Genomic DNA, 144,179 nt, shown 5'->3' on the forward strand with positions numbered 1-144,179 from the left:
ATCATGGAAGAAATACTGTCTACTGCGTCAGTGATAGCTACAGGAATTCAAATAGCCGGTAACTGCAGGTGTGACACATTCAACTTTAATCCGTCCTCAAAGAGAGGGCATCAGTTACGTTAGCTGGATTGTCAGGGAGAGAAGATCCACACAAAAACTTTTTTGGGTGCGACATCCTTCTTTTCTGCAATGATGCTCTCGTGGAGTTAGATCTGCTACGCCAAGTTTCCATCAAAAGGAACAGAGTTTTACATAACTAAATGCGATATTCAGGTAGAATATTTCGTAATAGATGTTCTTGTGACCCTAAATTTAGTGTTGTCTGAATTAAAAGGTGTTTCAGCTCAGTGTGGCAACATGGAACCTGTTTACCGACATGGTGCCATATCAGAATATTTGTCTGACCAAAAGCATACCTACAAAGTCGTAAGTTCAGGAAAACGTAAAAAACAGCTACACCCAGAATATAAGTCTCCTGCCGTCATAACGTAATTCATAGTTGCAGACGTTGTTAAGATAAAATCAAGTAAGGCACACTGTCTGGCTTTACATCCAGTCGTCGTTATCGCTGGGTAGAACTGTGTTTTCGCAAGGAAAGGTCAGCGGCACGCTACTAAGAGGAAGGTTGCTCAAAATTCAGTACCAAGGTCTTGTTTCTTCTTGTTCTCGTATTACAAAAGTCTTGTTTCAATTTCTACACTCACTGAAATAAGATTTTACGAAATTGCTTTTCCATTTATTATAAGGGAGACCGCAGCAGTTCCAAGTGACCTCATAAACTACGAAAGGACACATTCTCGTCGGAAAAAACAAAATCTTGCACATATTCTGCATGGCACATTAACTTTTTGGTGTTTTCTCCTGCACTTCAATCTATTTTAAACATTGAACATCCCATCAACCTCACGATGTTGCCCTCACAAAAAGTATCCACCCAGCTGACCGAACAGTTCGAGGTACTTGTCTCACCGAAGAACGCAGAGACGAAACAAGGTAATTTCTAAACATCTCAGCCAAATCTAGTCGACTGAGGCCATGGATTACTGGTTGTGATCTGTCTGTCAGAAGGGAACGTCAGATACTGCGCTGCTATTCGAGAGGAAGTTTCAGCCACAGGTTTTTCACTCTTTCTCCTCTCTCCCATCGACATTTTAAACATAGACACAATAGTCGACTCTACATGCATATATCAGAGCCGCCTGTAGAACTTGTTATTATATTAATCATAGTTTTCAGTTACATAATATTGACGCCAGTTTTATTGTATTTGTTTGTGTTTGGACATAATTCTCCCTTGCATGATACTGCTGTTCACTTCAATTACATCGTCTTTATTTTCAATTGGTACTTTACAACAACACATTAACATTACTGCAATAACTCCCTCCCACTGTGCTTTCTTCTTTTCTTCGTGGATATGTAATAATTTCTCTCTTCCTTTTTGTTGTATTCATAATATATAATCTTCCCTTATCTGACGTGCAATTTTGTAATGAATGTTTGGTGTGTTAATTAACCGCCTAGTCCTGTATTTTTGTTATTATCACGATTTTAGATGTGTGATTTCCAGTTTTCCTGTTTTCAAGATATTCATATTACTGTTAGTAGGAGAACAACAGGTATTTTGGATAAAATTTGGCCACAGATTCCCCCCTAGCACTTCCCCTCCCCTTCCCAAAACCTCTCCTATCATCGTACCTCTTGTCACTCCTCGTCCGACCCCTCTCTCTCCCTCGTCAAACATCCTGCCCACTCACACCCTCCACACCTCACAGTCCCCAGCAACGTCACTTCCCCTCCCATCTCCACATTTTCTTTTTCCTAAGTCACGTACATTTTGTTGGAAATAGATCAATTAGGGAGCTTCTAAGCCAACTTTGTTGCACATTTTTAGTTCCCTGAATCACAGACCAGTATTTTACTGCAGTAAAAATGAAGCAGCCAATCAAACAGATTAATGCTACAAAAATGGATGGGGACATGACATCATCCTCATCCAGTGGTGATGGTACTTCCGTAATCACCCGCGTTCCAGACTTGAACAGGGATTTACTTTGCTTGGCTGTCTCCAATGAAGGTCTTTTGATATATATCATAGATAAAGGTCACGAGAAATACATTAAGATATGTAGTTCATAATACACAGGGTGCTTAGAAACTGACTGGAAAACTTTTATGGGTGCTGCAAAGTAGGCTGTGTTGAGAAATAATTGTTAACAAAGAAATTTAATATGTAGCGTCGTTTACGAGTTAATTAGAACTTCTTGGTGATTTAGTTTATTTTTTATATATTTTACATATTATACAGTTGATATGTAAACATCATTTAACACAAATTCTTTGTAATTTTCAGTGCTTAATTCCACAGGTGATAAGCGTTTCACATTTATTGCTCTAAGCATTACATATTATGTTTTAGTTTCAAGAGCGTACAGTTTTTCTCAATGTTCTATTAATTCTGAAACTGTATCCCACACTGATAATTTTTTCATTAAATTCACATTCTTTTTATTAACACATGGGAGGTTGTAAATTCTATTATTTGGGTAACCAGAAGTGTCAAACCACCCATGCTCATCACTTTTAATAAAAGCGTAAATGTTTAAAGTGGTTGTGTGATATATCAAGTGACTTGTCTCTATATAACACATTTTAACACTTCTTCCTCAAATCTCTCCAATATATACCCATAATCGAAATCTATAACAGGAATTCTAGTATTATGTCAATACTCTTTACTGTGGATTTTCAACAACAGTGTTAGGTCTACTTAATCCAACAGCAACCAAATTTCCCTTAATGGAGACCCTGCACTTGAAAATCAGTTTAGCAATCAAAGCAGCAGCTCTGTATTTACGCTCTCAACTTTCCACCAGATTAACATGGCGACTTCTCTTACAAATTCTTCATACTTTTGCCAAAAATATTGGCTTCTTTACTTTCAAGAAATTGTTTCCAAAATCTTTCACTGGATTGGGAGCATGACAGAATTATACTATCCAGTGAACATTGCTTAAATAGGATTCCTTTTCAGACACTGCTTCCTGTAGTAAATCACATTAAACTTTTTCGCATCATATGGACATCAGCTTCCTTGGAAACTCCTCAATTGTGGTTCCTTTGGTGGTACCATTATCTCTGGGAGTAATGGTACGCTGGAGTGAAGTTCATTGATTTTTCTGGATGCCCAAGGTATACGTCTAAAGCATTATGCATCTCTGACTAATGACGGTTCACTCTCGTTTAGATAACACAAATGGACGTCTGCTAACATCTAGATAAACTGTCCACTGGTGATGGCAATTATATACTTGGTCAACGGCATTCAGGTTGCAAAAGAAAGGGGGTCGGGGGGTGGGGCAGTGGTTGGGATGGTGAAGCAGTAGGTGGGTTCTCAGGGAGGGGTTGAGAGAGAGAGGGGAGGGTGGAGTTGGATGTCAAATTTTCTCCAGAATGCCTGTTGTTCTCGTACGTACTACTGTTAGTTTCGTTTTGAGGGAATATTTTTATCGAAGCTATTTTTAATATACCAAGTACTATAACTAGTTTTAAACTATTCCACGCCTTTCTGTTAATTATAACATAATGATTAATAATTTGGACGTACGTGACATCAATAAGTTTTTACAACCGTGCAGTCGTGTTTATGCAAACACAATGATTTCATCACACATGTAAAGATTTAATGTATCAACATCGTTGCTTACAATTGAAAGCCTAAGATACAGATCAAAAGGGAACAAATTTCTGTCACAAACACCCTATTTAGGGCCACTAGATAGAGATTTTCAGTTATAGACACTCCATATGTGTTTCTCATTTACCTTGCCATTCTCGAGTAGCGATTTTCCATCCATTTCCAATCACCAATCATTTGTCTGTAGCTCTGTTTTATCCTGACGTACTTGACCCTCTACATTTTAGTTTTGCATAAACGAATATATGTATGTAACTTCGAAACGAGTAAATTACTATTAGATGACATACAAGAACAATCAAGAAAGCTGAACTGTCTCTCGTTATGGTCGTTTGCTATCTCGGACGGTGACCATCAGTAAGATACTTAGTCAGATTATTTATATTTTCCCCATATGTTTTCATGAGTGTCACAGCGAAATTTGATCTACTGCTCTAATAAGAATGTTCAAGTGTTCAAATGTGTGTGAATTCCTAAGGGACCGAAGTGCTGAGGCCATCGGTCCCTAGACTTACACACTACTTAAACTAACTTATGCTAAGAACAACACACCCACACCCATTCCCGAGGGAGGACTCGAACCTCCGGCGGGAGAGGCCGCGCTATCCGTGACATGGCGTCTCAAACCGCACGGCCATTCCACGCGGCTCTAATAAGAACAGATTGTTTTATTGCTCATAGCTCCTTACCGTGTAGAGAATACTTTAGTTTTGTGCTAATCCCAGAGGAATATTGCTTCATGATGTGGATAATGTTTTATATATTCCCCAGAACTAAATTCTTATTCTCTTTCTCCAAACATATTCACAGTCGGTTAATAGAGTTTTTAGATAAGAACGACATTCTGTCTGAGGAGAAGAGTGACTGACGTATAATACATCCGAGCACGACAATATATGTCAAGAATCTTTTGTGCGCCAAATGCCACCGACGACCTGCAGATTCTGAAGATTACAAACGTACGGCCTAAACCGGTTCTGATTCTGATCGTATTTTGTTACTCTATCTAACACGAAAATAACTGTCTCGTAGAGCTTTGCCTTCAGGTTTTCTGTTTATCTTCTAACACTAAGACTCTTATTAGTCTACGATCAGAATAGTAGGTGATGAGGTTTACTTATACAGTTTTCTTTATATACACCTCCCATCATTACTCGCACTCCCCTTTGTAAAGAAGTCTCATAATGAATCCACACGCCTTGTTGAAAAGTAAAAGGCTTTTCTAGCTGAAAAACCCAAAGCGTGTTTTTTTCCTGTATCTTAATACCGTTTCTTGCCAATTAAGTCCATGACCTGCGGGCAGGAAGCAAAGTTACAGATAAGAAAAACTACCGATACTGAAGATTAAAGAAATGTGGCTTATATATCCGTTTATTAAACTTGTTGATGTTGTTGTTGTTGTGATATTCAGTCCAACAACAGCTTTAATGCAGCTTTCCACACAAGACTATCACGCTCAAGTAGCTTCAGTTCTGCATAAATACTAAAACCTACATCTGTCTGAAACTGCTTAGTATCACTGTAGTCAGGCTTTGGACTCAATCTATTATTTTTATCCACCAACCACACGCAACAGACACCAAAACCAAATCGACGATTTCTACATGCCTCAGGACGTGTTCTATCAATCGGCCCCTTCTTTTGGTCAAGGTGTGCCTCGATTCTATTCTGTTCCTCCACAATTCACCTACATCTACATAGACGTTCCTTAAGCCATCGCAGGTGTATGGCGGAGGGTTCCTTGTACCATTACTAGTAATTTCCTTATCTGTCCCAGTCACAAACAGAGCGAGGGAATATGTCTGCTTATTTGCCTCCGTATGAGCCCTAAATTCTCTTATCTTAACTTATCTTCATGGTCCTTACGCGAAATGTGCTTTGAAGTCAGTAGAACCGTTCAGCAGTCAGCTTCAAATGGCGGTTTCTAAATTTTCTCAAAATTATTCCTTGAAAAGAACGTCATATCTCCAGGGATTCCTCTTTGAGTTCTCGAAGCGTCTCCGTAATACTCAACGTTTATCGAACCTTCCGGTAACAAAGCTAGCAGGCCGGCTCTTAACTGTTTCGTTGTCTTTCTTTAATCCGACCTAGTAGGGATCCGAAACAATCGAGCATTACTCAAGAATGGGTCTCACTAGTGTTATTTAAGCAGTCTCCATAGCAGATGAATAACAAGTTCCCAAAATTCTCCCAATAAACCGAAGTTGCCCATTCGCCCTACCTACTACCGTTCTTACGTGCTCCTTCCATTTAATATCACCTTGCAGTGGTACTCCTATGTATTTAATCGATGTGACTGTGGCAAGCTGCAAACTAATAATGCTGTTTTCGAGTATTACGGGATTGTTTTCGCCTCTCCGATCTACCCATATAATCTTCAGCGTGTTTTTGTAGCACCACATTCCAAAATCTTCTCGTGTCTGGTTGGCTTACAGCCTTATAAGGCTAAACACCGACAAATACCATAATAAAAGGCCTCGTAACACTTAAATTTACACTATATATTAACAAATTCCTCTTTTTCAGTAACATTTTTGTTTTTGTGGCCACTAGATGTTTTATATCCACTCTACTTCGGCCATGTCAATTGTTTTGCTGCTCTGATAGCAAAACTCATCAATTACGTTTAGCATCTGGTTTCCTAATCTAATTACATTAGCATAGACTCATTTAATTCGACCTCATTCCATTACCCTTGTTTCACTTTAGTCCATGTTCATCTTATAACCTATTTTCAAGATACTATCCATTCCGTCCAATTGTTGTTCCAAGATCTAGTTCTTTCCTGAAATAATTACAATGCCATCGGTAAGTTCAAAGTTCTGTTTCATCTTCCTGAACACTAATAGTCCTTCCATCCGTTTCCTGTACGCACCTAATACCATACTACTCATTTACTTTCTCTACTGTGACTTACCTTTTTTGCCTATTGGCCCACATTTGGCGTTGAAGATGCTTTTATTTGAGGCAATTCTCAGTGTTGCGTAATATCTTATTATAATAATTTTTAAAACATTTCTGCAGTATTTCTACTACCACACTTCACTAACTCCCAGTATAAGTAACTTCAGTCACCCTAATCAAAATATCCACGGGTGTACTGCCGGTCTATAGTGTCCAACGGGTACAATATTTCAGCGATCAAACATGTCGCCATCATCAGCCAAAGATGACCTCGGTTTGAGGAAGGCCGCCGTGTACCAGATTCCGTGTCAATGTGGCAAGTCGTATATTGGTCAGACGATGCGTACCGTCGAGGATCGATGCCGTGAACACCAGAGGCACACTCGACTGATGTATCCGAGCAAGTCGGCGGTCGCTGAACATTGTTTGTCGGAAAATCACGCTATGGAGTATGACCGCAGGAGGATTCTGGTACAGACGTCGAGATACTGGGACAGCGTTGTTAGAGAAGCCATCGAAATTCGCACCAATGACGACCTCATAAACCGTGACTGTGGCTATAATCTTAGCAAGGCTTGGGAACCAGCGATTGGGTTAATCAAGAGTAAATCTAGCAAACGCATAGTTGTGACGACCACGGCGTACAGAGCCATCACACCAACGTCATCTCAGACGCCGTCGCAATCTGTTCCACCACGCTACCGTGGCGCGGGGCGCGGACGGCGGAGGGAGCGCGCCGCGGGCGGAGGGTATTTAAATCGGCCGTCGCCACGACCGAACCCAGTTCCCCCCTGAGCAGCCATAGCGTACGGATCTCCGTGCCGGCACGTTCACAGGAGCTCAGTCCGTCAGTTCACCTGATGATGGCGACATGTTTGATCACCGAAATATTGTGCCCGTTGGACACTATAGACCGGCAGTACACCCGTGGATATTTTGATTATCAAATACGCCGGGAGAAACTCAAGAATCACTTCAATCACCCTATTTCCCTTTCAAAAGTTTCGTACCTACCTACCCGAATGAGGGAACGCCAGATTTATTCTTCCCGATGAAAATACACTCCGCAGCAGTTCTCACCCAGAGATCCAACTCAGAGACTATTTTAATACCGAAATCCCAGAGGAGACAAAAAGGCCTCGTTCCCCTCTCCAAGAATCAGAATTATATTAGTGTGACATCTCTACAGACATCTCTCGGATGTGGTTGCAAGCCATCTTACCGTGACCAGGTCCATGGTTAGCTGGGTGCTGAACAAAATTATGCCAAAGAAAAAAATCACGTGAAGGGCAATCTCTGCTTAAATCATCGTGGAATACGACGCTGATGTCTCACGGGATACCTTGTAGCAGGATGGCTCTGTAGCTCATCACACGGTGAGTGTGGCTCTGCCACCCAGAGTCTTCTCACTAGCTACCAACAAGTGAAAGACAGAGTAAGCATGAAGACGTTGCACTTCAGATGTTCAAGTGATAATTGACACGCCATCGTGGATGTACTTCACTACATAACATTCCGATTATACAGTACACGCCTCATATCAACGCATTCGCTTAGCTTCGACTTCCTTGATTTGGCACATCTATGCGTATATCGGCCCACATCTACCGTTTCAGATCTGTAGTTCGAGGCGCGATTTTCTTTCCGCCATTTCTTAGATCAGTATAATCCCCTACTGTCCTAGAAAAATTAACCGTTGTCTTCGCTAAGAATATTAAAATAATTTTTAAAGAGATTTTGATGAAGTAGGCTTTGCTTTTATTTTACACTTTCTCGTGAATTATATTTGCGTTGTTTTACTTGCCACCGTACTACTGACTCGTGAGTGGTATGACGACAGTTCCTTGCACTATAGCACTCATCTAGAAATAGTCAAACTTAGGTTGTTAGTTGTGTGGTTACTCTAGAGAGAGAAGCACGTTTGCAAATTGAGCCTACCAACGTGGAGACGCGACGCCGTAAGCATTCATTTAGCAGAAAAGATTCGTGTTTATGTAGATACTCGACAGAGCAAGAGTAAATTTAAACGTAAAAGTCTCTTATTCTAATGTCTCTTATCATTTCCAAGTAAATATTGCTGGCTTCTTTTACAGCCAAAGCTCAAACTTTTAGTTTTCTACAGATTGGCTTTTGTCATATATATTTCATAACATTTCATCAATAGTTCTTTCATGTAAATGCATGACACTTTCTACTTTTTCCTTCCTATTTTTGTTATCTCTACTTTCTTTTCTTTCTTTTGTTGATCTAAAGCATTTCAATTTCTGCTACAGATTTGTAGGATTTTTTGAGTTACTTAAGCTTAAGACACCCGAATCGGCTAGAACTAATATATGAGGCAATTGTTTAAAGAGTTTTGGTTATAATAATCCCTTTATTGTTGACAAACTGAATTATTGGCACATTGTTTTTTTGACTAATATTGAATATTACAATTCTTCGAAACACTTATGTTTGTACAGTAATGGTGAAAATGGAACGGAGGTTAGGTTTTAACGTACTGTCGATGGTGAAATGAGTGGAAAAATGTGGCCGTGTGTAATTTAGTAAAAAGGAAATAGTAATGGGTTAATTGAGATTTGAACTCTAGTCCTCCTAATAACTAGATTGAAAAAAGTCCCAGAGATAGGTCCCATGGTTTATTCTTCTTTAGCTTCGGACTCATTTTCTGTTTCATTATTATCTTCCCCGCTGATACATCACAGGGTTTGCTCTTCCATGTCTTCCAATTCCTTTTCTGTTTCATTATTATCCTTAAAAAAATATGGTTCAAATGGCTCTGAGCACTATGGGACTTAACATCTTAGGTCGTAAGATAACTAACCTAAGGACATCACACACATCCATGTCCGAGGCAGGCTTCGAACCTGCAACCGTAGCAGTCCCGCTATTCCGGACTGCAGCGCCTAGAACCGCACGGCCAATTCAGCCGGCTATTATCCTCATGAAGCAGATTCTTTTACTTATTTCATAGACATATTTTATGGATCAGAGTGTTTTACTGGCTTTATGCAACCTACTGTGACTAATTACATTTAGATTAACAGCCGGCCGCTGTGGCGGAGCGGTTCTAGGCGCTTCATTCCGGAACCGCGCTGCTGCTACTGTCGCAGGTTCGAATCCTGCCTCAGGCATAGATGTGTGTGGTGTCCTTAGGTTAGACAGGTTTAAATAGTTCTAAGTGTATGGGACTGATGACCTCAGATGGTAAGTCCCATAGTCTTTAGAGCCACTTGAACCATTTTTTGGCTTAACATATGAATAGACCTCTGAAATAACGAATTCATCAGAACTGCATGAATCTGGTGTTTTTACCTAAGAACCTAGAAATAGTTCCAAGCGAAAATAATCACATGTTAAATGCTACGCCAGTGTTATATTACTTAATATATGATTTACATAACAAACGAAGTGAATTGTTGAAAATAAACGGGGGCAAGCACAAAGTGTCAAACTGCTTAATTATTAGATATCATGCAGCAGAGAAGTCACTCGGAAGCCACCATAGATAAAAGCTTATGGAAGTTTGTTACTAACAAATAATGGTTGTAGATCCTCAATGTGTAGCAATCTGAACAGCTGTGACCGACATAAGGTTAATCAGAGTATCAGCAAAGCAGAATTAAATAAGGGCCGTATCTTTAAATACAATAGAACCAAAAATATACAAGCTATGTATACTGCCTATTGCTCAACTCAGCAGAAAAATGAGCAGTATCTCACCTACACTATAGCAGTGATATTCACTATTGGCTATAAGTTATCGTCGAATAATGAGCAGAGGGTAATCTAGCGTTGTCTTCAAAGGAAGGTCTGAATTCTTCGAATAAGGATGCGCTATTTCACAAGTAAGCATTATCTTGAAGCTTGTCTGAATCTATGGATATAATATATGATCTAAGTCTAGAGAAATTTAAAGTTATGTGTTTAATGTCTCTATCATTGAATTCTGACTGGGCAGATTCCTAAGAGGAACATCTGCACTGCTTGCGACAACCGCCTGCTCCTGATTACGCTGCCACTTATCTGCGTTCGTGTTCCATTCGCGCCTTTAACGCGGTATAAACGACTGTATATGCAGGTGAATTTCTGAGTAAGAGAAAAGTGGGCGATTAATGAATTTCTGCCTGCGTCTGTTCATAACATGAGAGCAGATGTTCGAACTACGGCGTTCAATAGACGTAAAAGAAAACATGAAAAGTGTTTGTTATAGGGAGAGGGGGAGGGGGAGACGGGAGTGAATGGTAACATAATTTCTAAACGATTATTCCATCTGTACCTGCTACTACAGTTACCACTTATCGTCTTACATATAATTTACTAAAAAAGAAAGAAAATTATTTAATTCTTCCTTAACTCTGTTAAATGTATTCCATTTACGTTTGAACATGACTGAAAATACTTAAGTACATGAATGTTATATTTTACCATTAAACGTAGTTTTCTCTCAAATTGTGCTTCCCTCTTGCACACTGGAAACCTAATTTGAAATTGCGACTTGCATTGCATAGTAGATACGTGTTTAATACCCGTATTGTGCTGCTGAATTACATTTGCTAAGTTCGTTGGCTCTTTGGAGAAGCATCTGCGCAACTTGGTGCATTCGCATTTGGATGTACCGTATGTACAGCAGTTCTTCCTGCAGTACACATAAACAGCACTGGTAGTCCACCTCCGGACGGGCATTGCTTAGCAATGCTAGTTACGCAGCTAAACTAGAGCAGAAGTCTCATTGCTCGAGGAACACATCGCCCCCAAGTCGTTTCAACTTGGTAATTCAAAAGAAGAATCCGCACGGTGCAGCAACATTTCTCTCGCAACTTAAATACCGCGCCCATTCTGTCTACTAGTATTTTTATATATAGCGACCAGTACACCGCTACAACGAAATTAAAGTATTGATGAAAGGAGATGGAGTATTGGCGAGATGATGAGAGCCATGGTTCTTAAGTAGCCTTGATTGGACCCCAAGAAGACTGTTCAGAATTATCTAGATCATTTTGGTTAAGTACCAGAACGATTATTTCAAGAAGGTACTGGTTGATATTGTCCTACACAAGTGCTAGACGTAATCATACTCTCCGTTTATCGTAACTTCACTCTCAGTGACACGTAAATACGCAACTGCATTCACACTCGACAAGGGGAAGAAAAAATGAGGGCTGGTGGTATATAAAACTGATTATTAGCACTAAATAAATTTCACCGTTGTTTATTTTATCGCTGTTTCTTTCTGAAAAGGTTTACTTTGCTATTCAGTCTATTTCTCTGCTATTTACTAAATTACTGGCGGCTGAAAAAAAGCGGCCGACCGAAGTGGCCGAGCGGTTCTAGGCGCTTCAGTCTGGAACCGCGCGACCGCTACGGCCGCATGTTCGAATCCTGCCTTGGGCATGGATGTGTGTGGTGTCCTTAGGTTAGTTAGGTTTAAGTAGTTCTAAGTTCTAGGGGACTGATGACCTCAGATGTTAAGTCCCATAGTGCTCAGAACCATTTGAACCATTTTTGAACGAATGCTGCGAATGCAGTTGCGATATATACGCATTTGGAGCACAGTTTCACGTACAGTTTGGAATCGCGCGACCGCTACGCTCGCAGGTTCAAATCCTACATCGGGCATGGATGTGTGTGATGTCCTTAGGTTAGTTAGGTTTAAGTAGTTCTAAGTTCTATGGGACTAATGACCTCAGATGTTAAGTCCCATAGTGCTCAGAGCCATTTGAACCATTTTTTGGAAAAAAAGCGTTGTTAGTGGCGGAATGAGCTACCTTTTCTCCATTTCACAATTCATTATAAAATTAAACACCTCGACCAGCCCGACGTAGCAAGTGTTGTATGATTCTCGATATATCCATCATTCTACGACTACCAAACTGTTATACAGTTGCATAGAATAATAGTATAGGCAGGGCTTTTGCAATCAGCAGCCCGAAAAATTATTAACACAAGAAATCGAAAGTCTCTCTGACAAAATATTACAGAAAAATAGTCACATAACAGAAAGACGCACCTTACTCACACTTAAGAACGTCAAACGAGATTATTCTTTCAATTTCCCCTCTCTGAAGATATAACTTAGTGACACAGTGCATTTAGTCGCTCATTAATTTCCGTGATCAATCAAGTACACAGTTAAGATTATGAGTCAGCTAGTTCCACAGATAGTGTTCACAATGAACGTGATGATATGGAAGCTCCCAGTTGAACAAAATATTGCGGATACAGTTAGAAAGTATGCCAGTAGTTATTCTACTTCCGATTCTTTGAAGAATCGAATTCTCTTATATGAAACAGAGTCAATCATGTGATTACAACTGGGTTAATATGTTAAATATTTAAATTAAGCATATAAAATCTTTAATGTTCAAGACACAAAACCTTAATTATGTGTTTTCGTTAGTTTCGGATTATTCACCTGTAGACTAATGAAACGTCAAAACCAAAACTGGATGGATACCGTAGGGACAATTTGCCCACTATGTGTTACACTGCCTCAAGATGTGTGCTTGGTTTCTAACTTTAACACCTGCCTTATTGAGCTCAACGTTTAACTTAACATTATACCTCTTAATTCGTCAACAGTGATAGGAAATACTGAAAATCAAGCTTTTTACCCCCGGGAGTCATTGGATAGGCCACCTGCGTCTAGAACTAGGTGATCATAGCCGCTACAGATACACACGAAATTTTCCTTATGGTGTGCAACGTGGAGACTCCTTCGATCACAGTGTTAAATAAATAAACGCTGCTATTGAAAGCAACAATCGATGAATTTCGTTTTCGTCGCAGGGCATAAGTTATATCAGTACTAATTGAAAAAGCACCTCAGGCGACCAGTCTATCATACTGTAAAATTAAAACGCTTCGCCGGTGTCATTAATATTTAATAGTGTAACTAGGATACACGTCTGAATGAAGTTAGTTTATGCACTGAGTTGTAGATAAGACAGTAATTTTTTTGCATACGGAGTTTCACTCTATAATATTCAAACTTACTTTTTAGTAAATAGTTTGCGTAAATTTGAAACCCTTTCACTCCAGAACAGAAATCTTAAATTTAATATTTACCTGTCGCGTTTAGTATACGAAAAGTATCCTGGGATGTAGACAGCTATAATCGTCGAAGACTGCAGTCTCCCTTGCTGTTTGTGTGTTTCCAATAGTACGAAATTTGCTTCTCCAAATATCGCCAGTCTTTGACTACTAAATCCGGCCGTACGCTAGTGATCTTTTCAACATCATTTTAAGGAAATTTTATGTTCAAAACCGTGGTAAGCTGGAATATGTATGGAGGTGTAAGAAATCAGCCATTTTCCCCTTCTTGCAGTCCATTAATTGTTACTCGAATAACAATGATAATACAGATAAAATAGTAAGATCCTTCATGCATGGCTCGCATGGTGAAGAGCATAAAGTTGTAAAGGAGCCTCACTCCGACTGAATATGCTTCTTATCCACTGCGTTAGGTTCCGTAGTAGAATAGAAAGGCATTTGTGGATTTCCAGTGAATGAAAGTGTTTCCATTTGAAAATGAAATCCGGAACCTACACCACGTTTAGTGAATGATGTATCATTACACCTTTGCCTGAAATTCACTTCGCCGTAAACAGGTTGCGGAGTAAGAAGATATTGTTGTTTTGCAAAACTAATGTTTTAATTTTTTTATTTTAAGTATTGCGTCCAAGTGCTCAGTATGGAAGCACTTGAGAATAAAGGTTAAGCTTTACTTCGATGGGCCATGGTCTATGTCGCATCAAGTTAGATCTGTCGACCTCTTTGGACACGCACTCTTACAACGTTAGAACGTTAAGGTCGAAGGTTAATGTGCAAAACGTCTTTTTCAGGTTTTCATAAGAACTGCGGTACAGCTAATTTCATTCTCCACGTCTCTGCGTGTATGCTAAAATGCCACGCGGGCTTACATTTAATATTCGCTAACCATAATTTTGCACTAGCATTTACTGATAAAAGGTAATGAAATTCATTTATTAGTGGGCGACGCTATTTTACCCGTGCACTGACGGTTTCTGAGGGCTGCACTTTACCGAGCTGTAAAAGTATGGTTTCCTTTTCTGAAAACAATAATTATTAAGTTGTAGTCGAAATACTTTCATTACTTCAGTCTAGGTTCGCACCGCACTTGAATTAATTTCAAATATCATAGGAAACATACTAAAAATTATTTTCTTTTAATCTTTTTCCTCAAGTCCAAATCAAAATTTTGCCACCCATGAAGTAGCCCCTCATTTCAAGGGCACTTCATGGAGGAATCAATATTTCATATAATCTATAGCTTACATTTATTTATTGAACATAATTTTTCTAACAGATAAACTGTCGTAACGAGAGAACAATCATCGTCATCTCCCTTACAACTATTAGGCCTGTGGAGCCGTTATGGTCTCATCGAGTTCTCCTGACATCTAATCTTTCGTCAGCCTAACAATCTTACACCGTTGCGGTGTTAATGTGGCATGGAGTCTGGGATTCTCTTTGATCTCATTCGTTGTAGATGTTTCCTCCAGTCGGTTTGGTAGTTCTGAAAATCATGTGTGTTATGTTCTATTTAAATTTTTTCAACAAAATTTCGTTCGTTTTGTAATCTCATTTGGTATAACCAGCTGTTCTACATCTACATCACACTCCGCATATCACCTCATGGTGTGAGGCGGTGAGTACTTCTGGTACCACTTTACTGATTCCCCAGTACATGTTCCACTAGCGTATAGCTCTTACCAAACGTGTCCTGTCCTGTTTGAACATTTGAGGATGCCGTGCCATCGCAAGTTACGACAGTTAGCCGAACAGCCGAAGACGTGTTCCGGTTGTGGGCAAGAGGGATATCTGACGTCAATTTGCATATAATGTCACATGACCCAACTGTCGCCAGGGAATAAGAAGATGTTGTCCGATCTTACAGTGCTCCTATTGAAGTATGTGGGAGCGCTTCATCTAATTGTCGACTGTCAACAGAAGCGTCGTCTCCAGTCGACTCTGAGCAGCAGCGACGCGGCAGCAAGGCACTACAGTCAGACAGTTCGTTATTCTCGAGTACCCCCCCCCCCCCCAACACCACCCCCAGCACTGGTCTTGCAAAGCGAATGTGGAACAGCCTTGGAGGAGAGGTTGGCTGCAGCAGACTTGGTGATGAGCACCGACGCTTTTGTCCACAGTATTAAATACTTCCAGTCATTGTCGGATACAAATTCTTATGTCCGAGAACAACGGGCTCCGAAGTGACGGAAGAAACGCCGACTGACTCCATCCAATACCTGCCAGACGATGTCTACACAGGACAAAAATGCCGACGACGGCGACCACCTCAAGCAAGAACACATGAACGCCGCTTTCCCTTATGGGATGCGATTGGCAGTGGACTCGTAAGAGGCCTCTCATAGCCACGTTTCTGGATGATGGACAGCAGGTGGATTTGGTCTCTGCCCCACCACGAACGTGTTGCAACCTTCAACTGCCCCATTACTTCCGCGGGATGATCACTGCTGAAGTCCGAGTACTGACGATTTCGAGGACGCGACATCTACAGCTGTAATGAAAACAGATGCAGTTATGTCACGTCTCGACAGTTAAATACCGTTGGTTATTTGGGGAGATCCACTATCAGCAGCGAAGCCTTCTTCAGGTCTCCCACCTCCACCATTCCCAATGGGTGCCAACGATACTGCCATGCCTACTGGATTGGCACCATCAACTTCGATATAATGACGTCTGTCTTGACCAGTTCATGTCTCTTTAGACTGCTGAAGTGACCAAAAGTTATGGGATACTTCCTAATATCATGTCGGACCCCCTTTTTCCCAGCGTAGTGCAACACTGACATAGCATGAACTTAACAAGTCGTTGGAAGTTCCAAGCTAGACAATCTGACTTTTGTTGTACATATGCCAGGTGAAGTCCAGAGATCACTCGAATGGACTGTTCAGTGCGATGCCGCAACTGGAAACCATGTGAACTTGGAGATGTCTAGGGCTGATGTTCATCGGCAGTGGCCTCCCAGAAGGGACCTTGACCTTATACTCACTCTGTGATATGATCAAATGTTTGGGGGTCCTCTTTACACACGACAGTCGTCAGATTGTGGACCTTACCTGTAGTTGTCTCTTACAAAGCATTCATGCAGAGGTCCACAGCAACGTGCAGCAAACATCGAACATGGAACACTGGGTGGCTTACACCAACGTCTATCTGCAGTCGAGGATACTGGCTACAATCCTCCCAAATGCCAATGACGGTAGCATACAGTTTAAAGGCGGTCTTTGGTTACTTTGTAGTGAGGTAATGATCATGAGAGTGCGATACGAATTTCTCATCCTCCATATGATAGAGTGTGGTCTTGGAATGGTCAATGTGCAGGTTAGAGAAATTGCTTTACACACTGATGCAAAAAATCGCAATAACGAAAAATAATTAATGTAGGGTAATGAATCTCTGGGAATGCATATATAATAGATAACACTGAAGTGGTTAAAATTGCAAGATCACAGGTTAATGTAGGTGCGAGGTACGCCATTGCAAATGTGAAATACTGGTACTTAGTGACCAGAGTAACAGCCAGAATGTTGACTGCAAGCACACATAAGTGCGTGCATTATGTTGTACCGGTCCCGGATGTCAGTTTATGGAATGGAGTTCCATGCCTCTTGCACTATACCAGTCACTACAGGGGCGGTAACTGCTGTTTGTGGATGATGCTGGAGTTCTCGTCTGATGCTGTCCCCTATGTGCTCAATTGGAACAGGTCTGGTGGTCGACCATGCCAAGGCAATATGTCGACATTCTGAAAAGCATGTTGGGTGACAATACCCATATGTCGGCGAGCGTCATCGAGTTGGGAAACACCACCCTGGAATGTTGATCGTCAGTGGCAGCACAGCAGGTTGAATCATTATACTGACGTACAGTTTTGCAACCAGGGTGCGTGGGATTTTGCAGGCCCTCAAACTTGTCTCCTTCCAACCAACACACGACCATAGCGGCACCGAGATGGCACCAGTTCTCATCAGAAAACACAACCGACTTCCATCCTGCCCACTACTAAACTCTCGCTTGACACCACTGAAGTCGCAAATGGTGGTTCTTTGGTGTCAGTTTGTAACACCGAAAATGCAGGATGCATGGCAGCTGCTACCGATATATATTTTTTTCTGAATTGTAAGTAAATATTTGTAATTTAGATGCTTTCTTTTAATAAGTAAGGACATTGCTTCACTGTATGTGTACATTTAGGTAGAAGTCTGTTGACATTTCATTGTATTTATTTGTGTCTTTCTGTCAAACTTGTAAGCTCTTGGAAAAAGCCAAAGGAATTGTTATTTGCATCGACTAGCAACGAAAATAGCCGTGCTTGTGCGTTGTAGTGTGTGGAAGTGTGGTGTTAACGCTCTCGCAGTAGAGTGCACCGTTTCGGCGGCATCATGTACGCGCGCCGGCCAGATGTTTAGTAACAGGAGTAAGGACAGTGGATGGGCGGAAGACGCTGTATTAATTACGATTGCCCGTTCCTGTAATTAGCCGTGCTCCAGTAGATGCTAACGTCTTCAACAACAACAGCAGTCCCAGCAACACAGATTCGTCGTTGGCTCCGAGTTTCGTCGTATGCACAGCACTGAAGTAAGGCTGTTCATTGCTAGAAAGTATTAACAACTAACCCAGCAGCACTACTGAATGTGATTTGATTGATAAAATTTATTTAAATAATAGTCAGTTAAACTCAGGACGATTGTGTCCTCATTGTCCTCAGACATTGTTACCAAGCAGGGTCCTTGTTCCTTTTTTTTTCTTGTATGCTAACCCAGTGTCATAAGAAACAAATTGAATATTTACAGCCAGCTTATTAATCAACAATTTCACTTTTAAGAAATTTAGCCTCAGTCTACTTTCAATTAACTGTTGTACAACAGAGGTTTCAGTATATGAGTAAAGTTAAGCAATTTCATTTTTCAAGATTGAGAATCAATCACTGGAAAAAATCCAAATGTAAAGAAATGCACATATTAAGAGTGCGGAAGTTTTATTTATTTTACATATAGCTTGGAGCACGTGACTGTTTGGTTCAAAATGGCTCTGAGCACTATGGGACTTAACAGCTGAGGTCATCAGTCCGCTAGAACTTAGAACTACACATCCATGCCCGAGACAGGATTCTAACCTGCGACCACAGCAGTCGCACGGCTCCGGACTGAAGCGCCTAGAACCGCTCGGCCACCACGGCCGTCTTGGCTGTTCAAGACACTAAAAAGGTTCAGTTGTTCAGACAATAATTTGAAATCCAATTTTCCAATTTGCAAAATAAGTAACTACTAAGTAAAAAGTGCTTGTTTTTTTTCGAAATTTCTTTGACGACGTTACGTTGAGGTCACTGAAAGTCATTATTCATGTAACGAAGTTCAGTACTAACATACAAGTTAGTTGCATATTTTCAAATCATTACTCTTTTTTTTTTCAAAGTTTAATGACAAACATAACGTAAGAGTGACTTCCCAGTTTTTTTTAATCATTACTTACTCACTTAAAATTGTCAAAGAAACGTGACAACCTTCAGTTGCCACGTAGGTGTTTAACAATAGATGTCTTTCTTTCCCATCATCTTGTACAGGATTTTGGATGTAAGTTGCCCTAGTGGGCTGGCGACCGTTAACTTTTGGATTCATGAACAGTAGTACCCCTTTTACTGTCCAGTGTTGTTAGTGAGTGAATGCACCAAATAACTTTCAGTTTTCCAAATTATGACATGTTCGGTTTGATTACTTTCTTAATTTTAGTAGACTTTTCCGTCAGAAGGGTCTGTTGTTCACTTTCCTGCTACTTATCGGCATTATTTCTTCGGAAAAGATAGCCTTATCCATTAGTAAAAACCCATTAGGCATACACGCGATCCACGGTCATATTTTATATCGCAAACAGGATAGGCCAATTAGTAAGGGGGAGGTTAGGCTACCATTCGATTGCACGCTACAGTGCGTCTGACGCGAAATGGTCCTTGAAGTAACCGATTTGCAGTAGTTTGTTAAGATACTGTGGGGCCAAACGCTGCTGAAACTGCTGCTGCAGATGCAGTACAATGTGCCAAGGCGGTAGCGCCGCGTTCGTAGTCTGGAACCTGGTCTTATTCCTACCATACATTCCCGTGACCACAGCTGCCAGCAACCATGTACATTGGTTACTTTCCTGTCGAGTATACCTGAAGTATCGCAGAAGGAACATCCAACTTCTCGTAGACATATTACCCAATCTTGTTAATACTCAGTTAGGTGTTGATAATGGCGTCTTTGTCTCGTTAAAAGTATTGTTGACTAACATCAACTCACCACTTCCGACCTCAAACGTTACGACCGTTAAAAACCTGATTGGTATCCACCTAGTGCTGATACTCTTACGTGACTTTCGCGAAATTTAAATAGACATCGTCTCCCAAATGTAGAAGCATGCCCGCCAGCTTTCGTTTATTTCACACAAATCCTTCTTGTTACTGCGATTTTTTTCCGTCAGTGTATGTTGTCACAATAATGAAGATGTGAACTCGTCGCCAGTGCAGCTATATTGGAACTCTTGTCAAAGAACTTGGTACCACCTCTCAGTTACCTCCGATGAAGTGGCGCACAGTTCTCCTACATTACTTCACCTTAAGGAGTCTCTTGTGAACTTCATTTACGTCAACGCTGACCAGCTAAGTGAGCATTTCTTTCTGGATGACATGAAGCCATCCCTAGAACCTGTTTGAAAGCCGTGTTCCGGCGGTTACTTGGCGGGTGGTCTGACGTTTCATTACACAGCACTCTCCTCTATTCGGACGCAAGAGCTGCCTGGTATTTGGTGGTTAACCACAAATATATGAATCGCCAGGGACTCCATTCCATATGTATAGCAGACTCTTCATTATGTTCCCCAGGGAAGCGTCCTGGGACCTCTACTGTTCCTGATCTATATAAATGACCTGGGTGACAATCTGAGCAGTTCTCTTAGACTGTTCGCAGATGATGCTGTAATTTACCGTCTAGTAAGGTCATCCGAAGACCAGTATCAGTTGCAAAGCGATTTAGAAAAGATTGCTGTATGGTGTGTCAGGTGGCAGTTGACGCTAAATAACGAAAAGTGTGAGATGATCCACATGAGTTCCAAAAGAAATCCATTGGAATTCGATTACTCGATAAATAGTACAATTCTCAAGGCTGTCAATTCAACTAAGTACCTGGGTATTAAAATTACTAACAACTTCAGTTGGAAGGACCACATAGATAATATTGTCGGGAAGGCGAGCCAAAGGTTGCGTTTCATTGGCAGGACACTTAGAACATGCAACAAGTCCACTAAAGAGACAGCTTACACTACACTCGTTCGTCCTCTGTTAGAATATTGCTGCGCGGTGTGGGATCCTTACCAGGTGGGATTGACGGAGGACATCGAAAGGGTGCAAAAAAGGGCAGCTCGTTTTGTATTATCACGTTATAGGGGAGAGAGTGTGGCAGATATGATACACGAGTTGGGATGGAAGTCATTACAGCATAGACGTTTTTCGTCGCGGCGAGACCTTTTTACGAAATTTCAGTCACCAACTTTCTCTTCCGAATGCGAAAATATTTTGTTGAGCCCAACCTACATAGGTAGGAATGATCATCAAAATAAAATAAGAGAAATCAGAGCTCGAACAGAAAGGTTTAGGTGTTCGTTTTTCCCGCTCGCTGTTCGGGAGTGGAATAGTAGAGAGATAGTATGATTGTGGTTCGATGAACCCTCTGCCAAGCACTTAAATGTGAATTGCAGAGAAGTCATGTAGATGTAGATGTAGATGTCTCCAGTCCATCTACCTGATATGGATGAATGTGGAATGTGGGTCAGCCATGGCAGTGTGGATGTTGAAGAGACTGTTGTTGGCCTTCATTCAATGCACGACCCGACTGCAGTGACTGCGACCTGACTTCTCTTGCCGGATATCTATGTAATAAGATACATGCTGTCGCATGGATCAAAGGCCTGGCCATATTTTACATTTACTGGGATTATGACAAACACTTTTTTGATTTTTGGACCTTTTTATAGGAACGATTCCCCCGTCTCCGACTCCACCCGCGCTACCGAGAATACTTGGCTAATTATCTGAATAGTTTCTTCCTGGAGCCTCCCCAAAACTGGGGTGTGCCAGGTAATCTTACGGGCTTGTCAGTTTCCGGACTGAAACAAGTGGCAGAACGATACGCACCCTTTCTTCGTGAAGATGTGCCCAGTCCCAAAGTCGATTTCGGAAGATCCGCAAACGTCTTGTCGCTAGTAGCTGTTAATGTAGTGTCTAATGTTGGTTCCGTAGGACGTTGTGTTTATGCTCTAATTTTGTTTTTGCTTTTTGGTTATTTTCCTTATCCCTAGAAGGCAACAATTAGATGACTAAAGATTATTTACCCTTCGTTTGTGTTCCGTAAAAAAGGGAAGGGAGAGGCATCGTGGCGAGGCCTCGGGTTTCGACTACTGTCGACGCTGTCTCCACCTACATGAAGCTGACCACTCTCCTTCCTTTAAAAAAAAATAGGGAGAGAGAGAGAGAGAGAGAGAGAGAGAGAGAGAGAGAGAGAGAGAGAGAGAGAGAAGAGAGAGGGAGAGCGAGAGAGAAACAGAAGGAAAGAAGCAGGCTGTTATCCACTTGGGGACTGAATTTTGGGTTGCCCTCGTTATCGTCGACACGCAAGTGGCGTCAAATAAAAAGACTTGCCTTAAGCAATCAAACAACCCCAGATGGGGTTTCCCGGCCAAGAATGCCATACCTTCATTTCATTGTGAAGTTATATTTAATTTCGGATTTCTAACAACACAAAATGTAACCACAATAATTATAACGACCTTGCAAGCTGACAGGCCGAAAATCACGAAAAGTGTTGTCTTGTTTGAAGATTTGCTGCATATGACAGATGAATGTTGCACCTATATGCGGGGTGTGGCACCCAAATACACACAATATCCAAGCATCTATTACAGATAGGTGTATAGTGAACACGTCAGTAGATAACGTAAGTATTCGGATTTCAGAAGGCAATATCTAGGATAGGTCTTCAGTATCGCAGAGACAACGTTTCCATACTCATGAGCTGCAGCACAGGAGTACCACAAATGTTTTATGAACGGGTGTCACGTCGTCTTCACAGAGCCATCCGGGCCGTGGCTTTGAATGTGGGACGTCAGGAGCCCATATCTACGATGAATGTACGGAGACAACTACACCGCACAGGCTTCAGTAGCCGACAATTTGTATCACACCCAGTATCTTTCAATGACTTTCGGTCACTCAGTTCGTAACTTTCAAATTCAGTTGTTTAATACTAAAAAAAATGGCTCTGAGCACTATGGGACTTAACATCTGAGGTCATCAGTCCCCTAGAACTGCTTAAACCTAACTAACCTAAGGACATCACACACATCCATGCCCGAGGCAGGATCAGAACCTGTGACCGTAGCGGTCGGGCGGTTCCAGACTGAAGGGCCTAGAACCTCTCGGTCACTGCGGCTGGCTGTTTAACACTATTCTTAAACGACAAAAGGGTAATGATAGGAACAACCAAATGAAAATAATCCATTCAGACGTATCTTGGAAAATAATCGTTCGGTTATAGTTTTGTGTGTCAGTCGAATTATTTATTCATCCTTTTGAATGAAATCATTCTACAGGAACAACTGTATGAAAACAGTCGATGTTAGTTTTACATACGAGATAGATTATTATCCACTTATTTCTGTTGAGTGAAATCAGTCAGTTGGGCCAGTCGAACGGAAAAAAGCGACACAGTCCGTTACAGTTTTCCACTCTGACTAAATTATTCTTTCTTTCCCTTCAAATAAAACTAGTTTTTAGATTTCCTGTCGGTCGAATCATGTATTTGTTCTCTCAAATGAAAAAGCTCTTTGGTGGTTTAGTTGACAGAGCTATTCATTCATTATTCTGCGTGAAACCAGTCGGTAGGACTTTCATTCGTTGAACTAATGCCCAGTTGCATGCTACCGTAGTACCATGAAGTTATGCCAATGTTAAATGAAGTAAGCATTATTCAAATTAATTTGGTGTGTAGTGGGCGGCATAAAGCTGAGTACAAAATTTCCCTTATTGGTGCATGAAGAAGAAAGGAACACTGCCAAATTTTAGCGACTGCAATCTGTTTTATTAAAAAGATGAGATTTTAAAAATAATTTTGAACCAGCCCTTAAACAATTCTTGAGCCATTAACATGTTTCAACGGTAAACAACGTTACTGCTTATGTACGTACAAATTAGTGACGCAAACAAACCTGTTTATATTTTAAAGCCACTGAAAAGTGGTCAGAACAGTATTTTACGGGCATATATACTATTAATTCATTTTCCATTTAAGTTTATCTCTAGCCATCACTGTAAGTAAAACAGTCTGGCGGTTTCACGCACCATTCTGGACCGCTGTGACGTCGCCTGCGGTCCCGCCACCGACCAGGGCAGTAGCAGCAGCGGAGGTGGCGCGTGCTGTCCGCTCCTCCTGTGAACGGCTGCTAACCTGGTACCGCAGTGCTGCGTGCGCCCCCTTCTGTACGAAACTTTCTGGAGGATAACGAGGAGGAGTGGTGGGATAGGGTGGAAGGGGGTTGATATGAAGCGGCGCTCAGAACATCTGTTGGTGTTCACATATCGTGCAGTATCAACTAATGGTCTGCTAAGAATAAATGTTGACTAACTGAAACCCTCAGCTGCCGACAGGTGTTGTTGATATACCTCGGTGTGGACAGCTGAAAATGTGAGCCCCATCTCCTGCTTACATGGCAGGCGCTCTATCCATCTGAGCCACCGAGGGCAAAGATAAATAGCGCGACTGCAGGGACTTATCCCTTGCACGCTTCCCGCTAGACTCACATTACCAACTGTCCACAACTCTACATATGTAATGTACCTTATAGACATTTTCCCATCCACTCATTACTCGAGCAGGCTTTGGCGATTCCCGTAAGATGGGCAAATGTCTATAAGGTACATTACATATGTAGAGTTGAGGACAGTTGGGAATGTGAGTCTCACGGGAAGCGTGCAAGGGATAAGTCCCTGCAGTCGCGCTATTCATCTGTGTCCTCCGTGGCTCAGATGGAGCAGCCGGCACGGTGGCTCAGCGTGTTCGGTCAGAGAGCCGCTTGGCCTCTGTAATAAAAAAAAACTGAGTGGAAGGATCGACCGCCGAACTTGAACAGGATGTCTTGCGACGTCCGCAACGACCAAACACAACGATCAATAACGAACAAAATGCAAAAAAAAGGATGGATAGAGCGTCTGCCATGTAAGCAGGAGATCCCGGGTTCGAGTCCCGGTCGGGGACACATTTTCAGCTGTCCACATCAAAGTATATCAACAACACCTATCGGCAGCTGAGGGTTTCAGTTAGTCATCATTTATTCTAGGGAAAAGCTGCACGGTCATCAACAGTATCTGTTCTTTCGAGAACAGTTACTGTCTTCATATATATGGTCTGCTAAGAGTTTCATAACGTAAAATACGTAAAATGATGTCTCCCCCCTCTCTATCAAAGAAACTAATGTTTTTGAAAATATACTTTTTATTCGTCGTTTCTTGTAGTAAGAAAGGTTATGTTATATGCCTCTAGAAACTTGACAACCCTAGTTATGCTTCGTGTCCTGGGTGAACCAGAAGACCGACAAACTTTCAGAGGTTGTTCAGGAATACCTTTCGTGTATTTTCGTATAAGGGTTCCAAGGTCTCCGGCTATTACGGAGTAATAATGCATTGATGATTTACTCGGTTTGTTACTTCATTCACCCTTGTTTCTGTAAAAACTCTTCACAAATGTGAAGAAGCCTGCAATAGGCAATAACCAAAACGTAAAACATAAAACATAGTAATGGAACAACCTTCCGACGAAACACGTACTCTTTTATCACATTCTGTTCAGTCTGTTTTGTCAGTGTACAGTACAGCACGTAACAAGTGCAGGACCGTTCCCTTACAGATGTTGTTCAAATTTTCGAACACCATGATGTCGGAAGAGGGTACAGGGACGCACCATTCACTGTCTCACACGCTCAAGAATTACAGGAATTTAGCGTTCTACTTCCGCTACTGCGATAATCCTAAAAATAAGGTCCGGGTGAGTATCGATTGCAGTCCTGTAAACTAAGCTCTTCCAATGCCCCTAGAGGAAACAAGTCCGTTGTTGTCATACCTGGTGATCGAGCGCGTCATGGAACAAGACCACCGCGAGTAATCCATTGTCAAGACAAAGCGCAATAATTCTGTAATAAGTCGCCGGAGACCATTTATGCCTTACAAGAAAGCACTCACAAGCTACCCCTGGACAACCACCGAAAGTTTGTCGGTGGAGCTGTGGTTCACCCTCTATAACCGGAAAGGCTGAAAAAAAGTGTGTAAGTGTGATTACACAGTCCCAGAGACTGAGTGAAAACATTCCTACAACTGACGAAACACAGAAAGACTAATCTCAGTCGATTATGAAGAGTGAGTAAAACACATTCATATAGCTGACGTTGCAGCGGAGACTAGTTTCATTTGTTTGTTTCATTCGATGAAAAAATGAAAAAAAGATTGAACGCAAGACAATCGACTGGTCAAATGATTGATAAAACCAGTTGGTTGTCGCATCACTATAACAAGACAGAAACTTTATTAATACCATTATTGCCGTCGACGACTCGCTAATTTTATTAATAGCTGTTTTCGAAAATATGCTTAATAATACAGGGTGTCCGAGGAAGGATGCTCAGTAATCAGGCATATGACACGAACGATCATTCGAAGTCAAAATGTCTAGGAAGCACGGGCTCTAAAATGCATACGTTAAGAGATATCAGTACTTCTCCATCTTCCATACTGTGAAAAAAAACCTCTTTCACAGTAAGCTCTTTGCTTTCCTTGTCTTGAGAATTGGCAGTATGGACCAAAACAAGAAACAGTGTCCAGTAAACATGGGCTCCATAGTACCCACCTTAGGAGTGACGAACATTTTTTTCATATTAGCTATTGCGAAACATCTTTTCTACTGAACAAGCGCTCATAGCTCTTAAGGTATGCATTTTAGAGCGCCGGCTAGGGTGGCCGAGAGGTTCTAGGCGCTACAGTCTGGAACCGTGTGACCGCTACGGTCCCAGGTTCGAATCCTGACTCGGGCATGGATGTGTGTAATGTCCTTAGGTTAGTTAGGTTTACGTAGTTCTAAGTTCTAGAGAACTGTTGTGCTCAGAGCCATTTGAACCATTTTAGAGCCCATATTTACTGCACTTTTTTGCTTCCAATGATCGCTCCTATCATATTCCCGATTACTGACTATTATTCCTGGAGCACCCTGCGCTATTCTCTTTGTTAATGAATCACTTAGTTCATCGTGGACTGAATACCATTGTCAACAATTTTAGCTCCTCAAGTCCTAATGCTACAGTAAGCGGCCATTTTCGAAACGCTTTTCCATAGATTTATTAGTGTTTACCCGGTCAGTGCTTTAGTCAAAAACGTTTGTTCGTAGAATAGCTGTGCTAGGAATTGCAACGGGAGTAGAAACTCGTACAACGTACCTCACTCAAATACACTTGTGACTATGTTAACTAGAAATAGGTCGACAGTTTCAAAAGACATATTTTTACTCATTACTTCTACTATTTAGTTATCAGTGACTTTTTTATACTACGTTTCTGCTATAGCTTGAGCAAGTGCCAAAAAATGATCAAGAGCGCCCAGTTTTGCTTTCAGCACCAAAATAACAATACTTATTACAACAATTAACAGAACTTAAACGTATTATTCATGATTTTCTTTACAGTCATGCTCAAAGGTTTCTTGCATAAGCAACGGGAAACAACACTTCTTCTACTAATGCAGACTAACGAATTATATTCGTCACCTTTCATCATTCATACCACCCACAAACGAATGTGAAAAAGGTAACTATTACTTCAGTTGTAATAGTTAAAAATGTGTATGAATTCCTATGTAACGTAACTGCTGAGGTCATGGTCCCTAGACTTACACGCTACTTAAACTAACTTATGCTAAGAACAGCACACACACCCATGCCCGAGGGAGGACTCGAACCTCCGGCGGGAGGGGTCGCGCAATCAGTGACATGGCGCCTCAAACCATGCGGCCACTCCGCGCGGCTGTAATAGTTATACGAACTGGAATTGATAGCTATAGTTGCCAGTTTGTGGCGTTGAGTGGATTGTAGATACATCCGACCCTCATTGACGCACTGATTGCGCCAGAGTATAAGGGTGTATCTTGTTACAGTGTTTTACATCTGGCTTCTGATTTTCCATCTACAGTTCGTGTTTTATATGGATTCTACGTACTGTAACGTAGTCGCATCACTACGGAACACTTGGTAACCAAGGTGGCCACAGACAGTGCGACAGATTTATATACCTGCCAAATGAGATTTTTCAGCACTGTTACTGTTATAGAGTTTCCTCATCTGAACATTTCCAGGTCCGATGGTGTTTCAATACCTTCAAGACACAGTCGTCTTGCTGGTATCAGCAATTAAAAATAGACTTAGTACAAAACAGTTTAAAACCATGCTTCCTCCGATCTGTAGCCACATGTTACGACCTTCGAGCGATCCTTTATCAGATGTTTACAAATCTTGTCACCTTTTCCTCACGATCCTACGATAATTACCTACTTTAAGTTTGTACCTGCCAAATATTACAGTGTTGATTAGGCGATGCTTCAGAACGAAAGCCATACGGTCACACGTTTAATGGAGAGACTTGTTCACGATTAAATATTCACACCTTTCTTAATGATGATAAGGATAACATATCTGCAAAACTTGGGACTTCTGTCTTATCATTGCAATGCATATGTTTGTAGTATAGAACACAGTGAGCAACGAGGCGTCACTGGACGTTGAAGGCAACTTGAATTTCATCACTCTGAACATTATAACTTATTGTCTCCTGGAATGTAACTCGTACCTTGTCTAGAACACTCATTGAATGTACCATCCACCGCCGTGGCTGAGTGGACAGAGCGCCGGCTTGGCATGCCGGCGGGCCCTGCTTCGATTCCCGGCACGGTTGGAGATTTTCTCCCCTCAGGGACTGGGTGCTTCTGTCGTCTTCATCATCATCATTTCACTGTCATCGACGAGCAAGCCGCCGAAGTGGCGATACCTCAGACTTGCACCAGGCGATCGGGTCTCCCCGCCAGCAGGCCCTCACCACTCGACATTTTATTAAGTGCATGGAGTTAGATTGTGCACTGATTAAGGCTTGAATAATGTTACTCAGGTCCTTATCCAGCAGTATTAGTTTAAGTTTCACTGAGTTCTTGAAATCCATTCAAACTACAGCCGAAACGGTTCTTTCAGCAAGGCTACAGCCGATGTCCTGTCCTACTTATTTTGTGTTGAATGTTGACGTAAAACCGACAGAAAGGAAATCGACGTAACTATGTTTTTTATAGTGTGACACAATTTTGTGGGCTCTACAAAATTAAGTTTCATTTAATAAAAGATTTAGAATCAGTTTCATGCCCAGTGCCAGCGATATTTCCTTTACTGGCAACCAACAGCACAATGGCAGTCTGTATGACGCCACATCAAAACAGAACTATGAGGAGGAGGCTGATGGTGCTCTGGACTGATCAAACCATCCTGACGGTGCTAAAGAGAGGTTGCTAACAGTGGAGACTGACTGTGTTTCATGTGTTTTGGACTCAAATGAATAAAGATATACACAACTGATATCAGTCAAGGAAGATAACTGATCCGAGTAACTTGCCGTTGGCGTCCTGCCACTCGAAGGCACGACCTCTTCACTAATAATCACAATGTAGCGCATAGTTAATACTCACCTGACCTCAATTCCTATTCTTGACTATTGATATTATTCATACATTAAAATAAATTTCACGCATAGAAGTCATGAGCGCAGTTTAGTAATAAAATTGCAAAGAGAATGAACATTTCAAAAAATAAATCAAATTATGAATTATTACCGCAGACAGATCGTATTGTGCATGCTTTCAGTAAAGTTTATTGTGTGTACGGCAGATGGTTTGTACCGTTTGTACCACAGTACGATGTGATCTACAATGGAAGAACATGATGCTGATATTTATAGGGAAGTATCTAGTAGAGATATACAAAAACAGAAAACGAAATGTTACTACATATTGTGTCGTTTCATTAGCGTGCACGAAAAGAAAAATGTTACCTGCACACGAGATCGACAAATGTAACTTAGTTGAACAACTGCAGCTATACTTCTCGTTAAAGTAAATACTGATGGCTTTAGAAGCCACTAACAGCAGCCGACAAAAACGTTTCAGTCGGTGGTACGAAGAAATCATACAGCTGCGATCAGTTGGTTTAAAACATATTTGTGTAATACATAATACCTCAGTATTCCAGGGTGGTCCATTGATTGTGACCGGGCCAAATATCTCATGAAATATGCATCAACCGAAAAAACTACGAAAAACAAAACTCGTCTACCTTGAAGGGGGAAAACAGATGGCGGTGCCATAGGTCAAACGGATATTAACTGCGTTTCTTTATATAGGAACCCCCATTTTTATTACATATTAGTGAAGTACGTAAATAAATATGAATGTTTTAGTTGGACCAGTTTTTTCGCTCTAATAGTCACAAACGTATAAGTACGTGTCATCACGTAACATTCCAACAGTGCGGACGGTATTTGCTTCGTGATACATTACCCGTGTTAAAATGGACCGTTTACCAATTGCGGAAAAGGTCGACATCGTGTTGATGTATGGCTATTGTGATCAAAATGCCCAACGGGTGTGTGCTATGTATGCTGCTCGGTATCATGGACAACATCATCCAAATGTCTGAGCCGTTCGCCGGATAGTTGCGTTATTTAAGGAAACAGGAAGTGTCCAGCCACATGTGAAACGTCAACCACGACCTACAAAAATGATGATTTCCAAGTAGGTGTTTTGTCTGCTGTCGCGGCTAATCCTCACATCATTAGTAGACAAACTGCCCGAGAATCGAGAAACTCAAAAAGGTCGGTGTTGAGAATGCTACATCAACATCGATTGCACCCGTACCATATTTCTATGCACCAGGAATTGCATGGCGATAACTTTGGACGTCGTGTACAGTTCTGCCACTGGGCACAAGAGAAATTACCGGACGATGACAGATTTTTTACGCGCGTTCTATTTAGCGACGAAGCGTCATTCACCAACAGCGGTAACGTAAACCGGCATAATGTGCACTATTGGGCAACGTAAAATTCACGATGGCTGCGGCATGTGGAACATCAGCGACCTTGGCGGGTTAATGCATAGTGCTGCATTGTGGGAGGAAGGATAATTGGCCTCCACTTTATCGATGACAATCTAAATGGCGCTGATTTCCATGTAATGTTCTACCGATGTTACTACAAGATGTTTCACTGCATGACAGGCTGGCGATGTACTTCCAACATGATGGATGTCCGGCACATAGCCCCGTGCGGTTGAAGCGGTATTGAATAGCATATTCCATGACAGGTGGATTCGTCGTCGAAGCACCATACCATGACCTGCTAGTTCACCGGATCTGACGTCTCCGGATTTCTTTCTTTAGAGAAAGTTGAAGGATATTTGCTATCGGGATCCACCGACAACGCCAGACAGCATGCTTCAGCGCATTGTCAATGCATGTGCGAACATTACGGAAGGCTAACTACTCGCTGTTCAGAGGAATGTCGTTACACGTATTGCCAAATGCATTGAGGTTAACGGACATCATTTTGAACATTTATTGCATTAATGTGGTATTTACAGGTAATCACACTGTAATAGCATAAGTTCTCAGAAATGATGAGTTCACAAAGGTACATGTATCACATTGGAAGAAACGAAATAAAATGTTCAAACGTACCTCTGTTCTGTATTTTAATTTAAAAAACCTACCTGTTACCAACTGTTCGTCTAAAATTGTGAGCCACATGTTTGTGACTATTACATCGCCATCCATCACAAAGCGAAAAAGTGGTCCAACTAAAACATTCATATTTCTTTACGTACTACACGAATATGTAATAAAAATGGGGTTCCTATTTTTAAAAAACGCAGTTGATATACGTTTAACCTATGGCAACGCCATCTAGCGGGCCAACCATGGCGCCATCTGGTTTACCCCTTCAAGCTAGACAAGTTTCGTTCTTTTAGTTTTTTCGTTTGACGCTTATTTCGTGAGATATTTGGCCCGGTCACGATCAATGGACCATCCTGTATATCTGTAAATTTTAAATGTCTTTCTCTCAAAAAATAGTCGATACGTCATTGGTTTGTAATCCTGCTGGATTCAGAAATGCAGGCCACTGACGATGTAAATTGCAAGCAGCATGTCGCATTATGTCATCCAGATATGTCTCCCATATCGTACAAGCTGTCCACAAGCTTCATTTTGGTACAACTCAACGTTTTCGAATAATGTTGTGCATTCTATGCTAAAAAACTGTCTATTTTCCAACCTAGTTCCATAGGAAACTTTCTCTTTATTTATAGATAGCGATAAAAAGCAAATATTAATAGACATTTGAGGTCACTGACTGGAGGTAAAGAGAAAGATTTTTACACATCCTGTATCGCAGCGTTTTTCATCAGTACCCATATTGCTTACATTACTTGTCGTAGAAAGAAAGTACTAGAAATGCGTATCAGCTGGGGCTGATGCATACATAGTCTTTCATTCTTTAAGTAGGAGCAGCTCAAGTGTGTTGACGCCCAGTGGGGAACAGTATAAATAATAAGTAAAGAGTTATATGTCACCATAGTTTATTTATAAATTACTGAAATGTTCCATGTATACTCATTCTACTTATTCATGTCCAGAAAACTGTTAAAGTTTTTCAGCCCATGTCCATTGCTTCATTCTTTTCACGCCATATGTAGTGAAGCGTACATCCGTTGAGGCAGTTGGGAAATGCCGCGCGGGATTAGCCGAGCGGTCTAAGGCGCTGCAGTCATGGACTGTGCAGCTGGTCCCGGCGGGGTTTCTAGTACTCCCTTGGGCATGGGTGTGTGTGTTTGTCCTTAGGATACTTCAGGTTAAGTAGTGTGTAAACTTAGGGACTGATGACCTTAGCCGTTTAGTCCCATAATTTTACACTCACATTTCACTTTTTTGAGTTGGGAAATCGAAGATAATGTTCCATGTCCTCCTAGACGTCACCACAGTAGCACACTACTTCGCCTTTGAAGTCACATTTAATGACATTAGTTTTGACAGGCGCTACACATTTTTAGGTGCGATTCACTGTTTTTCAAATCTTCGATCTTGCTGTTTTGCTTTTAGTACCTCTTCTGAGGTATTGTCTTCCTTCGGGGGATCATTTAGCCCTGTGTTAAAATATCTCTTGCGGGATTTAAGTCTGCCACGTCTGCACGAAGCACCATGTAGGACAGGGCCAAACTGCACGCAAGCCTGATGTGCAGACCGCGTGTGGGCCGAGGCTTGGTCAGTCTCAGCTTTGCTTGGTCCTTCTTGGAAGTACCTAGTACAACTCATCATTTTGTTATTAATGCAGTGCGGCATTTTTCGGTTGGCACGACTCACTTCAGTTCGACAGAATCGTGGTTCAAATGTTCAAATGGCTCTAAGCACTGTGGGACATAACATCTGAGACCATCAGTCCCATAGACTGAGAATTACTTAAACCTAACTAACCTAAAGACATCACACACATCCATGCCCGAGGCAGGATTCGAACCTGCGACCGTAGCAGCCACGTGGTTCCGGACTGAAGCGCCTAGAACCGCTTGGCCACTGCAGCCGGCAGAATCGTGGTGACAGCGCTGTGTGATGTCCTTAGGTTAGTTAGGTTTAAGTAGTTCTAAGTTCTAGGGGACTTATGACCTCAGATGTTAAATCCCACAGTGCTCAGAGCCATTTGAACCAATTGTCAGCGCTGTTTACCCTTCGCTATTTTGTTCATGGTATGAAGAATGTTCAGAGGTCCGGTGGCTGTTTACACAAAATAGAGGTAGTCTATAGATCTATTAACGGAAGGCTTTAAAATGAATAGGAATGACAAAAGAGTGGAGAGAGAATTCTCAGTACTATTATGCAGTTGCAAAATCGATAGATACATCAAATTTACTATGAAACGACATTTACAGCACCATGCATAAAAAATTTAATGCTTTAGTTAACACTAAAAGAGCAACAAAAAAATCTGTGATCGACAGTCAGGATTTCTTGTAGCTCAAGAAGCACTTTGCGCTAAATTTGCAGGCATGGAGCACATGAAGAAATTCAAAAATTGGTCAAATAGTACATTTTCTGAAGTTGCACGGGTTATTCCACTGCCAGTTGCAAAGGTTTTCGATGGAAATGGACGTACAGGATGGAGACTTTGTATATCACTGCAAAGCACGTTTGTTAAAGCAAGTGGAATTCACGGAAATATTTTCCTGTTTAAACTCTCTATTGTTGAATTTATAAAGGAAACAGAACCCCAGGAATGTAATTAGAATATCCATAATGGCTTGCAGACCTTGCATTTTAAGTGGAGTTGACTGCACATTGCACAGTGTAAGATATTGAAAGGTGCCAAATAACACATCCGATTTTATGGGGATGCATTTAAAAAGAAAATCGCATTGTAGAAGGCACAGATTCTGAAAAAAAAATCACAGTCCAGTTCCCTTTGCTCATTGGTGCTAAAGAATACACGATGTCTGATTGTGACCTTCAAAGAATTACATGGATAGATTTATAAACGTTTTGAGGACACTGCCAATCTTATGTGTGTTCTGGAGCTGTGACTTCGCACGGAGTGGCCGCACGGTTTGAGGCGTCATGTCACGAACTGCGCGGCCCCTCCCGCCAGAGTTTCAAGTTCTCCCTCGGGCATGGGTGTGTGTGTTGTTCTTAGCATAAGTTAGTTTTAGTAGTGCGTAAGTCTAGGGATCGACGACCTCAGCAGTTTGGTCCCTTAGGAATTCACACACATTTGAACATTTGGAGCTGTTTTCGAGACTGTTTGCCGTTTCTGTTGAATGTACCACTGTACATGTGCAGATGGTTCTGATTGATTTGCAAAGTAATTCCCGTTTTAAATATAAATCTTTTCACGTTAAACCTATCCATGATGTCTGCATTGTTTTCGTAAGGAAGAGTTTTCATGTCTCCGTAATGAGTTTGCAATCGTGGTGAAAATACTGTATTTCGGTCAACATATATATGTGAATGGCCTTTTTTTCGATTATGACACTAAACGATTACGCGGCAACACGAGTGCGAAAATCTGTGAAATCTGTGTGTGTGTGCGTGTGTGTGTCCGTATGGCGACAGTTGGTATCAGGTATAAATTATATTATGTCTTCACTGCCCCAAAAATATATGAAATGTGAAACTAAGTCGTATGCGGTGGGATTGCATTGCCGTTTAAACGTAGCTCGTTCGCAGTTTCCCTCTTTCCCTCTCATCATGCGCAGACAGTGTGGCACGGCGATGGAGAAAGTGTGCCGCCAGGTCGGGCGCTATGGCACGAGATCCAGGGCACAGTTCGCAAGCCAAATTATTGGCTGTCCCTGCTGTAGGGGGTAGCGTTGATAAAATGTCTGATTAAATTTTTCTATATGATTCCATGTTCAAAAACATACATCACTGTTACCAGTTGTTGAATTAACATCATGTGATGCCACAGGATGTGATATGGTCTTGTCTTTAATCTGAAGTTGTAACAGATCCCCAGCCAATTATGATGACGTCCGTACATCAACGTAATTCGACATTACTGTCAATGTCACATCATTAAATTTCGCAGGATATTGTCACAAATGGGAAACATGTTCAATTCTTCAAAATATTCAGAGGATCGCATAAAAACAGATACAGAAATTCTTGAGTGTTTAGAAATGAACAGTAACTAGTCATTCGACCATAATACCCCTGTCTACGCAGGAACAATAAAGATACAGTAGAGAGACAATATGGTATTAGCTAGTTCATCTCAGTTTACACACTGTACTTGTTTGCACCAAAAAATTTCCTTCCAGATATTTTGATGTGTTACTCACATACATAACAAATGCTATCATTTTCACTGTAATGCACTGTTACTTTTGTCAGCAGAGTGTGCTTTGTAAGCGTCATTCTATAGCGTTGGCTTTGAGTGCTTGCTGCGCGTTCCGTAATAATGCGCTCAGACGCTCAACACTCGTTATGTATTCTTTGTAAATTTGTCACAAAGAAATATGTTTGCAGATGTGAAATAATGTTTCTTCAAGCACTATAAAACAATCTGTAAACAGTAATATGAGCGATAGCATGTCGATGCTTTTATGCGCATTTAGACATGTTTCAAAACTACTTTTAATAACATGTCACCGATGACAAGATCTCTGTTAGCTCTTATTGGCCAAATGAATGCAGCAATACTGGTATCTCATTGTCTATTTTGTCGTAAAATTATTAAAAAAAACGTAGTTACAGGTATCTCAATTTATCATCCGAAATATTAGTCCTAAATTACAAGAAAATCTGTTCAAGATGTCCCAGATGTTCGGGGATATGGACAGGTACTATAATTCGAAGCAAGAAAGTTTGATAAACATAGGCCGTAAAATGCATACCTCAAAATCCATGAGCTCTTGTTCAGTAGAAGAGATGTGTTTCACAGTATTGAAGATGAACAAGTGTTCATATCTCTGAATGTATGCATTTTAGAGCCCATATGTACTAGACTTTTATGCTTCGTTCTTGTCATATCCCTTAATAGTGACCACCCCTCCTGGGACACGCTGCCTAATACACGACGGGACACTGAACACCGCTTTAAAAACAGAAAGAGGGTGGTAAACAGAAATTTAAACTCAAGTAGTATGAGATGAGAGGGATAAAATCTGTGAGACTATGTTACCAACATGGCGGATATTTAGGAAGCCGCCATCTTGCAAGGAACTTACAATTTTCAAATGTAAAAGTGCTAATGAGACATATAAAACAGACGACAAAAACAGTGGTGCTTTATGTATTCTAGAGGTACGTCACGTTTTGTACAGAAAAAGGCAAATGTGAAAACCTCGGAGGAGTTCATTAAGTTCTGGAAACAAATGAAAATCAGACGGGGTCAAGTTGTGGATGTATGGAGGATGATCGAGGACAGTGAACCAAAGGCGCCGGATTGTTGCAGACCTCGCAGCGATCGTGTGTGGTATGGAGTCATCGTGCTGAAAGGAGAAGGTGCTCCATATGTGGACCAACTCCTCAAATTCGGACTGGATTGCAGCACGAAATGTCTCACACACCAACATAGTTACGTTATACAGCGCAGTGTGACGTGCTATAATTCGGACCCCTCCAGCGGCAGAAAGGTGCAGATATGTGGACATGAATAATCAAGATGTGAATATTAATAACATTTGTTTTACTTAAAAAGCTTTAACAGTTTTCTCATAAAAATTAGGAGGCACTACTTTTCAGCACGCCCTCGTATCTTTCCCTTACTCCATTCCTCATGGACTTATATCAACTATTGTGACGGAATACGAATACAAGAAGTAACAATCACTCCCTGAAGCGTGACATGTTTTTGAAATTCACGGCATATACAAATGCTTTCACATGTTTCCACAGAGAGAAATCTAACGGAGTTACTTCCGCGGAACGTGGCAGCCACTCCGTCGTGGCTTTATGACATATCAATCTACGGAGAAACTATCCAAGTATTCATTGGCCACTAGCTTGTAATGAGGTTGGATACTACCGTGCTGAAAGAAAGTGAGGATAGGGAAACACCCATCTTCAGACAACAACGACGGCAGCACATCTTTGTCTTACAACTGCAGATAACACGCTGCTCTGTGCGAACCCAAGATGAAGAGGGGCTCAACAGCAGAACAGCGGTTGATATTGTTTCATTCTTACCCGTCTTCGATCATCCAGCTATAGGTTTTTCTGCGTCCAGTCGGAGTCCGTCCATCAAAATTAAGGTTTTCCATGATTTCCATAAATCGCTACAGACAAATGCCGGAATAGTTACTTTGGAAGGGCACGGCCGATTTTCTTCCCCACCCTTGAAACATTCCGAGCTTGTGCTCAGTATCTAGCGGCCTAAATGTCGGAGCGACGTTAAACTCTAATCTTGCTTCCTTCCTTCCTTTCTTCGGTTTGTCTGTGACTCAGCCTACTTTAAGGAATTTTGGGAGAAATTTCACCACCGCACTGTGGATAATGGATGATCCGTCAGGGAGGCCATTACTTTCTCCCACATTTCGGGCAGCACACGAATCCCACGGTGGCAGAACTGGGCGTCTTTTGAGGACATCCACGAATCGATCCAATTCTGCACTTGTTCATACGACAGGAAGTGCTGATGAGCCGGGCCGTGATAGTCAGAAGGAGCAATGTCTGCAGAATACGGCGGGTTGGGTAACACTTCCCAGTTCAACGTTTTCTGGTATGTTTTGACGGTTTTTGCGACATGGGGTCAAACATCGTCAAGCTGTAAAGTCACGTTTTCCTGTCTATCGGTTTATTGTGGCCGTTTGTCTTTCAGTGCTCGGCTCAAACTCATCTACTGCTTTCGATAACTGTCTCCTGTGATAGTTTCTGTCGGTTTCAGTACCTTCGAAAATCTTCTATCTTCCACCGCCAGTTCGGCCTTCGGCGTCAAAATCACCGTTCTTGATGTGTTGAAACCATTCTCGGCACGTTATCTCAGTAATGGCTGACTCGCCATAGGCCTTACCTAGCATTGGAGGAATCTCGGCCGTAGATATCTTCATGTTAAACTAGCAAATTAAAACTTCCCGCAAATGACGAGAACTGGGCACGTAAGGCGAAATGTCCAGTCGAGAATAACTTTATGATTCAATCACGAATCAACTAATATTTTGATGACGTTATGTTTACAACTGCCTAAGCTTACTCTATGATACTTACGTCCTACCACCTGCACCACGACTTTCTGCTGCATCTATTGCGAAACGACGGAAGCAAAATTGTATGCCTAATAACTCTAGAATGATTAAAGCTATGCTTATATTAAAGGTACTGTTCCTGTTCTAGTGTAATTCTGTGTTTGATATGTCGCATTATTCTGTTTAAATTTGAAAACTAAGAATTATATCCAAGATGGAGGCTTTCAAAATGGCCTCTATGTTGAAAACATAGCTTGACAAGTGCCGTCTATTTCACACTGGTTGACTTTACATTTATCCACCTGATTTTGATTGAAATTGTGATTACACACTTATGAGCACTCTGTAGTGTCTTCATCCTACTTTTATCGTGCACTTAGGAGGAATCCAACGTGTTAGTCTTGTAATGATATATACTATCAGACACAGTTATCTGCTCTTGTGAAATACCAGACAAATTGCCTCTGTCGGTTTAAGTCAACGTATTGTTTCATAAATACCACAACGTCTGAGAAGGTTTCGGATTTGGTGAATCTGCGGGATATTCAACGTGATGGAGGTGCTACTGTGTTCTTCAATTCATTCCTGCACAGAAAGTGCTGCATGGCTGGGTTTGCTGTCCACATCAAAGATAGGGTCGCTGTTTAGGATCATTCGATCTGCATAGGACTTAAACAAGCGCATCCAACCAACATCGAGGTAATTAGTTACGTAGTACTCGTTGCTTTTTCAAGAAAATAAGAAAGAAGCAGTACTGGCATTCGCTTACAGTGTTCCTCAGAAATCATGGAAAATTTTAATCATAATGTTGACGATTTTTAGCGATGATGCTTGCGGAAGCGAGCCCAGTCGCTTATTTTTGGATATAATTAACCGCAAGGTCGTGTCTTTGGAATATTTTTTGCTCTGTTCTTTTGTGATCGTGACTCTGATGACCAATGAATTTACAATGATATATTAGTCAAGATCACTTGTTAATTGAAGTTGTTTCCAAATGAACTCGACAGTAGAAGGAGTACACATTTTTTCAACGCATACCGTATGACAAAAGAAGAAAAAAGAAAGAAATGAAGCACCAGGAAGGCATGGTCTCTCGTCAATGTTACTTCTTATACACACAGACCATCGTTGGAAATGTAAATGATTAGAGCGGCAATTATCTGTGACAGGTAGAAGGACCACCAGAATGTATTAGTGTTGTTCGTGTTTAGTATTGTTAATAGGCCTGGTAGAATTTCGAACGGGCGTGAACAATGTCAGACGTGATCACTGTGAAGAATATGGAGGTTCAGAGTACTCGTTTGAGACAGCGTTATCTGCACCTGACAGATTTTGGAAGGACCATCGCCCGCCTGGTCGTATCGATCAACAGCCAGATTTTTGTGACATTCTGATGTAACAGTGGACCAGTGTTGGATTGCATGGAAATCTGACGATCGACAACGTCTGACCATTACAAAGGAGGATCGCCGTATTGTGCAGCAAGCACGCTGTAACCCCTCCATGTCTGTGCCTGCCATCCGAGAAAACGTTATTGACGGCAATATTCTGTGTCATCCATAGGCGTTGCTTGGGGTCTAGCAGCAGCCGGACCAGAGGATTGCCGTCCAATGCCTAGGATGCCCTTAACACTAAAACACAACTGGCTGCGTTTGGAACGGTGCCGTAACCTGGAAGGAGGGACTTTGGATGACTAGAGTCGCACTGTGTTCAGCGATGAATCATGGTTCTTTACTACCCCGGATGGATATCGTCAGCGTGTGTGGCAGCGATCTCTGGAGAGGTCCCATTCTTCCAATGTTTCGGAGAGGCACGGCGGTGTTCCTGTTGTCACGTCCGTTAGCGATTTTCGGGACCCTGATGGCATCGTTGCGTCCTGGACATCCTCCGTCTTGTGTTACCTCTCATGTGACAGTATCGTGGTGCCATTTTTCAACAAGACAGCGCTCATCCACATATGGCACGTGTCTCTATTAACTGCCTGCATGGTGCTGAAGTAATCCTGTGGCCAGCAAGTTGCCCAAATCTGTCCTTGATAGAACTTGTGTGGGACCAGCTCCTAAGTCAACTCTGTTCCAGTGCGAGTATCCAAGATTTCAAGAACCAGTCACAACAGTTGCCGGAAAGCTTGCCTCAGTGGAGCATACAATTTCTAAATGACACCCTTCCCAAGCTAATCAGTACTTGCATCTAGGAGAGAGTGGTTGCAACGACGTATTGATTAGCTGGTTCATGCTGCAAAGTTCTTTATTAATTTGATTCAGTCACTGAAAAAACGTCACGTACTCTCTCAATCCGTTAATTTTTATTTCGCTTTCTCCTCCCCTCCTGTAAGTTTCTATTTTCCTTTTCAGGCAATATACGTATTGTAAAATAACACAAGTAAAAGAAACATTGGTATTTCCAGTAAATTATGTGTAGTGGATCAAGTGTGAAATGTAAATGTATTTATTGGCTCAGTGTTTTCCCTCTACCAATTTCCTTAGACGCGTAGAAAAACACAGTCACATACCAAGGACATTGGTTTAGATGAATTAAAATCGCATTCATTCGAGATTAACTCTGTGTTCTAATTTTCATCTTGTATAATAAGTCAGAATCACTAACGCAAACGTGCACGGCACTGTGATTGAAGGACTAAGCCAGGCCATATGGTGTGTGTATCTACAAACGAAAGAAGATGTAGCGCAGGGAAGTTGAGGGTAGTGGCCATGGGAAGCATTGGCCCATTCATATATTAAATCGCCGGCCGGGATGGCCGAGCGGTTCTAGGCGCTACAGTCAGGAACCGCGGGACCGCTACAGTCGCAGGTTCAAATCCTTCCTCGGGCATGGATGTGTGTGATGTCCTTAGGTTAGTTAGGTTTAAGTAGTTCTAAGTTCTAGGGGACTGATGACCTCAGAAGTTAAGTCCCATAGTTCTCAGAGCCATTTGAACCATATTAAATCCGTATTTAGTCATAAAACATTCAAAGACCTTTCTTTCGGAATTCGAGTGATTCTAGCATATTAAAATCATGTTTTGCCCGTGATCCTTATGTTAGTAAGCATGCCACTTGCCAACTTAATCAATCAAAGCTAATTATTAGTTGGTTAATCCTATAGCCTTCAGCGATGACATTCAGTTAGTTCGTACCCGTGTTTTGAGAATATTTACCCAAGTTAATGAGTTTCCCCAAACGTTAAACATTTTCATATTGAGCAGAACATGCCACATGTTCTTTATCGTGCATGCAATGAGCAATACTATGTTCTGTATTGTCGTACGCGAAATTAGGGCATACGGGTACCAACATCTGTACCGAATTTGTTCTCATCTAGCATTTATTGCATTTAACGTTTTCTTCGCCATTACGGAATCTGGCTAGTAACAAGACGGCGCTCCCACTGCTTGAACTCCAGCGGATTTTATTATATTAGAAGAGCACCCGTAGATTTATAGTATGTCTAACCCCAACGCCTAACAAGTTGGTTTTTGAGAGTTTGAGTCAATTGTTTCCCAGGCATTTGTCCCATAAAACACGAACTCCGTCCATAGACCCTGGCGTGCCCTCCGTATCGTCCTCTACCAATAGGGACATTGGATGCAGTATCGAGGGGCGTGGGATCAGTAATCCGCCCTCTCAGCCATGGCAGTTTTTGTCTCTTGGAGCGGCTTCGGCTCGGTAAAGTGGTTCCTGAAGTAGCATCATGAAGTTGAGTGCAGCCCGTTCCAGTTCTCCCACCAAAGAAATATCCCTGGCAGTGCGTCGAATCGAACCCACTTTTTCCACTTGGTAGTCAGCCGAGCTGACCACTGAGTTACGAGGACGTGCAGCCTTTGTCCCATATTGGCTCCATCTGCACCACAAACACGAAGTAAATTATATCAGTAGTTGCATCCTAATTCTCATAAACGCCTCTTATTAACAACATTAGGGTACTACGTAATTAATAGTCTGACACAATTTTTGTTCATGTACTGAAGACGTTTATCCCTATCTCATGTAAAGATTCGTGGCTGTCAAGTGTCTTAATAACAAATAGATCGCCATCAACTGTAAACACTGTTCCTGTATGTTTTTTTGATACCTCGCGTAAATCCGAACTGTATGCCTTCCCATGCTTCAACCTGCCCATACGGTGGATCGCATAGTTTCAAAATGTATATGAAATCAAGTAGATCAAGATGTTTCACATAAACTCAGTAGGACGTGGATAATAATTAAAATATGTCAATATACCTGGTACCGTACCGCATCCTGGACGACCCTTTTAGATTTCACGAATAATAAATGAATTTAGTAAAAACCTTTCAGCGTGGGGCTCCGTAGCAGACGACCCCAACATGTCCGCCGGCCGGTGTGGCCGAGCGGTTCTAGGCGCTACAGTTTGGAATCGCGCGACCGCTACGCTCGCAGGTTCAAATCCTACATCGGGCATGGATGTGTGTGATGTCCTTAGGTTAGTTAGGTTTAAGTAATTCTAAGTTCTAGGGGACTGATGACCTCAGATGGTAAGTCCCATAGTGCTCGGAGCCATTTTGAATCTACATGTCCCCCTGTTGACAAAATGACATCGGAAATTACTACTGCCGTCATCCAGGCGAACGGTTGCTAGAAACATGCACTGGTGACCAAAGGCGATAGTAGCAGTATTATGCTATGAGGAACATTCAACTGGGCTTCCGTGGGATCCGTACCATGACAGTAGTTGAAGGTATAATGACAGTTGTGGACTATCTGAAAACTGCTGCAGATGATCACCATCTCTTGCTTATCCACTGACGAAAGAGCTTCAACAAGATGAATTACAAAAAAATCCTCTGTAGCTATGACCAACCGCAACAATAAATAATTGTCACTTTATATTAAATAGCGATATGGTAGTCTACAGAAATATCGTGTAGATTAACAAATGGCCTTCATAGCATTAGCGTGTAGAATTATTTTGTTTTCTCTTACCTGACCAAAAAGTGATACTTAGAATACGCAATCTGGTCGCTTATTTATTTCTTCTTGTCGATAGATGATAGTGTACGATAAGGTACAGAACCAAATAGTAGCGGCTTGTATCTAAAATTAGTGAGGGTACTGCTCCCGAAATTTTTTAGCCTTTGTTTTTATATTGTGTCAAAGCAAAACAAACATTTATGAGCTCTATATTATAATAATTTATTGAAAGTCTGTATGCCGCACCAACTTCCCCCTTAATGCTTATCAAAGTGCTTATTTGACTTCTCAAGGTTTTCAGTTTTTTCTTTAATTTGGTCTGTACTTCTAAAACCATCTTTTTTCCACGTTAAACCGCGTCCAAACAGCTTACAAGAAAAGCAAAACAGTAGAATTTTTATTTCACAGCCGCAAAAGCAACATTTCCATTGGTACTATTCAGAATGAAAGCTATATCTTGTTGTCGTTTACGCCTGGCAGAGATTTTAGAATATTAGGTGTTGAACTACCTCTTTACTTAACTGTAAGTTTACATGGAGGGACAGCTGTGAGAACTTACGCGGTTGAAGTTCACTTAGAGTCACATAACATAGAGCTTGGTGTTGCAAAGCGATGGTTAAAGTGTTCTGTAAAATAAAAGAATTGGAGAAAAAATTATTAAATTCAGTAGCAGGAAACGAATAAAAATGTAATTGTACACTTAATCACATTCAAGAGTATGACACAAGGTTTTTAAGCACAATACACGCGGAAAGAAAACACAACTGCTTTGCATCAGTGAGCCAGGGTCGCAGTTGATAGTGCGAGAGCGACAGTATTCTCACCCACGAATATTAAAGTACAAGGTAGATGTCGCGCAGGTGGATTGTGGGCTGCGACGTCACCGTGAACCCACTCGCCACGCCGCACTCCACTGAAGCTTAAGGCACACGGCGTGCACAGGTTTAACTGATACGCAAGTATGAATTTTCCACGTTCCACTGTATTATTATTACTATTACAATTATTATTAAACTTTATATTAGTTACACAATTTTTCCCTATGGTCGATGAAATGCTATCGTAAAGCTTTCAAAGGACGTCAACCTCTTTCACCATCTAGGAAGACACTGTTTTTTTTTTCTGGGGTAACAGGCTCACACAGGCACAGACCATATAGAACACTATGCACTCTGTGCTTTCATAACCGCTTGCCGCGCGGAGTGGTCGCGTGGTTTGAGGCACCATGTAAGGGATTGCGTGGCCCCTCTCGCCAGAGGTCCGAGTCCTCCCTCAGGCATGGGTGTGTATGTTGTTCTTAGCATTGACTAGTTTAAGTTAGTTCAAGAAGTGTGTAAGTCTAGGGACCGATGACCTCAGCAGTTTGGTCCCTTAGGAATTCTAACACACACATAACCACTTGTTGTTGGCAAAAAAGTTTTCAATCACTTTTTGAACATATTTGATTCCAGCAACTGAGCGCTATATCGAGAGAGACGATCCTGTACATACCTTACCTAAAGACCTTTATTTCTCTTTCCATGATTTCTAATTGTTGGCGTAATCACAAATTTTTGCTTTCACGTCAGTATTTATTTCCACAGTCAACGTTTTGTCTAGTATTAATTTCTTCATTAGTTGGCAACCTTTTCCTGTAAAGTAGCATCGTTTCGTTTTACTGTTTTTAGGATATGTAGGAAACTTAATTCCTCACTTAGTTATTTGTTTGCTGTGGTTAGTACAACTAGCAGTCGAGAAGCAAACCACTACTTTCCACTTAAAAATTTACTCTAAATAGTCCCTCAGTACACTGATAATTACGGCGCAACTTTGTACTCAAGTCGCCAGTCATTAATAAAAATTCACACCGCCGTAAACATCCATGTTTGCTCTCGAAAAGACAATTACAACACAATACTTCATGGCAAATGGTGGTTACTAACCGCTGTTTGGCTTCACTGTCACGTAAGCGGCGCGGCTTGCTAATGGGCATGCACCTTGTGACCCCTACCGTGTATTTTAGTATCCGTGCCCTCACCCCATCGCAGCCTCGCGTAGAGCTAGAGTTGTAAAACTACCGTAGGCTACGGTAGGCTATCACAAGTAGGCGTGGACTGTAGTATTTTGTCTGGTAGCTTTGGTCGATTAAGATCGCTACTGCGTTACATTAGGTGTGTTACATAGCCTACTAATCCCGCGATACCTCATTTCGATCGCTTTGTCTGCGGATGCGATGTGTCCTACTAGTTTCCCATTGAAATCTGTAGCGGTAAACTGTCTAAAACTGAGTGAAGACATATAAACAGCCACGAAACCCACAGAAAACTATAGTTTGACATAGTTATCCTACTGTACCTAAAAATAAACAGTATTTATAGTAAAACGGAAGTTGTCAGTATTGACAATTTGAACGTGAAGTTAAGGGATGTTCTAGTAGAAATAAAAAAACAGTACAGATTTATTATAAAGCGCTAGCAAACGCATTTTTTTTCCAAAAAAAGGGGTATAATTAAAAACCGCAAATCAGAACATGTCAAACAGCACTTCATAATTCGTCGAGCTTGTATAAAATTTGCTTCTTTTATTCATAAAAAACAATAATAATGCATATTTTTATGGTCCTTCGTGTAAACTCTGCCGGCCGGGGTGGCCGAGCGCTTCTAGGCGCTACAGTCTGGAAACGCGGGACCGCTACGGTCGCAGGTTCGAACCCTCCCTCGGGCATGGGTGGGTGTGATGTCCTTAGGTTAGTTAGGTTTAAGTAGTTCTAGGTTCTAGGGGACTGATGACCTCAGTAGTTAAGTCTCATAGTGGTCAGAGCCATTTTTGTGAACTCTACTTTCATCGAAAGTAATTGCTTTGGTTACAGAAAATCGCTGAAGTTAAGCGATCAACTAATTTTTATTACTTACAAAATACGATTTATGTTTCGTAGGCGTATAGAATACACTATGGGCTAGCACTTAACGATGTGTGGTTCCGATTATGTGCAAAACAAACAATCAAATATAAAACACAAAGAGAAGTGTCTCTCACACATTCATTAGTATCTTTCCTTATCAATGCTAGCAACACTACCCGTAAAAACAACTGAATCGTAGTTTTGGTATAGCGTAACACTATGAAAAGCTTACTATGTGCACGTGTGCACAGCAGCTGAATACCTCGCCGATGGAACTGTGTAGCGTACAGTTCCATACAAAGATTGTTACATCTTTTTTCATAAATTGGGGGACGACTATTGACAATGAGCTTACGGATTATATACTGGAGAATTACAAAGAAATATTTAAAGAAAAAAATGACTGATTATATTGAATATTATCGGTAACATCATGTTGAAATAGGGGGTGCTGCAGTTTCACAGTGTCTACACGCGTGCCGCCACTGTAGCCAACGGTAATTTTAATTATTTTGTTCTTCACTCCTCCTCATTTTCGTATTAAGGAGCTTAATATTGTAAGCGACTATCAATGCTGCATGCCAAGGCAATACAGGAATAAGTGCTGATGTCAAAGAAACAGTAAATCCTATTAGTTGACGGTTGCGGCCAATTTCTGACAGACGGACTAGGCCGCTCTCTTGCGGCCGTGCGCGGAGCAGCTTTCGTCTGCCGCCCGCCGATGGCAGCACAATCGACTCGTCGACCGCAGACCGCCTCGGCAGTAAGTCTCATACAGTTGTACGCCTTTCTAATATCGCCTTCCGGCTCATTGCAACGAAGAGAGGGATGGAGCCTGAGGAATAAGATTCAGTATGCAGTAACTGACGCAAGGTACACATCGCTATGCCTTCAGCACTAGCCGAGAGCTTCGAGTTGACAAATTATTAATCAGTTCTCCAGAGTTACACTGCGCGAAGTTTATTTGAAAGCATTTTTTTTTTGTTTTTTGTTTTGACAGTATCGGTAAGGGCGCTCAGTGAGAGTCCAAGGTTATTGTCAGAGACACAGTGGCTTTTGCGCATCAATCTCAGTGTAATATTACACATTTTCACAGACAGCAATAATCGAGTGACATGATTTCTAATTAAGGACCGATAGTCGCGGTTCACGGAGAAACTCTTTAAACTATGCAACGTACTTAGCTCACTATACTTTGTTACTGGATGACAGCATTAGGATAGTACTATCAAACTAAGATTTCCTCATTAGACTTTTAGATGCCAGTATATATAATTCTACCAACATACTATCTATACATACCGTAGTTCTTTTTATACTAAATGTAGCATTTTAGAGTATTAGTCTCTAGTTAAATTACAGCGAACTTTTCGAATCTCTGTCGATGAACTAAACAGCTGTTTTTTTTTTTTTTTTTTTTTTTTAAAATTACCTGTTACTAGTCAGAACGTCTGTTTGTATTTCTTTGCTGAAGAAAACTTTCAACAAGTTTAATTTACCTTTTATTCCGTGAGTCATCCGTGCGACACTCCGGAATGGTGCAATGAGATATACTGATCAGAAGAATTAGGGAATCAGCAGAGACACAAGTAATTACGTACAGAAAGACCTGAAATTCATTTCGACATTATACGTGAGGTCTAGGGAATTGTAGTGTAGGATGAAATATGTCACCTGAAGTAAACGGTTACACTTCGTAATTAAGAGGAGCAATGCTCGTAAGGGAAGGAAAACGTTTTCTATTATGCGACTGAATAATTGGAAGCCCCCGACAAATAATGTCCCATGACTTCTCTGGAGAGAACATATGTAGATTCTTCTCTACATTGTTCAAGAATTACTTTTTTTTTAATTTCATGATCTCTTCCCAGTTAAATGTGTCGGTTGTCAGCTCCGTGCCACGCATGAAAGAAGGTACGAAAGAAGACTGCACCTTAAAATCCCGTCGACGACTGGGGCATTAGAGATTGATCACAAGATGGGATAGGGAAGACAGTCAGCTGTGCCCTTTCATATGAATCACACCGGCATATGCTTTAAGCGATTCAAGGAAATCATGAAAATCTAAATCTGGATGGTCAGACGGTGGTCTGAACTGTTTTTGTGCCGAATGAGAACCCAGTGTGTCATCATTGCACCACAGTACTTGGGATCCATGTGGGTGGACAGCTCCCACTACGATGTTTTCAATCTGTATCTTCAACCTTACGGTATTGCTAACAGAACAGGCATATATGGTTATGAGCAGTGGGGTCTTTGCTACGAGGAGTGTTGCCAATTTGAACTGATAATTTGCGTCCTGTCGTTGCTTACAAAGGTCGTGGCAGCTGAAATGTATTTTGCCACCTACTCAGGCAGGCTAAAACAGGAGGAGCTAACATCTCTTACGGTACGCAAAGTTCTCATTATCTCCTCCGAACATTTTATTTTCTTTGACAACTAATCCACAAGCTTTTGTGCTATAAGTACCTCGCAATGGTACAGATTCGAAAGTACACGGCTTAGATACTGTATAAATTTTAACCGTATACGAGTAAACATTCACGTGTAAACGAGAAAATATCTGAATTGGATATTCCCCCCGAAAGAATCCGTTTGTCATTTAAGTGTCCTGATGACACATTTAAGGTCAATATATTCCACTTATCATAATTTCAAGATATCCTCATAATGTTGTGTCTTAGCTCCAAACTGTTATGATTAGTGTATGAATGCGTTTCGTTGCTATTTAACACAATATAAGTTGTCCGGTGTGAACCATACAATGTTGTCCGTACGTACCGGTATATAACCATCTCTCAGGTTACTGTCGACTCCATACCTGCGTTACAGAAGAAATGCTTTGCTATAGGACTGGTCGGCTACTCGCACTTTATCAGTCATGCTGAATTCGAAATTGTTCTTTTTCATTACATTCTTTGTATGCGATGAAACACAGAGTGCTTCGGCACGCACAAATTTAATTCCAGGGAGTATTTGTTTGGTGGTGGGAATAGGATAAGGGGAGATGGGTAGGGGGTTCTACTTGTGCACTTGATTTAATTTACATGCCTGCTATCTTTCAAATCTTTATTCCTGTCGGACTTTACAATACAGCCTCCTTGTCATAGTGAAGCCCACATCATACACTGCTCGCCATTAATAGTGTCACGTCGTAACCACAATCAAGTCCAAATCGAAAGCAGGGTCGTCAGTGATGTGGAACACTTTGCACTGAAACCACGTTTATTGCGGACACCGACATACAGAGAGAATAGAACTGAACCCCTGGACGCAGAGTGCTGCTATACAGGGTGGTCAGAAACAGTTTGCAGAGATCGTAAGAGTGTTACAGGGTACGTTGTGCGGCAAAAAAATGGTTAAGAAAAAAAATCGGTACGTTGTGCAGTTCCGGGCAAATTAGCATTGAAATCATACGGTTGCATGCGCAAATGCAAGCTGCCAGCCATACACAATTAGTGTTAGTTGTTCCCACAGTGTAGATGATAGCACACAAGACTGCTCAGCCTTTTGTTTGGGTTCGATCCTTACTACCGTCCCATGTCAAATTTTTGGACTGCTCTCTCGTTCGGATATGAGAACCCAAACACAGAAACACCGTATTTGGCGGGCCGTTTGAATTTGCTCGGGCACCAGCTCTGTGTCTACAAACGACCGGTCCGAAATTCACATAAATTTCTTGATCTTTGCGTATACATCTAGTGCCATGTACCTAAAGAAACCTACTGATCATATTTCGAATCTATAATCTTACAAATTCGCTGTTATAGTGCGTTCGAAAAGTGGACCAACTTTCTATTAAAAAGGTGAGCATTATGTTTCGGCTCATCAAGTTACTTGTGCATAATTTGGGCTCAAAAACCTTTTTTGAACGGCGGTATCATAACAGTGAAAATGCACAATTTTGTTTTCTTTAAGTTACTGCTTCTATAAAAGTCTCTCATTGTAGGGATATACAGTTGAGATAGTACGAAGGCGTGCGCGAAAAGTAATGCCTCCGAAATTTTTATGCGAAGAATCTTAGAGCTTTTAAATAAAGCAAACGTTATTAACATTCTTCATCTTTATTGTCCATGTCTACATATTTGTAGCCCTCTCCCGCTAGAGAGCTCCGAATTACAGCGTGAAACATGACTGTGTATAACGTAACTATATCGGTGTGTGAGAAACAGCTTGCTGTAATCGATTTTCGAATTTGAAGAGTTCGTTTACTCATGCAACATCCACTCCTTCATCTTGACGGTGCCACATCACACATGGGTGCTGCGAGATCTGCAAGAATCCGACGCCTTGGGTCCACCGTCACCATCCACCATACAATGTCAACTTATCCCCATCCGATTTTCATTTGTTTCCAAAACCTAAAGAATACCCTTGATGATTTCACTTTGATAGCGCTGACGCGGTGCAGGAAGAGGTGATGTGACTCCATCAACGACGCTCTCAACAAACTGGTATATCGTGGGGGGAAATGTGTTCGTTGCCAGGGTGACTATGCTGAGACACAAGTATGTAGACGTGAAGAATAAAGATTTTGAATGTTAATAACATTTATTTTATGTAGAAAGACTTAAAACTTTTCGCATAAAAATAGTCCGAAATATTACTTTTTAGCAAGCCTTCGTGTTATGAAACGTGTTTCATTGATACTGTAACCAGTTTTATAGTGGATGGTAACTAAAAATGGTGTTTACTTTTGTGTGAATGGCAATAATGTATCTTTTATCAGTAGTTGAGAGTAGCTAAGCTACCTCTGGAATCTGATACAAGCTGTTGACACCCTTCACAATGATTTTCAGTTTCTCGGAATTTCACGTGTATTTTGTACTATGTAGGCTAATTCTGCCACTATCAGGTAGATTTGTCTGTTTTTATTGAAGAAATAGTCCATAACCTTAACTTCATTTACACTGTTTCAAACTTTTATGTAAATCATTGAATTCGGAATATGTAAACATCTCAGACTAGCCTGTATAACATGTGCAATATTACGTGGCAGTATAAACATTCATCGTGAACCTGCTGAATGGATGTTGTATTACAAGTGTATTACAGTTTACATCGTACGGGCTACCTGAAAGTGTAATATTGGTCATAAGGCATAAAAATTTTCGGACTACGTGAGAAAAATTTATATACGAAAATACGGTCAACGTAAATGAGTGAATAGTGCAAAAATTCATCTTATTTTAGACGTGTTATCATTGGTAAAACAAAATCAGAAATGAGATATTATTTGTTGGTATTTGGCACTCTATACTTAAACACGTAGATGCATTGTCAGGTATCCTTATCAGTTAATAGTAGACAAGCTAATACGATGTGCATCTGGTTTCAAGTGATTAATGAGACTTTTTTTTGTTATACTGTGATTTGTATAGAAAATACGTATATATGTACCAACCAATGACATGGACACAACAAAAAGAGGAAAAGTTAGGAAGAAAGTGAAACAAGCCTCTCGGTTTTGGCCGTTGCAGGACGTGTGAGTGGAAAACGTCTATAGTTGGGTAGCTCCTGGGCATGATATCAATATCGAAGCTTTTTAGATGAAACTTTTCTAAAAAATGTTACACTCAAGGTATTCCCAACGAAGAGAGATAAAATATGTTAATGTATACTGCTGCTTTTTGCTTTTCGTCTCTCTTTTTTATCTTATTCAACGCTTATATCCTATCTAGTAGGGTCTTCAAATCTTGATGCACAGTTCTTCAAGGGAAATGAACTGAATATTAAGCGTAGCATTGAGTTCCTGAGGTTTCAAAATAAGAAAAAAATCGCAAGAGAAATTAATGGCTTGTTTCTGGATTTCCAACGAGAAACTTAAGTGACTCGTTTTTGCGCAAAGTGTTTCGACACCTGACACAATCATCCTCTCCGGTTTTCAGAAATGGTCTTATATGGATTCCTAACATACATCACAGTGAATCAACCATGCCGAGAATACACGGGGATCATTTGATTTATCTCTACGAGGAAGAGCGGTTTTGCAATTTACGATAACGGCATAAATTTCGCCAACAATATAGGTACGCCTAACTTCTTAACGAGATGTCGAGATGAATAAGTGGTACCAAAAGCCTGTACATTACTCATATTAACACGCGGGCAATCAACAGGTTTATGCGCGTTGGAAATGTTACACTAGAGCTAGAGAGGATTCGTGAAACCGGACAAATGCTTGAGTTCACTTGCAAACAATTTCCTCATCTCCACCATTATATATAACACAGGCAGTCTAAGCATTGTTGGCTGGGACCAACAACTCAGTTAACTACTACTTCGGAATGCAAATACTGTGGGCAGTTTTTAGTATGGTTTCACTCTGCACAATATTTCAGCTTCCCGAATCCTTAGCCGACCGCAGTGACCGAGCGGTTCTAGATGGATGTGTGTGATGTCCTTAGGTTAGTTAGATTTAAGTAGTTCTAAGTTCTAGGGGACTGATGACCTCAGATGTCCCATAGTGGTCAGTGCCATTTGAAACATTTGAACCGAATCCTTACAACTAACTAAATGAGCTCAGCGATGTTTAAATGGTCATAAGGCCACCACGTCAAGCTGTTTGATGCCTCATTAAAAACATTAACGAACAGATGGATCAGCTATGGGCAGCCTGTTATCACCTGTTGTGGCAAACATATATGTGGCATAATTTGTAGCAAATACACGAAATTCAGGGCCAAGGTAAAGTGTTTTGGCTGAAACATGGACGATACATTAGTTAAGTCGCCACGTGGAAGGCGAACCATTCATAATTTCTTGGAACATCTGCACTGTGTCCATCCTAATATAAAATCAAATCTTAGTCTCGCACAGAATGAAGAAACGTAGGCTAACTCCGTACGCTTATCTACTCGGCAAGTGCAACAGTCGTCGTGTTACTTTTGAATCTATGTCACTTCCCTGGTGATAAGAGCTCCTGTCGTCTTGCTCACAGGCTTAGCTACTTCTGCCACTGATTTAGAATTTTGGCACTGTAAAAAGTAAAACAAATCTTTTTAACAACGTGAACAATTTGTATGATATTATTGGTCTGAATGTGTAGACGTAGTTATGAAGGCTTGCTGAAAAATAATGCCTCCGAATTTTTTATGTAAAAGCCTTAAAGCTTTTTATATGATTTGTAGTGTACATATTTCTTATTCAAGTCTACATAGTTATTTCTCAACACAGTTACCCTGGCGATGAACACGTTCCTCCCACCGACAGACTGGTTTGTTGATACCATCATTGCAGAGCCTTGGAAAAATGTTCAATTGTGTGTGAATTCCCAAAAGCACCAAACTGCTGAGGTCATCGGTCCCTAGACTTACACATTACTTAAACTAACTTATGCTAAGAGCAACACGCACACCCATGCCCGAGGGAGGACTCGAACCTCTGGCTGGAGGAGCCGCACAACCCGTGACATGGCACCTCTAACCAAACGGCGCAGAATCTTGAACTTTGTTGACGCAGCCACAACCTCACCTCTGCTTGCACCGCTTAGTCACTATCTAAGTGGATTCCTCAAAGGTGTTCTTTATGTTCTGGAAACTTCGATGTGGCCAAGTCAGGATTATATGGAGAACGATAGATAGCAGTGACCCCAAGGCATCGAATTGTTGGAGATGCCGCAGCTCCCGTGTGTGGTCTGGCATTTTCATGCTGAAGGAGAGGTTTCCCCGTTTGAAGTAAGGCTTGTGCGATTAGAAACTCTATTACAGCAAGCGGTTTCTAAACTACCGACATAGTTATGTTACGCATAGCCATGTTACACGTTACAATTCGACGTCCTTTAACGTTACAGGGCTGTAAATATGTAATCATGAAGCATAGAGATGTAAATTGTTAATAATGTTTGTTTTAATTTAAAAATCGTGTGGATTTTCATATAAAAAGTTTCAAGGCATTACTTTTCAGCACCCCCTCGTATTTTCATCGTAAATAATGCACCTGTTGAGCATGTCGATTTACATTTGCGCATAGACAATGTATTTCTCTTGGATAACAGAATTTTCAGTCGATGACTCTGCCAATGACTAAAATGAGCTGCCTAGGGCATAAGGAACAGCGTTCAATAGGTCCACACATTATCCAGTTAAAAAAAAATACATTTTTCAATTATAGTCAGGCAATTGGTTAGTGAGAACTTTACGGAGGCACCTAGACACACAGATATGAAAATGCTGCACAAAGGCGTTTGCGGTTGATGTACGAAACTGTTTTTGTGAGTGACTGAGATTGGCTGAGGGGCAACTATGCAACGTTAACCATCGTAATGTATATTGGTGACGTATGAGCATCACAAAGTAATTGGAGATATAGACCTACATCGGCGCATACTGCGAGTTAAGTTACGTTCCATTAGGAGGTCTTGAAAGAACTGTGACAGAAGCAAGAACAGCAATGGTTCAAAAATGGTTCAAATGGCTCTGAGCACTATGAGACTTAACATCTGAGGTCATCAGTTCCCTAGAACTTAGAACTACTTAAACCTAACTAACCTAAGGACATCACACATCCATGTCCAAGGCATGATTCGAGCCTGCGGCCATAGGTGTCGCGCGGTTCCGGACTGAAGCACCTAGAGCCGCTCGGCCACTGCAGCCGGCGAACAGCAATGGACTAACGTACTGGGACATGCACTGATATCTAATAGTGCATTGATAATGTCTAGGCACTAGCCGAAATCTATATCTGCCTAATAAAACCTGAAAGAAAAGACTGATTGCTGTGCTCTATCATATGAAAAACATATTGCGAAACTGAAATGCCACTTCTGTCTGACATCACACTTAGGAAACCGTATTTTCGGATACAATATAATACTCTACACTGTACTCCTGCAGATACGCAGTATTCCAAGGTACGAGAAAGCAAATGGAACAAATCAGAGACAAACGAAGCATCCATTATAATCATCCCACTAAAATACTATGAGATAGTTCTAAACGTCCAACATGTCTGTGGTATTAGTGCCAAAAGATTATGATACGTTTGAGAAAATCATATCTGAACCCGTCAGATATAATACTATCCAGCCTTAGAATGGTCCCTTGAGGGTATAGCTGATCTGCCAATCGTTTTCATATCTAATTTCAAACATTTACAATAGTTCAGTTAAGTTGGTTATAGCTAGTTACATGTTTCATGGATCTCACATACCGCAATGTTGTAGAACGGGTCAATTTAATGGTTCAAAATGGTTCAATTGGCTCTGAGCACTATGGCACTTAATATCTATGGTCATCAGTCCCCTAGAACTTAGAACTACTTAAACCTAACTAACCTAAGAACATCACACAACACCCAGCCATCACGAGGCACAGAAAATCCCTTACCCCGCCGGGAATCGAACCCGGGAATCCGGGCATGGGAAGCGAGAACGCTACCGCACGACCACGAGATGCGGGCTCAATTTAATGGTATTCAACGTAATTCCTATTTAAACAAAAGCGAATGCTGACCATTTATACGTTATGAAAATTAATTAAATACCTTGAAATGAAATGAATGGATTGATACGGGTAAAATCAGTGAATATGCATGGATAGCAAAGGAAATGACTGCAGACCGTTGTGTTATTCTGCATCTGATATGTAAAGAATAAGTCGATGCAACTTGCGAGAACCTCTGGTGGTAGTTTTCAGAAATCATTGATGGAAACATCAGCGACAGCGGAAGTTTGAGTCAGTCCTGCAGGAGTGAGCATATAGCCTTATTGTTAAGGCAAGTGCTTGCTGTAAGCAGAAAATCCTGGTCTGAACACCAATCCGGCACAAATTTTCAGTTATATATATATATATATATATATATATATATATATATATATATATATATATATGTATAGCTAAATTAGAAGGCAAACTGGAGGCAGCTTCATCCCGCCATCTCCTTATATGCCGTACAGATTCCGTACCTAAAAAGAGTTGCGTGCTTACTACTGCTACTAAACTTAATATTTGTTACAGTTATAAAAACAAACCTCTTAATGAATATACTGTACTCATGCAGATGCGCAGTATTCCAAGGTACGAGAAAGCAAATGGAACAAATCAGAGACAAACGAATATATATATATATATATATATATATATATATATATATATATATATATTCATTAAGAGGTTTGTTTTTATAAGTGTAACAAATATTTAGTAGCAGTAGTAAGCACGCAACTCTTTTTCGGTACGGAAGCTATACGGCATATAAGGAGATGGCGGGACGAAGCTGCCTCCAGTTTGCCTTCTAATTTAGCTATTTTATCTATCTGTGATTTCATGTTATTTCGCGTGTGCTATCGGATTCCGTTCCCTGGAGAAAGCTCGCCACATCATTCGTGTGACACCCTTATCCTACAGCAAATAGTGCGCCAAACAGATTCTATGAGAACGAGAAATACCTCTCATAAATAAGAATTGTAGACTTGAATACAGCACAGCAACACGTACGATGACCTCGTCAGCGTTGTGTCGTCAATGAACATAATGACGTGAATGTCCGTACGTCTGCGAGTGTCGACTGCTACCCACACTAGCAGTCTACCTTTATGCTCCCCCCTGACGTCGATTGTCAGGCTCAGACCAGCTCACGACACATCGGAAGAAAACACAGTCTAAATTTGAAATTTGTGGTAAGGACTATGGAAACAAACTGCTAAGGTCTTCGGTCCCTAGGCTTACGAACTACTTAATCCAACTTCAACTAACTTACGCTAAGGACAACACACACACCCATGCCTGAGGGAGGACTCGAACCTCCGACGTGTGGAGCCGCGCGAACCGTAACAAGACGCTCTAGACCGCAGGGCTACCCCGTGCTGCGAAAACAGTGTACTCTATACCGGCTCCACGGAATTGTATTATTTACGAAAGTGAAGTGATTAAAGTGGGTCTCTTCGAAGATGGCAGCTTAGGTTAATGTTCTGCACTGTCGAACTTTATATATACGACAAATGAAAATTTGTACCAAAATCGGTATTCGAATCCGGGTCTCCTGCTCAGTGGGCAGATGTGCTAACCACTACGCCTCCCGGAGTAGTGGTTAGCGCATGTACCTAGTGAGCAGGATCCCCGAGTTCGAATCCCAGTCTTGGCACAAATTTTCGTTCGTACCTTATTCTTACGTCTGCCTCAGTCTGAAATTGTTGTTGGACGACTTTGTCTCGCTATTTTCGAATACTTTAGAGTTGTCATTTAGTTAAAGTACACTTTGAAATACTCAAACTGTGTGGCTTACCACCTTATAATGACTTGAAACATTAAGCACAACGGTAAATCGTAGTTGTGATACGTTTCATCATATTTACTTGTGTGAAAATGAACACAATCGCTGAACACTGACAAATCCAGCATCTAAAATACTATTTTTCCTTTGTACATTAGTGCCTTCAGTAACAATCGAACTCTAGTCTCAATGAACAAAATGGACATATGTTCTTTAGAATTCAGTTTTTTATTTCCGTCAGAAAACAAATCAAAATTTTCGAGACACATTTGTTTCTTAAGAAATAGGCTCAGGTCCTGTTAGGTCATGGTGATAATCGTTTCGGAGAATAATCCCAGCCTTCCATTAACGAACTTAAAACTGATGTATTTATTCTTTATGCACTTGACCTAGTGCCAAATATCTGTTGATTTCATCATCTAAACCAACTAAGGGTCGTTAAACGTAACAAAGTGATTTATGTGGTCTGTTAGATAATGAATTAAAATTGAAAATAGGAAATTAGGTTAATGATAACCAATGAAGCACGTTTGTATTTTATTTGTAGAAAAAATACCAGAACGGCAGTGAGTGACTGGGTGCGGAGAGATCTGGTAATCGACTCGCACAAGGGAACCTTGCAAACTGCGGACAGCGGACAGCGAACAGGGGTCAGCGAACGGCCCACCCCGACCCCCACCCGGGAAACTACGGATTCGCTTTGAAGGGGAACACAGCGCTTTACGTAAGCCGACGCGACGGACAATAAAATATTGGCAAACTGCCTTCAATTGACGGTGGCTAAAGACACATTTTTTATTGCGGATGGTTCTCCCGCCCCCCACTGAAGCGGTACCCAGAGTAGAGAATAAAAATTTGCGCATTCATTTTACTGACTTTTTTCGAACATTGGTTTTATGCTTTGCAGCGTGTAATTAAAAAAAAACATCTTCACGAACGGTTTGTTATCAGGACAACACAGCTGTCACTCTCAAAATATTTGACCGCGGTCTAGAATATAAGCTGGTGCAACTAACATTGAGTCTGCCTCTGCAAAGGAGTATATAGGCCATATATAGCTCTTAAGATGGTAAAAATTTCTTATGTACCCTTTATCGTTCGAAGTATAGCGTTGTTGTTATTAAATGCGTCCAAGGTTATAGAAGAAAAGTTAGGAAATATTAATTTGTACCTCAAACCATAACCTAACATCTAGGAAGTGCCAGAAGTCATGTATTTCTCTTCAAAGAGTACTACCCGTCAAAGACTGCAGCTCAGAATCTGTAAACTTCCTATCAAAAGCGCACTAAAAAGTAAGAATCATTACATGAGAACCACCGAGGACTAGAATTTGTGGTGAAAGTAAGTGGTATACCGGAATGGATTCGAACTGTTGGGGATACGGTCACTGATATTATTAAAGGTGAAGAAGTGTGCTCAGAAAATTTCAGAACATTCTGTGCGATGACTGTATCGTTAATATGCGGATTACTGCCAGTAATCTGTGTAAGTTGCGAGCTAAGATAAAAGAACATTATTTGATGCTATAATTTTCACATGTGATTAGTATGTTCCTGTTCCTTTGAAACGCTGCAGAGTTAGACTAACATCTCTGGGAGAATACCTATGTAGAAGCTGTGGTCTACCGTCATTCTTGGCTAATTATAGTGACATTCGTCATGAATAGTTATAACTGAGAATTTTTTGATGATGCTTTACTTTTGTTTTGTAATCTGCAGGTCTGTTGTCCTGCTAGGTGTCGATTTGCATTGGTTTAGCTAACAAATTTGGCTATGCACCAAATTTATAAGCAACAAAATAAAACACCAGTGTTACCACATATACTGAAAGAGGGAACTACTACTTACGCGTCAATTTTTTCCTATAAATATTTGATATTACTTGTGCTAACATTAGGTTTTTTGCAGCTCGTATTTTGTGATGACTACAATAAACTTCGACGTTACCGTTTGAACATATTAGCTGCAATAGGATTGTCAATGTGGTAAATTCAGTTGTTCCTCTAATCCATTCATCAGCGATAGCCAAGAGTACCAAGATGTGGTGCTGGATGGGTTTCTCAAGTCAGCTATTTTAACTTCATTAATAACGTATTCAAATACATTTAATATAATATTTATGTGCCTGAATGAAGACGAGTAGGATTTTCCCTTACATTCGCTAAACACGTCCTACAGGTTTGAAATATTTTAGAAACCTACAGCTATATTTTCAGCAAACTGTACTGCTCAACAATGCTATAATTTTCTCCTAATCGAAATAAAGTGGGAAACTAACACTTGGTAATTAGGGGCTGTTATGTTCATTACATTTGAAAGCTGTAGGAACTTCATATACTTGTTGTTTTAGATTATTCCGACCTTTAATGAGCCATATCAAAATGCAAGCTTCTTCTCATCAATGGTTTCCTTTCTCATTTTAAAATATTTTTTTCCGCTAATTCGTCTTTTAACTGATTTACGTGTAGATACTTTAGTATCGGTTTTCAGTTATCATTCATTATGTTTAAATGTTCACTTTCTTGCCATCGGTAGTTGTTACTTTTCCTTCGTTTTCACATACTCTGTCATTGTAAAGCTATATCTGTAAACGTTTAAGGTTATTAACGTACGTAACATATGCTTCAAGCTTTAAGTATTTCTAGGTAGATCGTTAAATAACTCATTACAATGTATTATCCTTCAAGTCTTTCTATGTCGGCCTTTATATATCTTATTACAAACTGTTAACCTCTCTCCAAACTTTCTGATTGAACTCACAGGCTGTTCTGCCTTACATGTATTCGCAACTAATATTACGGATATGCTTCATTACCTAATATACTTATCCAGGTCTGTGAATTTTACTTATATGAATGTTTTGCCTTTACTACTTGAACTCTGTTTTTTTTAAAAAAATATTTGTGTCCGATATGAAAATAAGGTAAAACAGTCGTCAATCCGATTTTTATTTGAACACAACGGTGATTTAATAGGCATGGTCCTGTTCGAGGTGGTATGTCGGTGCCTTCCTCCGACCTTTAAATTGACTTATCCAGCAAGTTACAGGAGAACCTACAGTTTAGCGTAGATTGCGAACCACGGAGCAACTTGCCATTTTTCACATCAACAAATAATGCCAGAGTTTAAAGAAGTAATACGTGACAGATAGAAATCCTATGACTGGAAATCGAACAGTGAGACCTTTGTATATATAGGCTGACACTTTATACCACTGAGCCACCACTATGAAAAAAGTATACATTCAATCTGTTAGTTTTGCCCATGTAACTAATGGCTATTTGTTGTATGAAATTAAATAAAAAGGGTTCAAATGGCTCTGAGCACTATGGGACTTAACATCTGAGGTCATCAGTCCCCTACAACTTAGAACTACTTAAACCTAACTAACCTAAGGACATCACACACATCCATGCCCGAGGCAGGATTCGAATCTGCGGCCGTAGCAGTCACGCGGTTCCGGACTGAAGTGCCTAGAACCGCTCGGCCACCGCAGACGGCTGTATGAAATTAATTTGTGAAAATACGCCCACTGGAAAATATTGCCTGTATAGCTTTTTTTTTTTGTAATACAACGTTGAGTGTATTATTGTGTTATATGGACGGCAGTAACCTATTTCAGCTACGATTATGGGGAGGGCTCTTGAGGTGTTTGCTATATCATTGTATCTTTATGAAGAGTGACCTACGGAACCCTATGGAACTGTTGCAGATTTTAAGTTCCTGAAATGCACATCCAATGAAGTAGGAGCAGAACTCTATCTATACATTTTGACTTAGAATTTCCCATTGTCTGATGAAACAATAATTCCAGCTAACAGTTTCCTCATTTCATTAATTTTTCTTATATGAATCAGCTAATATAATAATAATTTTCACTTGTATGACTTTAGGTTAACAGAAACAATGAGTGTCGTGAACGAGTTGAAAAATTTACGTATTGACAATACCTTTCTCACAGTTTAAATTCTCCCAGTTATTCATTTGTAACTTTTTCTCACATTTGTAGGCGGCATTCGCAAGAAAGGTTAGAAAACGGCAGATATTTTAAGTTGAAAGCATTGTTTATTTCATATGAAATACAAGCGTTTCCTCGTGACGAACAGATCCTTTCTCTAAGCATTTTCATCCTTCTGTATCGGCTGGTGAACCTTGTTCCGGTCTTTGTCGCCACGCTCTTCACAGGTTTAATGTTGACGTTGTGGCGCCAGACGGCTAATTAATTCCCGGTATATCAAGTGGTAACGGATGCCGTCGGCCATCGATACCGAGCCGTGTGGCTGTGCGTCACGCCATTTGTCATTGCCGGCAAGGTATTGATTAATCACGGTGGTTGAGGTGGAGGTCTGGCGTGACTACATGGTCATTAACTGCTAATTGACTGCACAGAACCGAGACATAACTTCAGCTGAGTTATTCTAGCGTGTACAGTTTTCGCGTTTCGTTGGGTTGAGTAAGTAACTGACTATATTTCAAGAATGTGACCGTGTGGTAATGAATAACTTTCGGGATGTCAGATTTTCTCCATACTGAGAACGCAGTAATGGCTGGAATGAAATATGGTAAATGCACCCGCTCTACTATGTATTTGCTGTGTCATAGCGTAGTGTCTAGGCGTAATGCTTTGTTAAGTGTAGAATCTCTGTCAACAGTTGTCAACATCGGGCCTTATATTTTACACATTGTCTTCAGTGTGTCCATAAAAACAGTTAATGCACAACTGATAGAAAACATTTCCAACTACTAAGTTGGCACCATAGTTCTTCATAGTATTTCAGAGGTATACGTAATTTTTTTTTCTGTCATCGTCCACACAGTTCTTTCAGGCAATTTTGTTTGTTTATTTACATTCCGTTACTGTTCTGTTAACAGGTATTCATGGTAATAAACTTAATTCTGCACCTTTATTCCGACATCTTCTTGATCAGCCGATTGCCTTATAAGGCATCAACAGAAGTACTGTAGCACTCACGAGGATAATATTTACGTCCGTTTTTATTTTTGGATACTTAAATATATAGCCGCCATGACACATTCCGTTAATGACCTGGGGCTCTTATGTAACACAGAACAGCGATGTGAATGTCTCATTTTGTATAAAACGAGCACGTTATTAGTCTCTTACACCTTAAAAAATGACACTAATCGTTATTAAACCAAGATTTGCCAGTAACATGCGCGCGAATGTGGGTATTTCCGAAAACTGCCATCATGATACCACATTACTTGCTGTTAAGTTATACTTACAGTACTGTTTAACCCTTCGGCACCCTCTGGCTACAGTTGTGTACATTAACTTTTATTATGTCTCAGCTAAAATAAAAGGAATTTTCCCACTGGAAACCTGAGATACGCGTTTTTGAATGTTCAATCTTTTCATAATGCGCAAATGCTGCTAACTGTTGGAGATCACTACGAAAGTATCAGCAAATCAATCGAGCAGTGCGCAGCAGCTCGTGACCACCAGAATATACGGGTGTGATTCGTTCGCTTTATTCCACAGCGTAATTGAATATCATTATTGGTATTTTGCATTGGTAATATTGAATGATTATTTTACTATTTATTACAACAGAAAATATTTCGTAATTAGCTATTTCAGTCCATAAAATGAAGCCAAGTGTACAATGTATGCTTTGAAAACGGGTACGTATTTTGTATAATTCTTGCATCTAAAACCATTAAAAAGTCACTTAAGAGCGTTACCACATGAATAAAAATTTTCCTTCAGCCAGAAAAAATTTAAGTTGAAAGAGTTTGTAAGTAGGCTGCTTATGTGTTTGTACGAGGGCTATACACAAAGTACATTATGTTTTGGAGTTAAAAATAAATAAAGTATTGGAATTCTTTTAATATATACAGATGAAAGCCACACTAAAATACTACTTTTCTACATAGTTGCCATTTAAATTAAGGCACTTATCGTAGCGATGGACGAGCTTGGAAATTCCTTCGTCGTAAAATTTGGCCGCCTGCGCCTTCAACCACGTGGTTACCTCTTCTTGAAGCTGTGCGTCGTCATCAAAACGCTGCATAACTAACCACTTCTTCATTGCAGGGAATAAGTGGAACTCGCTCGGTGCCAGGCCGGGACTGTACGGCGGATGAGGAAACAACTCCCACTTAAAAGATTCGAGAACTTCACGAGTGGCATTTGCCGTGTGGGCCCGGGCGATGTCGTGAATCAGGAAGATCCTTGAGCCCAACTTTCCCCTGCGCTTGTTTTGTATTGCTCTTCTGAGGTCGTGCAGAGTTTGGCAATACCTTTGAGAGTTGATTGTAGTGCCTCTTTCCAGGAAATCCACAAAAATCACACCTTTTCGGTCCCAAAAGACAGTCGCCATCACCTTCCTTGCCGACATTGTCTGCATGCATTTCTTGGGTTTTCGGGGGGAATTTGTGTGCCCTACTGCATTGACTGCAATTTTGTCTCGCAGTTCACATGCTTAACCCATGTTTCGTCACCAGTAACGATGCGATCGAGTAATGAGTCGCCATCGTTCTCGTAAACGTCCAAAAACGTTAACGCTGCAGCCATTCGCTGATTTTTGTGAATCTCTGTCAAGATTTTTGGTATCCATCTTGCACAAAACTTGTGGTAACCAAGCTTTTCGGTAATGATTTCGTGCAACAAACTTCGTGAAATTTGTGGAAAATTCATAGAGAGTTCCGTTATTGGGAAATTTCGGTTTTCACGGACCGCGGCATCCAGTTAGTTCGGCCATTTTTAAATTTTATGACCCATTGACGCACTCCACCTTCAGTGATTATGTTGTCCCCATACTCTTCACAAAGCTGCCGATAGATTTCTATCGGTGTACAGTTTTTTGCAGTGAGAAACCTTATGACAGCACGCACTTCATACTTCGCGGCATTTTCAATTAACGCTGATATTACAAACTGTCACAGTAAGTCAACGGAGTACACCACGAACCTCTCATTAGCACGGCAGGATGCAGACTGAGCGGCGGAATGCCATGACACCAAGATGGCCGCGCTAGCCCCGCCCCTAACGGACACAAACGAAAACGTAATGTACTTTGTGGATAGCCCTCGTATGTTGGCAACGACACGCAACGCTCTGCATTAATAACTCTGACAGCGCTGTGCACACTCTGTAAGAGACTCTGTGGCTGGTCGGACTAGCAGTTGGACGTGAACGGCCAGCAGTGATGGAAGTTGGGAGTGGGTAGTCAGCAGTGATGGAGGTTAGAGGTTAATAATTAGCAGTGTTGGAGGTTTGCAGTATTAGCGGGAGCGGGCAGTCTGAATGTGTATCCGTCATGGAGATTTATTACTGATGATTATATAATTTTTTTGAACTGATTGTCACTTGATTAAGATAAAATCTGCTAAATACATTGTTTGCTCTGCAACAAAATTGTTCCTTTGCTAACCACACGCCTATTAGTAGTTAGAGCCTACGGTAGTTAGAATCTCTTATTTAGCTGGCAGTAGTGGCGCTTGTATCGCTGTAGTTCGTGTCGTGAAGATTTTCTGTGAGGTAAGTGACTTATGAAATGTATAGTTTATTGTTAGGATTTATTCTTATTCAGGGCCATTCTTTTAAGTTAATTATTTTAATTATTTGAGCAGTCATACTGCGTTTGAGTTGTGTTTGTCAGCCATAATTCTGTAGGTCAGATATGAAATGATAAATACAAGCAAAGTGACGATACGTTCAGTTTCACTTAGCAGTTTTAGGTGGTTAAGTTGCATTAAGGAATTTCGCTCTGCAGTTATAGAAGGTTCAGTAACATTAGGCAATTTAAGTAAAAATATGGATGTTTCACCTCCCCAGTTATTCCAGTTCAAGTGAAAATACACTCCTGGAAATGGAAAAAAGGACACATTGACACCGGTGTGTCAGACCCACCATACTTGCTCCGGACACTGCGAGAGGGCTGTACAAGCAATGATCACACGTACGGCACAGCGGACACACCGGGAACCGCGGTGTTGGCCGTCGAATGGCGCTAGCTGCGCAGCATTTGTGCACCGCCGCCGTCAGTGTCAACCAGTTTGCCGTGGCATACGGAGCTCCATCGCAATCTTTAACACTGGTAGCATGCCGCGACAGCGTGGATGTGAACCGTATGTGCAGTTGACGGACTTTGAGCGAGGGCGTATAGTGGGCATGCGGGAGGCCGGGTGCACGTACCGCCGAATTGCTCAACACGTGGGGCGTGAGGTCTCCACAGTACATCGATGTTGTCGCCAGTGGTCGGCGGAAGGTGCACGAGCCCGTCGACCTGGGACCGGACAGCAGCGACGCACGGATGCACGCCAAGACCGTAGGATCCTACGCAGTGCCGTAGGGGACCGCACCGCCACTTCCCAGCAAATTAGGGACACTCTTGCTCCTGGGGTATCGGCGAGGACCATTCGCAACCGTCTCCATGAAGCTGGGCTACGGTCCCGCACACCGTTAGGCCGTCTTCCGCTCACGCCCCAACATCGTGCAGCCCGCCTCCAGTGGTGTCGCGACAGGCTTGAATGGAGGGACGAATGGAGACGTGTCGTCTTCAGCGATGAGAGTCGCTTCTGCCTTGGTGCCAATGATGGTCGTATGCGTGTTTGGCGTCGTGCAGGTGAGCGCGACAATCAGGACTGCATACGACCGAGGCACACAGGGCCAACACCCGGCATCATGTTGTGGGGAGCGATCTCCTACACTGGTCGTACACCTCTGGTGATCGTCGAGGGGACACTGAATAGTGCACGGTACATCCAAACCGTCATCGAACCCATCGTTCTACCATTCCTAGACCGGCAAGGGAACTTGCTGTTCCAACAGGACAATGCACGTCCGCATGTATCCCGTGCCACCCAACGTGCTCTAGAAGGTGTAAGTCAACTACCCTGGCCAGCAAGATCTCCGGATCTGTCTCCCATTGAGCATGTTTGGGACTGGATGAAGCGTCGTCTCACGTGGTCTGCACGTCCAGCACGAAAGCTGGTCCAACTGAGGCGCCAGGTGGAAATGGCATGGCAAGCCGCTCCACAGGACTACATCCAGCATCTCTACGATCGTCTCCATGGGAGAATAGCAGCGTGCATTGTTGCGAAAGGTGGATATACACTGTACTAGTGCCGACATTGTGCATGCCTTGTTGCCTGTGTCTATGTGCCTGTGGTTCTGTCAGTGTGATCATGTGATGTATCTGACCCCAGGAATGTGTCAATAAAGTTTCCCCTTCCTGGGACAATGAATTCACGGTGTTCTTATTTCAATTTCCAGGAATGTATAATTAAGAAGTTTCAAGTTAAGAACTTTGGTGGCTTGATTTCAAAAGTAAAATATCGGAGTCGAATATATCAAACGTTTTTCTGGTATCATCAGTGGGTGTCTTCTCGCCTGAACATGTCTTTTCAGGTACCTTCTGTTACGTTAATTACTACATTTGTCGTGCTACAAGAAATGAACTGAAATTTATCGTGGATGCTATAATTGTTATGGTATTCCGTCCGTTGACAATGAACAATGTTCTCCAGTATCTTGGATCTTTTCAGTTGATCACTCTGTCATGAAATAACGCCTCAGAAGTGTATCGCTTAAGGGCCTCCTGTACTTAACATGCAGAATCATAGTTTCAAATAAACGGATCTGTCAAACAAAGGGAATCTTGTGGTTGTGACGACTGCATTTCAAATTGTGCTATATCGTGATGAAGCAGTGTCATTTGTCTGCGAAATCTTGAAATATAGCATCAGCCATTCATATGCCGAGGCTATGCTGTTTCTTTTGAGCACGCAGGATTAGAATTTCTGCATGTAACGGATTCATCTCTCTTACCTTTAGCCCTCTTTCATAGTTCCTGTGTATTGTATAGTAAACCAAGGCCGGCCAAAGTGGCCGTATGGTTCTAGGGGCTGCAGTCTGGAACCGAGCGACCGCTAAGGTCGCAGGTTCGAATCCTGTCTCGGTCATGGATGTGTGTGATGCACTTAAGTTAGTTAGGTTTAAGTAGTTCTAAGTTCTAGGGGACTGATGACCTCAGATGTTAAGTCCCATAGTGCCCAGAGCCATTTGAACCATTTTTAGTAAACCAAGGACCTAGAAACGGCGGAGAGGCTTCGTCCGGCCGCGGCCCTCAGTGGTTCACAACCCCACAACAGGCTACAGCACTCCACCCACCCCACCGCCGCCCCACACGGAACCCAGGGTTGTTGTGTGGTTCGGCCCCCAGCAAACCCCACCGTAAACGTCTCATACCAGACGTGTGTAACCCCAAATGTTTGTGTGTGAGAGTAATTATTGTGTACGCGTACGTGGAGACAGTGTTTGCGCAGCAATCGCGGACATAGTGTAATTGAGGCGGAATAAGGGGAACCAGCCCGCAATCACCAAGGCAGATGGAAAACCGCCTTAAAAACCATCCAGTCTGGCCCGGCACACCACACCTCGACACTAATTCGCCAGGCGGATTCGTGTCGGGGACCGGCACGCCTTCCCGCTCGGGAAGCAGCGCGTTAGATCACGTGGCTAGCCAGGTGGACGTTAGTTTCCTGTACTCTTCTTAATGTCCAGATGTTGGATTTCATTAGAACTTTCTATGTGAACAGTCTCTTTGATTCGTTATCCGACTTAGCCCCGTAGTAATTCATCGAGTAAAAGCTCTCATTACTTCAAATGCCGATGAAGAGAACGTTTGCCGTAATGTAAATTACGTCTGTTAGTGAATTTAGAAGCTTTACCTCCTAATTTTCACTCAAAGTGTTCTTGCGCACTACGCTCAAGAGGTACACAACAGAAGCACCAGAGGCCGCCACCACACAGCGACATCGCACGCCAGGCGCCTCTCACAAGGGGACCACACTGACGGCCGATTGTGTAATTTTTTATATGTTCGGTACGTTAAGTTGAGAAGTCAGTAAAGCTACCCCAAAGCAGTTCAATGCAACACTCAAAAATCCTCGAAAAAACCAAATTAGATATTTTCCGACCATATTTAATATGCTACAAACAAAGTAGATATTTAGCGACGAGCAGTGCGCTCTGTGGTAGAGTTCTTTCTCTCTGCGTAGGGGCCTGGGTTCGACTCCAGGTGGAATTAAATATTTCAACAAAGGTTATGTCATTTCCTGTAAATACCCCAGGAAGCACAGTTCCATGAATTCCATTCAGAAAACTACATTTAGGTTTACAAGTAGCTGTTTACGGAGGAACAGATGCAAGCAAATGATTGCCTGTGTAATTAGAAATTACTTCGTAGTAGTGACAATATCACAGACTGCCAAGAGACACGAAAGTTATTTCGATATCATTGTATTAGGTATAGGACATAAAATAAAACGAAGCACACGAGACTACAAATTGGTAGATTAAGTCTCGTTTCGGTCATTATCTTTTTCCGTTTTCTGTTTCCATTCAGCTCGAATACTACGTCATTTGAATATAAAATTTATCAGATATATGCTAAGTAACATTGCTGTAGTCAAGCTAATAAAAATGCACATTTTGTAATTTCTAATTATATACGGCACACAAAAATCCAGTTCTCAATACATCAAAACTACTTCATAAACAGTCCTGCATAAAAGATTGTCAATCAACACTGAGTAGGTAAAAAAATTAGAAAAAATCTTTTTTATATCTTCTTTTGAATTTTACACTTCCCGTAAATGCTCATAGAACATGTACCCCTGTTTAAAAACTCGATTCCATCAGAATTGGATCCCAGGTCCCCTATGCAGCGAGTGAGCACTCTACTACAGATCTTTTTTATGTATTTATTTTTTAAATCGGACCTCCATCCACCCCTACAGCGCGTCGTTCCGCTCCCCAAATTATGCCTTCATCGGCTAAGTTCCTTCAGCTATATTCTAGTTTCCTTAAGTAACTAAATTTTTCTATGTAAATGTAATTAAAAACTTCAGTACCTTCTCGAAACCAAAATATTCTTCTTTTTAAGGGTATGTTACTCGTAGTATTTAATTCTTGGCACACAGAGCCATACTGCTTGTCATAAAATATCGACCTTGTTTCAACGTGTTAAGCTTAGTCGGGAAATTTCAGTGTCGATTTTCTCTAGTAATTTCTAGAGTTACATCGAACTGCTGTGGGAGCGGTATATTTCAGATCTGAACTGCACGCACCATAAATATAAAACATTACAAAAAAATCGAATGACGTGTAGTCCACTTATCAGTTCTGAGCATTCACATCATAGATGGTCCTCGCTATTGAGGACCACCATTTGTTTCCGCCCCCATATCCACCAGCGTGTCGTATTCGTCCACCGATAGTACTGCCTGCCGCCGAGAGAGCGCTGTCAACAAGGGATTTCTTTGCTTCCAGCTACTACTGGCTGAGATGGAGCTTATTCCGCCGACAGGCACAAAACAAGATGCATCGAAGACACGCTCACTGTTCATTGCCTGCAGCTAGCTCAGTTCAGTTCCCGCAGCTCATCCGTTCCTGCTATGTCATCATTTCCTGTAAATACGCCAGGAAGCACAGTTCCATGAGTTCCATTCAGAAAACTACATTTAGATTTGCAAGTAGCTGTTTACGGAGGAATAGATGCAGGCAAATGATTGCCTGTATAATTAGAAATTACTTCGTCGTGGTGACAATATCACAGACTGCCAAGAGACACGAAAGTTATTTCGATATCATTGTATTAGGTATAGGACATACATACCATACGACAAACTTGTACGACAGCTGCGTAAATTTTGTATCACAATTATTAATAAATGTTATTGGTGGTTTCTTATTATACCGTCACATTTCTGTTCTAGGGCTGCGCTGTCAAGCAAGTGTTTAATTAGTACACATCTACTTACAGCAGGATTAAGATCACGTGTATCTGAGGTGAGACTTCCTCTGACACCTCGACACCGCCAGTATGGCTACTGCGGTGTCGTGAAAGAGAACAGGAGAGTGGAATGGCATTCTGATGTCTTCAGCGAGAAGACTAGTTTCTGTCTGTGTATGAGTGATGGACGTCCAATTGTACAGCGCAGACCTGGTGAGCTGTCTGCTCCAGAGTGCATTCGCCCACGACAAAAGGTCACAGCCCAAGCCTCTTGGTGTGGGTGAGCATCAGTTACAGTTCGTGGACACTTTCGGTGTTTCCACATGGTAAAGCAACCATTTCCCGCTACACTGTACAGGCTATTATCTCAGTGCTACGGCCATTTCTTCGACAGGAAAGTGATGGACCCATTCAGCAGGTTAATGCACGTCCACATACGGGTACTGCAACGCTCTTCGTGGTGTACAGCAACTGTCCTGGCAAGTAGGACCACCTGATCACTTACTAATTGAACACTATGATGAAGCGGAAACTTTCACATTCTGCAGGGCCTGCTAGAACCATTGCCGAACTGCAACGATTGGTGCAGGATGCTTAGGAGAATATATCGCAGCATGCCATCCGGCACCTTTATGATTGTTGGCATTGCGAGAATAAATGCCTGCGTTGCCACTAGAGTGTAGAACACTGCGTATTAATATTATTCCTGTGGCATTGTTTCATTTGGTCAGAATTTATTATCATATAATCCTACAGTGATGAACTTCCTTCAACTCGCTTGCCAATGCCGGCCGGAGTGGCCATCGGTTCTAGGCGCTACAGTCTAGAGCCGAGCGACCGCTGCGGTCGCAGGTTCGAGTCCTGCTTCGGGCATGGATGTGTATGATGTCCTTAGGTTAGTTAGGTTTAACTGCCGGTCTCGGTGATCTATCGGTTCAGGCGCTCAGTCCGGCACCGCGTGACTGCTACGGTCGCAGGCTCGACTCCTGCCTCGGGCACGGATGTGTGTTATGTCCTTAGGTTAGTTAGGTTTAAGTATTTCTAAGTTCTAGGAGACTGATGACCACAGATGGTAAGTCCCATAGTGCTCAGAGCCATTTTTCACTTGCCAATGAAGTTAGCTTGGTCTTGAGGGTGTTGAAATTTTTCCAGCACCATATATCGCTCGCCATGCATCTGATAGAGCTACATCCCACTTGAGCGCCACAACACGTGCCAAGACTCATCATTACATTAAACCATCCCCCCCGCCCACTGCTCCACAGACACACAGCGTCCTTATCTGCCAACATATAGGTTTTATAATAATTTCTCATATTTCCTTAGAACATAGGTTTTGTTCTTGTTATTACTTTAGGACAGCAGCACGGTCATTATAACTGACGATGATAGTACTCAAAATAGTTGTTATCACGTGCAATTCCCCAGCGCCTTGTGAAAGCTCAACCCTGAAACCATGGAAATAACGACTGTAGACAAACGTTATTTCCATGTTTTCTGTATCTGGGTTTGCAGCGGATGTTCTATACCTTAATGAAAAAGATATCTGACGATTGATCATACACAAAATTATGCTCCCTGTTAATTTCTTACATTTGCCTGACCAATGACTGAAATTAGTACTTCCCTAACGCTAGCAGTAGGTATGAGGACATGCAACTTCTGTACAGTTTCTTTGACGGAATACAGAACCTCATCACGTAAAATCATGACACGCCCGACCTTTTGTACCTCTCTACTCATTTCTTTTGCCAGAAAACACATATGTTGTACTCTATTGTCTCAGTACTTATTTAGCCTCGGATGCACACAGAGTTCATTTAGTGGGACTGTGGCCTGTGGCTACTTAGCTTCCCTTAGATAGTTCTCTAACTATTTACCTCTTAGAACCTCTGTGATGCACTTGAGTTGATACATATCATTAGACAGGTACTTCTAACACTACTGTGCGTGCTCGTAGGTGAAAAAAATTCGGGTCGTCCGCTCTCCAGGTAGCTCGTTTGTATCATTTTGAAACTGTCGACCTTGCGTGCCAAAACCATGCATGCGTCGAATGTAACACGGTCCTGACACGAAACATACTTTTAACTTATCGCAAGTGGTTCTACCTAAAGATCACAGCAGCGCTATAAAAGCTTCATTTCTCACTTAGCTGTTTCAACCACTCTAAATTCAGTTAGTTGCTACTGTAATTGGACGACAACGTATCTCTTTCACTTCAGATACGGTCCGCCCCGGTAGCTGAGTGGTCAGCGCGACAGACTGTCAATCCGAAGGGCCCGGGTTCGATTCCCGGCTGGGTCGGAGATTTTCTCCCCTCAGGGACTGGGTGTTGTGTTGTCCTAATCATTAGCATTTCATCTTCATCGACGCGCAAGTCGCCGAAGTGGCGTCAAATCGAAAGACTTGCACCAGGCGAACGGTCTACCCGACGGGAGACCCTCGTCACACGACATTTCGTTTCACTTCAGATACGAAATGTATTCCCAGCTGCGAATGTGAATCACCTCCATCTATATGTTGGAATGACGACAATGAAAACTTTTGCCCGGTAAGTACCCCAACCTGCTTTTCCCTCTTCAAGCGACTGCTCACCTTAACCGCTTCGGCAACTAAGGGTCAGACCCAAACTTTCCAGTCCGGCATAAATTTACATCGTCAAAATTTCATTATGCAGCTGGAGGTGATGCATATTCGCAACTGCGAATACATTTCATGTCTTTCATAGCAACTGCAGCCGCAGCAGTGCCTGATTGCGTAGTACCTTTTCTCAACACAGGCATTGAAATATCGCTTTACACTTCATTATCAACTTTCGTTTGCATTGGACAGTAGAGCACCTGCCTCCTCAAGTTTCTATGTTTTGTGATCTACAGGAAGATTGACTGCAGGGGCCTCATACAGAATTAATCTTTATCATACAGCTGTGTATCCATTTCCGCTGACACGAAACGTGTTTACTGGCTGTGGGCGTAATTGCGAGCAATACGTTCATCTCACTTAATGTGGATTGCTACTTCGATCCAACTTCAATTTCGTAGCTATACGTTCACGTCGAACCACTGAGATAAATGCACGTTAATGATACTCAGTGTCGATTAAGAAGATGTAAGAGCCGGCGTAAGAAATAATACTCTACCTCACATGAGCAGAGGGATCAATCCCTCCCAATACACGATATCATGCAACTGAGTTGTCGACAACCAGCCTGCAGAATCTCGCTGAGCATCGGAAATCGGAATGGTCTTCAGCCGGAACGGCTTCTCGAGAGTCGAAAATCCGACGTTGAAACTTCCGATGTCAGTTTTCTTCGAATCACGCAGAACAGACTAAATAGCATAACATTTGGGACAGGAAGAACTGCCGCAACTGTCTACAGCTGAGAATTTCGAGACTCTCCAAGTTGTGACTGCAGAAAAGAGGACACGATGGTCTCATATACCGTAAAGGTAGTTGGTCGCGAACCGCCGCCCAGTAACATCGGCTGGAGGCCGCTCGCGGAAAGCAATGCTGCTTACGGTTAATTGCTGCGATCATACAGGTTTTAGGCTGCAACTGTGACTTTCTTGGTGATAAACTTCTGAAACACGACACTGAAGTAAATACTTTCTTTTTAGTTCCCATACATGGCCAACGTGTGATGACTGTAATCAACAATTTTTGTGGGATGTATGGTGAAAGAGGCGAAACTTCTTTATTTAGTTCTGAAACTGCTGAATTCAACTAAACCTTCTTAAACTGCTGAGTGGAACTACGTAGTCTTTTCCACGGGATGAAACTGCTGCGTGAAATTGAGCCTACTATCTCTTTGCTTGTTTTTATCATTACACTGGCCTACAGATTCTTCCCTGACAAATACATCTCAAACTTATTCTATTAAATTATTGCCCACAGAATACAAACGCAACGCAGTCTAACTGCAAATAATGAACACAGAAGAACGGCACTGAATTAGAAGAAATCCTAACAATAACCTATAATTTTTCAAAAGTCACTTACCTCAAAGAACTACCTCAAAGAACAAAGAACTACAGCAAATACCGCAGGCAGAAACTGCAGCCAGTTAAATAAAAATATTCTGACTACTATAGGCTGTAACTACTAATAGGCATGTGGTTAGCAAAGGAAAGATTTTCTTGCAGAGCGAACAATATATTTAGCAGATTTTACCTTATTCATATGACATCCGGGCCGGCCGTTGTGGCCGAGTGGTTCTAGCCTCTTCGGTCTGGAACCGCTCTGCTGCTACGGTCGCAGGTTCGAATCCAGCCTCGGGCATGGATGTGTGTGATGTCCTTAGGTTAGTTAGGTTTAAGTAGTTCTAAGTTCTAGGGGACTGACGACCTCAGATGTTAAGTCCCATTGTGCTCGTAGCCATTTGAACCAGTTCCTCAACAAAAAGAAGATACGAATGTAAGACAACGTCCAAGTGAATTATAAATGAAAACAAGTGAAGAAAGCTGGCATTAAAAACAGAAGAGGGAGACGGTTGGGTGAAAAGATGTTGCTGTAATCATGTAAATGGGAACTTCCATCTACAATAGCTAGTCTCTCGGTTTCGTATCGTTCTACTGATCATGTGGGGAATCTTCATGTAGCAGCATCATTCCTTACTGATAGCTGAAGCTACATTCAGGGAGGGATAAATCAAATGTCGTAGCGTCTTCCCTGCTGCCAGCGAGTGATCTTCCGGCATCTTTTGGAACATCAATACGGAATAAGCAATCTCCAGCAACATAATCTAGCATCTGTATCTGCACAGGTGTAACAACACCGCAGAACTGTCCCCTCGGCACAAACGTCACTACTCTAGCCGATAGTGGGTGTTAGATGCAGAAGCCGGGGAGCTGGACACTGGAAGAGGAAAACCTTGATGTTTGAGTCAATCTACAGAGTAGCACAGTGCCCAGACGCTGATTAGAGACTGACAGGTAGGAAAGCATCAAACGCGACCAGTGTGAATGACCGAAATAACTAACATGTAGAACCAAGACCATGATAAGTCAAAGCTAGGTCCATTTTAGTCGATCTGAGCATAAGAATTGACTGGCCTGGTACTTCGCCGCCTTGGTGAACGGTTCTGCTATTAAAATGTTTCGTGTGCACTGTCCCGGACAGTTTTCTGCATTCCTCTGACGCAAGCACTCTCCCCTCCCCTCCCATTCCCACCCCCAATTCATCTGTGTCAATACGTATGTCCATTGGTGGGGGTAGTAAATCCCTTCCCAATGAACGAGCTACGTAGGTCCGAAAATGGTCTGGTTTCTGCGACAACCTAAGTCGAAAAAGCGGAGAGGGCGCGAGATTGCCTGGCAATGAGTCTAAAACTAAAGTAGGTAACAGCAAGTCAGCTTACTCCACCAGAACGGTCGAAGTTTGCAAAGTCTGGCGTAGTGAATCGTCCTCCTGCAATGTGGGGAAGAGGGGGGCCGAGGACTAACACACGGATGATCTGGGAAAGAAAGGAGGGCGCAGGTTCCAAGTCCATGGAGTCAGCGTCGGGAGTTGCTGGAGTAATTGCCGTTGGCGCCTTGTTCCATGGGGAAAAGTAGTATGACGGACAGCGCAGTAGCATGACACATTTAGGAACCTCCTACTGAGAAAATGCCACGACCGACTGCGTGTCTGGTTGCTGCATAGTAAGTGACATCACGGCTCCAACAGGTTACAAATGCAACTCTGTTTAATGATGGGTAAGCTGCTCCCGACCAACATCCACCATAAACAAATGCCGACGCTTGTGGCCCACCACTACTCCCAACAGTCACCTCTACAGGAAGCTGAAAGACCTGGCCAAAGGGACAGCCCTGGCAGGAAAATCCAGCAGGTCACAATATTCTGGGGTATGAGACTCGGGATGTACAAATACAGGACTGATGCCTATGCAAACGTCCAACCAGACCACTGCCATTAACAGGCGTCGCTCAGTTTGTCACGGTAAAACTAGACAATGCATAACCACAGGATGAGGCGTACATGGACTTCGTCATTTGGATCTTGACTTTCGCATGAGTCACTCCATCTCTGAGTTATAAGCCAGGTGAAACATAGGGTTAATTATACGCTGGATCCCACTCTGAATGCTAAATTCTTCTATCTCTAGCGACGTAAGTTGTAAACCGTTATCAGATACAAGGGTCCATGGGAGCACTCGATAGCAAAACGAATGCTAATGCTCGAAGAGTTTCCGGAGGACATTTTGGCTGCATATAGGAAACTGTACAACGCATCCACCACCAGAAACTACATGCTACCGAAAAAAAAGGGGCGCGAAGTTGATGGGCATTCTCTCCCAAGTGTGCTGCACCGGAGCAGCCTGGGTCTGTGCACAGGCTGGACCAGCGCGCATAAGATGTTTATATATCGCGATCGATTGCTGTCCAGTAGATGTGTCGTCATGTCAACCTTCATACGAAACATACTCCATACGAAACATACTCCAATGTGGCACATTCAGCAGCTGTAATATGCAAGGAACCAACACTGGAGGAGTGAGTCCACGACAGCTTTGCTCATCCCTGGTGAGGATGGGGAACCCTTGGATAACGTTGATCACTCTCACAGTAGGCATAACATACGCCATTTCGAATCTGCTGCAGAAGGAGTGTGCTTTAGCCATCCTATCTTGACTGCGGAGTTGATTTTTTGAGAAAGTGGAACAGCGGCCGTGACTGCCCCGAACTTCCGCTCCGCCCAAGGAAAATCCAACAGTGTCCGCTGCAACGTATCATCGAATGTGAAAACGAGAGCCTCCTGTCGATCTAACTCCAGATCGAATCCCACGTGCAACGCCAATAGTGCATCTGCATTAGCATGCCAGGCAGCGGTCCAATAACGAATGTCATAAAATTGACGACTTAGCCAACAACTGCTTCAGACGTGGTATGAGGTAGTAGCTTGCAACACATTACGCACTGACCTTCTGCTTAAAATTGCTGCAAAGGTGCTTGGCGCCTTGTGCCTTCTGAATCATCACTATAGGGGTGGCCCACTGACTAGACGAAATAGTGGAATTGATGTAGAATTCCTACCAACAATGCAAATCGGTCTTGATCTTGTCAGGTATTGTGAAGGGAGTGGGGTGGGGTGAAAAAATTTGGTTATGGCTCCTGAAGAGAGACATGGACCCAAAAAATATTCTGTCCAACCCAACGTAATCTCAAACACCAGGTCTTTAGTAAAGAGTGAAAATCTTGAAATGGGTCCAACAGGTATACTCAATGAACTTTGTTAACGATCTGGAATCCAAAATCAGAAAATGCATCTAGTCCAATTATATTTTGCACCGATGTTGAATTTATCAGTAACTACAAAAGATGTCGTCCCACATTTTTAAAACGTGCCGAGATGGAGCATTGCCCTCACAATGGAATACGTTGTTTACTATAAGATACTAGTTGGTGTAGTGGTCGTTGCAACACGAGCTAGCTCAAGAGGCTGTGCATTCCTAATTCGGCTGACCATTGCTCCCGAGTGTATCTGAAACTCGATCGACACGCCCATCCACGACTAACGTTTACAGAATACTCTGGGACGATGCATTGGAGGCAGTCCCCGACTCCAGGGAAAGTGTGGGTATCTGTAAATGAAATCGCAAGAGAAAACTAGTGTGACCCATTCTTGAGTGCTGCTCGAGTATGGCAGAGTACTGGACAACTGAAACTTACGAGACTTGGGGACAAAGTTGATGAATATACCCCCGAACTGAGAAGGCGTAAAGTAAACAGGTTGTTGGTAAATAAGAATAGAATCAAAATTGTAGTGCATAGCCCCTTCAAAACAAACAAACGTGTGACAGTTTCCGTGCTTGTATTTCTACGTACATGATAAGAAAGTAAGGTGTAATCAGAAGAGAGAATGTATCAATAGAAGAATCTGAAACAGTTACGACTGTCACGTCACCTACTGGAATAATAGAGGTCAGACGCTTAGCATGACGCGTAACTCAGAACAGATTTACATCTGTTGTGAAAGTGGAGATGTTTGTCCTTACATTCTAAAGTCAGTAACTCCCTCTATATACTTATACGCATAAATATAAGTGCGAAGGTAACCTTTACGTACCAAATGTTAAAAAAATCTACGGTTATGTAAGATATATTAGCAGTGTTGAAGTGAAATGAGTTGTGTTGAGTTGTGAAAGAGCCCATCCCACAGAAAGATTTCAGTCAAGTATAACCGTTTGCATAAACCGTAGAAGTGGCTATCTGGCTACAGATAGGCCGACCGCAACTTACAGTTTTGAAGGTAAGCCAATGAATTTGCGTCCTTTGATAATATTTCTTATAGGACCGCAGAAGGAGCGGGTCATACACTACTGTATAATCAAAACCATACAAGGCAACTCTGGTAATGCTTCTACCTGTCCGGATGTTAGAACAATGTTGGCATTACTACCTCTCTACCAAGATGATATGCCTTTCCTTCCTTACAATCAACATAAGCTCTCTTCCTGACAAGAGAGAACAAAAGGTTAGCCACACTCCTCTTCTTTATTCATCCCTTTCTCCGCCTCCCCCCCCCCTCCCCACTCAATCACACTCTCTCTCTCTTTCTCTCGCTCTTCAAATGGTTCAAATGGCTCTGAGCAGTATGCGACTTAACTTGTGAGGTCATCAGTCGCCTAGAACTTTGAGCTAATTAAACCTAACTAACCAAAGGACATCACACACATCCATGCCCGAGGCAGGATTCGAACCTGCGACCGTAGCGGTCGCTCTGTTCCAGACTGTCGCGCCTAGAACCGCACGGCCACTCCGGCCGGCTCTCTCTCTCTCTCTCTCTCTCTCTCTCTCTCTCTCTCTCTCTCTCTCTCTCTCTCTCTCTCTCTCACACACACACACACACACACACACACACACACACACACACACACACACAAACACACACAAATGATAGTAAAATCGCTTGAGACCCAGAAACGGCCCCATATCCCTCTTTCATTATGACAGAAGCTCCTCAGATTTCTGGGAACAAAGGGTTAGCCACACTCATCTTCTTCATTCATCCATTTCTTCGCCTCCCCCTCCTCCCAATCACTCTCTCTCTCTCTCTCTCTCTCACACACATACACACAAATGATAGTAATATCGCTTGACACCCAGAAACAACCCCATATCCCTTTTTCATTCCGACAGAAGCTACACAGATTTATGTGATACAGACGACTAGCGACTAACACAAGGAGATTTCACAAGGCAATAAAAAAGGAGGCACGACCTAACTACTGCAACAGCGTTAACAAAGTATCGCACATCTCATAGGTATGGTGGACAATTCGATCTCGAAAACATCTTGATGCAGTTGGTTCTTCAGCAGTTGACACGATGTGGTTAGAAGATTTTGTGACAAGAGTGGTTTCTCTGCCTTGTGCTAACGCCTTGTTCCAATCCCTAGGCGTGAGCTGAAAACTTCTATCAATATCCTTCCAGGAATTGATTATATTAATAATAAGATACGAATAGAAACCTACCCCAGGGAGCTTTGGAAATACGTTTTCGGATACTCAGTGAAACGTGGGTAAGGGGAGAATTTATGGAGGACTGGACTACGCAGATTATTACAACTGTACTGAAACCTGGGATAGATCTCAATCCTTGTCCTCTTGTGTGGGGAAATAATTTTGGAGGACTCGTTACAAATTGTCTTGACATATGGCTGGAAACTAATGAATTGCTATCCTCATTTCAATTTACCTTCCACAAGGCTCGGAGAACGATTATCAACAAAACAACACTGTTTGCTGATATTCTTTTCGGTTTTCAGGAAAATAGATTACTATTATTATTATTATTATTATTATTATTAGGCCAGGTTTCATATTACGATAATATCTAAACTCTCTCGTTTTACAAACACTCATGGGGAATTAGATACGGTGTATAAGTATTTTCCTCGCGAAGAGAGTGATATACGTAAGATATCAGAACTAATTATAGGACCGCTGGTCCTACCTTGAGGCTTACCCCAAGGTGAGATCCTTATCAACTTGTTGTACGTACTTTGCTCGCGGAATCTCTAAGAAATTATTCTTCCAATACTTAAATAAAGGAGTAGGCTGATGATGTATGCTTGTTCTTACCTGATTGCACAGAGTAATTGGTAATGTGATTGGGGCTGTAATAAAGGCGTAGAATGGGTTTCTCGTAAACGGCCTTAAAATTTCTTCTGAGAAACCTTCGGTTATTGTTTTTTTCAAGATGTCATGTAATAAGTAGCGCATTTCGTCTAAGAAAGTACACATTCCAAGTTAAACCGCCAGCCATGTTTCAGGGAGTGTAAGTTCTATTCGAGACTCAGATGGATTCCTCGCATCAAGTCCTCTATTAACTTTAATATGCCATATCATCAGATCATGAAACGTAGTCTCATGGATTACCAATGTGTTTTGACCACATATCAGGCACTGATTAGGATCAGAATGTGTATCGCTGTACCATGTACGGTAATCCCAGCTTAAAGTATATCCGTTAATTATATACATTACCAATACGTATCCATGTTTATGGCGAAGCGATCAACTCCTACAAATGAGCTATTAGGAGTGATAGTGGAACAGCCACTTAACTTTGAGCACCAGTGGCCAATATACACAGCATAGGGTTGCGCTAACGACACATCCAGTCATTAAGAAATGTGAAATGCTAACCACTTTTCTGGGTAAAACCGCATTAAATAGAATTCAAGATTCTTATAGAAGTTTTCAGACGTTGGAAAATCTACCTAAAATGATCATAACCTATAGGAGATCCACTATGAATGAATGACCTTCTCGCCTCTGCAAGTCTACTGTTTCTGTGATCTACTGATAATTTAGTGTAAAAAGCGGCAGAAACCTAAGGTTGTCAGCGAGCGCGTATCTCTGTGAAAACTGAAGCGAATCTCCTCCAGTGTAGACTGATGGTTCAAGAATCGTGTCAGAAGGTAACGGTGGGCGTGGTTTCTTGTGTTCGTTAGCGATTCACAACGAACGGTATAGCCTTCTATCATCAGCCACGTCTTATACTGAAGAAGCTGATTGTCAACATTTTCCATTTGGAACTAATAATATGCCAGAACTATATAGGGCTTATTAATGATTGTGCAAAAGCATTGTCAGTGCCGTAGAGAACGGTATCTGAGAAGAAACACGGTACTAAATTAGTTTTTGAAATAGTTCACGAAGTAACAGAATGCTCTTGAAGAAATGAATGCATAGACTTACTGGCGATAAAAGCTTCAATTTGTACAATGAGACAGTAGAGCTTTCCCTTGCGTTCTTTCGCCAGATCCGTTGAAGAACTGCTTTGGGCTAACTGAAATCCACAGATTGTAAAATAATGATATTGATCATTACTTTTTAAAATTGTTTTACTGGTTTCTAATGTATTTTTATTTCTAACTGATAATGTACCTGAACTGTACACTTCTGATTGTCGACAAGCACTAAATTCTAAATAATTACAGTAATTATATCTGCAAATATAGACGTCTGTATCCATTAGTATTAACTACGACCTTTCGTAATCTGTATACCTACGCACGATAGAAAACTAGAAATTTCCTCGTAATATATTCAGGTCACAAACGGCAATTACGTCTTCTTCATGCCTTTTTTATGTTGTGCTCTGACAAAAGTCAGTAGTTGCTGCTGTTAATCTTCTCTTAGTTGTTGATTTGCAAGTTTCTCCCATTGGGACCAAATTTAACGATTTTTGTTTGATTGTAATTAACTTTCATGTCCGAAGATATATTTCCCAATTTCAGAACTAAATTCAGAATCTGATTTTACTATAATCACATACAATATTTTATTCATAGCTGTAATTTTCAGAACCTGTAGTATTATTTTTTTCAGGATAAAATTTAAAATTCAATCATCAGTTGCAAATAAATTTCATTATGCTTTACCGGTTACGACAAATTAATTTCATCTTCAGAGGCCTAAAAAATTAGCGATATTATAAATCTTTAGACCTTGGATATACATTTATGTGAAGTACGAAAAGTACATTAGAGAAAATTACTTAGCAATGGCTTAGCAGATGTCAACGTCTTCTTCATAGAGGCATAATGCCACAGCACGTCCAGCATAATAAAAATTTATTTGCAACTGATAAGTGAATTTTATCCTGAAAAAAACATACATTATGTACATTTTTGTACATATCATGGCATTATGCTTCTATGAAGAATATATTGACATCTGCTAAAGCAATACTAAGCAAGTGTCTGTAACATAGTTCTTATACATAACATATGTGTGTAGCCTAGGTCTGAAGATTTATAAGACCACTAATTTTGTAGGTTTCTGAAGATGATAAACTAATTTGTCGAAACCGGCAAAGCAAAATGAAAATATATTTGCAACTGACGACTGAATTTCATTCTGAAATATATGCTACAGTTGCTGAAAATGACAGCCATGAATAAAATAATTTTCCAATTTGTAAATGAAGAACTTCACAGGTAGATTGTATTCACTGTTTACTGTCTAATGCTACAGTTCGACGTGTAAAATGGACCTTCATCTGTTGTGAATTCTCCAGTATCGTTGCACGGAAAACGAAACACTAATGTAGCAGCAGATTTCAAACTTTGTTACACAGCATTCCAGTAAATGCGCAAATAGGTATTCCTGAAAAGTTTATAAGGGATTTTATGTATCCCAAGAATGTCTTAAGCGAGAACAGATGCCTTACAAGAATGCTTAAGCGTCGGCGAACGATTTGAGTACCGACAAGTAATTACCCACTTCAGCGGGATATTCATTTTATTAAAGGTCATTTATTGGTCACCATGAGCTGCACTAGAAATGTTCATTTGCCAAAATCTTTAATAAATAATGAGAAGTTGCGGAACATCAAGCATTTAAAATTTTTGTATTAATTTTTTGTATTTATTTGTTGTTATATTTGCCATGCTGATCCACGATAAGTGGTATACCCAACTGCAAAAGGTTTCGCTTTCCTTATAAGGGTCTCTCTCTCTGTTTCTCTCTTTCTCTATAAGTGAAGCCTGTCCTGTTTTCAAGGCTCCACCTCGTTATCTCTGATGACTTATAGCTGCAGCGCAACTGAACATCAGAAAAAGTTTAATTGCATGTACTATATCTCGTATATCAAGAGAAAGCCACGAAAATAAAGATAATTGGAAAAATATTCGCTTAATTCGAAGAAAAATAAAGAATGGAGTAGAAATCACGACAAAAATAAAACTATGATATACAGGTCTAGAAAGAGAATTTTTTCAAACCTAGAGCATGAAAATCAAACAAAATAATGTTTCACTAATTTATACTCCTTCATGTAACCACGACGCACAGACTCTGTCTCATCAGCAGACATTTTGTAGAGCAGCAGTTTCTCAACAAATCAAAACATACGTAACTTTACCTTGGAACTCTTCCATTTTGTCCGTGTTTGCATAGAAAAACACCAATATGGGAATTCTGAGTCCGCCTCGAGGCAAAAGATGTTGTTATTTCTTTGCTTATTTATTCCCCAAACTAATTTCGGCGGCAAATATCACCATCATCTGTGGGTTCTTTAAGTCTAAAACATGCAGAAAATTGCATAGTTATACAAACTCAGTAACACATTATTAGATTTTTATTGTTCATTTTTTGAAAAATAGTTTTCTATGGATACTTTCATACTACCTTATTTATTGTACATAATGGCATGTTTTTATTGCAACAGTATGCGGTATATTTTCTATGCTTTTTCTGTTGCTGTTTTTTATCAGCGTACATCATGTCATTTGCAACTGTCTGAGCGGCTGTTAGTTAACAAATACGAAAAGTTGAACTTACGTATGTCAGCGCTTGGGGTTTCGGTAGTGTTGTGGAACAGAGTTGTGGTGTGTACTGTACTGTTACTTAGTTATTCTTCTACTCACGTTCGCTGTACGGCATGTAGCAATAAATAAGATGTATGAAAGTATTCACAGAAAACTATATTTCAAAAAACGAACAGTAAACATGTAATAATGCGTTAGTATGTTTGTACAACTATGCTATTTTCTGCATGTTTTAGATTCAAAGAACCCACTGCTGATGGTGATATTTGTCGCCGAAACTAGTTTGGGGAATAAATAAGCAAAAAAATAACAAGGTGTTTTGCATCAAGGCGGACTCAGTTCCCATATCGTTGTTTCAAAATATATCAATTTTCACTGCCAAAGATAAGGTGGAGCTAATCATATATAGGGCGGTCTTGCATTTCATGAACAGTACATAGTTTTATGTGCCGGATTTAGTAGACCGTTCAATCAGCAGCGACATATTGCTGTCATCATCAATATGGTGGAGATACTAGCCTCGAGAAATGACCAGTGGATGACATCACACACAAACATGACCTACACCAAAACTGATAAGTGAACGACCCTCATACTGAAGAAGGTGAGTGTGCATGTTGAAAAATAATGTGTCCGAATTTTTATACGAAAACTCTAAAAGATTTTAAAATGAATCGAGGACTTCACTTTTGATGGTGTTGAAGCGGTGCAAGAAGAGGTGACGTTTGGTTTCATCAAAAAAATGAAACATTCAACAGTGACGGTATCAACAGATTGGTCTCTCGTTGGCAGTAATGTGTTCGTCGTTAGAATAGCTATGTTGATAAATAAATATGTAGACTTGAAGAATATAGATGCAGAATGTTAATAACGTTTGTTTCTAAAAGCTTCAAGAGTTTTCGCGTAAAAAATTAGGAGGAATTACTTTTCAGCACGCCCTCGTATTTTGGTCGCGGATGTTATATACTAAACACCGGAAAATTCCATAATACAGTCGAGAGTTAGATATTTCGGTCGGCAACGTAAATGCAAAAACAGGTTGCCCAATCTATGTATATAAAAGTGTTATCGTGAACATTCGTTGGCTTCACCAACGTAGAAGCAGACTATAACCATCCAACCTAAAGTATAGCAAGAACTACGCAACAGATCAATCTGCCACCATACTCTCCATTTAAAAAAGGCAAAAAGCGACACGTAGTCGGTTCGACAACCAAATCGTCTTCTTCCTAACTAACATAGATCGGGGGCTTCTCTACAGATATTCTATCACCGCTATCTCCAAAAACAACTATGCCAAATGTGATATCACTTGTCACAGCAGAACGACAGTTTCATTATGTTCAACATAGCTGCCGTCACCACTAGTCTCATATAGTCAAGAAAACGACACTATCCAAGCCACCACACACAAGAACTGCCGCGCAGGATTAGCCGAGCGGTCTGCGGCGCTGCAGTCATGGACTGTGCGGCCGGTCCCGGCGGAGGTTCGAGTCCTCCCTCGGGCATGGGTGTGTGTATTTGTCCTTAGGATAATTTAGGTTAAGTAGTCTCTAAGCTTAGGGACTGATGACCTTAGCAGTTACGTCCCATAAGATTTCACAGCATTTGAATTTTTTGAACACACAAGAACTAAACGACATATTCTAAACAAAACTCTCGAAAGGCATAGGGCATAGGGAAATAAAATCTTCACAAACATGATTTATATAACGTAACATTGTAATTCAAAGAGTGTAGCGATGTTCTGATGTTTTATGTTGTTTGCTAGACCCGGCGGGCCCACTAAATATGATCCCTCTTGTGAAGAGGATTGAGCTATACATATATGATGAGACATACCATGGCTGCCCATCAAGCAATAGTTAATCATTCCTTGCAAAGTCAGCAGTTCTAACAGTCAGTTAATGAGAAATGTCCATTTAAACATTTAACTGATTTCCTGCCACAAACAGTATTTAAAATAGTTGAACTGTAGTCATACAATTTCTTTGGAATGTCGTGCAATTATGTGGTACGAACTTTTTACTTGCTTTAGATAAACTGCATTTGTTTTCCGCCTTCCGTGACAGGCACCGTTTGTGTATCAGTATATGTATACAAAGTGGAACAGTTTTAACCAGTAGCGACTAAGTCGAGTGGCAGTGATGCTTGGGAGACTCCGAGGGATACGTTCAGCGGTCTTAGTTGGACAGGGGTTGCTCCAACCTCGTAGGATGACATCCTTGCTGGCATATATGTAAGGGCTCTGTGTGACTGTAATGAATGCGAGAATAGTGTGGTGTTGTGTTTTATGGTAATGATAATGAGAGAAGGGAGAGAATGAAATCAAGTGCCGTCACATGCCATTCTGCCCTCCAATAACACCAAGGAGGCCGCCGAGCTTGACGTTCCATCTGACGGACGGATCACCATCAACAGTGTCAAATGCCTTCACTTCATGAGGCCCTGAGGTAACGTATCGAATTTAATCCAGGACATTGACGTAAAGACCAGTGGCCAGAAACTTTACGCCGCCACTTCTCCTCCCCTTGCCGGCCGAATACTGACTGAAAATTTCATCTGCCAACAAGACTCGAACCGGCTTACCTCCGAGTCGAGTGAAACCACAGAGGCGTGCTTTAGTGACCTCATCTAAAGAGGCGGAGTAACCACAACAGGTAAAATATACGGCGTCTTTGGAGGAATGATCAATATTCAAGGATATGGCAGGAGTGATTATTCGAAGCCAAAAATATAGTAAGAGTTATGAACACTTGTTCAGTAGAAGAGATGTGTTTCACGCTATAGAAGATGAACAAGTGGTAGTTGCTCTTAAGATATAAATCTTAGAGATCATGTTTACTGGATTTTTTTTTTTTTGCTCCATAGTACCACCTCTCAAAATACGGAAATAAAAGAGCTTGCAGTGGGAGACAATTTTTTTTAACAGCGTCTAAGGTTAAGTAGTGTTCAGGGCTCTTTAGGTACGCATTTCGGAGACCATGTTCACTTGACTCTTTTTGCTTCGAGTGTTAGTTCCTGTCATTTCCCTGAATATTTACCGTTCCTTCTGGGACACACTGTATGTGTAACAAAGCACAAAGCTAGAACTCAGTTCGCATGATCAAATGATTCAAATGGCTCTAAGCACTATGAGACTTAACATCTGCTGTCATCAGTCCCCTGTTTCACATGACGTTAACTGTTTTATGGGAAGCTGTAAAGGAGTGTAAGTGCTTCTCATTTGTAAAATCTGCTTAGTAAAAAATGATAATGTATTGTATTTTATTTTCTCTTTGCGTTATTGGTAGCCCTTTTTTAATTGTGATGATCCCGGTGTTGCAGTATATGCACTTCTGAGTGCCGGTAAATCTTTTGCGTAAAGACAAAGTGCTACTACCTGCAAGCAAGCAAAAAATTTGCGTAAGTAGTTATAAGAACTTGAACACAGATTCTACAAGAGAATGATGAACAGACAAAGCAAACCAGTCGGAATAAATTAACTTCGATATTAGGATAAACACAGCCTCTCTACTTTCCATTATCTTGCTGCCCGTATGCAGTCTTCTGATGGCTGGTATTATACACGCCCCTATTCAGTTAGACATTTGTGTCACTGATACAATAAAATTTAGATCACGTAATGACTTACATAGAACTTACCAAACGAGGAAAAAAAAATTAAGAAATCATAGAACTATGAAAGCCCTAAATTAAATTACCACTGTAATCAATAGCATAATAATAATAATAATAATAATAATAATAGCAGCAGCGTGGCGCAGCCGAGTGGTGTAGGGCGTCTTGTCACGGTCCGCTCGGTTCCACCGTCGGAGGTTCGAGCCCTCCCACGCGAATGGGTGTGTGTGTGTTGTCCTTAGCGTAAGTTAGTTTAAGTTAGATTAAGTAGTGCGTAAGCTTAAGGACCGATGACCTCAGCAGTTTGGTCCCATAAGAACCTACCACAAATTTCCAAATAATAATAATAAGTAGTGTTAGAATTTATTTCAGTCAAGAACTCTAAGCAATAGGCAGTGATAAAGGAAGATATCAAAAACTGTATATCGATAGAAAATCTACCGGCATTCACAAGCAGTGAATTGAGAAAACCGTGGAGAAACAAAATCAAAATGACTGGGCCAAGGGATCAGCTTTTTATTTTCTTTACGTAATCAGCTTCCTTTTTTACCATTGCATTATAACAACTTAAAACTGTTATAACGCAACGAAGGAAATAAAATTATACATATATGAGAAATATAGTGTCCTGTCCATTCATTTCAGTTAACTGCATCCCCATGGCGTCATTTGATGCACTTAAAGGATTCGTCCTCGGATTTTTCCGAGAGAAAGTTTTTCAGCTTGGATTTATAAACTTACGGTATGGCACTACCAGTTTATTAAATTTAGTTCTAAAAGAATAGTACAACAGATCCTTAACTATACGTAAGGCTGCTTTCTGAACATGCGGATAGTTCTTTATATACGCAGAGGAGCCAAAATATTATAGTAATTTTCTTAATAGCGTGCTGTTAACTTTTGAAACCTTTGAGAGGCAATATAGCAGCGAATATTCATGATGTAGATTCGACAAGTCCTTGATGGGGTTCTGGAGGTACTTGGCGCCAGAGAGGTCACGAAATTCCGACCGATGGGTAGTGACCGTGGAGGTGGCTCCCGATAGCATTCCATATGTTACCATCGGGGCCACATCAGGCTAATTTTGTGGCCAAGAAATCAAAGAAAGTTTACTATGATGTTTATCAAATGACTGTAACACGATTCCGGTCTGGTGAATCGGACCGTTAATCTGCTGGAAGACGCCGTCGGCATTTGGGAAGAGAACAAGCATGAAGGGAAGTAGTGTTCCGTAGTAATTTCCACGTAGGCCACAACCGTCACGGTGCCTTTGATTACTACCACAGGTCCCACAGAAGTCCAAATGAATGTCCTTCATAACGTAATAATACTCCTGCCAGCCCGAGTTCGTAGTGCGCTGCATATTTCGAGCAGCCGAACACCTGGGTCATGGCGTACTGGGACACGACCATCGACCTGGTGTAACAGTAAAAGTGATTCATCTGACCAGCACACAGATCTACCTTGATGCACGGTACAATGTCGATCATCACACTGGAATCGTAACTGACGATACTGTAGAATCCACATGGAACACGTAGGTGTCGTCAGCTGCACAGTCCCGTGTTCAGAAATGTGCGCTCGGACGGTGTGCTCCAAAACGCTTGTGCCGCCACCAGCATCGTACTTAGTCTTTAGATCTGCAATAGATCGCCTCCAATCCTGATTTAAAGAATGGATTAGCCTCACACGTCCACGTTCCGTGATGAGACGTTGTCCTCTAACAGATTGTCGCATATGCGTGGTTTCATCATCCTTTAACCGTTTTCCATACATGCTCACGATAGTAACATGTGATCAGCCGAATAGTCTTGTCATTTCTCAGAGGTTCGTTCACAGGCATTGTTCCATTATTCCACGGACTCGATTATTTTAGAGGATTTAACAATTTGGCGCCTTTGTAGTCACTAAGATGATTTGCCAGTCATTTCTGCTCCACTTATATAATGAAGCGCCAAACAAGCAGGTATAGACATGCGTACTGAAATACAGAGAGATGTGAACAGGCAGAATATGGCGCTGCGGTCGGCAGTGCCTATATGAGACAACAAATGTCTGGCGCAGTTGTTAGAGCTGTTGCTGCTGCTACAGTGGAGGGTTATCAAGATTTAAGTGAGTTTGAACGTGTTGTTGTAGCCAGCGCACGAGCGATGGGACAGAGCATCTCCAAGCTAGCGAAGAAGTAGGGATTTTTCCATACGACCATTTCACGAGTGTAACGTGAATCTCAAGAATCTGGTAAAACATGAAATCTCTGACATCGCTGCGGCCGGAAAAAGATCCTGCAAGGATTGCAACAACGACGACTGAAGAGAATCATTCAATGTGACTAAAGTACAACCTTTCCGCAAATTGCTACAGATTTCAGTGCTGGGTCATCAACAAGTGTCAACGTGCGAACCACTCAACGAAATATCATCGATATGGGCTTTCGCAGCCGAAGACCTACTCGTGAACATGATGACAGCATGACACAAAGCTTTACGCTTCACCTGGGTCCGTCAGCACTGACATTGGACTGTTGGTGACTGGAAACATGTTGTGTAGTCGGACGTCTCGTTTCAAATTGTATTGAGCGGATGGACGTGTATATGCATGGAGACAACCTCATGAATCCATGGACCCTGCATGTCAGTAGGGGACTGTTCAAGCTGGTGGAGGCTGTGTAATGGTGTGTGGCGTGTGCAGTTTGAGTGATATGGGACCCCTGATACGTCTAGATACAACTCTAACAGGTCACACGTACGTAAGCATCCTGTCTCATCAACTGTATCCATCTCGTGCCCATCGTGCATTACGACGTGCTTGGGCAATTCTAGCAGGACAGTGCATCCAGAATTGCTACAACGTGGCTTCATGAACGAGTTTAAACACTTGTACTGGCCACAGCCCCCCTCCCTCCGGACATGAACATTATTGAGCATATCTGGGATGCCTTGCAACGTGCTGTTAAGAAGTAATCTTCATCCCTTCGTACTCTTACGGATTTATGGGCAGCTCTAGAGGATTCATGTTGTCAGTTCCCTCCAACACTACTTGAGATATTAGTCGAGTCCGTGCCATGTCGTGTTGCAGTATTTCTGCGTGCTCGAGGGGCCCTATACGATATTATAGGCAGGTGTACCAATTTTTTTGGCTCTTCAGTGTATATTTTCCTTACCGCGTCACGTGCTCTCAACGTCGCCAGTGGGCAGTTTTTCTGTGGAGAGTCGTAATAAGTTTTTTCTCATAAGTGTGAAAGGTTGAAAGTATTGAAACGAATGTTCGTAATATAGAGACCGAGTCTCTGTCTTATGAATGCAGCAAGGTGACGCAATGACCAGGACACTAGACGTTGATTCGTTCAGGACGGCGGAGCAAATCCCTGACCGACAATTAAGATTTATGTTTTTCGTTTATGATCTAAATTTCTTAGGGAAAATGTGAAAAAATTTCATTTGAAAAGGGAGCGACAGATTTCCCTTCTGTCCTTTACGAATCTGAACCCTCGTTTAGTCAATAATTATCTCGTCGTAGCTGGGAGGTTATGTCCTAATTTACTTTTTCATCACTTCTGAATTTAGTCCATTGAATAGATACTGTTGCTACTTTTAAAGAATTTTATGTTGTCAACAATTAACCCCATTAGCGAATGGGTTTGCTTAGATGTTAAAGAAAGAATTTAGAATCTGCGTGAGACTTTAGTTTGGTGTACATTGCTATGTTTGAAACATTCTCTCCGGCTGTACTGAGTTGGCCAGATAGAGGCACAAGAGAGCCTTTAGTATTTCTATTACCTTACGTCGCTATATTTAAAAAATTCTCTTTGGCTGAACTGAGTTGTCCTGATAGAGGCACAAGAGACAAAAAGCAGTTAACCCCAGGAGATATCATGCTAATATTGTATAACACCACCTCTGCCATCGATAATAGCAGTGATTCTGCGAAGTATAGAGTTCAAAATTTTCTTCAAGTATTCTATAACCAGTTGAAGCCCTCATTCATGATGAGATCCCATAGCTTTCCAGATGGTAGGGATGTTGACTGTTACGTTTGCTCCTCTCTTCTACTTGGAACCAAATTTTCTATGGGATTAATACTGGATAATTTCGGTGGTGGGGGGGGGGGGGGGGGAAGCGATGAGTGTGATAGGGCGCCTCAGTGTTAATCAATGGGGGAACGTATGCGTGCGGCCCTGTGGGTATGGCTGCTGTCTTGAAAGAAGAGCAACACTTTGTCACCAATAATCTTAAAATAAACGTCCTCGTTAATATACATGGTAGTCTGAATGAGTGGGCTAAGCTCATGGTACGAAAAACACCCCCAAAACATCACAGAGCCATCTTCGGCTTTAATTACCCCCTTCACACACTGCCGGGTATACACTCAACTGAGCTGTCGGTGCACTCAGCGTCTTTCACTCATCAACTCTCCCGATTCTGTGTTGTAAAGCCCGCTGAAGACATGCAGCTTTATACGTCGCTGTGAAGAATGGCATTTTGCAATAACCCGAATCCGATTTTACACTACATGTATTTCCATAATCAATATACGCCCGGAAGATGCTTGAGGTGGCTTGCATTCACTGACAGCAACAATTTCTGTCGGGTTTGGACCCAATTGTCGTTGACAGTGCGTCGCTCTCTCTCCGTTACATGTCTGTCAGAATATTTTTTGATCATTGTTCTTACGTCATACTAACAGCTTGCTAATGGTACACAGTTACTTGTAGACGTCTTGGACAGTTCATGATGATACGCCAAGAGATTGGACAACTTAATTCGGGTAGTGGTCATGGACACTCTTCTCTCACGTTCAGGTGACAACGTTCCTCCACGCCTCGTAGACGTCGATGTGAACAATATTAGTGTGTGGTTGACTTAAAACGCGACGGAAACGAGTTATTGTGGTAAGGAATTAGCAAGACGCCCTCGAAGAACGATGGATACCATTACTTCCCTGTCCTGATATAGCAACCATCAAACATACCGGTAACATGTTTGTCGACCACTCGCACATCAGGATCCTACAGAAACTGTCGAAGTCTTATGACCGAGCGCACTGGACTCTTATTCTGGAGGATGACGGCTCAAACTCGCGTCCTTCCATCCAGGTTTAAGTTTTCCGTGATTTCCCTAAATCGCTTAAGGTAATTGCCGCAATCGTTCCTTTCAAGGGGCACTTCCATCCTCCCCTAATCCGAGCTTGTGCTCCGTCTCGACAGTACGTTAAACGTTAATCTCCTCCTTGTCCTTCTCCTCCTCCTCGAAGCTTTATAGAATCCCATAGAAACCACTTAACAGTGATTGCCCAGAAAACATATTGGCTTCTATGTGATATACAGAGATCTGTTCAGTCACATATTTCGTTCCTGGAGTTATAATTTTCGTAAACATTAATGTACATTTACTGTGTACGAAAGGAACGATGCTGAAATCCCTGTTTGATCATCAGGATTAAGGATTATCCGAGGCTTTCAGAAATGGATTGAAGGGAAGGCTGCCATGTATACTTTGAAGAAGGATACAGCCAGCTTTCTTCCACATCTTTGTCCATTCTTCATTTCTGCTCCGTTCCTAACGACCACGTTGTCAGCGGGATCTTAAACCATAACCTTCATTTTCAATTTCCATTGCGCCGTCAACAACATATCTAATTCCCCTTAGTGTTCCATTGAAAACGAAACGTGCATGTCGTTATTGAGACACACTTGCAACATTATCTCTCTGACAATTCGAGATACAATATCATAAATACTCAATTATTTGGACCACGGAAGACGTCGAGTATGTAGGCTTTATTAAAAACAAGCTCTCGTTACTACTATAAGAAAGATTCCTTTGGAGTAAAAGATTGTTTCTTTGTTCGAGCATGACGGAGAAAATGCGCATTGTAGCCGTGAGATGATATTGCCATTAAATATACTGCGATGGATGGATTGGCTGCCGCGGCCCACTTCATTGCCTACTATTACGCCTTCAGGACACAAATAATGAAAAAGTGTGCATAGTAATTCTAACTCTTTACTCGTTTCGCGATCGTATCTAAGTTCAATAATACCGTGAAAATGATCTTCAAAAGTGCAACTAGTACTGTTAACAAGAGCGTGCGGAAATGCACACTGTGGTCTATTGAAATGTCCAGTTATGCTATTGTCCTGCAGTTTGTCAATCAGTAATTGAATCAATACATTATTTGTGTTTTATGAGTCATTTCTATGTCGTTTTCCTTTACGCCAGGAGACGAATAGGGGGAGTCTTCGTTGCTGCTGAACCTTGAGCTCATTTATTTGCCCGCTTCACCTTCTTAAACCCTGTGTACGAAGTCGGAAGAGATAGAGATAGTATAATACTGACAAGTAACAAAACACCTCAAACTAATAAGAAAAGGAAAAAAAAGAATAATGAAGAGTACACTAACACAGAAACAACCGAGATATAAGAGTTTGATAGGCAATACATAAATGATATGTCTTATGAAGAGGCACACATGTATCTAAGCGAAAAGAAAGATACAAATTTGAAACAAGCGAGTTTAGTATGGAACTATCAAAATGTATAACAATGAAATGAATACCCCTAGCTGCATACAGGCATTGATATAAGTCAACGGGGACAGTTGAAAATGTATTCCACGACCGGGGCTCGAATTCGGGATCTCCTGCTTACATGGCAGACGCTCTATAAACCTTTCTTTAATCTCATTTTGTTCGCTTTCGTTCGTTGCATCTGATCGGGACAGACGTCGTTTAAGTTCATTGTGATCGATTAACTCACTTTTTTATTACAGAGGGCAGCTAACCCTCTGACCAAACACGCTGAGTTACCGTGCCGGCTTTTTTTCCCTAGTTTTCATTTAAATTTATTAATATTTTCTGTTTCTTGGTTAATGTCAGAGGCAAGCTTGTTAAGGGCTGTCAGACGAGAATACAAAATTCAACCCTGAATCACAAGCATTTCCTCATTATATTTACTTAATCCATATTACACGAACAGGCTACTACAGAAACGGGCAACAACAAAAAATATTGCCAACTAAAAGGCTAATGTTTCACTTTGCCTACAGCTATCAGCAAACACATGACATTCCGAAAAAAACTTTTTGGCCAGCATGTGAGAACTTCAACGCCGGCGTTACGTAAACACAATCTCTACGGATCAATGTTTTCATTTTGTTCATAATTGTTCGTTGGATATGTTCAGGGCGGACGTCACATAACACCTGTTAAAGCTCATCGTTGATCGGGTCACTCATTTTTTTTTATTACAGAGGGCAGCTAAACGTCTGACCGAACACGCTGTGCTACCGTGCCGGGAACCGAGAACACAGAGGACAGTGCGATTGCAGGGATTTATCTGTGGCACACCTTCTGTGAGACCCACATTCCCAACTTACTTTTCCCCACAATATTCATAGTGCCCCTGCCAATTATACTCATTACTCGCGGCTTTTTGCCGATTCTCGTAAGAGTTCGGGCACTGTTTGAGCATTCGCACAAAAGAAGATGGTCAAATGGCCGGTGAGCCTTAATTATACATATACATATGAAGATCTTTATATATATACAAAAATATATTCATATTGTTTCGTTTTCCGCGTCTGTGTAACCTTCCATCTGAAGGAAAATGAATATACCACCCATGTGCACTGTCTAGTTAACAAACGGTAAAAATAACTCCACAATAAGACCAAGAAATATTCTACACCAGACTGAATGAATGTGGGGTCGCCATCAATTTAAAAGAAAGGGACGGGTCAGTTTGGTTGTGGAGGGGGTGAGGGGAAGGGGAATTTTAACATCTCTGAAGTTGCTATTAATTGTGCACAGGGAAATACTAAGCAAAAAAAGGAGATAAGTGTGGCATTCCCTTGGATCAAATAACGTAAACACATCATCGCAAGTGCAGTTCAATAAGAATTTTTCTGTACCTTTTCAGTTCAAGGCCAGTAGTGCAGAAAATAAACCACTTCAAAACCCATGTTGTTTTCCATAGTGTTGCTGGTGTAGTTCACGCACGATGGTACACGTTTTTAACGTAAATACCAGGCGTACACAAAACCAAACACTGGCGAGGCGAATCTACATTACACCTCGTGCAGGATTTCCACTTTGGTAATGACTGTTAATTTCCTATTTAAGCAAGAGATCTAAGATTCGCGCTTTGAGTTTGGTTTTTACAGTACACAATATAGCAGCTGAATGTACTACGAGAGCATCTTATCACAAAACCGAGACGGAATTTCCGACTATTACTAAATGTGTACATGGCCTTAGTGATTTCCCCTTAGCTCCGTAGTGGAGTACAGATGTGGATGCGATAAGCAGAACTGTACGTCTTAGCGTTGGTGAGATGTTTTCGTTAGGACGATGATTCCCGCTAAACATTAGGAAGGCCACCCAACAGCTGCAGGGCTGGTCGGGTTTCGCGGCGCCTGCATACGAATCACCGGCTTAGCCGATTCTATTGGAAACTCACCGTCTAGACGCCTCTGTGCCGCCTCACGATCGATCCGGATTTACCAGTAAAAATACGGCCTCTCCTCAAACAATTGTCTGCCTTCCATAGATCCTCCACTGGGAGACGGACGCCACTAACTACTACTGTTTATGGTGTGTATGACCTTTACTGGAGAAATAGTTACTTAACGAGCAAGTAATGAATTAAAGCTGAGCGATTCAATGAGACCAGCCGATTCACAATCGGATCGGGAGGAAACCGTTCAAACTTAGATTCGTCCACCCTCAATTTTATTTTCCACATTTCCATGAATAATCTACAGCGAATAATAGTTCTCAAAGTGCGTGTCACGTAAATGAATGGAAAAATCTAATCGATGTGAATTCTCATTCCAGTTTTACAAACTTTGGAACATTGCAAAAGGCTGGAAAATTCTTACGAGATAATGTGTTAACAGCTCTTAGCAACTCCAGGTTCACAGCGGTATGACAACATTAGTGAAACAAAAGTGGTGCTTTATAGGTTATAAGCAGTATTTAAAATCTCATTCCTAGATTCAAAACAAATCTTGGGGCTGCTGATTTGTTTCTCGACGATGATATATAGCGCTGACTAACACATGAAGCCATAATAAGTGCTTTTAATTGTGTTTGACACCAGACATTAGTTTTGAAAAGTCATGTTGTTACTGGAAAGGAAAAGTTGAAAGGTCACAACCGCAAAAAATTATGACATGAAAGTATAGTTTTGTATGTTCCTGTATTGATTTTACATCAGTACAACACTAAATCCAAAACTAAAATCGTAAGTAAATACAGCAGTGTCTTCTTCGGCGAGCGCTTGTCTCACTGTGTCCTGTGCGTCGTTATCTACCTGTTTCCAGGTTTTGAAACTGTGTTACTCTAAATCTTTTGTGATACACAGAGCTAAAACACCTCGTCATCGTCTACAGAAGCAAACTGGACTACACATAATAGATTACACATATCAGCAGAAATATTTTCCAAATTTCCCATCACAAAGCTGAACGAATTGGTTAAGTGACAAAGTATTTCACCGCACCCCTGACAGTAATACATGGAATACCACTGTGTGGCCTGATAATCAGCTTGAAGTATACGATTGATAAATTTGCAACCAATATTTCTTTTCCCCGGTAAAATTCTATAGTTCCAATTTTTGATGAGAAAAACAGTTAAAATAACTACTCAGTGACGAGCAGTGGCAAGGTGTAGGTCAGGTACATGTGCTGTGCAGTAAGGCATGTTCTTACAGTGCTCGTCAAATTCAGAGAATAGTTGTGATTGTGATTTAAAAACCTAACCGTTTTTGAGCTTTGATAAAACAAGAAAACTCTTTTATCAGAGAATCCTACGATATTAGTCATCTACGACAACACTTCGTTAGTAATTAGCCGAAGATAAAGCAGTTATTTTAAAGAGAAATATATACGGCACTCTCCGACGTGTTCAGCAAACTTTTCCAGGAAAATATTAGGTTTGCAAGATAGCAATGAAAGTGCTGGCTTAACCAAGCTCTCTGTCCGCTTAAGAATTAATCCAACACCTTTTAATAAAATAAATATTCGGGGAAACATATTACATTACCAAAGAACTTATAATATCAGAACCTAACCAGCTACTGATAGGTAACTTCGGGGTGAATCGATTTGTTCTTTATTCTATTACCTAATCTGCATTAAGAGAAAACACCTTCATTATTCTACTTCATAGATGAACTTACAAGTAACCTTTCCAGATGTACCTTCATTAAGGTACTTGCGTGATTAATTTACGCTAACGGATGTATAAAATACTCTGCACACAAAGAAACAATCGTCTTCCATTTTTTCGCGATCTCATATGGCACCAATGGGATTATTTAACTGTAAATAGCAATAGTGACGTCGCAGTGTACATCTATACAACGCAAGATAAAGGAGACAGAAAATAAGTTGTCAGTATGAATACGCAGAACCACAGATGGCCCAATTCACAATGCATCTCGAGAATAGTGTTTGTTTCTTATGTATAGCGACTATTGCATTTTAAATCTCTGACTCCATTGAGAAATTGGGCTTACAGCTCCTCAGTTTATGACCAAATGTGAGAACCAAAAGTATCTCAGAATCATTAAAATCTGAATTGATATCCCTCTTTTTATAACTGGAAGATTAAAAACTTGACCTGAACAGCTGAGGAGGATAAACATCAAGTTATCAGCAGGAGATTTAAAACTGTTTTGCGTCCACACGTTGTTTCAGCGCGTAAATTGTTAGTAGCAGTTGGTATATGGTGACATTTAAGCTACGGTAAAATGAAAAATCATCCACAAATACGTAGCATTTCACGAGGCTCATTCATGTTGACGCTATAACATAAAACCTTTGTAGAAATTAATAATTCAGTTAGGACTTACTTGACTGCAGTTTCCTTTATAGCAGAGACTCGATACATGACAACATGCGAATGATGAGGAATAAAGGACGGCAAATACCCTCTTTCTTTAAAAATTCACTATAATCCTACATGATACAATCAGAGGTTCTGAATGTCGTCAAATACATTCCGATCTGGCCAGGATATGTTCCTGAAGAATCTCCTTGCACGCACACACAGTTTGGACAAGAGTCCACAGTTCACCAACTATTTCTGGTAAAGGACAGTGTAAATAAGTTACCAACTAATTACATCCAAGACATGTTGGTTGGGCAACACATTTGGAAAAGCAGACATTCCTGTGTTGAAATACACTGAGGTGACAAAAATCGTAGGACAGGGCCGGCCAAACGCTGCACAGTGTGCAGACTTGCGGAAGTGCTGCACATGTGCGCACGTGTGCGACAGCGATCGACAGCGACATCTGTTATTAGACATGTGTCCTAAATGAACGGCGGCGGCTCCACTTCGCTGTTTATGTGATACAAGCAAGTATAATTGGCAGGGGCACTATGAATATAGTGGGGAAAAGTAAGTCTGGTGTAGAATATTTCTTGGTCTTATTGTGGAGTTATTATCTGAAGGAAAATGAATATACCACCCATGCGCACTGTCTAGTTAACAAACGGTAAAAATACCCCTGGTGACCGTAACCTTAACAGAGAAGTACTGACAAGGGAACCTCCCCATCGCACCCCCCTATGAGTTGCATCATCAAGGATGATATGAGCTCAGGGGCGCCGTGGTCCCGTGGTTAGCATTAGCAGCTGCTCAAAGAGGGGTCCTTGGTTCAGGTCTTCCCTTGAGTGAGAAGTTTAATTTCTTATTTTCAGTTTGTGTGACAAACTCCTATGTTTTCATCACTTTTTTGGGAGTGATTATCACATCCACATGAAAACCGAAATCGGGCAAGATAGAAGAATCTTTTTACCAATTCGCCAAGTGTACAAGTTAGGTGGGTCGTCAACATATTCCTGTCGTGTGACGCACATGCCGTCGCCAGCGTCGTATAGAATATATCAGACGTGTTTTCCTGTGGAGGAATCGGTTGACCTATGACCTTGCGATCAAATGTTTTCGGTTCCCATTAGAGACGCACGTCCTTCCGTCTACTAATCGCACGGCTTTCCGGTGCGGTCGCAAAACACAGACACTAAACTTATTACAGTTTGCAGAGACGTCAATGAACGAACGGACAGATCAGAACTTTGCGAAAATGAAGAAATTTAACTTTTTACGCGAGGCAAGCCTTGATCCAAGGACCTCTCGTTCGGCAACTGCTCACGCTACCGCGGGACCACGGCGCTCCTGAGCTGATAGCAACCTTGATATTGCCTATCTTGCACACGGACAACTCAGTTTGTATATTTTGATTATTTTTTCATAGTTCTACGCAACTTCTACCTGTTTTCTCGATCGATCTGTGATCAGTTTTTCAAGGCCTATCCAGTGTGCCAACTTAAATCTAAATCTGAGATGGTTGCGATGGGGAGGTTCCCTTGTGATAAATGGCAAGTACTTTGAAAAAGCAAAGGACGGGAGATCTATGTTCTCAGTCGTTTAAAAACGAGTGGGAACTGCAATTCTTTTTTTTAGCCGTTGGCGAAAACTCACAGTGTTTGCTGTGCCGCCGAATAATAGGCACTACAATACACTACAATACATATCACAAAGACGAGTGTAGTGTACTCAGCAGTGAAGAACGGCAAGCAAAATTAAATGTCCTTAAGAAAACGGATGAGACACATCAACTCGATTTTAAAGTACGTCAAAGTAACTGATACTTCTTGAACTCTTAGATTTTTGTGTTACATTTATTTTACTCCACGGTGTACAATGTACTGTTTTCAATTTTCCAGAATGACAACCACACTAAATCTTCACTGCGAGCAAGTTTTAAAATCGCATTAACAATTGCAAAATCTGGGAAACCCGTTTCCGAAGAGGAGTTTGTGAAAGAGTGTCTGATTGATGCTGCAGAACTTGCGCGTACCACGAACGTTAGCAGGTTTAAAGAAATCAGTCTATCGAAACAAACAGTGATAAGACGTATCAGTGCTATGGCCGGCGATGTGCTCAGCCAGCTAATGAATGCTCGATGAAGTAACATAATGGCTCTGAGCACTATGGGACTTAACATCTGAGGTCATCAGTCCCCTAGAACTTAGAACTACTTAAACCTAACTAACCTAAGGACGTCACACACATCCATGCCCGAGGCAGGATTCGAACCTGAGACCGTAGCGGTCTCGCGGTTCCAGACTGAAGCGCCTATAGCTGCTCAGCCACTCCGGCCGGCGATCAAGCAACAGATATTACAGATACAGCGGAGGTTGTGATGTATATACGAGGTGTCGATAACACACTTTGTGCAACAGAGGACGTTTTGGACTTAGTACCTTTGAAAGGGACTACTAAAGGTGCGGACTTACTCCAAGCTGTCGAGCAAGCGATTGATGGTGTCGGTATGGGCTTGAATCGGTTAGTCTCAGTGACCACAGATGGAGCACCATCAATGCAAGGTCATAGCACGGATGCGCAAAAAGCTGGGGCGGACAGGTGAGACGTTGTACGGAATTCACTGCATTCTGCATCGATGGGCGCTTTGTGCAAAATCAGTAACGTTAGCAAACGTCATGCACATTCTTGTGCGTACTGTAAACTATATGGAGACACGTGGGCTCACGCATCGCCAGTTTCGGCTGTTCTTGGAGGAATTAGCAGCGGAGTACGGCGACATACCGTACTATACCGAAGCACTCTGGCTCAGTCGAGGTAAAATGCTGAAATTATTTTTTGATTTACGTTTGGTCATAGTAACATTCTTACATGAGAAGGGAAAAAGTGAATCTATGTTGGAAGACCCTTGTTGGATATTAGACCTTGCATTTCTCGTGGACGTTAAGTCTCACATGAATTGCCTGAACGTCAGTCTGCAAGGTGAAAATAATTTAATATCTGACATGTTGGAAAAAGTAAATGCCTTTGAAAGGAAGCTTGCGCTTTGGGAGAGCCAGCTATTGACAGAAAACACTGCACATTTCCCGACTCTTGGACTGGTCCATGAAGTGATAGATTTTAAGAATACGTGTCAATAATTAATTAAGGAACAATTTCGAGCACGATTTGCAGATGTTACGAGTTTGTCTCCTGTCATTCGCCTCTTTGCTCGACCGTTCTCGTCGTCAGTTGAAGATGCTCCGAATGATCTAAAGATCGACCTACAGTGCAACACAAGACTGAAGGACAAGTTCTTTGCAGTGCGAAGTACAAAAGAATTCTACGAAATTTTTTCACAACAAGAGTTTCCACGCCTGCACCGAGAAGCCGCGAGAGTTATGTACATGTTCCGGTCGACATATGTTTGTGAAAGATTTTTCTCGGTGATGACAATGAATAAATCAAGGTTTCGATCAAGCATAAGTGATGAAAATCTTCGCAACTGCTTGCGTTTGTTAATGAGCCGTGCTTTTGTGCCAGATATTAACTATAACATTTCTCATGATCAGTGGTAAACGTGTTTGGATTTATTCCTTTCATAATTAAAAATTGTTTACTAACTGTGCATTATTGCCTCATTCTGCTCCATGTTACATTATTATCAGGAAAATTGGTCATTAAACCGATTGTTCCAATGTATACTTACAATTACGGTTTTTTTTAATGTGTGAAGGGCTACGCTCAGCTGAAGTTGATAAAACAAACATTCATCTAACTGTCGGTTATTATGCAGATTTCAGACGGAACTGATGGAAGATATAACAATAATGGTATTGAAATAACAGGTGATCACCGAGAGGTCTGCGGTTATCATTCTGTTCAGAGGTCAATGAAACAGAAATTATGTGGGTGTAACTGAGGGCACCGAGAATTAGTTATAGGAAACCTTGCATTTGTTTAATGTTATTTGAAATCATGAATAAGGTTCGTAGGAAATCACTACGTGCTCTCTTTCTTAAATACTATATCAAAAACATTACGCGTATTTACGTGCCGTCAGTCAAGCTGCCTTAATAAAAACCCACGGTTGTTAACTGTATTACTTGTCTTACTGGGTTAAACTGTTAACATAAAAGTAGACGTCTCAATGAGTAGACTGTGACAATATTTTAAATGTTTAATAGGCAAAATACCTTCCCATGGTTTGTTTGCAAGCTGTGGAAAGAGTACTAGAACGCGCCGGTACAGAGTATCCCAGAAAGTGGATAAAGCGACATCTGTGTGTAGAAACATGCACTACGTGAACGGTGACGGCTGTGGCGTGCACGATGTGACCCGGAAGTTGCACATGTGCAGGAGCACCGCACGCTGGCAGAATTTCTGGCCGGCCCTATCGTAGGATAACTCCTAATAGCCGGCTGGTGTGGCCGGGCGGTTCTAGGCGCTTCAGTCTGGTACCGCGTGACCGCTACGTTCCCAGGTTCGAATCCTGTCGCGGGCAGGGATGTGTGTGATGTCCTTAGGCTAATTAGGTTTAAGTAGTTCTAAGCTCTAGGGGAGTGATGATCTCAGCTGTTAAGTCCCACAGTGCTCAGAACCATTTGAACCATAACTCCTAATATCGTGTCGGACCTCCTTTTCCGCAGCATATTGCAGCAGCTCGACATGACATGGATTCGAAAAAACGTTGGAAGTCCAATTCAGAAATAATGAGCCATTCTGCCTGACTAGCCGCCTATATTTCCGAAAGTGTTTCTGGTGCACGGTTTTGTGCACGATATTACCTCTGGATTATGTCCCATGAATGTTCGTGGGATTAATGTCGGGCGATCTGTGTGGCCAAATCATTGGCTCGAATTGTCCAGAATGCTCTTCAAACCAATCGCGAATAATTGTGGCACGATGATATGACGCATTGCCATCCATAAAATACCATCTTTGTTGGGAACATGGAGCAAACGAATGGCCACAGATGGTTTCCAAGTAACGGGACATAACCATTTCCAGTCAATAATGTGTTTAGTTGGACAGGTGATCCAGCTCATTCCATGTAAACACAGCCAACACCATTATGGAGTCAGCAGCAGCTTGCACAGCGCCTTGTGGGCAACTTGAGTCCATGATTTAGTGAAGTCTGCACCACATATGAACCCTGCCATCAACCCTTAACAGCTGAAATCAGGATTCATCGGACCAGACCACGGGTTCCCAGTCGTCTAGGGTCCAACCGATATGGTCACAAGCCCAGGAGAGGCGCTGCAGAGGATGTGCTGTTAGCAAAGGCACTCGCGTCCGACGTCTGCTGCTATAGCCCATTTGCTTCGCTGTCCTAACGGATACCTTCGTCTTACGTCACACATCGATTTCTGCGATCATTTTATGTCATGTTGCTTGTTTAGTAACACTGACAACTCTACGCTAACGCCACTGCTCTCGGTCGTTAAGTGAAGGCCGTCGGTCACTGCGTTGTTAATGGTGAGAGGTAATGCCTGATATTTAATATTGTCGCCACACTCTTAGCACTGTGGTTCCCGGAATATTGAATTCCCTAACGATTACCTTAATGGAATGTCCCGTGCGTCTAATTACAACTACCATTCCGCGTTCAAAGTATGTTAATTTCCTTCGTGCGGCCATAATCATGTCTGACACCTTTTCTCATGAATCACCTGAGTACAAATGACAGCTCTTCCAGTTCACTGACCTGTTATACACTCCTGGAAATTGAAATAAGAACACCGTGAATTCATTGTCCCAGGAAGGGGAAACTATATTGACACATTCCTGGGGTCAGATACATCACATGATCACACTGACAGAACCACAGGCACATAGACACAGGCAACAGAGCATGCACAATGTCGGCACTAGTACAGTGTATATCCACCTTTCGCAGCAACGCAGGCTGCTATTCTCCCATGGAGACGATCGTAGAGATGCTGGATGTAGTCCTGTGGAACGGCTTGCCATGCCATTTCCACCTGGCGCCTCAGGTGGACCAGCGTTCGTGCTGGACGTGCAGACCGCGTGAGACGACGCTTCATCCAGTCCCAAACATGCTCAATGCGGGACAGATCCGGAGAGCTTGCTGGCCAGGGTAGTTGACTTACACCTTCTAGAGCACGTTGGGTGGCACGGGATACATGCGGACGTGCATTGTCCTGTTGGAACAGCAAGTTCCCTTGCCGGTCTAGGAATGGTAGAACGAAGGGTTCGATGACAGTTTGGATGTACCGTGCACTATTCAGTGTCCCCTCGACGATCACCAGAGGTGTACGGCCAGTGTAGGAGATCGCTCCCCACACCATGATGCCGGGTGTTGGCCCTGTGTGCCTCGGTTGTATGCAGTCCTGATTGTGGCGCTCACCTGCACGGCGCCAAACACGCATACGACCATCATTGGCACCAAGGCAGAAGCGACTCTCATCGCTGAAGACGACACGTCTCCATTCGTCCCTCCATTCACGCCTGTCGCGACACCACTGGAGGCGGGCTGCACGATGTTGGGGCGTGAGCCGAAGACGGCCTAACGGTGTGCGGGACCGTAGCCCAGCTTCATGGAGACGGTTGCGAATGGTCCTCGCCGATACCCCAGGAGCAACAGTGTCCCTAATTTGCTGGGAAGTGGCTGTGCGGTCCCCTACGGCACTGCGTAGGTCCTACGGTCTTGGCGTGCATCCGTGCGTCGCTGCGGTCCGGTCCTAGGTCGACGGGTACGTGCACCTTCCGCCGACCACTGGCGACAACATCGATGTACTGTGGAGACCTCACGCCCCACGTGTTGAGCAATTCGGCGGTACGTCCACCCGGCCTCCCGCATGCCCACTATACGCCCTCGCTCAAAGTCCGTCAACTGCACATACGGTTCACGTCCACGCTGTCGCGGCATGCTACCAGTGTTAAAGACTGCGATGGAGCTCCGTATGCCACGGCAAACCGGCTGACACTGACGGCGGTGCACAAATGCTGCGCAGCTAGCGCCATTCGACGGCTAACACCGCGGTTCCTGGTGTGTCCGCTGTGCCGTGCGTGTGATCATTGCTTGTACAGCCCTCTCGCAGTGTCCGGAGCAAGTATGGTGGGTCTGACACACCGGTGTCAATGTGTTCTTTTTTCCATTTCCAGGAGTGTATTTTGTTAACGCGATACTTCCGCCAGATGCATATGTTCATGTCGCTACCCAGTGACTTTTGTCACCTCAGGGTATAAAATAGTGTTAAACCATATAATAGTTGCATCACCAAAACAGTCAGTACCGTATACGCCGTTCATTAAATGAGTTTTGAAAACTAGAGAAAGTAATTGTGTGCAGAAGGGAAATAATACATATTATGCGTAGATAAAACCATGCAGTATAGTCTGCCGGCAAAGACCAGGTCCAAACTACAACTTCTCAGGTGACAGAATTGTACAACCCTGTATTGAAAATAAATCTGAACCTTCTGCAATATTCTTAATGGTTGCCATGAAAAGCCAGTGCAGACAGACAGTTGGATATGATTAAGTAATATTATACCAAGTTACAAATTAAAGTCAAACAATGGAGGTTTATGATTGGTGTGGGAACCAGTAGTAAAATAAGGCCATGGAATTAATAGTTACAGCGATCAATGAAATAGAAAAAGTAAATCCTATTATCCTGCCAACGGACTTCACAATATCGTTCGATGTATTTACGTAGTTACATACTAAAATACTGCCAATACCGCGGTTTGCTTATTAAACTTACATAAATACACGATTCTGTCCCTCTGAAGACTATAGAGACTTTATTTAACACAACTTTTATTTCTAGCGAACACTACACTACTGACCCGCAAGTCGCCGAAGTGGCGTCAACTAAAAAGGACTTGCAATACGGCGACCGAACTTACCCGCATGGGGCCTCCCGGCCAACAATCCCACACGCTCATTTCATTTTTTACCACACTACTGAAAACGACATAGCTGACCTCGTAATATATTTCCTTTACACTTCAAAATCCTCTAGGTTGGGGTTCGGTTATTTCGGGGAAGAGACCAAACTATGAGGTCATCGGCCTCATCGGATTTGGGAAGGACAGGGGAGGAAGTCGACCGTGCCTTTTCAAAGGAACCATCCCGGCATTTTCCTGGAGCGATTTAGGGAAATCACGGAAAACCTAAATCAGGATGGCCGGACCCGAGATTGGACCGTCGTCCTCCCGAATGCGAATCCTTTAGGAATGCGGCACACAGTAAACTTAGGACATTGCAAACTTTGAACAATTCATGTTGCTAAAGGAAATGCTCTCTCAGATAGTTACACAATAAAGTCGTCTTTACAAAATGAGAAAAATTAAAGTTTTAGAGCTTCAGCTAGTTACTGAAAATGAGAGAAAATGTAAAGCACGTAAGTTAAAAGAAGGCAGCGGACAAAGTTTAATACAAATTATAAATGAGAACCCATAAATAACAAGGCGTAATCGGCAGAACGCAAAATGGCATAGGCGCGACATGTGGCATTTTTCCTGTTCCCGTTCAAGAATGTCGTAACGCGGTAGGCACTTATTAATATTGGTAATTGATAGTTATTATAGATTTTGACTTTTCTGTCGCGTATTATTTTAAAATGAAGTTTATTTCCCGCTTAAAGAACTAGGCTTTAGCCACGACGTGAAACGAAAATACCTTACTTCCAACGAACTTCATTCCGATAATACTTTTTATCGTAATATTTCTTTACACTTTTGCACAACAAATCTTACGCTTTTGAGAGACTTTTATGTGGTGCATCAATTAACACAGTATTTTTGTAGTATTCAAGTACAAATATGAAAACCACCAAATTTAGGACTTTAGATTTGCAAACAGATAAATAAACATGGCTTGTATTCGATCCACTCCTGTCAGCCAATCATTGCACAGACTATTTTACACCACAGAATCATCACTGCCTTCGTTTAATATGGATGGAATAATAAAACCGCTCTGGAGGAGTAGTGCGATAGATTCTTATAAAATCGTCTTCATTGGTTTCATTAATTCACATCCATATTAATACCTTCAAAACTAACCGAGACTCTGGCTACGAGACATACCCAATTGTTATCACAAATGTCACTCACAAAAGTTTGTAAAAATAATTGATTAGCGTCTCGTGTTCTGTGCCTTGGTAAACACAGAAACTAGTGTAGAAATTAAAAGTCGCTACACACAGACAAAAACTATTTGCTGTTTTCTACCAAACAGAAGCACGTACAAAAAATAGATCAAGTGCAAGAAGCAAACTTCAAGTCACGTTTGCTACTTGGAATTAATACTGAATAAATAAATTTTGAAAGATATACAATAAATAAAAAAATAATTTAGGTTTTTTGGAAAATATAATTAATTTCATTTATATTAGATTCATGTTTGATCTCATATTCTGAATGGAAATGTACAAAACTATTTTATTACTACTTTTATAACCATACAAAATGCTAGATTCCTATCTGAGCTTTATTGGTTAGTGTTGTGAACTTATCGTATTTGGGAACTCCATTAAGTAACGAAACAAAGGCCATTGACCAGTGTAATTACAACCCGGTCTGACAACAATCCATTTACGTGGCATGCTAAACTACTCTATTCTCCATTGGCGTAGGTGAGTTTATATCCCATTTTTTCTGCCTGACGTCACGTGTACTTATGTGACCTTTCCATCTTTAGTCACTACTGAAAAAGTATTGTAAAGTCGTATGATATTGTTGCCTGGGTACCGCAAGGGGGTAGGTCCATCCTCCGACGTTAATGTAATGGACGCACATATAGTACGTTCTTATGTTTGTGTTGTATGATGAGAATAAGAGAAGGGGGAGAGTGAAGCACAGTGCCTGAATAAAACCTACTCCTCTGTAGTAGCACGAAGAGGGCCGCAGAGCTTATCGTCCCCATTCGACGGACGGATCTCCATCTACAGTGTCACACACCCTCAATTTACGAGAAAGAGCGGAAAGCTTTATAATTTAACCTAGGAGATTTACGCAAAGTCTGGTGATCGGGAGATTTACGTCAGCATCTCTTCTCTCCTTGTCGGCCATGTACTGGCAGTGAAGATTTCATCCATCACCAGGATTCGAAGCGGCTTACGCCCGAACCGTGCGTTACCGCACAGGGGTGCATTAGCGACCTCAGCTGCAGATTCGGGTTGGCCGCTACAGTCATTTACACTGATCGGCAAAACACTATGGGCGCTATCCTCCGCGAGATTATATTCCAATGGTTCAAATGGCTCTGAGCACTATGGGACTTAACATCTGAGGTCATCAGTCCCCCAGACTTAAAAACTACTTAAACCTAACCAACCTAAGGACATCACACACATCCAGCCCGAGGCAGGATTCGAACCTGCGACCGTAGCGGTCGCGTGGTTCCAGACTGATGTGCCTAGAACCGCCCGGCCACACCGGCCGGCGATTACATTCTAACTTGTGACATTGCGGACACCTGAGGCGCTAAGCAAAACATAGAAGTTGGATGAGAATAAAAGATAATTAGAACCCTCGCCCTGCCACTTAGGAAGTAAAAATAAGGGTAGTGATGATACGTTAGGCAAATGCGTTGACATGAGCAACTGTGACAAAGGGCAAGTTGTTACGTCTCGGCACCTGGGAATAAGTATTTCGGAAACAACGAACCCAATCGGCTGTTTACATACTATTTCTATGAGAATTTGTGGTAAGCGATTGAAGGACGGCAAACGGTGGAGCCACGGCATCCACGCCTCATCACAGTACGTGGAGGTCATCAGCTTTCCTGGTCTGGAAAGCAGGATAGGCAGCGTTCTGTGAAAGATCTGACGACAGAGAGCAGTGTGGTCGAACGCACAAGTGTTTAGGGGCACGCCGTCCAGAGCACACTCTTTAACACGGGGCTCTGCAGCAGACCGCTAAAGGAGCCCATGTCGACCCAACGAAATCGTCAGTTACGACTGCATTGGGCATACGATCGTCGACGTTGGCCCGTGGCTCAATGACAACGTGTCACCTGGTCAGATGAATCAATTTTTATTTACATCAGGTAGGTGGTAGTGTTCGGATGCAAGTCTTCCAGCAGGATGAGTGTCACTATCAAATGGCCAACATTGCGCTACAGTCTCTACTCCGTCCACAGCACGTTGCTTTTCATCGTTGCCATTTATGATCTCAGTCAGAATACTACATAAATACTCTATCTCAACGTCACCTATTTCGACACGTACATCCGTCATTTTCCAGTTGCCTAAAAGAATCTTATGTGTTTCACTTACGAAATGAGTTATTCACTGTTTGTATTAAATTTTGCTACCTGAGCCCTAATCGAACAAAATTTCGATATGTAAAGAATTTACATTGAAAGTGAACTGTTATTTTATGAAATCTGTTTACGTTTCTCTACACGATTTAACATTTACCTCTTCATTTTTGTCTTACAGGTGAGGATACGCGTAGAAGACCAAAACCAATGTTTCGAAACGGATTTAGAGGTATTTCTAATTATGTAGTCCTTAGTCATAAATGTCATTTGCATCTAAGTCTTTCCATCAACTAAGTCTTTGAATGAAATACCTTTGTTAGTGATGCATTTACATATTAAGAGTTTTAACATAAGTTCGTGCACTGGAATCAATGGTTACAATCAATATTTTGTGCAACTGCATTCACAAATAAACCTGTACAAAACTGAAACAACTCCTGTATTTCAGATGTAGTTACCTCTCTATGTAAAGTATCTTCTTTATCCAATGTTACTAACAGAAGTCTCAGTAACTTATCAAATTATGATACAGCACTGACCGATAATCACTCACTTTCAGTCTGATTTATCAAAGGACGATAGTATAGATCCTCCTGGCACCTTGACTGGAACAATTTACAATGAAATGAAATTAAAGACGTCGGTCCTTTGAATATGTGATGAATTCATGCAGCACTGCAACCGAGTACAACTTCGTGCTTAAGAGTTGCTATTAATTTTCTAGTTACATATAGCGTCCTAGAATCGCACAGGTGAACTAGGAAATATGTTTCAGGTCATTAAAATTCTAATACCATGAAAAGCGGCTTGCAATAAATGTCAAATTGGCATGAAGTGTTCAAGCTTGGTTACGCAAAAAATTAGTATATCAGTGCAACGGCGGGAAGTAGGTAGGAGTAACGCCATCTACATTCTGCCTATAAGGAAAAATTACGCAGGGAGTAGCTCATTAAGTAATCGGATTTGAATGTTGGCAGGGTCTTAGGCGACTGAGACTGTGTTTTATCGTTCCACGATATTACTTCTCCCGTTGGTCGGAATCTCACGTTTGTCAGCTGAATATGGCATCGACGGGTTCAGTAGGGTCGTACTCAACGCCGTGAAGGATCATAACGGCCCTACACAATTTGTGCCCGAGAGGACGACGTTTTGTTCGTGTGCAGCGTAAAACTACGTCACGTACCTTGAGTCACGAAATGCACCTGAATGCCGCGAGACAAGTATCCACACAGACAGTGCGATGATGAATGGTGTTTTGACCATCACGGAGAAAAGCATGCCGACTGCGATGCACCCAATGACAACACTTGGCATCACGTCGTCTTTTCAGACGAGTCCCGGTTATGCATACCGCACGGTGACGGAAGTACCCGTGTGTGAAGGCACCGAAGAGAACTAACGTTGCCAAATGGCATCCGTTATCGTCATAGTTGGACGGCAGGCACTGCGTTTATAACGTGTTAGGACTGGTTGTGGTTCACTCTCTTCGAGGTCTCCGTGAAGTTGTCCTCCACCAAGACAGTTCAAGACAGCGTACTGGCCTTTGTGCCCTCACTTACCTCGGTACATAGGGTACTGGACTCTTACCCTGGTCAGTACGGTCTTCAAGTCTCTTTCCAACTGAAAACATCTGGTCTTGGGCTGCCGATAGAGCGGCACGCCACCAATCGTCAGCAGCTACGACTGATGAACTCTAATACAGAGTTGAAGCATCATGGAATAATGTACTCATATGTCAAAAGAAGTCATTTTCCTGCATAAACTGTTCTCTTATTTTGCAATAAACTTCATATTTTATTATTTACCTACTAGATAATTTTACCCCCTTAGGCATTATCCAGCTACATCACAACAAAAACTGTTACACTTACAGCACATTATGTTAAACACATCAGTATGGCAATTCTTCCAATCCATATGTGGCATACAGCACACCAGTGCTTAACAGTATTGGTATCAACAGTATTGCCTTTATGCAGATCGCGATTCTTAAATAGATGTATTTGTTCTCTGTTTTCTATGTAGATAACCTCAAGATGCCTAAATAAGGCGAAACGCGTCGTTGAAAAATAATAAAAAACTAAAATAGCAACCAAGACTGTTTTTAACCAGTACATCAGTGTGGGTGAAGTAACATGTGATGATCCCACTAACAAGTGTTTCGCACGACCATAATCGGTACGATCACGACTACTCCTGATATGAATTGCATGTGTAAGATGGAAAACTTGCAATTCTTATGCATGTTTTACACTGTTCCAGCACACATAACACATTCAAAAACGTTAACTTCAGTGCTGAAGTGTTTCCACTACAGTAGATAGGCTGAAGGTATTTTGTGTGTTATGTAAGGGAGAGAAATTTTCGGACGTAGAGGTAACTTCCAGAATACTCCAAGACAGTTTCATAGGTATTCCTACTTAAGGGAAGTCTCTCTAACAAAGGAACCACTTTTGACAAAGCTTAGGTATCCGAGTAATGAGGGAATTAACATATTTCATCAAAATATACAAGGTATTAGAGATAAAGTTAGTGAACTGCTTATAGATGTTGACTCTGAAATTATTGGTATATCTGAACACTTCTTAAATAAGGAGATAATTCAGAGGCTTCCTTTACCAGGATACAGGTTGGCTGGCAGCTTTTGTAGGAGCTCTTTGCGGTGTGGGGGAATAGCCATGTATGTGAGAAACGGCATCCCATTTGAGTCAATTGATGTTTCAAAGTACTGCACTGAAAAGGTGTTTGAATGTTGTGCAGGTGTGGTTAAATTTAATGGAGCTAAACTTCTAACTGTTGTTATTTATAGATCCCAAGACTCCGATTTCACAACATTTTTGCTAAAGCTAGAGGAGGTTCTTGGTTCACTTTATAGGAAATAAAAAAAGTTTGTTATATGTTGTGACTTCAACTTTAATTGCATAAGTGATTGTGCAAGGAAAAGGATGCTGATAGATCTCCTTAATTCATATAATCTTATGTAAACCGTATTCTTTCCAACGAGAGTGCAAGGGAACAGTAGAACAACCATCGACAACATTTTTGTTCATTCCTCATTACTAGAAGGGCATTCTGTTAACAAAAAGGTGAATGGACTTTCAGATAATGATGCACAAATTTTAACTCTAAAAGATTTTTGTGCTGCAACACATGTTAAATATAGTTATCAACTGTTTAGGAAAGCTGATCCAGCTGCTGTAGAGACCTTTGTAAACCTTATCAAGGAACAAGAGAGGCAAGATGTTTATAGCGCTGATACAGTAGGTGATAAATATAATGCTTTTCTCAAGACTTTTCTCGTGCTCTTTGAAGTTTCTTTCCGTTAGAACGTTCAAAACAGGGTACTAGCACAAACAGGCAGCCCAGGTGGCTGACTAGAGGGATAAGAATATCTTGTAGAACAAAGTGGCAATTATATGAAAACGTTAGAAACAGGCAAAATCTAATGCAGCAGCCCATTACAAACAGTATTGTAAGGTGCTTAAAAATGTTATTAGGAAGGCAAAAAGTATGTGGTATGCAGATAGAATAGCTAAGTCTCAGGAGAAAATTAAAACCATATGGTGAGTCGTAAAGGAAGTGGCTGGTCTGCAGAGACAGATCGAAGATATAGAATCAGTGCGTAGTGGGAATGTCCGTGTTACTGATAAGTCGCATATATGTACAGTATTTAATAATCGCTTTCTGAATATAGCAGGTCAACTAAATAGAAACCTTGTCCCAACAGGGAATCATATAGCGCTCTTAGAAAAAAGTGTTCCGAGACTGTTACCTGAAATGCTCCTCCATGATACTGACAAGAGGGAGATTGTTCTATGTATGTTAGCCCAGTACTTAGCCATATGTGTAACATTTCCTTTAGGAGTGGTCGGTTTCCTGACCGATTAAAATGCTCGGTAGTGAAGCCCCTTTATAAAAAGGGAGACAGGGATAATGTTGACAATTTTAGACCTATAGCTATGCCATCGGCGTTTCCTAAAGTTATCTAGAAGGTTGTATGTACAAGGTTACTGGAGCATTTAAATTCACATAATTTGCTGTCAAATGTACAGTTTGCTTTTAGAAATGGTTTAACAACTGAAAATGCTATATTATCTTTTCTCTGTGAAGTTTTCGACGGATTAAATAAAAGGTTGCAAACGTTAGGTGTTTTCTTTGATTTAGCGAAGGCTTTTGACTGTGTTGACCACAAAATATTACTGCAGAAGTTGGACCATTATGGATTAAGGGGAGTAGCTTACAATTGGTTGGCCTCTTACTTTAAGAACAGAAAGCAGAAGGTAATTCTCCGCAATATTGAGAGTGGTAGTGATGCTCAGTTCCAATGGGGCACTGTTAAGTGGGGCGTTCCCCAAGGATCGGTGCTGGGGCCACGGCTGTTTCTTATTTATATAAATGATATGCCTTATAGTATTACAGGTGCTTCAAAAATATTTCTGTTTGTTGATGGCACCAGCTTGGTAGTGAAGGATCTTGTGTGTAATATTGAAACACTATCAAATAATGTAGTTCATGAAATAAGTTCGTGGCTTGTGGAAAATAATTTGATGCTAAATCACAGCAAGACTCGGTTTTTACAGTTTCTAACTCACAATTCAACAAGAACAGATATTTTGATCAGACTAAATGGGCATATTATAAGCGAGACGGAACAGTTCAAGTTCCTAGGCGTTTGGATAGATAGTAAGCTGTTGTTAAAAGCCCATGTCCAGGATCTTGTTCAGAAACTAAATGCTGCTGTATTTACCATTAGAACAGTATCTGAAATAAGTGACAGTTCAACACGAAAAGTAGTCTACTTCGCATATTTTTATTCGCTTATGTCGTATGGTGTTATTTTTGGGGTAATTCTTCTGATTCAAAAAGGGTATTTTTGGCTCAAAAACGGGCTGTTCGAGCTATATGGGGTATAAGTTCGAGAACCTCTTGTTGACCCCTATTCAATAGTCTGGGAATTTTGGCATTGCCCTCACACTATATATTTTCTTTAATGTCGTTTATTGTTAGCAATATTAGACTATTCCCAAGAGTTAGCAGCTTTCACTCAGTTAATACTAGGCAGAAATCAAATCTGCAAGTGGAATGCTCTTCCTTGACTCTTGTGCCGAAAGGAGTGCAGTACTCTGCTGCATCCATTTTCAATAAGCTTCCACAAGAACTCAAACAATCTTAGCAGTAGCCAAAACTCTTTTAAGTCTAAAGTGAAGGGGTTCCTCATGGCTCACTCCTTCTATTCTGTCGAGGAGCTCCTGGAAGAGCTGAAAAATTAAGCAAATTCCAGTGTTACATTGTTGATTTTCTTTATTTAAACTTACGTCTTGTCACCTGAATATGTTTTTTATATTTCATTTTGTCTGTTTCTACTATCGTGTTATAATGTATTGACTCGTTCCATTACCATGGAGACTTCGCCTTAATTTGGTCCCACGGAACAATAAATAAATAAATAGAACCATTACTGTACTCAATACATTCAGAAAAACTAGTAGATAACATTAGAAGCTGCGTGAGCCTGTTCATGGATAATGATATTGTGTGTAGAGAAGTTGCAATACTAGAAAATTTTCGTGAAAGGTCGGAAGACTTTCTGAGGATACTTGCTTGGTGGATGAATTGTCGGCTGACTTCACATAAAGAGCTGTACCCTATTGCGCATAAATAAGCGGAAAAAACCGTTGTTTTGGCTATACAATCACTGGAAGAGTCGCAGACCATTAATTATCTGAGAGTATGCTTACGGAACTGTTTAAAGTGGAATTAGTAGTAGGAAAGACAGCTGCAGAGATTTATTGAAGAAAAGGAGATGCCTTTCAAAACCATCATTTGACCGAATCTTCAGTATTGCTCCTGCACGGGAATCCTCTCCAGGGAGCATTGGTAGGCATAACAGACAGGATGCAAGGAGAAGCATGGTTCGTCACGGGTTCGTTTGCTAAGTGATAAAGTGTCACAGAGAGGCTCACCCATCCCGTGTCACATGCTACAAGTGAGGCGTTGTTCTCCTCACGTTGAAAATTCCACATACGTTCCTAGAAGAGTCAACCAATATATTTCTTCCTCCTAGATACATCACGATAAACGACTATGAATGTAAAATTAGAGAGATTAGAGCTGATACAGAGGGCTGTCAACAGCCAATAGTAGTGTAACAAGTGCCCTCCGGCACACAGTTAAAGATAGCTTGCGGAGAATAGCTGTAATGTGTCTTCTGGAATGTGTTCAGTACAGTTGTGCACTGTTGCTTAGTGAACGTATGCATTGATTTTCCGACGCTATCCACCAAGTCATTTACACATTTTGTGAAGATTAATGCTCCTATAACGATCTCTTTCGATACGACGGAGTTTTTTGAACATGTGATGATTTCTCTCCGTATTGAACGACATGTTGTGTTCTTCCTGCTGCAAAATCTTCAATCTACACGAATCTTGACAGATATTCTGTAATGTCGAATTTTCTTAACTGCGCAACAGTATGGATCTGTATCGAACTCCTTCCCTAACTCAATGGACCTGTAATCAACCTGGTCGACTGGATTTATTACTTTCTAGGACTGGATATGTAGGACAAACAAAGCGAGTTGACTTTTATATGGTCGCTGTTAATGGAACACATGTTATTCCTACAGGGAATAGTTTCCGTTCCAAAGAGGTCATTCCAGCAGTTTGGCAACTAGTTCTCTTGCACTGCATGTATGTGTAGAAAATATTGAACTTTCTCACGATTCTTCAACAGACTAACTTCGTCAGTTTCCTGCTAGGTTTTGACACAGTGTTACCTACAAAAGTCTGGATATGCCCTGAATTAAAAATGATGCCTTCTCATGTATAATATTTATACCCACAAATTTAACTAGTAACTTGACATGAATCCAAAAAGTTGTAGAATGATACCTAGGCAATAAATTCTGACCTCTGTGCAACGATTTAAAATGGGCATAGAAAATGGCAACGAACATACTCCTATGCATGAAGATGTGGAAAGCAACGTGGGTAATAGCTCCGTGCCTTACGATGGCCATGTTAACCTACTCTGTTATGACAGCTCACAAATACAAGACATCAAGTAATTACAATTTCTATGGACTCAAGAACTGCGACACTATCACGTCCGTCAACTCCAAAGCCTACCTTTTGTACTGAAAAATCATGCATACAAACGCGAAGTATAATGTTCAGTTTTTGACTCTACTTTTGATAAATTGCAGTAAGAATTCCACAAAACTTGTACCAGTTTCCGAGGTCAAGTAGTCCGTTTCTCTTCGAGAGATCGTATGCTACTGCTAAAAAGGGGACCGCACGAACTTCCCCTCAGTGATTTGATTCACGTTGACAGGATGTGTAGCGCACGACAACGACTTCAACATACTTGAAGAGGAAGACGCCACTTTCAACGATTTTCGCGAAAATCGACTTTTAAAATTTTACCTGTATTTATATGTATGGTATGGTCGCCAGTACTCAAGAAATCCGGAACTGAGGGTGTTAAACGGTTAGTTTCAGGAGCAGTCAGCTCTTAGCCGTGTTGCGAGGCTGACGTGAGCGTGTCTTTGTGCACCGCTCCTCGAGAGGGCCGTTGTTAACTCGCTTGAGAGGTAGTATTGTGGTGTCAACAGATCACCTCGACCGACCATGACACTATCGTGCAGAAAGTCCACGATAAAATTAACATTCCATGCCCAGTTCGCATGACCTAAGGCATAAGAAGCAGAGCATTTTCTACTTGAAGTATGCAGGTCGAGTCACAGGACCTCATCGACGTACATCTCACGGTTACATGAAATTTGTCGATGAAGCAGCGTGTGAACGGCCTATTCGGTGTTGCACCGGTGGATATCGTTTCCACCACTCGGACGGCAATGTGAGCTGCCGTTTGAAGTTCCGGCCACGGTTATTGTGGCTTTACTGGCACGTATTATTTCATTCGGTACAAAATTGACACATGATCAAGAGTAACCTCCTCTGAACGGAGTGCGTCAGATGTGAACTGAACTGAGCAAATACAGCTCGTCATATGTGACCGTTGTTGGCTGACGAGCGATCTTAGTTTATGGCGGTCAACCGTGGACCTGTTCGGAGTTCGGGCGGAATGGTATGATCTCTCCGAATGCCTGAAGAGACGCATCGTCCAAAATATCTCGCGCTGACACGACGCCTAAATCACAACCTATATTGAGTTAGCGAGGAACATGACGAACGATGATGTTTTGTTGTTGCAGTTACATCCCTCGAAGGTCCGGTTTCCACGCCCACAATGCCATGGCCTGCGTCGAAACTGTCAACACGCTTTACAGCCGCGACCCAATCTGCGCTTCTTCCGTGAGAAGAAGGCGAGCACCGGATGGTCGATTCCGGTTCAGACGCGGAGATACGGGAGATTTCTGTTGTTCATCGTGATCCACACGACACAGACACGTGTTCCCGTAAGCAGAAGTCGCCTAAACGTCGAAAGATGACAAGACTGTCCACAGGAAAAGCTTCGCAAAACGGTGGTACACTGCAGGAAGATGAAAATAATCCCTCTGTGGCCTGGTAATTGGCTTGCTGTAGGAAGTGTATCCATAAACATCCATTCGCAGATCAGGTTTGACCTCTTGAAGAAGCCCTATATCAAGAAGTCCGACTCATATCCTTTAACAACTGGGTTTTGTTCTTGGAACATGAATGTGATACGTCGCCTAGCGTACCACACCTCCAACTTGTTGACTGGTCGTCTGAGGTGGAGATAGTCGAATAATCTCAGACTCGAGATACTACCTAACGTACACATCTATCGGATCGCGGTATGGACATCTTGTCTCGGCCGTTCACTAATATGAGTGTTGATAGTGACAGGCACGCTCAGACGGGCGGCGTGGCACTTTCTGTCCCAAACGACTGAGGGATTCGCCATTGTGCTATCCAATGACCCAGGTGTACTGGATACGTATAGTCAGTATCAACAATATTAGTTCCAAGAACAAAATCCAGTTGGCAGGCATTGATACAGTGCTTCTTCAAGAGGTCCAACCTGATCTGCGTATGGATGTTTATGGATACACTTCTTACAGCAAGCCAATTACTGAAGGTGGTGGTGGTGGTGGTGGTGGTACGGCCATACTAATACGTAATGGCATAGAGGCAACACATATTCAATAGTTGCCATCAGCGCGAGGCGTTTCGCTCACCATCGGTGTCGTCCGTCTTCTGCAAGTGTTTGCCCCATCTGCGATGGTGAAATGTAGAGAGTGAACAATCTATTACGCTATCGAGGTGGCTCCATTGTTTCAGGATGCCACGGAGCACTTAGTTGTGGGACAGAACTTAAACAGAGTCTTACTCCCTGAGGATCAAACCCTTTGCCATGTCCCATGTTCGACCCTTCAATCTACGGTCAAGGACCTAGGCACTACGATACGTGGCTAATCATCCACAGTGAACGACACGGATATAGATGCTACACTAGCCAGTCTGCCAGCAGGTTGGAGAATATTTACGTTTCCCCAGTTCTTTGGGCAGCATCCGTTGGTTCCGGGCTCTGGCCAATCGCATTCACTGACGACCAGGACTTCATCTGCGCTGTGACCCATCTACGACAACAAACGAGCCGTAAGGGAGGACCATGGACGCTTAACATCATCGTTCTCTGGGTAGAAGCTCGTTGCCTAGCCGCCACTGATACCTGTTATAAATGTCAACGACGCCGTCATACTTATTATGATTCCACGATATGGTGGAACCTGTGTGGAACCTGCAATGGTGGCAAAAATCCGTTCTAGTTACTTTTCAGGGTATTTCTTTCGTAGGTTAGATGGGTTTTGGGGAGCACTATGGTGCGCCTGAAGTGGAAGAGATACAGAGGGAAAAAAAAGAACGCGACGTCCATGGATCGAGTATCCATACTGCACTTCATTTTTCTCTTCCACGTAACTGTTATGACTGTGAAAACTATCATTATTGAATGTTTCATTTATTAGTTTCATAATCTTTATGCTGAGAAAAGAAGGAAAAAGTTTTCGCAATGAGATTGGAAAAAAAAATTGTTACACAGAAACTTTGAATCGATCATTGTAGGCATTTTAGTTATGTTTTTATCTACATTTGCGGCAAGTACAATGTTTAACCTATGAATCACTGTATGAATGAGGATCACGTTGATTATCGATACATAAGAAACTAATTATTTCGCTATACAGGACTTGTAATGTAAGCCGAATCTTTGCATTTCCATAGTTTTTTCAGTGAGTCAATGGCAAAACGAACTTAGGTTACATAAGTAAGCGGTGTTCGGTCATCATACAATTTCGTGGCGTTCCACGCATATCTGTTATTATATTTACACGGGAATTAAATAAAAAAAAACCTGAAGTGAGATTCGATCAGAAAACCACGCGCCTGTGAAACTAAACGCTAAGAAAATGTTCAAACTCGATTTTCTCTAAAGCGTCTTACTACGCAAACCAAAAAATGTTTTGTATCACCTCGGTTCCGAGAGTTCAGGAACCTGTAAAAAAAATTGAAATAGAGATCAACATAAACACCATTTCCGTCCTTTTTATTGCTCATGAAAACCACACATTGCATGTAGAACACCATACAGCGAGACCTTGAGAGGTGGTGGTCCAGGCTGCTGTACACACCGGTACCTCTAATATCCAGTAACACGTCCTCCTACATTGAAGAAGGCCTGTGTGCGTCGTGGCATACTAGGCATAAGTTCATCAAGACACAGTTGGTCCAGATCATCCCACTCCTCAACGGCGATTCGGTTTAGATCTCTCAAAGTGGTTGGTGGGTCACGACGTCCATAAACAGCCCTTTTCATCCAGCCCAGGCATCTTCGATAGGGTTCATATCTGGAGAACATGCGGGCCACTCTAGTCGAGCGATGTAGTTATCCTGAAGGAAGTCATTCACAAGATGTGCACGATGAGGGCGCGAAGTGTCGTCCATGAAGACGAATGCCTCGCCAACATTCTGCCGATATGGTTGCACTATCGGTAGAAGGATGGCATTCACGTATCGTAGAGCCATTACGGCACCTTCCATTACCAATCGCGGCACCACATAATGCCAGCCCAAAAGAGCAGGGAACCTCCACCTTGCTGCACTCGCTGGACAGTGTGTCTGAGGCATTCAGGCTGACCGGGTTGCGTCCAAACACGTCTTCGACGATTGTCTGATTGAAGGCGTATGCGACACTCTTCGGTGAAGAGAAAGTGATGCCAATTCTGATCGGTCCGTTCGGCATGTTGGTGGGCCCATGTGCATCGTGCTGCATGCTGTCGTGGTTGCAAAGATGGACCTCGCCATGGACGTCGAGAGTGAAGTTCCGCATCATGTACCCTATTGCGCACTGTTTGAGTCGTAACACGAAATCCTGTGGCTGCGCAAAAAACATTATCCAACATCGTGGCGTTGCTGTAAGGATTTCCTCCTAGCCATAATCCTTAGGTAGCTGTCATCCACTGCAGTAGTAGACCTTGGGCGGTCTGAGCTAGGCATGCCGTTGACAGATCCTTTCTCACTGTATCTCCTCCATGTCCGAACAACATCGCCTTGGTTCACTCCGAGACGCCTGGATACCTCCCTTGTTGAGATCCCTTCCTGGCACAAAATGACAATGCGGACGCGATCGAACCGCAGTATTGACCGTCTAGGCATGGTCGAACTACAGAAAACACTAGCCGTGTATCTCCTTCATGGTGTAATGAATGGAACTGATCGGCTGTCGGACGCCGTCCGTCTAATAGACGCTGCTCATGCATGGTTGTTTACATCTTTGGGCGGGTTTAGTGACATCTCTGAACAGTCAAAGGAACTGTGTCTGTAATACAATATCCACAGTCAAGGTCTGTCTTCAGGAGTTCTGGGAACCGGGGTGATGCATAACCTTTTTTGATGTGTGTATTTATATATGTTGACGTCCTAGTGGTGCTGTACACAGCCTGCCAATACAAATTAAATCGGTGAGTGGAAGTTCGTACGGTCCCCTTGTAAGTACAAGTCTGTATAAACTCTTCTAAACAGGCAATGGTAACTTGATTTAAAAGAATTTGAGTATAAATCCAAAAGCAGTTGAACTACGATAGCAGGCGTAGCATTAGCGCCTGAAAATACATGTAAGAAGGTGTTCCAATATGCGCGAAAATCGAACATATCAAAATAATACACGTTATAAAACGTTATAAAAAGCTCATTGATACGGAGTGTGTCGACATTAAATGTTTGGTCAGCTCAGCCGGAATCAAACGAATACATCCTGAACAACTCACAGGTTGACCCAAAGGTCAACTATGTTGTTCACAATCGATAACTAGGTATAGAGTTGTATTTTTGCGGTAGACCTTCGTTAACTAATACGCACAATAACTGATGGCGAAAGTCTACTTTCATCATCACCTGCGCTGTTTTCCAGTCTTTTGGGTGCATTCGTTGCTACGGCGACTTGCTATAAGCTGCTGCGTCAAGGGGAACCTATTCCTTCCTGTACTCTGCACAAAAATCTTCCATCAAGTGTCTACATCTAATGGTATTGCATTATTTAAAAGTGGTATTTATCATTCCACCAGGAAAGCATTGAGTTTCTATGTTTTGGAGGAAAGTATGTTGATAATTCTTCATGGGGAAGTAGTTATTGAGTAGATTTTAATATTTCTGCCTCACGTTCATAATTTTCCACATTTCCAAACGCATGACTATATGGAGATTTTAAATCAGCTACCGTCTTGTGATGTGCTGTACAAAATGTGTAACATTTTTATTACTACCAGTGCTTAACCTAAATTGTGATACTATCACGTTGAAAGAAATGAATCATCGAAAGACCAAGTCTCAAGATATCTTAACGATGGAGGTAGCGATGTCTTAAGACACTGGATTCATATGCGAGAGGACGAGGTTTCGAATCTACGTCCGGAAATTCAGCTTTGAGATTCCTGTGGTTTTCCTAAATCGCTTAAGGCAAATGCCAGGATGGTTCCTTTGAAAGGACACTGCCGATCTGCTTCCCCATCACTAACGAATTCGCGTTTGTTTTCCGCCTCTAATGACTTTGTCGTCGACGGGACGTTATATTCTAATCTTCTTTTCAATATTTCTTGTCGTATGAGCTCTTGTACTATTCATATCCTATACTGATTTTATTTTAAGGTAATAGTTTGAAATAATTTGTAAGCAGCAATCCATAATTGATGTCATAAGCTGACCTAAGAGGAAAATTACTGGCCCCGGTCTATTTCATGACAATTCGTCCCATATATGGACTGAACCACCAAATACCTATGGTTAGGATCCATGGGTCATTACTGTAGCTGTGAGACAGAAATAGCTAGTAGTACTTATCAGCTAAGCACATAGCATGTTTCAGTTCGTTTATTTTCGAAAGAGAGAGAAACTGAGCTCCAACTAGACGCTACAGCCTATGCCGTGGCCTTAAAGAGTGAAGTCGGGCTAGAATATTTCCCCTGTACACAAAAAAAACCGAGGAGCGTCTTGTAATTTGTTGGCCAGTGAAGATTTTTCGTTCTAAGATATTGTCATCGTCAGTCATGAGTACCTAGCCGATTTGGCGGCCAATTATTGGGTAATGCGAACACGTTCCGTTGGTGGTTTAACAGTGGTGCTTTTTCCCCCAAGTGAGCATCTACAGTTACAGCAGGGCGGCAGATGTCTCCCGTAAGGCTGATGCTCTGGCAATTAGCGGCGGACTGGCTAATCCTACCGGCTGGCGTCTCCACACGCCTACAGCGTGCGAGTTCAACCAACTGCCAGTTGCCGCAGTTCTACTAACAAACCGAAACTCCAGCTCAACCACTAAGAGAGTAACGTGGCCTTATAAATATCATTCTGTGGGACATTAAAATTGCAACGCAAAAAGGGTTTTAAAATAACTAAATGTTACTTATTTGGGTGATTTCTTTTTTCTTTTGCAAGGGGGGGGGGGGGGGCACGTGTAGAGGGGAGGAGGGGGACCTTTATACATTGTGAAATTAAGTACACCAGCTGCTATCTCGAGCAGCAACAACGACTGTATCAAGGCTCAGCAACGAGGAGTCGAATTGAGCTTTGCTGAAAGATACGGATAAGTCTTTCCATGCTGGTTTAATTCTATACCAGAGTTCATCGTCGTACTGGCTGGTGTGGCGGTGTCCTGTCAGTCTTACTGCAACGCATGACAAGCTGTCTTTTGCAGAACGTGCTGGTCAACACTGGTAGGTTACGGCAGCAGGAACAACATATGGACGGGTGCTAGCTTCTCACGGAGACTCAAATGTATGGTACAACTACCGGCCTTAACACTTTAGAAATGGAGCTGCAGAACAGAAATGATCGTACTGTGCACAATCGCACCCCATACCACCACAAATGACAGCCCCATTTAACGATGACTAATGCAGTCTGGCCACGTTTGTTTTCCACAGAGCCTCCATACACAAATGCGTCCGTTTTGGTGCCTTACGCATAAGCGAGACACGTTTGAAAAGACAACGTGGTGTCACTGCTGTGTTTAGTGTTCTCACTTGTCACAACACTGTAATGAGAAGAGACACGTCTCGTGGATTTACAATCCTGCACTAGCTTGTGAATAGTTCACTGGCGTGCAAAACTTGAGGAAGAACGTAACTTTTGTGTGATATGTCACTGCCAAGTAACATAGCGCGACGAAGCTTGGACCATACATAGAAAGTACTACTACACTATAGGAAAGAAGGGAACTGAAACAAAAACGTATTGAGACCAACTTAATTTATACTTTTATTGAAGGACATTCATTACACTGAAGTCACCGCAATTTATAATGGTCATATGGGCATTGCAGAAGCAGTGAGATGCTTCTTCATAAGGTGTGTGATTAGCATGGACAGCAGTTCATGCTCCTATGCTGGCCACAATGTTGGTGGGGAATTCTTGTGGTAGGGCGTTCCGTCCATGAGCTTCCTGATCCCCAAATCTTTGACGACGGTATACCCACTGGTCAAAGATATTTTGACACTGTACCCCTTCCCCACCTGCACCTTTTCAGGCTCTGAGTTCAGTTTTATGGATCACGATGTGCTACAGTAACGAAAAGCACATGTTGAGGAGCTCTTGTATCAAGAAGATATTGAGCGAATGGACTGGCCTACTCGTTCACCCGCCTCAAATCCTATCAAGCACTTGTTGGATACGTTATGGAAAGCTATTTCAGCACGTCGACATCCACCAACGACCACCCAGCATTGTCAACCGTACTAGTGGAAGAAGGGAATGCCCTACCGCGAGAACTTCTTACCAGCCTCCTGGCCAACATGGGAGCACGTTACAGAGCATGCATCGCCGTCCGTGGCGCTCACATACTGAATAACGAACCAGGTACTGCCTTCCATAGTGTCCAGGGGACCCTTATAAAGGGCAATGACTCCCGTGTAATTATTGCCTTTGAATAAAGTGTCATTTCTGTTCTTCTCAATGTGTTTTTCTTTCAGTTACCTTCTGTAATGTGGTGTAGCACTTCTTTCTATGCATCGTCCAAGTTTCATCGAGCTATGTTACTTGGCAGTGACACGACAGGCGAAAAGCAGTCCATGAGTTTTTCACACCAGTGTATGTCTGTCCTCTCGGGCGATTGTCGTGTGGTGCCGCTGAGATCCTGCATAGCGTTGAGTACGTCCCTCATGAATTCATCGACTCCTTATCCGCATGACAACCATGGGACTCCACCAGTACCAGGAGCAATATCGCGAAACGATGGCTCGTGCTTTCAATAGCTGGCGATCCCGTTGCTGCCTAATTCTGATAAATGCCGGTGGACATTTCTCCTTGTTATACGACGCACAGCGCGGCCATCTCACAAACATCCAACATTGAGATACGATTTATGAAAGAGAAATCTGTTGCGAAATCTTTCCATATACAGATAATGAATATGGCTTTACTCCTGCCAATTGAGGTTGCGCAGAAATGCTGATAATTTGCATATCCAAGTATGTGCTACACTTCATGGCAGTTTAAGGTATTTTGCATGCAGTCTACAAGGTATGACAGTTTTAATGGCCAAGTTTTGCAAACCTGCCTCCGCCAAAGAGATGATTTCTTTAAGCGATGAATAACTGCGAGATGAAATCCCAGTCTGGCTATCCTGATTTAGGTTTAATGTTCCAATCTTAAATTACTTACTGTCAGCCGTGGAACTCCCTTTGGATTATTATAATATAGTTTTGGGCGTCGTTCCAACTTTCTTTACTGCCCAGGATTTTATGAAAAGTCCTTAGTTGATTTCCAGGTACATCAATATCTGTCTGTCACTATTACTCATCTCTAACGACTTAAATTTCTCACGAAATCTGATCTCTAAAAATTCGACATTTCTTTCAGAGACTTTGAAATTAAGTATTATACTTTATACTTAGAACTGAATGCAACTTACGGAAGCAGATCAGTCTCACCCGTTTACAAAACCGTTTATTAAGTTTTGTTTCGAAATCAGTGAAGTGCAAAAATTTTATCATTGCGACGGCACGTAGAGGAAATGACACTTTGTACTCATAAAACAATGTAGTACAAAATGTCATTTAACTAATCAGACAGGAATTACCTTATAACTTCCCAGCCAGCACTTACAAGAATTATTGTACAATTTCAAAGAACATTAGGTAACAGAGACTAGGGTATGGTGCTTTAGAGAACCACAATGAACGGGCCTCTTCAATTGGTGAGTGACTATGCAACCCACGAAACTCATCTGATAGTTATTTGTAATAATTTGGACCGGGTAACAATACCACTTGCATGACCTGAACCTGAAATATACAATACAAAGATATCAGGTGGAGTTGATGGATTAGACTAAGTGAAAATGAGTGTCTTAAGTACTTGTTCACATGCACAGAAGAGGAGATGATGTGCAGTGGTTTGTTTGGGACGGGAACACATGGAGTTTGGCAGGTGTACAGGTATGAATTATATTGAAAGTTATATCACTTGTTATTGCCACAGTAAACTACACACCGAGCTTGGTGCTGTAGTGGTTAGCACACTGGACTTGCCCGTGTCCGGGCATCGACATTTAGGTTTTCCGTGATTTCCCTCAACTGCTCCGTCTCTAATGACCTCGTTGTCGACGGGACGTTAAACACTAATCTCCTCCTCAGTAAACTCCAAACACACACAATGATTTACGTGCGTGAGCCTACCTAACAATGAGTTTTAACTGAAATATGTTTTTTTTTAGGAAATACGTTTGAAACTCTGTAATAGGCAACCCTGAAATCTCTAAGTTTTTTCTTTTCATCGAGACATGGGGGAATGAACATGTGAAATATTTTAGACTTCATCTGGACACATGTAGGTGTTACAACACAAGTCTTCTGCTAGTTACCTGCCATGCTGTTATGATCTCTTTTACAAACGCGTGGTGTCACTTTACTCCTAGGTAGGCAAAACTCTTTCGACAACGCAACCGTTCCTTTCCTCATAAGCGACTACTGCACTCATGTGTCGTTAGTAGTGTTTTGCTATTTGCTATAGCGACTCACAACCTCTCTCCAGCAGTACTTTTCGAATATTGTGTAAGATGACCAACAGGCATGGTTTTGAGGATTCCTTTGCTTACTCTCAGCAAAAAAAAAAAAAAAAAAAAAAAAAGAGGTTCAAACGGCTCTGAGCACTATGGGACTTAACTTCTTTCGTCATCTGTCCCCTAGAACTTAGAACTACTTAAACCTAACTAACCTAAGGACATCACACACATCCAAGCCCGAGGCAGGATTCGAACCTGCGACCGTAGCGGTCGCGCGGTTCCGGAGTGTAGCGTCTAGAACCGCTCAAAATGGTTCACATGGGTCTATAACAGCCATAGCTGCCATGAATTGTGGATACTGAGGAGTTGTATAGGAGCGGTCTAACGAAGAACCCATTGAGTGCGAGGTAGCAAATGTCGAATGACATATTGTCTACCATGCAACTATAATATTGTCTGCTAATATCAATAGGGGGCAGGACTGGAGACATCCAATGATGAGCACAGAATGAGGCTAAAAGCGTAGCTGAACTGCTTGGTCGACGAGTAACTCACAACAGTGTTACAGTGCTAGCGGTGTTAATACAAAGCAGAGCAACGGCAACGATAAACAAAGCAGACTTTACACTGTATCTACGACATAATTGCCGAAGTTGACATTTCGTCAGCAAGGAACCCAAGGAAATCCGCAGAGTGAGAAAGAAGTGGCAGACGAAAAATTGGTGTTTCAGCAAGATGACTCAACTCGACTGTCCGTACCATGTACATGAGGACTACAATAATGACGATACATGATTAACAAGTGGACGTGATACTGAAACAGGTCACGAGCTGTGTAGTTCATCATCCTTGTCGGACAGGGAGCCACAAATCCCGTCTCCAGAAAAACGTAGTAAAGGCAATTATTGTCAAAGGAGCGGACTAAAGATAATTAGTTATGTATAACATCATCCACAGCGTAATAAATAAAATAATGAGCAGATTTCGAATCCGTCCGTAGCAATATGACTGTGTAGAAAAACTACTGATGTTGAAGGTAGGACAAGGCTCACTTGTTACAAAAACTGTTGTTTGTGCGTCGCAAAGATGCTCCATACAATTTACAGCATGTGCATGATAGTGACCTGCTACGTTATGCTCATCAGATTGTGGATGAGATAGATTACAATCATTTCAAGGGAAGCAGAGGACGGTTTCATAATTGCAAATAGTGCTACAGAATTTGAAGACATAAGATAACGAAATTTAAAACAAAGCGTCAATATGAAGATGCACAGAAAACTGCGGAATTGGCCCGAAAATTTTTAGATGAGATAAACAAATTTATCCAGTCGTTTGGTAAGGAATTTGTTTTCAACTCCGACCAGTCGGTATTTGAAGGGGAAATGCGTATCTGAGGAACACTAGAAAATAGAGGTACCAACACAGTTGTATCCGGCACTTGGATAGGTGATCATCCAGGCCGCCATGCGCTGTTGCCATTTTTCGGGGTGCACCCAGCCACGTGATGCCAATTGAGGAGCTACTCGGCCGAATAGTAGCGGCGTCGGTCAAGAATACCATCATAACGACCGGGAGAGCCGTGTGCTGACCCCACGCCCCTCCTATCTGCATCCTCCACTGAGGATGACACGGCGGTCGGATGGTCCCGGTAGGCCACTCGTGGCCTGAAGACAGAGTGCTTTTATTAAAACAGTTGTATCAGGGTCAAATGACATCAATGCATTAACATAATCGTATACACTTATATCACTGTTAATCTGGATGGTAAATTGGGTGCAAAGTTATTTACAGTGCTGCAAGAAATTGTATGTGCTCTGCCCCCTACGATTCCTTCTCGTGTGCTTGATCTTGCAAGGGCAGTAAGGAACACTCCCGTCACTGCAAGAAATAGTTGGAAAATAGGCGTTGGCCAATAACTGATAAAAATAACTTTGATTTGCTTGATTCCTGGTTTGCGTATAAAAATCATACTCCTTCAGAGAAAAACTATCCCTGCTGAAAAGAGTGTGACATTGCAAATCATACCACCTGGAATCACTGGAAAAACTCAGCCTCTGGATGTTTGTTTCTTCCGTGCCCATGAAACATATTTTCTCACTGTCTGCAGCTACGCCTTAAAATGATAGCCAGCTTCACGATAATCTCCACGACTGACTGTTTCACAGTCGATGGCATGCTACCACTTTCCTTCAGTTCTCATCACCCTGTTACACCAGTTTCACTATATATGCATTCTTTAAGAGCGGTTCAAATGGCTCTGAGCACTATGGATTTAACATCTGGGGTCATCAGTCCTCTAGACTTAGAACTACTTAATCCTAACTAACCTAAGCACATCACACACATCCATGCACGAGGCAGGATGCGAACCTGCGACCGTATCAACAGCGCGGTTCCGGACTGAAGCGCCTAGAACCGCTCGGCCACAAAGGCCGGTTCTTTAAGAGTGGATACCTATCTGAACGTCCTTATCGATTTGTAACTCCCAAGGAGTTCGCGTTAGATCTTGATTGTGTGGACCACTGTGATCACTGTGGCGCTCCATTTTTTATTCGGTGTCCATGGTGCAAGTGAAGGGTTTGTTTTGAACATTTCTTGAATCTCGACGAAGTCCATTTTTTGAAATGTAATACGTACGTTGATCTCTGCATTTCCCGGACACTCATTTTCTGTCGTCCTCCTGATGTACATGGTGTGTCATTAGCAGCTAATACTTTTCCTTTCATATTTGCTAATTCAACACTTTCAAATGAGCCTTACTAAAGAATGAACTTGCGACGTTGCGCTCAAAGAGTTCCTTGGAAGAGATAATACGTCACAAACTGCTAAAACGACACTTTAATTATGGGTCATGAAGCTTTAATTTCAGTTAGTAGAAACTTTATAAAACTGATTATTTGGTAGTGATTTAACAGTATTGCTTACTTTAATGATTTATTTCTACGACCAATATCGTGTTAATTTCATGCTGTTCCGTCGACTATGTGGTAATTCTTTGTCTGGTTTTGTGTATGGCCAATTAAGTAGCGAAACAAAAATGGTAAGCTAAGAAATTTATGAATCATGTTTCACCCATTAATTTGAGGTAAATTTAAGCCAATCTTGTCTGTCACTAGAACCAGCTTCGAGTCTTCTTTAAAGTTTCAATGTCCTAAAACTACTATTAGTCCTGTTATTCAGTTGAAAAATTAACCACTGTAAATGTATGACTGGTGTAGCAGCTTTCAATTCATCGCTGTTTTTTGAGTAGAGTTATTCCAATATTTTGCAAATAATCATCTTTTTTGTAGCTACAACAACTTTTTAGTAGTTGGTAGCTTATAAGGGAGGGTCCATTGATCGTGACCGGGCCAAACATCTCACGAAATAAGCGGCGAACGAAAAAACTTCAAAGAACGAAACTTGTCTAGCTTGGAGGGAGAAGCCAGATGGCGCTATGGTTGGCCCGGTAGATGGCGCTTCCATAGGTCAAACGGATATCAACTGCGTCTTTTTAAAATAGGAACTCCCATTTTTTATTACATATTCGTGTAGTACGTAAAGAAAGATTAATGTTTTAAACGGACCACTTTTTTCGCTTTGTGATAGATGCCGCTGTAATAGTCACAAACATGTGGCTCACAATTTTAGACGAACAGTTGGTAACAGGTAGGTTTTTTTTAAATTAAAATACTGAACGCAGGTACTTTTGAGCATTTTATTTCGGTAGTTGCAATGTGATACATGTACCTTTGTGAACTTAACATTTCTGGGAACGCATGCTATTACAGCGTGATTACCTGTAAATACCACATTAATGCAATAAAGGCCCAAATGATGTCCGTCAACCATAATGCATTTGACAATACGTGTATCGACATTCCTCTCAACAGCGAGTAGTTCGCCTTCCGTTATGTTCGTACATGCATTGACAATGCGCTGATGCATCTACATCTACATGACTACTCTGCAATTCACATTTAAGTGCTTGGCAGAGGGTTCATCGAACCACAATCATACTATCTCTCTACCATTCCACTCCCGAACAGCGAGCGGGAAAAACGAACACCTAAACCTTTCTGTTCGAGCTCTGACTTCTCTTATTTTATTTTGATGATCATTCCTACCTATGTAGGTTGGGCTCAACAAAATATTTGCATGTTGTCAGGCGTTGTCGGTGGATCACGATAGCAAATATCCTTCAACTTTCCCCACAGAAAGAAATCCGGGGACGTCAGATTCGGTGAACGTGCGGGCCATGGTATGGTGCTTCGACGCCCAATCCACCTGTCATGAAATATGCTATTCAATACCGCACGCGAGCTATGTGCAGGACATCCATCATGTTGGAAGTAAATCGCCATTCTGTCACGCAGTGAAACATCTTGTAGTAACATCGGTAGAACATTACGTAGGCAATCAGCACACATTGCACCATTTAGATTGCCATCGATAAAATGGGGACCAATTATCCTTCCTCCCATAATGCCGCACCATAGATTAACCCGCCGAGGTTGCTGGTGTTCCACTTGTCGCAGCCATCGTGGATTTTCCGTTGCCCAGTAGTGCACATTATGCCGGTTTACGTTACTGCTGTTGTTGAATGACGCTTCGTTGCTAAATGGAACGCGTGCAAGAAATCTGTCATCGTCCCGTATTTTCTCGCGCCTAGTGGCAGAACTTCACACGACGTTTGAAAGTCGTCGCCATGCAATTCCTGGTGCATAGAAATATGGTACAGGTGGAATCGATGTTGATGTGGCATTATCAACTCCGACGTTTTTGAGATTCCCGATTCTCGCGCAATTTGCAGCTGATGTGCGGATTAGCCGCGAAAGCAGCTAAAACACCTACTTGGCCATCATCATTTGTTGCACGTCGTGGTTGACGCTTCACATGTGGCTGAACACTTCCTGTTTCCTTAAATAACGTAATTATCCGGACACTTGGATGATGTCTTCCAGGATACCGAGCAGCATATATAGAACACGCCCGTTTGGCATTTTGATCACGATATCGACATTTTCCGCAATTGGTAAACGGTACATTTCAACACGGGTAATGTATCACGAAGCAAATACCGTCAGAACCGGTGGAATGTTACGTGATATCACGTACTTATACGTTTGTGACTATTACAGCGCCATCTATCACAAAGCGAATAACGTGGTGCAACTAAAACATTCATATTTATTTACGTACTACACGAATATGTAATAAAAAAATGGGGGTTCCTTTTTTAAAAAAAACGCAGTTTATATCCGTTTGACCTATGACAGCGCCGTCTTGTGGGCCAACCACAGCGCCATCTGGTTTGCCCCTTTAAGCTAACGAGTTTCGTTCTTTGTAGTTTTTTCGTTTGTGCTTATTTCGTGAGATATTTGGCCTGGTCACTATCAATGAACCACCCTGTATACCTGAGTATGAGGTATGGCCGAAGAGCAATGACGATTCAGGCCCATAGGACGAAAGCAATTGACTCTTTAGGTCAAATTTCATCTTACACCTTATTGCTTACATACAGGGCTAACACATGACATCATCGTACCCCTTCACTCTCCTAAGCCACTTCCTCCTTCCTACGCTACGTCCCTACCCCGGTCACCCTCCTCTCTTCTCTCCTCTCGTTCCCCTCCCCTTCACTCTCCATCCCCCACTCTCCCCATTTTGTGGATTTTAACGTCTTGTAAATACGACAATCAGAGCTTCTAAGTCAATTGCGCTACACATATTTAGCCCAGTCACAGCTCAGTATTTAACTACCATATCAGCTGGCCAAATCACATTTCTCAACTCCTCTTCCGACAATGCTCCTTCCTCCCATTTACTCTTTGTTTCTCAGAAATAGGCCAATCAGAGTGCTTTTTGTGGTGCGTCTGGGCAGGGAATAACATCATTCTTGCCCAGTGGTGTTAACTGCATAATCTCCACATGGCGTAGGACATATTTGCGCCATTGCCAACGTTAATTCTTTTACCGCAACTTGGATGCAGAAAAAAGTAAAAAAACTATGGGTAGTTTTACAGGGCATTATTGCATTATTTTGCTAGAATTCTGTTTTTGATATAGCTGTTGTGAGCAGTATATGCCAAAACATGAGTGCGTTGCCTTAGCATAATGCTCTAGTTCAATTTATTCTGTATTTTAAAATTTTTCGAGAAAAAAACTGGGTTTGTTTTGCTGTCTCTGAAAGTGTTTGTGAGCAAAATGTAAAACAGTTCGTTTCTTACAATATACTACAATTTTAAGCCATTAAGTCAGTGTATGCCAAGTAAAATGCTCTGAATTTTGGCGATGGCGTTGTCTGCAATGCAGGGGCGGGATCGGTTACCGCAAATATGCTCAAGGAACAGTGGGTACAAAACATCGAACTCTCATCACCTGCAGTTTTTAGAAGTTTTCTGGTAGTGGTTCACTTCGCCGAATACAATCTTAGAAGAGAAAAACAATCTATAAGGGAAAAACATAATTCAGGATACTGACTGACTAATGTAGCTTTTTCTAGTTACGATTTTGGTCTAGTTCCGACTATCCTCCCCTAGAGCGAACAAAGTTTGTTATTGTCTTCATGATATACATATAAGTGTAGTTAGTATCATTCTATACAAAATTACATTTATCTAAAGTTTTGTATTGATTCTCAAGCAGCACACTTACATGAACTTTGTCTTGCCAGACAACCATGTAAACTCTCAACGTGTAATCTAATTTTGAAAGTACTGTTAACGAAAACAATATATCCCCATGAAACTGAGAACAATTTAATACAAAAATTTAAAACGGTAATGTAAGGTAGTAAGCGAAATACTACTTTACAATCCAGAGACGAGTATTAGCAAGCAAGAAATATAAGTTAAGACTTCCAGAAATTAATGGCCTGTGTCGGTTATTGTTTACAGTACACGTAAAACTTTGGAGTGAAAGTACACTCCTGGAAATGGAAAAAGAACACATTGACACCGGTGTGTCAGACCCACCATACTTGCTCCGGACACTGCGAGAGGGCTGTACAAGCAATGATCACACGCACGGCACAGCGGACACACCAGGAACCGCGGTGTTGGCCGTCGAATGGCGCTAGCTGCGCACCATTTGTGCACCGCCGCCGTCAGTGTCAGCCAGTTTGCCGTGGCATACGGAGCTCCATCGCAGTCTTTAATACTGGTAGCATGCCGCGACAGCGTGGACGTGAACCGTATGTGCAGTTGACGGACTTCGAGCGAGGGCGTATAGTGGGCATGCGGGAGGCCGGATGGACGTAACGCCGAATTGCTCAACACGTGGGGCGTGAGGTCTCCACAGTACATCGATGTTGTCGCCAGTGGTCGGCGGAAGGTGCACGTGCCAGTCGACCTGAGACCGGACCGCAGCGACGCACGGATGCACGCCAAGACCGTAGGATCCTACGCAGTGCCGTAGGGGACCGCACCGCCACTTCCCAGTAAATTAGGGTCACTGTTGCTCCTGGGGTATCAGCGAGGACCATTCGCAACCGTCTCCATGAAGCTGGGCTACGGTCCCGCACACCGTTAGGCCGTCTTCCGCTCACGCCCCAACATCGTGCAGCCCGCCTCCAGTGGTGTCGCGACAGGCGTGAATGGAGGGATGAATGGAGACGTGTCGTCTTCAGCGATGAGAGTCGCTTCTGGCTTGGTGCCAATGATGCTCGTATGCGTGTTTGGCGCCTGGCAAGTGAGCGCCACAATCAGGACTGCATACGACCGAGGCACACAGGGCCAACCCCCGGCATCATGGTGTGGGGAGCGATCTCCTACACTGGCCGTACACCTCTGGTGATCGTCGAGGGGACACTGACTAGTGCACGGTACATCCAAACCGTCATCGAACCCATCGTTCTACCATTCCTAGACCGGCAAGGGAACTTGCTGTTCCAACAGGACAATGCACGTCCGCATGTATCCCGTGCCACCCAACGTGCTCTAGAAGGTGTAAGTCAACTACCCTGGCCAGCAAGATCTCCGGATCTGTCCCCCATTGAGCATGTTTGGGACTGGATGAAACGTCGTCTCACGCGGTCTGGACGTCCAGCACGAACGCTGGTCCAACTGAGGCGCCAGGTGGAAATGGCATGGCAAGCCGTTCCACAGGACTACATCCAGCATCTCTACGATCGTCTCCATGGGAGAATAGCAGCCTGCATTGCTGCGAAAGGTGGATATACACTGTACTAGTGCCGACGTTGTGCATGCTCTGTTGTCTGTGTCTATGTGCCTGTGTTTTTGTCAGTGTGATCATGTGATGTATTTGACCCCAGGAATGTGTCAATAAAGTTTCCCCTTCCTGGGACAATGAATTCACGGTGTTCTTATTTCAATTTCCAGGAGTGTATATGAACGCACTTACAGACATAAGTTGGCGTTTTTTTTTTTTAAATAAGCGTTAGGATAAAGTAATGATACGATCATAATTTCCCTATTGTGTGTATTTATTTGACCGGCGCAAACTGCCCCAATCAGACCAGGTGTCCATGAATGGGTAATTGCATCGACGATCCGTTAGCCGTGCACGCCTAGAGAAATCTGTAACAATATTATAAAGCGAAAGTAACTATGCTACGATTTCACGATTAAGTTGCAGATCCGGTTTTTATGAAATGTGATATGCAGATAGCCTGAACCCTGAGCAAGAACTTAGACTACTTTAAAAAGTAAAAATAAATAAATAAATTATTAAAAGGAAATCGACTCCTTAGTAGGTGAAGTAGAAAATGAAACATCCTTTTTCTACATCAGTGAACATAAATCACGTTTAAAATTATTAAATTTGTTGCATTCTGTAGATGTACTTCAATAGCTTACATACCATAACACATCATAACAAAACTACTGATACGAGAGTACAGCCGCAGGTAATAGCTAGTAAGAAATAAGTTATTACCATTAGCAATGTAGAGAAATTATGTAAAACCTAGTTCGAGGTTACTGGACGATAATGAAAGGGCCGGTCCTAACAAATGCAAGTCCACTGCCTCCACCATTGCGCCTCACTGTTCATGAAATCGTCTGACATGACTAAGTACACTTCTTTCGTCTTTCGTTGTTGATTCCGAGCTAGTTCTTCCATACTAAAGAGGATGAAACGTTAAATTTCCAGTTTTCCTGTTTCTACAAGTCTCTAAAATTTCAACTCAGAGGGTGATAAATGACGACACCAGCAACGTAGATGTAGAGATTTCAGTTGTGAATCTTGTTAACGCCTATGAGAGAAGACCGGTCGCAAATGGCGTGAAATGCTGAGGCTGGCTATGTTACTTCGTCGAGTAGTTTGAGACGAGAGGCGTCGGCAAGAAGCTGGCAGCAGTAAACAGGCGCTATCAGCCAGCAGGTCTGTCTCGTGATTTCGGCGACTTCTCGCCTACCCACGTGCGAAGCGCCTTCTTTTTGTGTGTGCCTCCTGATTCACATCTGCGCCGCCGCCTGCCGGTCGTAGCCCAGACCCTCTGGCTGTGGAGGGAACGGAGGCGCTCCCATAAGCTTCTCCACCAGCCGTCTCGGAACTCGACGACTTTCGGCTGAACCCTAGATTCTGCTTAGTAATTTATTTTTATCCCTCAACGAAGGAATGTCACCAGGAGAGTCGAGTAACCACAACATCGTTTCCGTCAATCGTTATCTGACAGCGACTTCGTAACCAAAGTTAATAGTATATCATAACAAGGTGGGCCATATGAGTGGAGTCCGTGCAAAAATAAAAACTACTTACGTGTTTGGGGTAAACCTTTCTTATTTTTCAACATAGTCTCCTTTTAGACTCATACACTTTGTCCAACGCTGTTCTAATTTCTCGATCTCTTCCGAATAACAGGAAATGTCCAAGTCTGCATAACAGTTAGTTGCTGCGATCTCCTCCTCGTTTGAATGAAATCTTTGTCCCACAAGACATTTCTTCAAATTGGGGAACAAATAGTAGTCCGAGGGAGCCAAGTCTGGAGAATAGGGGGGATTTGAAACGAATTGGAATCATATTTCCATTAATTTTGCGACCACAACTGCTGAGGTATGTGCTGGTGCATTGTCGTGATGGAAAAAGGAATTTTTTGGGGTCCAATCGTCAGCGTTTTTCTTGCAGCTCAGTTTTCAAACGGTCCAATAACGCAGAATAATATTCACCTGTAATAGTTTTACCCTTTTCCAGATAGTCCATGAGGATTATTCCTTGCGAATCCCAAAAGACAGACGCCATAATCTTTCCGGCCGAAGGAATGGTCTTCGCCTTTTTGGTGCAGATTCTCCCTTGGTAACCCATTGTTTAGACTGTTGTTTTGTCTCAGGAGAATAGTAATGTATCCATGTTTCACCCACAGTGACGAAACGACGCTTGAAGTACTGCGGATTCTTCCTGAACAGTTGCAAACCATCCTTGCAACACTTCACGCTATTCCGTTTTTGGTCAAGCTTGAGCAATCGCGGAACCTATCTTGCGGTTAGCTTTCTCATGTCCAAATGCTTATGCAAAATATTATGAACCCGTTCATTCGAGATGCCCACAGCACTTGCAGTCTCACGCACCTTAACTCTTCCGTCATCCATCACCATATCATGGAGTCGTAACCTCCACAGGGCGTCCAGAACGTCCAGCATCACATGTGCCCATACGGCCACACTGAAAATTTTGAAGCCAATTATAAGCTATTCTGATCGAAGGTGCAGAGTCACCGTAATGTTTATCAAGCTTCTGTTTAGTTTCCCGAGGCGTTTTGCTTTCATAAAGTAATGCTTAATCACCACACGAAATTCTTTGTCGTCCATTTCTTGACAATCACTCGACTGCCTTGATTCACACGAATGCCAAATACAAAGAAATAGACCAATATGGCTGAAACTTGGCGTGCATTCTTTCGAAAGATGCTACTGACTAAATATGACTTCGATACGCGCCGGTGGTGCCCTCTCGCGGTCTTTGCACGGACTTTTCAAACGCCCCTCGTACAGTGCATGGATTGGCCCAAAGCATGGCAAAATAAGATACTTCTATTTGTAGAGGTTATTTAATTAATTCATCCCATTTATAGCTTTTCCACTGAAAACATTACGACAGTTTCATCGTTTTCCGTTTACCATTGTTTGTTTGTAACGCTATCACTTGTGTCACAGTGACATCACGGATCCCATCAATATAGAGGGTGTATCGAGAAGAAACATTGCTCCTCTTCCTTATGACTTCATCTCGCACATTGACCGCGCCTTCTCCACCTATGTGATTGCCGCCGACCTCAACATCCATAGCCGCACTCCTGCTGCCCTTCGGCGGTGGCATCAGTTCCTCTCCACGATCCCAGGTGACCTTGTTCCCCTTCCCCAGGACACCCGACCTCAACGTGACACCACCCTCGATATTGTCATCGCCTCCGCCAACCTCCTCGGGCATATCGCTGTCGCCGTCCTTGACCCCACAGGTAGCAATCACCTTCCAGTCCTTCTCACCCTGCACCCCCTCCCAAGGTCGTCCATGACTATTACCGTGTCAACTGTGATGCCTACCGGGACTCCATCTCCACCCAAGTCGAAAGCCACCCTCTTACCTATCGCCATCCTGACGACATCATCCACGCCTCATCCTTCCTTCAGAAGGTAATTACTAACGCCGTGGAGGCCCATGTTCCTACTAAAACCATCCACCCACACCGTCCCATTCTTCCTCCGCGGGCTGTCCTCCTCCTCCGTAAATCCCGCCGCCTCTATCGCTCCCTCCTGCGCACTCGTGACATGGACACACTCCAACGCCACTGGCAAATACAGCGCCACGTACGGAACCTTATTACAGCAACGAAACGCCGAGACTGGCGCCAGACCTTCACATGGCTAAACGCCACCACCCTCCCTATCAACTCCTCCAAGTACTGGTCCGCCTTTCATTGCCTTACTGGTTCCGTTTCCGCTCCTCACTACCCCCTTCTTCATATCAATCGCCCCCTTCCTGACAACCTCAGTAAAGCCAACCACTTCGCTGCCCACCTTTCCGAGGTCTTCTGCATCCCCAATGATCCCCACATTGATTATTCTCTTTTCCCCACCATCATGGAATGTGCCGATACCTTGGTCGCTCCACTTGCTCCTAGTCTCCAGTACTTGGGGCAGTTGCCCCCCTCCGACATAAACACTACCATCACAGCACAAGACATTAAACTTTTCCTCCAGTCCAAACGCAACAGGGCCCCTGGTCATGACTGTGTCACCTGCTGTCACCTTCGAGAAAGCCCCTATTCCTTTCTGATTGTCCTCACCCACCTCTATAATGTCATCCTCTCTACTGGCTTCTACCCCGACCTGTGGGAGACCTCCCGCGTACTCTTATTCCTCAAACCCAACAAACCCACTTTTGCCGCCTCTTCCTATCGTCCCATCTGCCTCACCTCCATCTTCAGTAAGGTCTTTGAATCTATCCTCTCCCGCCGTACCCATCAGCATCTTGCTCTACACCAACTCCTCCCCCTTACCCAGTGTGGCTTCCAACCCTCCTTCTCTGTTGAAGACCAACTCCTCAACCTCGTTCACCTTCTGTCCCTCCAGCTCAACTCCCGTCGCTCCACCATTTTTGTTTCCCTTGACCTCCAAAATGCCTATGACCGTGTATGGCATCCCAGTCTCCTCTTTAAACCCCAAACCTACGCCCTGCCTATCAATTTTGTCCGTCTGGTTGCTTCCTTCCCCTCACACCGTCCTTCCCATGTCACCCTCCACAACACCAACTCCCGTATCTTTTATCCCACAGCCGGCGTCCTCTAGGGTTCTGTCCTCTCCCCTGTCCTTTATCTCTTGTATACGGCTGATATGCCCAAGCCACCCCCAACAGTCCACCTTCTCCAGTACGTTGATGACACCGACTTCCTGGATCTCTATTGTACCCTTCAAAAGTCCTAAAGTACCCTCCAAACCCACCTTTACCAGTTCACCACTTGTTGTAACCAGTGATTCCTCCGTCTCAAACCCTCCAAAACCCAGGCAATCATCATAGGCCGCACTACTCGCTCCTTTCGCCTCCATGATTTCTACCTCACCCTTTATGGTCGTCCCATCCAGCTCACCCCCACCCTGAAATACCTTGGCCTCACCCTAGACCAACACCTCACCTGGACCTCTCATCTCCAGACTGTCCAGCAGAAAGCCCATTCCCACCTCTGCCTTCTGAAACTCCTGTTTGGCCAGACATGGGGATTGCATCCTTCTACCATCCTCCACACCTACAAATCCCTCATCCGTCCTATCCTCTGTTATGCCAGCGTTGCCTGGATCTCCGCCCTCACCCGCTTTTACAAGGCCCTCCAAATCCTTGAACGCCATGCACTCTGCCTTGCCTTCCCTATCCGCCTTCCTTCCCCCACACAACTCCTGTATGAACTGATCCCCTTCCCCCACCTCCTCCTGTTCCTCCAACATCTCCACATCCTTTACATTGTTTGCAGGCTTGATCCCACCCACCCTCTGGTTTCCTCCTTCCTCTCCAGCCCCCGCCCGGTGCAGCGCCTCTATCGCTGTGTCCCTCCCTCTCTCTACCTCCACTCCCTCCATCTCCTTCATCAGGGCAATTTCCAACGCCTCCCCCTCCCTGATGACGAACTTCGCCATGACATCTACCCTTCCTTCCAACTATAACCTGGCCTTGTCCCCCCCCCCTCCCCAGGGCCCCCTTTTTCCTCTCACCTTCTTCTCCCAGAGTGGATTTTCCTTCCCCCCCCCCATCCCCTGAGACCCTGCACCCCATACTTGCCTCTTTCTTTCCCACATCCCTCCCTACCTGGCCCTCTTCAGCTCGCCCCCCCCCCCACTCATCTCTCCCCTCTCTTCCCCTCCCTCCGTTCTTCCAGTCTCCCTCATCTCCTTGCATCTGGCAGATCCTCCATTTTGATCATCGTCAGTGTGCCACATCAGTGCTGTGTTTAATGCTGTTTCTCCTGTGCGTCAAGAGGTGTGATTTTAATTGTGTACTGCCTTGAGGTTCACCATCAGTGTTTGTTATGTGCTACACCATCCGTCGATACCTTTTATGATCCGGTCATACTGTGCCTTGTGTTCTTTTAATTGTAGCCTTGTGTGGCTTTTTGTATGTGCTACATTTAAACTGTTTTTTTATCTCCATTTTACAGTCACCCTGTTTTTTGTCTATAGCCTTCCTCTCCTATTGCTAGTAATGTAGATAGGTGATCATATTTGATTTTGGCATCAAGCTCACTTCTGGTGACATTTAGATTTTTTGACTCATATTTTGTCTCGGCACGCGGGATATCTGGTAACTGTGAAACAGCAACCGTCTCACACCCCGCTGAGCGACAGGCCAATAAAGCCTGTTTTCACTAATATCTACATTCCCGAGAAGACGTCACTGTGGCGAGCAGCGGCCTGCACACAGGGAGTTTGGAAATTCTCGTTACGAACTTCCTGGACCTGTAGAGGGAAGTTAGTATGTCATATTTTAAATAGCAAACCATGTCCAGAATCGTCATTCAATGACGCTACAGAGCGCCAAAGTAATAGGTGCCGGCGCCTGTAAATGTATGTATACAGGGTGTTACAAAAAGGTACGGCAAACTTTCAGGAAACATTCCTCACACAAAAATAAAGAAAAGATGTTATGTGGACATGTGTCCGGAAACGCTTAATTTCCATGTTAGAACTCATTTTAGTTTTGTCAGTATGTACTGTACAATGTGATCAAATTGTAAATTTCCACAATCAACATGTGTGGGCTGACGAGAATCCGCACGCAATTATGCAATCACGCATCAACACAGATTTTCTATGAACGTTTGGGCAGGCATTGTTGGTGATGTCTTGATTGGGCCCCATGTTCTTCCACCTACGCTCAATGGAGCACGTTATCATGATTTCATACGGGATACTCTACCTGTGCTGCTAGAACATGTGCCTTTACAAGTACGACACAACATGTGGTTCATGCACGATGGAGCTCCTGCACATTTCAGTCGAAGTGTTCGCACGCTTCTCAACAAGAGATTCGGTGACCGATGGATTGGAAGAGGCGGACCAATTTCATGGCCTCCACGCTCTCCTGACCTCAACCCTCTTGACTTTCATTTATGGTGGCATTGCAAAGCTCTTGTCTACGCAACCCCGGTACCAAATGTAGAGACTCTTCGTGCTCGTATTGTGGACGGCTGTGATACAATATGCCATTCTCCAGGGCTGCATCAGCGCATCAGGGTTTCCATGCGACAGAGGGTGGATGCATGTATCCTCGCTAACGGAGGACATTTTGAACATTTCCTGTAACAAAGTGTTTGAAGTCACGCTGGTACGTTCTGTTGCTGTGTGTTTCCATTCCACGATTAATGTGATTTGAAGAGAAGTAATAAAATGAGCTCTAACATGGAAATTAAGCATTTCCGGACACGCCTCCACATAACATATTTCCTTTCTTTGTGTGTGAGGAATGTTTCCTGAAAGTTTGGCAGTATCTTTTTGTAACACCCTGTATACAAGGTGATTGTGTGATGTCGTTACAAATTTTGTAGGATAATACAGAAGGATAAATTTATCAGCTTCGGGTAGGGTCCCTGTGCCAGACACAAACGAATCTAAAGTTATAAGCGAAAACCATTCTCATATCTCTGACAGTGGAAAACATGTACTGGTAATTTTGTTGCTAACATTGTAGCGTAGGCAACTTTCAGAGGTGCAAGTAAGGACTAAAACAGGAACAAATGTCTAGTAAACATGGGCTCTAAAATGCATACAGTAGCGGGGCGGGTTAATCTCTCACTACCCTTTAAACAATCAGTCCACCTGCCTGGATAGGTTTCAGGTTGTCTTCCCGTTTACTCTGAGATGGTAGATACTGGTTTTGCCGACAAAAGCAGCACTGACGAAAATTCGACTAATTGTCTACCATGCAAAGGCCACACTACTCCTGTCCATGGGCAATAGCTGAAAATTAGCTGAACTGTCGAGCATTCGGGATTCTTCCATGACTCGTTTGAAAAAAGTCTAAAATTTCCTTTAAGTTAGTTTATTGTCTTTAAAACCCGTAAAATAGCTATCAAATCCGTATTTAATAACCCGGCATCAATCATCCAATGCTACTGTGTCTCTGTTACAAGTTCACTCCTAAGAGCAGCCAGACGATTTTCAGTCCGACCACATATTTTGAACGTCCTGAAGAGTCACTGACTCACGACTACTTGCGAGTTAACATATTCAGTGGTTCAGTAGGCTTCTTGTAAAGAGGTTGTCGCCATAATGTCTCCTAATCTGCTCGAAACACGCCACGCAGAGTTTATGTATGATACGAAATGTTCACATGTGAATGTCTCTTAAAATAAACCACTCACAAACTCAGACTTTCACAAAATACTCAAGGCTCTAGTCACTTTTCGTCAGCGACACGAGAACCGATCAAACGTGCGAATTTCTTCATTTTGGTACAAATTTGATCAGCGCGGTTTAACATAGGTGTCTACCAGAAGACGGCTTCCGAGAGACTGTCTCGACTCATAGAGCTGAGTCACAAAGCCACACTCAAACGTGCGGAAAATGCTGAATTCCTATTGGCTAGCATGTTAAGCAGCCAATTAGCCCTTCTAGAATCGCGGTGTTTCTGATGTCAGCCAGTCAAATTACTACAAGTAGTTTAGACTAGAAATCTCGTGATTTCGAAACAAAGTAAAATTTAATGAAAACAAAATACGGTTCTTTTCCACAAAATAAATTAGTAATCAATTTAATACTCAACGCCTCTTCTTACAGAACCAAGCTCATTCGCACGTACAGTACGTCACAAATTCTCCTATTGCACAACAACTTTCTCACGCACAAATTTACATAGTTTTAATAAAATATCACATTCTCACTATATGTATGTCCTTCATTCATTCTCTCAGTCTGTCCAAAACACTCACACAACCGAAACACGATGAAATAATTTTCCAAAGCAATATCAATTACGTCAGAATGGAACTAAAGATAATTCCAGGAAATTAGATTATGTGAACCTATCCTCTTGGTTGTAGTTTCAATTGATACTGTAGATGAAT

Source organism: Schistocerca gregaria, chromosome X (genome assembly GCF_023897955.1).
Source record: "Schistocerca gregaria isolate iqSchGreg1 chromosome X, iqSchGreg1.2, whole genome shotgun sequence".
Classification (NCBI taxonomy): domain Eukaryota; kingdom Metazoa; phylum Arthropoda; class Insecta; order Orthoptera; family Acrididae; genus Schistocerca; species Schistocerca gregaria.